Genomic DNA, 144,179 nt, shown 5'->3' on the forward strand with positions numbered 1-144,179 from the left:
TTCCTGTTCTTTCTCTTTGTTTATCACTGAGTAATTCTGCCCTATCCATTGATCTGACTAGTTCAATAGTTTCTGTAAGGGCTTTTTCTTTGTAACCTCTCTTAATTAGTCTATTTTTTAGGTCTTCTGCATGGGTGTTATAGTCCCTGAGATTGCTGCAATTTCTGCGCAGTCTCATAAATTGTCCCTTTGGGATTGCCCTTTTTAGATGTGTAGGATGGTGGGAATCTGATCACAGAATGGTATTACCTGAAATATCTTTTCTGTATGTTTCTGTATATAAGACATTGTTAATGGTATCTATTTTAATCTGTACATCAAGAAAAGTGATACTATCTCTATGCCAAGTGTATGTAAATTTTAGGTTCATGCTGTTGTCATTGAGGGTCTTAACAAAGTTCTCTAGCTGTTTGATGTCACCTTGCCATACTACAAGGATATTGTCAGGTTTGTGCAGGAGATGTTTAAACCTTTTCCTTTATTGTTAAAGTGAATCAGATCACTGTTGTAAACCTTAATTAATTGTATTGTTCCACTTGTAAAATAGCAACAACAATGGTGTTGATTGTTGCTTTGCTTCAGCAAGTGAAGAGTTAATGCAGAGAGAAAAAGTGGCTGTAGAAAATTACTTTAAATCTACAGTGTTGCAAAGTTTAACTTGAAGTACTCGGTAACAATGTGACATTAATTTGCAGGCCCTTTAGTACTGTGTAAGCTTAGAGTTCGTAGATGATTGTGTTACCTTTAGTTGGGAAAGCGGTATCTGCAATGAAGCTCTGTATCGCTACACGCGATTGAGGACTGACAGTCTGCAGAGGTGTGTATCACGCTGAAAGGAATCGGCGGGTGACGTCACCGTATCTTTGTTGTATTCGGCAGCGACTTGTTTGCGTGTAATCAGCTTGGAATAACAACTTGCGTTTGATACAAATTGGTAAGTTTCGATATAAGGAAAAGTAAGCGACCTTGCTTGTAATGCTTTAGAATTTCTGTTGGGTAAATCCTTTAGCGGTGTGAGCTTGATAGAACTGACAAGTCAGAGGTGCAGCGTTCACGCTGTAAGTAGATGAAAACTTGAAATTGAATAAGTCTCTTTGGATAACTCGTATATGCACGAGCAATTGAGATATTCTGCAGGTGATGATTTAAATTCACAGAATCTTTGGATAGGAATAATCCTCTGACGAAGTGGAGCTTAGAGTGCAGGAAGCTATCTCTAACAACATACAAAATTACTAAGCACTAGGAACAGGGCGTGAACAGAATATAAAGGGTTTGTGGGTGGAGATAAGCAGAACTGCAGGTAAGTAAGGTGAAACCTGACATCTCCCCCTCCCCAAGGGACAGGATAGAACATCAAGGACCAGGACGGTCAGGATGTCTCCGATGAAAAATCGACAACTTCCTTGGAGCATGTATGTTACAAGAGGGTTCCCAGGAATCGTCATCCGAAGAGTAACCAACCCAACGAACCAAGTACTCCAGTTGACCGTTGCGAATCCGAGAGTCAATGAGAGAATCTACTTCATATTCATCCAACTGAGGAATAGTTGTAAGCGGAAGGGCAGGGGTGGAACTTCTTGTAGTGACATACGGCTTCAGAAGGGAGACATGGAAAGTCGGATGGACTTTTAAAGTGTCCGGTAACTGTAGAGTGACTGCATTAGGGTTGACAATCTTTGTAATCGGAAATGGACCTATGAACAATCCTGCAAGATTTTTACTTGGTACCTTAAGTTTAAGGTTTTTGGTGGATAACCAAACTAAATCTCCGACAGCATAGACAGGAGCTGGTCGTCTCCTCAAGTTGTAATAACGTTTCTGTTGTTCTTGGGAGTTTAAAATGTTATCCTGTAAGATTTTGAAAGTTTGTCGGAACTTTGCTGAGAAATCATTAGCATCAGTGGAGGTGATATTAGAGAAGTCTGGGACGGGGTAGGAGTTAGGATGAAACCCATAATTTGCCAGGAAAGGTGACATCTTCGTAGAGGTAGTGATGGAATTGTTAAAGGCGAATTCAGCCATGGAAAGAAAGGTAGACCACTCAGTTTGTTGATTGGAACAAAAACAGCGTATATACTGTTCTAGCCATTGATTTACACGTTCCACTTGACCATTCGTCTGAGGGTGGAAAGAGGTTGAGAAACGGTGGTCTAGTTGTAGATGGGAACAGAGAGCCTTCCAAAATTGGGAGGTAAACTGGGTACCACGGTCTGAGGTTATGATTTTTGGAAGACCGTGTAATCGCACAATATTATCTAAGAATAACTGTGCAGTCTCTGCTGAAGTAGGTAATTTGTTAAAGGGTATAAAATGTGCCATCTTTGTCAACAAGTCCACAACGACAAAAATGGTGTTCATCTTATTTGAAACGGGTAGGTCGACAATGAAGTCAATAGATAAATGATGCCACGGCTGGGTTGGAACAGGAAGAGGCATGAGAAGACCATAAGGCCGTTGTCGTGATGATTTAGAGGTGGCACAAATGGAACAGGACTTTATGAAGGAATTCACGGTTTGTGAGATTTTTGGCCACCAATAGAATCTTGAGATATTCTCTAAGGTCTTCTTATAACCAGGATGTCCAGCTAGAGGGGTATCATGATGCAGTTGAAGTATAGTGTCCCTTAGACTTTTTGGAACATATATTTTGTCCTTGTAGTAGAAAAGACCATCTGCTTTAGAATCCAGAACATGTTGAGGAAGCTCAGGATCAGAAGGAAGAGATTCTTTCAACGCTTTCAGGAGATAGGGTGTCAATCCAAGAAATTTGTTAGATGGAATCATGGATGTCACTTGATCAGACTGGGCAGGTCTTTCATCTTTCCTTGAGAGAGCATCTGCTTTTCCATTTTTACTGGAAGGTCTATAGATAATATGGAAATTAAATCTCGTAAAAAACAAGCTCCATCGTACTTGTCTGGATGACAAAGTTTTGTTTGTTTGCAAGAATTCCAAATTTTTATGATCTGTGTAAATGATCACGGGGAGTGTAGTTCCTTCGAGCAGATGCCTCCAATGCTCCAATGCCCTTTTGATGGCCAGAAGCTCCTTTTCCCCAATAGGGTAATTCATTTCTGAAGAGCTGAGTACCTTAGAAAAAAAAGCTATTGGATGCAATGGTTCTGTATGAGAAGATTTTTGTGAAAGAATCGCCCCCAAAGCGAAATCGGAAGAATCTACTTCCAGGATATATTGAAGAGATGTGTCAGGGAACCGAAGCATTGGAGCTGAAGTGACCATAGATTTTAGGAGATCAAAGGCTCGAGCAGCCTCATCATTCCATGAAAATCGAATAGTAGAGCTAGTGAGTTTCGTTAAAGGTTTTGCTAATTTAGAGAAATCTTTCACAAATTTCCTATAATAATTGGCAAAGCCAAGAAATCTTTGAAGATCCTTTCTGGTTTTAGGATAAGCCCAATTCCTGACAGTCTGCACTTTATCATCTTGCATGCTTATACCTAGCGGGCTGATGTTATATCCCAGAAATGAAATGGTGTTGGTGTGAAATTGGCACTTCTCAAGTTTTGCATATAGCCGGTGCGTTCTTAATCTGGTCAACACTTCTCTGACATGGGAGATGTGGTCATCATAGGATTTTGAGTAAATGAGGATGTCATCGAGATAAATGACAATATAAACATCCAACAGGTCTCTGAATATATTATTGATAAAGTGTTGAAAAGTTCCTGGGGCATTGCAGAGCCCAAAAGGCATGACGAGGTACTCAAATAACCCGTACCTGGTTCGGAAAGCTGTTAACCACTCATCCCCCTCACGTATCCTTATGAGGTTGTATGCACCTCGAAGATCGAGCTTCGTGAAAATCTTGGCCTCCCGGAGATGTTCTATTAATTCCGGAATGAGGGGGAGAGGGTAACGTTTTTTTATAGTCCGTTGGTTCAGATCTCTATAGTCAATGATAGGGCGAAGGGAACCATCCTTGTTCTTCACAAAGAACATTGCAGCTCCCGCAGGGGAGGTAGAAAGTCGTATGAAACCTTTGCGAAGGTTTTCCTCTAAATATCCTTTTAGATGTTCAAGCTCTGGAGCTGATAAGGTTTAAAGACGACCATAGGGAATAGTAGAACCTGGTTTAATGTCGATGGGACAATCATAATCCCGATGTGGAGGTAATGATTCAGCCTCTACTTTGCTGAAAACGTCTGCGAAATCTTGATATTCAAATGGAATGTTTTGTTCGGGGACAGTGGTTTCCAGGAGTGCCTGTGTGGCATAACAGGAATTCTTACAAAATGGTGATTTAAAAGAAACCGGAAGGGATTGCCAATTCACAGTAGGTTGATGTTTCTTAAACAAAGAAATGCCTAATACTATGGGGAATAGAGGGGAAGGCAATACATCAAATTCAATATACTCAGAGTGACCACATGGTGTTACAAGCAATATAGGAATGGTTTGATGAGTGATAGGACCACTTGCTATAGATGAACCATCAATGACACGTATGGCAACTGGATTCTGCTTCAACACACAGGGTATTTTATTAGTATTTACAATGGCAATATTGATAAAGTTTCCATAAGCTCCGGTATCAAGAATGGCACTAGACTGCAGATGGCGTAGATCCCACTGTAAAGAGACAGACATTATGCAATAAGTATTTGGAATTTGCATGTGATGAGCAGCAGACAGTGCAAATGACTTACATTTCTTAGACTTCTGTAGTAAAGGACAATCCCTCACGGAATGGGAAGGATTAGCACAGTACATGCATAGCAGATGTTGTCTGCGTCTTGACCTTTCCTCAGGGGTAAGAGGGCCCCTGGCTAGACCTATCTCCATTGGTTCAGGTACAGATTTACTGGTAGCTGAAGGAGCAGCATAGGTTTGAGCTTTTGGATTGTGCTCAGTGTGGAATCTTTCAGACCTTCTCTCACGTAGATGCCGGTCTATTTGTATCACCAAGCGCATTAATGAATCTAAGGATTTTGGCAAGTCAGTGCGTGCTAACTCGTCCTTAATATTATCAGAAAGTCCTAATCTAAACTGATTGCGTAATGCAATTGGGTTCCATTGAGAATCACGTGAAAATTGCTTAAATTCAGCAATATATTCTTCTACAACACGCTTCCCTTGCTTCAGGGCACGCATCGCAGTTTCTGCTGTGAGTTGTGAATCAATATCTAAGTAAAGTTCATCCATTTGATTCAAAAATTCATCAAGGGATCCAAGAATAGGTTGATTGCTTTCAAAGAAAGAGTCTGCCCAAACCCTAGGCTCACCTCTCAAAAATGATATTATAGTAAGGACTTTAACTCTCTCTGTACAATAAGTCTTTGGCTTTAGTGTAAAAAGTAATAGGCAGGCATTCTTGAATTGTCGGTATGTTTTTCTATTGCCAGAGAAGGGTTCAGGTAAGGAGACTGTAGGCTCTGGAATAGGATCCAGTTGTTGGGGTTTAGTATTGATAGAATCTCTGATAATCCTTCTCAGAGAGTGGTTTTCCACTTCTAGATCCCTTAAAGATTGTCCCATTTGATCCACTCTCTGCGATAAGGAATACACAAATTGTGGGAGGTCTACAGGATCTGACGTCATTATGGCTTAGTAATTATGTCAGGTTTGTGCAGGAGATGTTTAAACCTTTTCCTTTATTGTTTAAAGTGAATCAGATCACTGTTGTAAACCTTAATTAATTGTATTGTTCCACTTGTAAAATAGCAACAACAATGGTGTTGATTGTTGCTTTGCTTCAGCAAGTGAAGAGTTAATGCAGAGAGAAAAAGTGGCTGTAGAAAATAACTTTAAATCTACAGTGTTGCAAAGTTTAACTTGAAGTACTCGGTAACAATGTGACATTAATTTGCAGGCCCTTTAGTACTGTGTAAGCTTAGAGTTCGTAGATGATTGTGTTACCTTTAGTTGGGAAAGCGGTATCTGCAATGAAGCTCTGTATCGCTACACTCGATTGAGGACTGACAGTCTGCAGAGGTGTGTATCACGCTGAAAGGAATCGGCGGGTGACGTCACCGTATCTTTGTTGTATTCGGCAGCGACTTGTTTGCGTGTAATCAGCTTGGAATAACAACTTGCGTTTGATACAAATTGGTAAGTTTTGATATAAGGAAAAGTAAGCGACCTTGCTTGTAATGCTTTAGAATTTCTGTTGGGTAAATCCTTTAGCGGTGTGAGCTTGATAGAACTGACAAGTCAGAGGTGCAGCGTTCACGCTGTAAGTAGATGAAAACTTGAAATTGAATAAGTCTCTTTGGATAACTCGTATATGCACGAGCAATTGAGATATTCTGCAGGTGATGATTTAAATTCACAGAATCTTTGGATAGGAATAATCCTCTGACGAAGTGGAGCTTAGAGTGCAGGAAGCTATCTCTAACAACATACAAAATTACTAAGCACTAGGAACAGGGCGTGAACAGAATATAAAGGGTTTGTGGGTGGAGATAAGCAGAACTGCAGGTAAGTAAGGTGAAACCTGACAGATATCATCGATAAATCTCGTATAAAATAAAACATTGTCCTTGTAGTCATTTAATTCTCCAAATATTTTGAAAATCTCAAAATATCCAAGATAGATATTCGCATATGAGGGGGCAAATTTCGCCCCCATTGCGGTTCCTCTATTTTGCAAATAAATGTTATTTTCAAATACAAAATAGTTGTGTGTTAATAGGAATTTAACTGTATCAACCAGATAGCTAATGAAAACCATATCATACTCTGTGTACAGCTTGAGGATTTCCTCCAGCGCCAGGAGGCCTTGTTGGTGGGGAATGCACGAATAGAGAGACACCACATCTATAGTGAGTAATAGATAAGTATCTTTCCAAACAAACTCTTCTAGTTTTCTAAGTAGTTGTTTGGTGTCTCTCAAATATCCGGGCATATTCCTCACAATTGGCTGGAGGAAACCATCAATCCATTCCCCCAAACGCTCTCCCAGAGTGCCTATAGTGGAGATTATAGGTCTCCCTGGGGGATTGAGGGGGTCCTTATGCCTTTTAGGTATGTGCTTAAATGTTGAGACAACTGGGTATCTTGTTAATAAGTGTTCTGCTGTCCTTTCATTAAGGATTCCCTATTTTTTTCCTTCAACCAGTAGTTTTTCCAATTCACTTATAAACTTTAAGGTCGGATTAAATGTCAATCTTTTGTAAGTGTTTTTATCACTAAGCTGTTTATATGCTTCATTAGTATAAGCCATTCTGTCAACTACTACTATCATGCCCCCTTTATCAGAGTTGGAAATTACTATGTTCTCATTTTTTAGGGCTTTCCATTCTTTATTAGTTAGGTTATCTGACCTCCTTAGTTTCTGGGTTTCTTTGTTGTTTAGCCTAGTTATTTCTTGTTCCACTACGCTATGAAAAACATCTATAGTGTCTCCCCTAGATTGTGATGGATAAAATGTTTTATCAGTTATATTCAACCTACTTCTAGGGATGATATGGCTTTCTACATTAAATCTCACACTGTCACTATTTAATGAGGCTAGATTAGTTATATCACATAGTTCTTTGAAGCTAAGTTTTTCAAGGTCTGTAGGTACATCTCTACTTGCATTTGATACATCAATAACATCATTTTCATCAACAACAATATCTACTTCATTAAAGAAATGCTTTCTTAGTGTAATCTTTCTTATAAATTTATTAAGGTCTAGCAGAGTGTCAAAGAGATCCAAGTCATTTGAGGGAGCATAACTAAGTCCTTTGGAAAGTATCCTTTGCTGGTCTTCACTAAGGACTGTGCTAGATAGATTTATTACATTTTGCCCCTCTGACTCCTCCCGTTTTTTGGGCCCCTATTGGCTCTGCTAGGGTATCTTGGTACTCCATCTTTGGGGTCCGATCCTGATTTTTTATTTTTTGCTCCTGTATCAATTTTATTTCCTCTTGTCACTAGCTCAGATAGGGGTTTTCGATTCGATTTTTCCTTTTGTCTGGTATCTAATTCTTTGCTTGCTGTAGCTCCCCCTTCTGGTTCTATCTCTGCATGGTCATATTCTTCTGTGCTTGGCTCAGTTGTTACTTCAATATCTGAATTTCTAGTTGTATTTTCTGTGTCATCAGTTGAACATTCTGTACTATTCCCACTCTCATTGAATGAGACTTTTTTCTGCCCTGATTTTCTATTGTTTCTTCTGGTCCTTCTCTTCTTTTTATTAATATTGGCATTCCAATTGTAAACTATGTTTAATTCATAGTCTTTACAGTCACGATGGTATTTGTTAATTTTTCTTTCCATTATGTCTTTATCCAATTTTTCCAATGTTTCATTGTACTGTTTGACATATGCTTCATATCTTGGGGCCCATTTATCAAAGGGCTTGCGGACCTGATCCGACACTGCGGATCAGGTCCGCAAGACCTCGCTAAATGCGGAGAGCAATACGCTCTCCACATTTAACATTGCACCAGCAGCTCACAAGAGCTGCTGGTGCAACGCCGCCCCCTGCTGACTCGCGGCCAATCGGCCGCCAGCAGGGAGCTGTCAATCAACCCGATCGTATTCGATCGGGTTGATTTCCGGCGGTTCCTGTCCGCCTGCTCAGAGCAGGCGGACAGGGTTATGAAGCAGCGGTCTTTAGACCGCTGCTTCATAACTTGTGTTTCTGGCGAGTCTGAAGACTCGCCAGAAACACGGCCCTTCAAGTTCCATACGGAGCTTGATAAATGGGCCTGCTAGTATCTTCCAGATGTGCTTCTAGTTCTTCTTGGATTTGAGCCAATTCAGCTAGCATTTTTTCTCTTTCTTTCCTCTTTTTAATCAAGAGTTTGTTCATCAGGATCAAGGAACATTTAGTTAAGGTGTTATTCCAGTCCTCCATAAATTCTTTATCTTCTCTGTCATTTGCAGGGTATTTCTTCATCCTGAGGCCTCTTGGTACTTTATTTTCATCAATATACAATTGTAAAAATTCAATCTCCCACCATAGCCTTAGCTCCTTTATGCTACTTTTTTCTTTCTTTGAGAATAGATTTCCTATATCGCCCTGTGTGCTGTCTTGGGTTGTGGTGCCTTTTATTAAATTTTCTAATTTGGTACGCCTTTGCTCAATATTACCATAAGCCATAGTATATTCCTGAGTAGGTAGGGTTTATTTCAAATGTCGAAAGTCCTATTGTTGTTATAAATTCACTACTACTTTATGGAACCAAACAGGAAAAGATAGGATTTTATCCAAGAATACAGCAAACACACATATGTTCCAGAGTAGTATGATATGGCAAATGGATTTGTTATTATGTACTTTAAAGTCTTTTACAGCTGTAATATGACTTAATATTTTTATTTTTATTGTTTCCTGCTTATTTTTTGCTTAGTGTTACAAATGTGTAGGTTTCTTTTATGTTCAATTCGTATAAGAGACTATGCCTTTATCTTGTCAAAAGAAACAACCTTTCTTGTAATCACTTCCGCTGCATATTTATTACTGCCCACGGATAACTTGCATACAGTATATTAAGACTTTTAATGTTATTGTTGTATTACCTGTGGCCCGATCACAACTTTCCAGCCTGTGTGTCAGGCCCAACTAGCCAATTAGTGCCACCAATCCTAGTTGTTGTAACAGTATTGTTAATCTTTAAAATTCCAAATTTTTCACTTGTGATTCATCAGTTTGCTCGTGCCATTGAATTGCACTTTCCTCCGGCCTGCCAGCGTGTTTTCCAGGCCCAACTAGCCAATTAGTGGCACCAATCATAATTCTTGTAACAGTATATAAAAAATTTAAAATCATAATTTTTTGGACTGCAAATATTCAGTCTCCTAGTGCCATTGAATTGCAGTTTCCTCCTGCCTGCCAGCCTGTGTGCCAGGCCCAAACTAGCCAATTAGTGCCACCAATCCTAGTTGTAACAGTATTGTTAATCTTTAAAATTCCAAATTGTTCGCTTGTGATTCATCAGTTTACTCGTGCCATTGAATTGCACTTTCCTCCTGCCTGCCAGTGTGTATTCCAGGCCCAACTAGCCAATTAGTGGCACCAATCATAATTCTTGTAACAGTATATAAAAAATTTAAAATCATAATTTTTTGGACTGCAAATATTCAGTCTCCTAGTGCCATTGAATTGCAGTTTCCTCCTGCCTGCCAGCCTGTGTGCCAGGCCCAAACTAGCCAATTAGTGCCACCAATCCTAGTTGTTGTAACAGTATTGATAATATTTAAAATTAAACATTGTTCGATTGTGATTCATCATTTGGCTTGTTGCATTGAATTGCAGTTTCCTCCTTCCTGCCAGCCTGTGTGCCAGGCCCAACTAGCCAATTAGTGCCACCAATCATATTTCTTCTAAAAGTATATAAAAACATTTAAATCATATTTTTTTGACTGTGCCAGCAATCATATTTCTTTTAACAGTCTTTCAAAAATTGTCAATCATCACTGTTTTGACTGTCAATCTGCAGTCTACTAGTGTCCTTGAATTGCATTTTCCTCCTGCCTGCCAGCCTGTGTGCCAGGCCGACTTGCCAACTAGTTACACCAATCTTATTTGTTGTCACAGTATTGTTAATAATTATAATAAAAAATATTTTGATTGTTATTCTGAATCCTCAGTTTGCTTGTGCCATTGAATTGCACTTTCCTCCTTCTTGCCAGCCTGTGTGCCAGGCCGTCTTGCCAACTATTTACACCAATCATAATTGTTGTCACAGTATTGTTACTAATTAAAATTAAAACATTTTTGATTGTTGTTCTGAATCCTCAGTTTTCTTGTGCCATTGAATTGCACTTTTCTCCTGCCTGCCAGCCTGTGGGCCAGGCCCAACTAGGTAATTAGTGCCAGCAATCATATTTGTTGTCACAGTGTTGTTATTAATTAAAATTAAAACATTTTTGATTGTTGTTCTGATTCTGAATACTCAGTTTGCTCGTGCCATTGAATTGCACTTTCCTCCTGCCTGCCAGCCTGTGTGCCAGGCCCAACTAGCCAATTAGTGCCAGCAATCATATTTCTTGTCACAGTCTTGTTAATAATTAAAACCAAAAAGTTTTTGATTGTTGTTCTGAATCCTCAGTTTGCTCGTGCCATTGAATTGCATTTTCCTCCTGCCTGGCAGCCTCTGTGCCAGGCCGACTTTCAAAATATTTACACCAATCATATTTGTTGTCACAGTATTCTTAATAATTAAAATTTTAAAATTTTTGTAATTGTTGTTCTGAATCCTCAGTTTGCTTGTGCCATTGAATTGCACTTTCCTCCTGCCTGCCAGCCTGTGTGCCAGGCCCACCTAGCCAATTATTCCCAGCAAGCATATTTATTTTAACAGTATTGCAAAAATTGTCAATCATCACTGTTTTGACTGTCAATATTCAGTCTACTAGTGTCCTTGAATTGCATTTACCTCCTGCCTGCCAGCCTGTGTGCCAGGCCGACTTGCCAACTAGTTACACCAATCTTATTTGTTGTCACAGTATTGTTAATAATTAAAATTAAAAAATTTTGGATTGTTATTCAGAATCCTCAGTTTGTTCGTGCCATTGAATTGCACTTTCCTCCTCCCTGCCAGCCTGTGTGCCAGGCCATCTTGCCAACTATTCACACCAATCATAATTGTTGTCACAGTATTGTTACTAATTAAAATTAAAAAAAATTTGATTGTTGTTCTTAATCCTCAGTTTGCTCGTGCCCTTGAATTGCACTTCCCTCCTGCCTGCCAGCCTGTGTGCCAGGCGCACCTAGCCAATTATTCCCAGCAATCATATTTATTTTAACAGTATTGCAAAAATTGTCAATCATCACTGTTTTGACTGTCAATCTGCAGTCTACTAGTGTCCTTGTCTGCAGTCTACTAGTGTCCTTGAATTGCATTTTCCTCCTGCCTGCCAGCCTGTATGCCAGGCCAACTTGCCAACTATTTACACCAATCATATTTGTTGTCACAGTATTGTTAATAATAAAAATTAAAAGTTTTTTGATTGTTGTTCTGAATCCTCAGTTTGCTCATGCCATTGAATTACACTTTCCTCCTGCTTGCCAGCCTGTGTGCCAGGCCGTCTTGCCAACTATTTACACCAATCATAATTGTTGTCACAGTATTGTTACTAATTAAAATTAAAAAAAATGTTATTGTTGTTCTGAATCCTCAGTTTTCTCGTGCCATTGAATTGCACTTTCCTCCTGCCTGCCAGCCTGTGTGCCAGGCCCAACTAGCCAATTAGTGCCAGCAATCATATTTGTTGTCACAGTATTGTTATTAATTAAAATTTTAAAAAAAATTGATTGTTGTTCTGAATCCTCAGTTTGCTCGTGCCATTGAATTGCACTTTCCTCCTGCCTGGCAGCCTCTGTGCCAGGCCGACTTTCAAAATATTTACACCAATCATATTTGTTGTCACAGTATTCTTAATAATTAAAATTTAACATTTTTTGTAATTGTTGTTCTGAATCCTCAGTTTGCTCGTGCCATTGAATTGCACTCTCCTCCTGCCTGCCAGCCTGTGTGCCAGGCCCACCTAGCCAATTATTCCCAGCAATCATATTTCTTGTCACAGTCTTGTTAATAATTAAAACCAAAAAGTTTTTGATTGTTGTTCTGAATCCTCAGTTTGCTCGTGCCATTGTATTGCACTTTCCTCCTGCCTGGCAGCCTCTGTGCCAGGCCGACTTTCAAAATATTTACACCAATCATATTTGTTGTCACAGTATTCTTAATAATTAAAATTTAAAAAATTTTGTAATTGTTGTTCTGAATCCTCAGTTTGCTTGTGCCATTGAATTGCACTTTCCTCCTGCCTGCCAGCCTGTGTGCCAGGCCCACCTAGCCAATTATTCCCAGCAAGCATATTTATTTTAACAGTATTGCAAAAATTGTCAATCATCACTGTTTTGACTGTCAATATTCAGTCTACTAGTGTCCTTGAATTGCATTTACCTCCTGCCTGCCAGCCTGTGTGCCAGGCCGACTTGCCAACTAGTTACACCAATCTTATTTGTTGTCACAGTATTGTTAATAATTAAAATTAAAAAATTTTGGATTGTTATTCAGAATCCTCAGTTTGTTCGTGCCATTGAATTGCACTTTCCTCCTCCCTGCCAGCCTGAGTGCCAGGCCGTCTTGCCAACTATTCACACTAATCATAATTGTTGTCACAGTATTGTTACTAATTAAAATAAAAAAAAATGTGATTGTTGTTCTTAATCCTCAGTTTGCTCGTGCCATTGAATTGCACTTTCCTCCTGCCTGCCAGCCTGTGTGCCAGGCGCACCTAGCCAATTATTCCCAGCAATCATATTTATTTTAACAGTATTGCAAAAATTGTCAATCATCACTGTTTTGACTGTCAATCTGCAGTCTACTAGTGTCCTTGTCTGCAGTCTACTAGTGTCCTTGAATTGCATTTTCCTCCTGCCTGCCAGCCTGTGTGCCAGGCCGACTTGCCAACTATTTACACCAATCATATTTGTTGTCACAGTATTGTTAATAATAAAAATTAAAAGTTTTTTGATTGTTGTTCTGAATCCTCAGTTTGCTCATGCCATTGAATTACACTTTCCTCCTGCTTGCCAGCCTGTGTGCCAGGCCGTCTTGCCAACTATTTACACCAATCATAATTGTTGTCACAGTATTGTTACTAATTAAAATTAAAAACATTTTTATTGTTGTTCTGAATCCTCAGTTTTCTCGTGCCATTGAATTGCACTTTCCTCCTGCCTGCCAGCCTGTGTGCCAGGCCCAACTAGCCAATTAGTGCCAGCAATCATATTTGTTGTCACAGTATTGTTATTAATTAAAATTAAAAAAAATTTGATTGTTGTTCTGAATCCTCAGTTTGCTCGTGCCATTGAATTGCACTTTCCTCCTGCCTGGCAGCCTCTGTGCCAGGCCGACTTTCAAAATATTTACACCAATCATATTTGTTGTCACAGTATTCTTAATAATTAAAATTTAAAATTTTTTGTAATTGTTGTTCTGAATCCTCAGTTTGCTCGTGCCATTGAATTGCACTTTCCTCCTGCCTGCCAGCCTGTGTGCCAGGCCCACCTAGCCAATTATTCCCAGCAAGCATATTTATTTTAACAGTATTGCAAAGATTGTCAATCATCACTGTTTTGACTGTCAATATTCAGTCTACTAGTGTCCTTGAATTGCATTTACCTCCTGCCTGCCAGCCTGTGTGCCAGGCCGACTTGCCAACTAGTTACACCAATCTTATTTGTTGTCACAGTATTGTTAATAATTAAAATTAAAAAAATTTGGATTGTTATTCGGAATCCTCAGTTTGCTCGTGCCATTGAATTGCACTTTCCTCCTGCCTGCCAGCCTGTTTGCCAGGCCAACTTGCCAACTATTTACACCAATCATATTTGTTGTCACAGTATTGTTAATAATAAAAATTAAAAAAATTTTGATTGTTGCTCTGAATCCTCAGTTTGCTCGTGCCATTGAATTGCACTTTCCTCCTGCCTGCCAGCCTGTGTGCCAGGCTGTCTTGCCAACTATTTACACCAATCATAATTGTTGTCACAGTATTGTTACTAATTCAAATTAACAATTTTTTGATTGTTGTTCTGAATCCTCAGTTTGCTCGTGCCATTGAATTGCACTTTCCTCCTGCCGGCCATCCTGTGTGCCAGGCCCAACTAGCCAATTAGTGCCAGCAATCATATTTCTTTTAACAGTATTGCAAAAATTGTCAATCATCACTGTTTTGACTGTCAATCTGCAGTCTACTAGTGTCCTTGAATTGCATTTTCCTCCTGCCTGCCTGCCTGTGTGCCAGGCCCAACTAGCCAATTAGTGCCACCAATCATATTTCTTGTAACAGGATTGAAATTTTTGTTAATTACAACTGTTTTGACTGTGATTCTTCAGTCTCCTAGTGCCATTGAATTGCAGTTTCCTTTCTCCCAGCGTGTGTGCCAGACAGGCCCATTTGCCAACTATTGCCAACAATCATATTTGTTGCCACAGTACTTTTAATATTTAAAAAAGTTAACAATTTGTGATTTTTAAAACATCTGTCTTTTTTGTTGTTGTCAGTCTCACAGCGTATACTGTGCCCACTTGTACAGTGCCACCACTCATATAATTGGTGTAATAGTATTGTTAGTGTCCATTTAAAAAAAAATGACAGGCAGAGGCAGGCCACCCTGCAGGTTCCATGGTCGTGGTCATGGTGCTGTGATTCCTTTAGACCCTACAAATATGCACATTGTTCAGACACCGGTTACCAGGGGGGACGCGAAAAGTTCTGAGGAGGAACTAGTTGAATGGCTAACACAGGACACCCAATCTTCTTCAGCTTCTGCTGCTAGTCCTCCTAACCTTGACGCACCATCTACATCCAGCTGTGCTTTGGGCAGGTCTCAACTGACCAGTGCCACTCACCCGCCTGTCGCCACCACCAACACTAGCACCACAGCCGCTTCACTTGATCTGTCACAGGAGTTATTGACACATCAGTTGGAAGAAATGAGTGATGCGCAACCATCATTGACAGAGGATGTAGATAACAGTGATCAGTCTCAGTCAGGCAGCATTACCGACATGGAGGTACGGTGTGATGATGATGATGTTGTACCCGCTGCTGCTTCCTTTCTTGATGTGTCAGATACAAGTGAAGCGGTTGATGATGATGTGTCGGTGGATGTCACGTGGGTGCCTGCTAGAAGAGAAGAAGAAGAGGGGGAAAGTTCAGATGGGGAGACAGAGAGGAGGAGGAGACGAGTTGGAAGCATGGGGAGGTCGTCTCAAGGAGCTAGTGGCACAGTCAGACAGCATGCATCGGCACCCGGGCTCAGCTAGACAGCACGCCGATGACCATCAACGCATGCTGTTGACACCACCAGAATGCCGTCATCGCAGAGCTCAGCAGTGTGGCATTTTTTTTGTGTGTCTGCCTCTGACAACAGCGATGCCATTTGCAACCTGTGCCAAAAGAAACTGAGTCATGGGAAGTCCAACACCCACCTAGGTACAACTGCTTTGCGAAGGCACATGGTCTCATATTACAAACGCCGGTGGGAAGAACACATGAGTAGAAGCAGCACACAAAGTGAAAGCCACCCTCCTCCTCCTGCTCCAGCATCTTCAGCCACATCAACCAGTGCTGTCCTCCTTGCCCTCTCTCAACCATCCTCCACTGAGTCTCTCTTACGTCGCAAGGACATGTTTGAGCATAAGAAGCCAATTTATCAAAGTCACCCCCTTGCCCAGCGTCTGACAGCTGGCTTGTCTGAACTCTTAGCCCACCAGCTTTTACCATACAAGCTGGTGGAGTCTGATGCTTTCAAAAAATTTGTATCTATTGGGGCAGAAATTTCTTTTCACAAAAGGCAATCCCAAACCTGTACTCTGTTGTTCGAAAGGAAGTTATGGCATGTCTGGCACACAGCGTTGGGGCAAGGGTCCATATGACCACGGATAGCTGGTCTGCAAAGCATGGTCAGGGCAGGTATATCACCTACACTGCACATTGGGTAAACCTGCTGACGTCTGACAAGCATGGAATGCGTGGCTCTGCAGAAGAGTTGGTGACACCGCCACGACTTGCAGGCAGGCCTGCTGCTACCTCCTCTACTCCTCTTACTCCATCCTCTTCCATAACCTCTTCCTCGGCTGAGTCCTCTTCAACTTCTGCATCTTGCTCCACATCTATGGCACCCACCCAGCTTCCCAGGTACTATGCTACATCCCGGGTACGGCAGTGTCACGCCATCTTGGGGTTGACTTGCCTGAAAGCGGAGAGTCACACCGCACCAGCACTCCTGACCGCCCTGAACGCACAGGTGGATCAGTGCCTGACTCCGCACCAACTGGAGATTGGCAAGGTTGTTTCTGACAATGGAAGTAATTTGGTGGCGGCATTGAAATTGGGCAAGTTGACAAATGTGCCGTGCATGGCACATGTGTGTAATCTAATTGTACAACGATTTGTCCATAAGAACCCAGGCTTACAGGATGTCCTGAAGCAGGCCAGGAAGGTGTGTGGCTATTTCAGGCGTTCCTACATGGCCATGGCGCACTTGTCCGATATCCAGCGTCGAAACAACCTGCCAGTGAGGCGCTTGATTTGCGACAGCCCGACACGGTGGAATTTAACACTCCAACAAGAAAAAGCTGTTAATGAGTATTTGTATGACCGGGGTGCTAGGACAGCCTCTGGGGATATTTTTGCCAAATTACTGGACGCTCATGCGCAATGCCTGTAGGCTCATGCGTCCTTTTGAGGAGGTGACAAACCTTGTCAGTCGCACCGAAGGCACCATCAGCGACATCATACCATTTGTTTTCTTCCTGGAGCATGCCCTGCGAAGAGTGCTGGATCAGGCCGTAGATGAGCGTGAAGAGGAAGAGTTGTGGTGTCCATCACCCCCACAAACAGCCTTATCAGCATCGCTTGCTGGACTTGCGACAATGCAGGAAGAGGATTGTGAGGAAGAGGAGTCAGAGGAGGAATGTGGCTTTGAGGAGGAGGAGGAGGAGGAGGAAGACAGAGCACAACAGTCATCCCAGGGTGCTCGTTGTTGTCACCTCTCTGGTACCCGTGGTGTTGTACGTGGCTGGGGGGAAGAAGATACCCTCAGTGAGATCAGTGAGGATGAGGAACGGGACATGATTAGCTCGGCATCCAACCTTGTTCAAATGGGTTCTTTCATGCTGTCGTGCCTATTGAGGGACCCTCGTATAAAAAAGCTGAAGGAGAACAACCTGTACTGGGTGTCCACGCTCCTCGACCCCCGGTATAAGCATAAAGTGCCTGAAATGTTACCAAATTCCCGCAAGTCGGAAAGGATGGAGCATTTTAAGAATAAATTAAAAAATATGCTTTATACCGCGTATAAGGGTGATGTCACAGCACCACCGGAATGTAACAGGGGAAGAGATTAAATTAATTCTCCTCCTCCCACGACCACGGCAGGAAGGACAGGACGCTTTCCTGACGTCTTGTTGATGGAGGACATGCGTACCTTTTTAACTCCCATGCATCCCCAGAGCCTTTCGGGATCCAGCCTCAGAGAAAGACTCAACCGACAGGTAGCAGACTACCTAGCTTTAACTGCGGATCTCGACACTCTCAGGAGTGATGGACCCCTTGACTACTGGGTGTGCAGGCTTGACTTGTGGCCTGAGCTATCCCAATTTTCAATGGAACTTCTGGCCTGCCCCGCTTCAAGTGTCCTGTCCGAAAGGACTTTCAGTGCAGCAGGAGGTTTTGTCACTGAGAAGAGAAGTCGCCTAGGTCAAAAAAGCCTTGACTATCTCACTTTTATAAAAATGAATGCGGGCTGGATCCCGAAGGGACTGACATTGGGCGATACATTTGATTAAAAAAGGCCTGATGATGAGATGAGCTGGCTTGGGCTACAACTGGTACACAGGCTGGCCTTTTTTTTTTCTTATAAAGCCGGATGACTTGCTTGACTTATCCGCCAACAACTAGTGTTCAAGCCACAAGCTTTTAGGGCACTTTATAAATGTTTTACAAACATCAATTTTTCTGGCCGCTGCTACAGCAGTTGCTACAACAATACCCAAATTTTTCAGTCATTTGTACATTCCTAATTTTTCTGGCCTCTGCTGCTGCTCTGTGTGTACAAAACTCAAATAAAAAAATAAGCACATAACAGTGATTAAACTATTACGAATAGTACAACTTAACACACCACTCATATCTGGTGGACCATTAAATTGCACGCGCAGTGCCCCAAATGTGAAGTAGGAGGACCGACCAAGCATTTTTATCCATCTCTTGGTTGCTCTAAATTATCTCCGTGTTCCATCTATGCCATACCTGTACTCTATTGTGCAAAAGGGTGGCATATGTGGTGTTTCATGCTGTTGTGCTTGGTGCGGGTCGTGGCCCATGGTATAAAAAGGCTGAAGGAGAACGACCTGTAATGGGTGCCCCAGCAAATTTTTAGAAAAATGTTCCCGGTTCCTCTCAATTATCTCCGGGTTTCTAAAATGGATGCCATACCTGTACTCGCTTGTGCAAAAGGATGGCATATGTGGTGTTTCCTGCAGTTGTTTCTGTTGAGGGTGCTGGACCCTCTTATAAAAATGCTGAAGAAGAACGACCTGGAGTGGGTGTCCAAGCATGTTTTTTTGGGCAATTTCACGTTTCCAAACAATTATCTCTGGGTTTCTAAAATCAATGCCGTACCTGTACTCTATTGTTCAAAAGGATGCCATATGTCCTCTTTACTGCTGTTGTTTTTGTTGAGGGTCCTGGACTCTCTTATAAAATGGCTGAAGTAGAAAGAAGTGTCCTGGGTGTCCAATCATTTTTTTGGTTAAATTTCCTGGTTGCAACAAATTATCTCCGGGTTTCTAAAATCAATGCTTTACCTTTACTCTATTGTTCAAAAGGATGCCATATGTCCTTTTTCCTGCTGGTGTTTCTGTTAAGGGTCCTGGACCCTGTTATAAAAAGGCTGAAGGAGAAAGAAGTGTACTGTGTGTCCATCCAATCCTTTTTTTGATTCAAATTCCAGGTTGCAAAAAATTATCTCCAGGTTTCTAAAATCAATGCTTTACCTGTACTCTATTGTTCAAAAGGATGCCATATGTCCTCTTTCCTGCTGGTGTTTTGTTTGAGGGTCCTGGACCCTCTTATAAAAAGGCCTAAGGAGAAAGAAGTGTACTGGGTGTCTAATCAATGTTTTTTTTTATTTCCCAGTTGCAACAAATTATCTATGGGTTTCTAAAATCAATGCCTTACCTGTCATCTATTGTTCAAAAGGATGCCATATGTCCTCTTTCCTGCTGTCGTTTCTGTTGAGGGTCCGGGACCCTCTTATAAAAAGGCCTAAGGATAAAGAAGTGTACTGGGTGTCCAATGAATGTTTTTTTCTATTTCCCATTTGCCAAAAATTATCTCTGGGTTTCTAAAATCAATGATGTACCTGTACTCTATTGTTCAAAAGGATGCCATATGTCCTCTTTCCTGCTGTTGTTTTTGTTGAGGGTCCGGAACACTCTTCTAAAAAGGCCGAAGGAGAACGACCTGTACTGTACTGGGTGTCCAATCATGTTTTTGTTTTCAATTTCACGGTTCATAATAAATATCACTGTGTAACTAAAATCAATGCCATACCTGTACTCTATTGTTCAAAAGGATGGCATATGTGGTGTTTCATTCTGTTGTGGCTGTTGAGGGTCGTGGCCGTGGGACAGCGTATAAAATGGCTGAAGGAGAACGAGCTGTACTGCCTTGCTGCTCCTTTTAGGCAGGCCAGCTCTTTGCATACATGCCCACAGACTCTGTAACGCATGCCTCTTTTAGGGAGAGGTGCAGCCATAATGCAGGGTCAGAACCTCTGCCTGCAACTGTTATACTCGATTTTGCGAAAGGAAGTAACCTTACCATGGTTCCCTGCACGCACGTATTGTTGTTATATTTTGGTGAGGGTAATCATGATGGCCATGTAGACCACCACCGAGAGGCATGGAATTAAGGGATGAGATGAAAGTGCTAAGAATAGTACAACTTGAAAAAAAAGAGTTAGCCATGGGTGTTAGTGCAAGACCGCTTTGCTTTTTTTGGACTTTGGGTGTGGCTAATCATGTAGGCCATATAGAGCTGCCACCATTCGGTGTTGTATCAGCTATTAAACTAATAAGAACAGAACTACCAAAATACAGCCAATGAAGGGCCTTATGAAGACGGAGCCAAGGTTGGATTGTAGTATTTGGTTTGGCTAATCATGATGGCCATGTAGACCACCACCGAGAGTCCTGGAAGTAACAGGGATGAGATGAAAGTGCTAAGAATAGTACTACTTGAAACAACCGAGTTAGCCATCGGTGTTAATCCAAGACCGCTTGGCTTTTTTTTTGGTTTGGGTGTGGCTAATCATGCAGGCCATATAGAGCTGCCACCATTCGGTGTTGTATCAGGTATTAAAATAATAAGAACGGAACTACCAACATACAGCCAATGAAGGGCCTTATGAAGACTGAGCCAAGGTTGGATTGTAGTATTTGGTTAGGCTAATCATGATGGCCATGTAGACCACCACCGAGAGTCCTGGAAGTAACAGGGATGAGATGAAAGTGCTGAGAATAGTACTACTTGAAACAACCGAGTTAGCCATGGGTGTTAATCCAAGACCGCTTGGCTTTTTTTTTGGTTTTTGTGTGGCTAATCATGCAGGCCATATAGAGCTGCCACCATTCGGTGTTGTATCAGCTATTAAACTAATAAGAACAGAACTACCAAAATACAGCCAATGAAGGGCCTTATGAAGACTGAGCCAAGGTTGGATTGTAGTATTTGGTTTGGATAATCATGATGGCCATGTAGACCACCACCGAGACTCCTGGAAGTAACAGGTATGAGATGAAAGTGCTGAGAATAGTGCTACTTGAAACAACTGAGTTAGCCATGGGTGTTAATCCAAGACCGCTTGGCATTTTTTTGGTTTGGGTGCGGCTAATCATGCAGGCCATATAGAGCTGCCACCATTCGGTGTTGTATCAGCTATTAAACTAATAAGAACAGAACTACCAAAATACAGCCAATGAAGGGCCTTATGAAGACGGAGCCAAGGTTGGATTGTAGTATTTGGTTTGGCTAATCATGATGGCCATGTAGACCACCACCGAGAGTCCTGGAAGTAACAGGGATGAGATGAAAGTGCTAAGAATAGTACTACTTGAAACAACCGAGTTAGCCATGGGTGTTAATCCAAGACCGCTTGGCTTTTTTTTGGTTTGGGTGCGGCTAATCATGCAGGCCATATAGAGCTGCCACCATTCAGTGTTGTATCAGGTATTAAAATAATAAGAACGGAACTACCAAAATACAGCCAATGAAGGGCCTTATGAAGACTGAGCCAAGGTTGGATTGTAGTATTTGGTTAGGCTAATCATGATGGCCATGTAGACCACCACCGAGAGTCCTGGAAGTAACAGGGATGAGATGAAAGTGCTGAGAATAGTACTACTTGAAACAACCGAGTTAGCCATGGGTGTTAATCCAAGACCGCTTGGCTTTTTTTTTGGTTTTTGTGTGGCTAATCATGCAGGCCATATAGAGCTGCCACCATTCGGTGTTGTATCAGCTATTAAACTAATAAGAACAGAACTACCAAAATACAGCCAATGAAGGGCCTTATGAAGACTGAGCCAAGGTTGGATTGTAGTATTTGGTTTGGATAATCATGATGGCCATGTAGACCACCACCGAGACTCCTGGAAGTAACAGGTATGAGATGAAAGTGCTGAGAATAGTGCTACTTGAAACAACTGAGTTAGCCATGGGTGTTAATCCAAGACCGCTTGGCATTTTTTTGGTTTGGGTGCGGCTAATCATGCAGGCCATATAGAGCTGCCACCATTCGGTGTTGTATCAGCTATTAAACTAATAAGAACAGAACTACCAAAATACAGCCAATGAAGGGCCTTATGAAGACGGAGCCAAGGTTGGATTGTAGTATTTGGTTTGGCTAATCATGATGGCCATGTAGACCACCACCGAGAGTCCTGGAAGTAACAGGGATGAGATGAAAGTGCTAAGAATAGTACTACTTGAAACAACCGAGTTAGCCATGGGTGTTAATCCAAGACCGCTTGGCTTTTTTTTTGGTTTGGGTGCGGCTAATCATGCAGGCCATATAGAGCTGCCACCATTCAGTGTTGTATCAGGTATTAAAATAATAAGAACGGAACTACCAAAATACAGCCAATGAAGGGCCTTATGAAGACTGAGCCAAGGTTGGATTGTAGTATTTGGTTAGGCTAATCATGATGGCCATGTAGACCACCACCGAGAGTCCTGGAAGTAACAGGGATAAGATGAAAGTGCTGAGAATAGTACTACTTGAAACAACCGAGTTAGCCATGGGTGTTAATCCAAGACCGCTTGGCTTTTTTTTTGGTTTTTGTGTGGCTAATCATGCAGGCCATATAGAGCTGCCACCATTCGGTGTTGTATCAGCTATTAAACTAATAAGAACAGAACTACCAAAATACAGCCAATGAAGGGCCTTATGAAGACTGAGCCAAGGTTGGATTGTAGTATTTGGTTTGGATAATCATGATGGCCATGTAGACCACCACCAAGAGTCCTGGAAGTAACAGGTATGAGATGAAAGTGCTGAGAATAGTGCTACTTGAAACAACTGAGTTAGCCATGGGTGTTAATCCAAGACCGCTTGGCATTTTTTTGGTTTGGGTGCGGCTAATCATGCAGGCCATATAGAGCTGCCACCATTCGGTGTTATATCAGCTATTAAACTAATAAGAACAGAACTACCAAAATACAGCCAATGAAGGGCCTTATGAAGACTGAGCCAAGGTTGGATTGTAGTATTTGGTTTGGCTACTCATGATGGCCATGTAGACCACCACCGAGAGTCCTGGAAGTAACAGGGATGAGATGAAAGTGCTAAGAATAGTACTACTTGAATCAACCGAATTAGCCATGGGTGTTAGTGCAAGACCGCTTGGCTTTTTTTTGGCTTTGAGTGTGGCTAATCATGCAGGCCATATAGAGCTGCCACCATTCGGTGTTGTATCAGCTATTAAACTAATAAGAACAGAACTACCAAAATACAGCAAATGAAGGGCCTTATGAAGACTGAGCCAAGGTTGGATTGTAGTATTTGGTTTGGCTAATCATAATGGCCATGTAGACCACCACTGAGAGTCCTGGAAGTAACAGGGATGAGATGAAAGTGCTGAGAATAGTATTACTTGAAACAACCGAGTTAGCCATGGGTGTTAATCCAAGACCGCTTGGCTTTTTTTTGGTTTGGGTGCGGCTAATCATGCAGGCCATATAGAGCTGCCACCATTCGGTGTTATATCAGCTATTAAACTAATAAGAACAGAACTACCAAAATACAGCCAATGAAGGGCCTTATGAAGACTGAGCCAAGGTTGGATTGTAGTATTTGGTTTGGCTAATCATGATGGCCATGTAGACCACCACGAGAGTCCTGGAAGTAACAGGGATGAGATGAAAGTGCTAAGAATAGTACTACTTGAAACAACCGAGTTAGCCATGGGTGTTAGTGCAAGACCTCTTGGCTTTTTTTTGGCTTTGGTTGCGGCTAATCATGCAGGCCATATAGAGCTGCCACCATTCGGTGTTGTATCAGGTATTAAAATAATAAGAACAGAACTACCAAAATACAGCCAATGAAGGCCCTTATGAAGACTGAGCCAAGGTTGGATTGTAGTATTTGGTTTGGCTAATCATGATGGCCATGTAGACCACCACCGAGAGTCCTGGAAGTAACAGGGATGAGATGAAAGTGCTAAGAATAGTACTACTTGAAACAACCGAGTTAGCCATGGGTGTTAATCCAAGACCGCTTGGCTTTTTTTTTGGTTTGGGTGCGGCTAATCATGCAGGCCATATAGAGCTGCCACCATTCGGTGTTGTATCAGCTATTAAACTAATAAGAACAGAACTACCAAAATACAGCCAATGAAGGCCCTTATGAAGACTGAGCCAAGGTTGGATTGTAGTATTTGGTTTGGCTAATCATGATGGCCATGTAGACCACCACCAAGAGTCCTGGAAGTAACAGGGATGAGATGAAAGTGCTAAGAATAGTACTACTTGAAACAACCGAGTTAGCCATGGGTGTTAATCCAAGACCTCTTGGCTTTATTTTTGTTTTGGGTGCGGCTAATCATGCAGGCCATATAGAGCTGCCACCATTCGGTGTTGTATCAGCTATTAAACTAATAAGAACAGAACTACCAAAATACTAAAGTTTAAGAAAAAATTGTCTATCCGACGGCGCTAACTCCCAAGACCTTGCTCCTATAACAAATGGGTCTCTAGTAACCCAAAGAGAAAGACAAATAAGTGGGATATGTTAGGAGTGCCTAAGCTAAAGGCAGGGTCTGGTGGAGAATGCAAGTTAAGATATTAAAATGTCAACAAAGTCTAATATCACATATATAGTATAATAACAGATAATCAATAACACATATTTATAAATGTATTAGAGTACATGGATCCATAGTACTACTAAAACCGGTTTACAATAATATAATAATACAATAAGATAATAAAATATGATAAAAACAAATATAAAACCAAAGTATACACGTAAATAGGCCCCTAGGGATCTGGGGCACAAAAGCAGTTGGAAATAAAAGACTAAATGGGAATCAAGTATGCGATATTCCAAATAACAGTAAGATGTGCAAAAGGCTAAAATAAAAATAAAAATAAAAAAATATATATATATGCATAAAAATGTCAGTGAAATCCAAGTGACTGTGTGGAGGAAGTCCTGTTAATCCAAGATAAGAATTATAAAGTCAAGTGATCCAAAATGAAATTAAGTCAAGTGATCAAAAAACCTTTGTGATCCAAATCGATCCAGGTGTATAAACTAATCCAAATAAGTGATCCAAATAAGTGATTGGTGATCCAATTTATCAAAAATCAAAAGTCAAAACTATACCAAAAATGTGTATAGTAGATAGAGCTCCAATATCTTTTTTCACAGATATTGGAGCTCTACACATTTTTTGGAGTTTTATATTTGATACACCTGATTCCCCTTTTGTGATTTTCTTTTTTCTCTGATTTATTTTTCACATTTACTTGTTTTATATTCAGTATTTTTTCCACACATTTTTGGTATAGTTTTGACTTTTGATTTTTGATAAATTGGATCACCAATCACTTATTTGGATCACTTATTTGGATTAGTTTATACACCTGGATCGATTTGGATCACAAAGGTTTTTTGATCACTTGACTTAATTTCATTTTGGATCACTTGACTTTATAATTCTTATCTTGGATTAACAGGACTTCCTCCACACAGTCACTTGGATTTCACTGACATTTTTATACATATATATATATATATATTTTTATTTTTGCCTTTTGCACATCTTACTGTTATTTGGAATATCGCATACTTGATTCCCATTTAGTCTTTTATTTCCAACTGCTTTTGTGCCCCAGATCCCTAGGGGCCTATTTACGTGTATACTTTGGTCTTATATTTGTTTTTATCATATTTTATTGCATTATCATATTTTATTGTATTATTTTTATATCTTATTGTATTATTATATTATTGTAAACCGGTTTTAGTAGTACTATGGATCCATGTACTCTTATACATTTATAAATATGTGTTATTGATTATCTGTTATTATACTATATATGTTATATTAAACTTTGTTGACATTTTAGTATCTTAACTTGCATTCTCCACCAGACCCTGCCTTTAGCCTAGGCGCTCCTAACATATCCCACTTATTTGAACTACCAAATACAGCCAATGAAGGGCCTTATGAAGACTGAGCCAAGGTTGGAGTGTAGTATTTGGTTAGGCTAATCATGATGGCCATGTAGACCACCACCGAGAGTCCTGGAAGTAACAGGGATGAGATGAAAGTCCTAAGAATAGTACTACTTGAAACAAATAAGTTAGCCATGGGTGTTAATCAAAGACCGCTTGGCTTTTTTTTTGGTTTGGGTGCAGCTAATCATGCAGGCCATATAGAGCTGCCACCATTCTGTGTTGTATCAGGTATTAAAATAATAAGAACAGTACTACCAAAATACAGCCAATGAAGGGCCTATGAAGAATGAGCAAAGGTTGGATTGTAGTATTTTGTTAGGCTAATCATGATGGCCATGTAGACCACCCCCAAGAGGCCTGAAAGTAACAGGGATGAAAGTGCTAAGAATAGTACTAATTGAAACAACCGAGTTAGTGTAGCCATGGGTGTTAGTCGAAGACCGCTTGGCTTTTTTTTGGGTTTGGGTGCGGCTAATCATGAAGGCCAGAAAGACCAAAAAATCTAAGAAGGATAATATAGGTACATTAAAATGCGTGGGGGGTAGCATGATAAATAATGACAGGGAGAAGGCTGAGGTACTAAACCAGTTTTTTTCTTCAGTATACACAAGAGAGGAACCATTGAATGATACTTTGGAACAGAATAGAACATGCCAGTCCATACCACTAACTGGGTTTTGTTTAGAGGATATCAGGAAAAAACTGGAAAATATTAAGGTAAATAAAACTCCAGGCCCAGATGGAATACACCCAAGGGTGTTAAGGGAATTTAGCACTGTTATAGACAAACCTTTACTCTTAATTTTTCAAGACTCATTATCCTCAGGCATGGTACCCCAGGATTGGCGTAAAGCTGATGTGGTGCCACTCTTAAAAAAGGGAAGCAGGAAGCTATAGACCAGTTAGTCTGACATCAATACTGGGGAAGATATTTGAAGGGATTATAAGGGATTATATTGATGAGCATATTCGTGTAAACAGGATTATGAGTTCTAATCAGCATGGCTTTAGGAGAAATAGATCATGTCAAACTAATCTAATTAGATTCTACGAGGAAGTAAGTAAAAATATAGATAAAGGGGAATCAGTTGATGTGATATACTTAGATTTTGCAAAGGCATTTGATACAGTGCCACATGAGAGATTAATGCACAAAATTAAGGGACTGGGAATGGCTGAAAATGTTAGCTCATGGATAAATAACTGGATAAAAGATAGGGAGCAATGAGTAGTAGTAAATGGATCATACTCAGATTGGACAAAGGTAATCAGTGGCGTCCCCCAGGGATCAGTACTGGGCCCTGTTCTTTTTAATATTTTTATAAATGACTTGGAGCAAGGATTAAATAGCAACATCTCTATTTTTGCAGATGATACTAAGTTAAGTAAGGTCATTAGGTCAGAGCAGGACGAACTCTCTTTACAAAGGGATTTGCTAAAATTAGAACTATGGGCAAGTGAATGGAAAATGAGATTTAATACAGAAAAATGCAAGGTTCTACATTTTGGAAGTAAAAATAAGCAGGCTACGTATTTTTTAAATGGGACAAGACTTAGACAAACAAAGGAGGAAAGGGATTTGGGAGTAGTAATAGATAACAAGCCAAATATGGGTGCACAATGCAGTGCAGTGGCTTCAAAGGCTAATAAGATACTAGCATGTATTAAAAGAGGCATTGATTCAAGGGAGGAAAGCATAATTCTGTCATTATATAAAGCCCTGGTAAGACCTCACCTTTAGTTTGGAGTGCAGTTCTGGGGACTGATTGCTAAAAAAGATATTGCAGAACTAGAAAAAGTTCAGAGAAGGGCCACAAAGCTAATAAGGGGATTGGAGAAATTAACCTATGAGGAGAGGCTAGCCAAACTGGGTTTGTTTTCTTTAGAAAAAAGGCGCTTGAGAGGTGACATGATTACTTTATATAAATGTATTCAAGGCCAATATACAGAGATGGCAGAAGCTCTGTTTATTCCAAGAAAATTGTTTCTGACCATAGGTCATAATTTAAGGTTGGAGGAAAGGAGATTTAATCTCCTGCAACGGAAACGTTTTTTCACTGTAAGAGCAATAAAATTGTGGAACTCATTACCAAAGGAGGTAGTGAATGCCAATACCATAGATACATTTAAAAATAGTCTGGATAAATTTTTGTATATAAACAAAATTCATGGATATGATTGCTAGTATTAAATGGGTCACATTTCAATGGGGTTATTTAAGATTAACTGGATCTTTTTGAAAGTATTTTAGATTTGTATAGGTTGAACTCGATGGACTTCAGTCTTTTTTCAACCTTATCTACTATGTTACTATGTTACCTGCCACCATTCGGTGTTGTAACAGGTATTAAACTGCTAAGAACAGTACTACTTAACACAACCTAGTTACCATGGGTCCCAGAGCATATGTTTTGTTATTATATTTTGTAAGGGTAATCATGCAGGCCATATAGACCTCCCCCAATAGGGTGAGTAACAGGTATTGAAATGCTAAGAACAGTACTACTTAACACAAAGTTACCATGGGTCCCAGAGCATATGTCTTATTATTATATTTTGTTCAGTTAATCATGCAGACCATATAGACCTCCCCCGATAGGGTGAGTAACAGGTATTAAAATGCTAAGAAGAGTACTACTTTACACAATCTAGTTACCATGGGTGCCAGACCGCATGTCTTGTTATTCTATTTTGTAAGGGTAATCATGCAGGCCATATAGACCTCCACCGATAGGGTGAGTAACAGGTATTAAAATGCTAAGAACAGTACTAATTAACACAAGCTAGTTACCATGGGTCCCACACCGCGTGTCTTGTTGTTATACTTTTTCAGGGTAATCATGCAGGCCATATAGACCTCCCCCGACAGGGTGTAACAGGTATTAAAATGCTAAGAACAGTACTACTTAAGTTAACACAACCTAGTTACCATGGGTCACAGACCCAGAGCAGATGTCTTATTATATTTTGTATGGGTAATCATGCAGGCCGTATAGACCTCCCATGATAGGGTGAGTAACAGGTATTAAAATGCTAAGAAGAGTAATATTTAACACAACCTAGTTACCATGGGTCACAGACCGCATGTTTTGTTATTATATTTTGTAAGGGTAATCATGCAGGCCATATAGACCTCCCCTAACAGGTATTAAAATGCAAAGGAAATTACTACTTAACACAACCTAGTTACCATGGGTCCCAGACCGCATGTTTTGTTATTATATTTTGTAAGGGTAATCATGCAGGCCATATAGACCTCCACCGATAGGGTGAGTATGAGTAACAGCTATTAAAATGCTAAGGACATTACTACTTAACACAACATAGTTACCATGGGTCACAGACCCAAAGCAAATGTCTTATTATTATATTTTGTATGGGTAATCATCCAGGCCGTATAGACCTCCCCAAATAGGGGGAGTTACAGAGATTAAAGTGGTAAGAATGGTACTACTTAAAACACAACCTAGTTAACATGGGTCCCAGACCGCATGTCTTATTATTATATTTTTTCAGGGTAATCAGGCAGGCCATATAGACCTCCCCCGATAGGGGGGGGGTAACAGGGATTAAAGTGCTAAGAAAAGTACTAATTAACACAGGCTAGTTACCATGGGTCTAACACCGTGTGTCTTGTTGTTATACTTTGTCAGGGTAATCATGCAGGCCATATAGACCTCCCTTAATAGGGGGAGTAACAGGGATTACAGTTCTAAGAATAGTACTACTTAAACACAACCTAATTACCATGGGTCCCAGACCAGATGTTTTCTTATTATACTTTGTCAGGCTAATCATGCAGGCCATATAGAGCTCCAACAAAAGGGGGGGGGTAAGAGGGATTCAAGTAATAAGAAAAGTTTTAGTTAACACATCAAAATTACCATGGGTCCCAGACCGCGTGTCTTGTTGTTATACATTGTCAGGGTAATCATAACCCCCATATAGACCTCCACCAATAGGGGGAGTTACAGGGCTGAAAGTGCGAAGAATAGTACTACTTAACACAAGCTAGTTACCATGGGTCCAAGACCACATGTTTAATTATTAGACTTTATCATGGTAATTATATATCTAAAAAATCTATCTATTTCTCTTCTATCGATTCTATCTAACTATCAATCTATGTATATCTATCTATCCTATCTATCGATCTATCTTCTGTCCGGACTGTTTTGAGACAGCCACTTGTGTTTCTGACAAATTTGAAGTAGGAGGACAGAACAATCATCTTCTTCCATCTCCCGGTTCCAAAAATGAAGGCCATATAGCCTCATCCGATAGGGGGAGTAACAGGTTGTAGTAAAATGTTAAGAATAGTACTACTTAACACACCACGGGTAACAGACCGCATGTCTTATTGTTATACTCTGTCAGGGAAATTATATATATTTCAAATCGATTTATTTATATATCAAATCAATCGAACTATCAAACGTATCGATCAAATGTAGATTGCATCTATTGATCGATGTATTTATATCTATAAAATGTATATTACATATTTTGGGTGATGTTATTAGTATCTATAAAATGTATATTGCATCTTTGATTCGATAACATTCGTATCTATCAAATGTATATTGCATCTATTGATCGATGTAATTCGTATCTATCAAATGTATATTGCATCTATTGAGCTATGTACAGTGTATCAATCATATGTATATTGCATCGATTGAGCTATGTAATCTATGTATCTATCTATCTATCAAATCTATCTATCTCGTGGTTCTGCAAGTGGACTGTTTGCGGTTGATTGCGGTGCGTTACACTTGGAGTTTGCTCTGTCACTGTGATGCGGCCGTAACCCTTACACTACCTGATAGATACGACATCATAACTGATGTTTTAAAGCACGTTATTGCAAACAATTTGGGAATGTTAGGTGATTTAGGCCCTTTATGGGTTAAAAGCAGACTCTGCATAAACTATGTAATTTTCCATGGGAGTTTTGCCAGGGATCCCCCTCCAGCATGCCACAGTACAGGTGTTAGTCCCCTTGAAACAACTTTTCCATCACTATTGTGGCCAGAAAGAGTCCTTGTAGGTTTTAAAGTTTGCCTGCCTATTTTAAGTTCGCGACATCACTACCTAACATGTACCCTGAGTCTAAACACCCCTAACCTTACACTTATTAACCCCTAATCTGCCGCTCCATACCCCTAATCTGCTGCCCCTAACATCGCCGAACCCCTGTATTATATTTATTAACCCCTAATCTGCCCCCCCCAACATCGCCGCTACCTTAGCTACACTTATTAACCCCTAATCTGCCGACCGGACCTCGCCGCTACTATAATAAATGTATTAACCCCTAAACCGCCACACTCCCACCTCTTAAACACTATAATAAATAGTATTAACCTCTAATCTGCCCTCCCTAATATTGCCGACACCTAACTAAAAGTATTAACCCCTAATCTGCCGAATGGACCTTGCCGCTACTCTAATAAATTTATTAACCACTAAAGCTAAGTCTAACCCTAACCCTAACACCCCCCTAAGTTAAATATAATTTTATCTAACGAAATAAATTAACTCTTATTAAATAAAGTATTCCTATTTAAAACTAAATACTTACCTGTAAAATAAACCCTAATATAGCTACAATATAACTAATAATTATATTGTAGCTTTTTAGCATTTATAATTTAGTTTAGTTGATTTAATTGTAGATTTAATTGTAGATAAACCGCCACACTCCCACCTCTTAAACACTATAATAAATAGTATTAACCTCTAATCTGCCCTCCCTAATATTGCCGACACCTAACTAAAAGTATTAACCCCTAATCTGCCGAATGGACCTTGCCGCTACTCTAATAAATGTATTAACCACTAAAGCTAAGTCTAACCCTAACCCTAACACCCCCCTAAGTTAAATATAATTTTATCTAACGAAATAAATTAACTCTTATTAAATAAAGTATTCCTATTTAAAACTAAATACTTACCTGTAAAATAAACCCTAATATAGCTACAATATAACTAATAATTATATTGTAGCTTTTTAGCATTTATATTTATTTTACAGGCAACTTTGTATTTATTTTAACTAGGTACAATAGCTATTAAATAGTTAATAACTATTTAATAGCTACCTAGTTAAAATAAGTACAAAATTACCTGTAAAATAAATCCTAGCCTAAGTTACCATTAAACCTAACACTACACTATCAATAAATTAATTAACTAAACTACCTACAATTACCTACAATTAAATCAACTAAACTAAATTACAAAAAAAACACTAAATTACAAATAAAAAAGATTACAAGAATTTTAAACTAATTACACCTACTCTAAGCCCCTAAAAAAATAACAAAGCCCCCAAAATAAAAAAATGCCCTACCCTATTCTAAAATAAAAAGTTAACAGCTCTATTACCTTACCAGCCCTTAAAAGGGCCTTTTGCGGGTCATGCCCCAAAGAAAACAGCTCTTTTGCCTGTAAAAAAAAACACGCAATACCCCCCCAACATTACAACCCACCACCCATATACCCCTAATCTAACCCAAACACCCCTTAAAAAACCTAACACTAAGCCCCTGAAGATCTCCCTACCTTATCTTCACCAAGCAGGGTATCACCGATCCGTCCAGAAGAGGGTCCGAAGTCTTCATCCTACCCGGCAAGAAGAGGTCCAGAAGAGGGTCCGAAGTCTTCATCCTATCTGGCAAGAAGAGGACATCCGGACCGGTAGACATGTTCATCCAGGCGGCGTCTTCTATCTTCATCCATCCGGTGCGGAGCGGGACCATCTTGAAGCATCCGACGCGGATCCATCCTCTTCTTCCGGCGACTCCCGACGAATGCAGGTTCCTTTAAGTGACGTCATACAAGATGGCATCCCTCGAATTCCGATTGGCTGATAGGATTCTATCAGCCAATCGGAATTAAGGTAGGAAAAATCTGATTGGCTGATTCAATCAGCCAATCAGATTCAAGTTCAATCCGATTGGCTGTTCCGATCAGCCAATAGAATGCAAGCTCAATCTGATTGGCTGATTTTTATTTTAGAATAGGGCATTTTTTTATTTTGCGGGGCTTTGTTATTTTTTTAGGGGGCTTAGAGTAGGTGTAATTAGTTTAAAATTCTTGTAATCTTTTTTTATTTTTTGTAATTTAGTTTAGTTGATTTAATTGTAGATAATTGTAGATAGTTTAGTTAATTAATTTATTGATAGTGTAGTGTTAGGTTTAATTGTAACTTAGGTTAGGATTTATTTTATAGGTAATTTTGTAATAATTTTAACTAGGTAGCTATTAAATAGTTAATAACTATTTAATAGCTATTGTACCTAGTTAAAATAAATACAAAGTTCCCTGTAAAATAAATATAAATGCTAAAATAGCTACAATATAATTATTCGTTATATTGTAGCTATATTAGGGTTTATTTTACAGGTAAGTATTTAGCTTTAAATAGGATTAATGTATTTAATAAGATTTATTTTATTTAGTTAGATTTAAATTAAATTTAACTTAGGGGGGTGTTAGTGTTAGGGTTAGACTTAGCTTTAGGGGATAATACATTTATTAGAGTAGCGGCGAGGTCCGGTCGGCAGATTAGGGGTTAATACTTGAAGTTAGGTGTTGGCGATGTTAGGGAGGGCAGATTAGGGGTTAATACTATTTATTATAGGTTTTTGAGGCGGGAGTGAGGTGGTTTAGGGGTTAATACATTTATTATAGTGGCGGCGAGGTCCAGTCGGCAGATTAGGTTTTAATAAGTGTAGTTAGGTAGCGGCGACATGGGGGGGGCAGATTAGGGGTTAATAAATATTATGTAGGTGTCGGCGATGTTAGGGGCAGCAGATTAGGGGTACATAGGGATAATGTAGGTTGCGGCGGTGTGCGGTCGGCAGATTAGGGGTTAAAAATTTTTATTAGAGTGGCGGCGATGTGGGGGGACCTCGGTTTAGGGGTACATAGGTAGTTTATGGGTGTTAGTGTACTTTAGAGCACAGTAGTTAAGAGCTTTATAAACCTGCGTTAGCCCATAAAGCCCTTAACTCCTGACTTTTTTCTGCGGCTGGAGTCTTGTCGTTAGAGTTCTAACGCTCACTTCAGCCAAGACTCTAAATACCAGCGTTAGAAAGATCCCATTGAAAAGATAGGATACGCAATTGACGTAAGGGAATCTGCGGTATGGAAAAGTCGCGGCTGGAAAGTGAGCGTTAGACCCTTTCCTGACTGACTCTAAATACCAGCGGGCGGCCAAAAACAGCGTTAGGACCCCTTAACGCTGGTTTGGACGGCTAACGCAGAACTCTAAATCTAGGCGAATGTAACTATTGTAGCTACCTTAGGGTTTATTTTACAGGTAAGTATTTATTTTTAAATAGGAATAATTTAGTTAATGATAGGAATATTTATTTAGATTTATTTAAATTATATCGCCTAGATTTAGAGTTTTGCGGCCGCCGTAAAAACCAGCGTAAAGGGCTCCTAACGCTGCTTTTAACCGCCCGCTGGTATTTAGAGTTTCCTTATCGACACTCAAAATATTTCTAACGCTGAAATCATTACCGATAACCCAGACCCAGGAGTTAACATCTAACGCCAAAATAAACATCCACGAATCACAAAACAAATATTACACAAAGTACACTTACACTCATACAAACACTACACTATATTTATTTTTTATTTTTCATATTTTCAGGTCAAAATAGAAAAGATCAAAGTTGCGAGATCTCGGGTGTTTGAAAAAAAAACCCAACACAAAGCCATTTTGCCATTGACTTACATTGACAGACGGGAACAGACACTCATATAGCTACATCTAACTACAAATATTATCACATACATACAAACAATATACACCACATTGCATACACAAATAAGAATTTGATTATGAAATAAATACGATTTAGCTACTTTTTCACACAAGACCATGACGTCACTCACTTTACGCTCAAAACCAGTCTTGGATTTTATTTAGACACAAATTTTTAGCCTCATTGACTTCTATGGGGAAGACGTGCTCATGCACGAGACAGCCAGATTTCCCTAACGCACGCAAAAAGCGTAGACAAGAAAACTCTAAATACCAGTGCTAGAATTCTGAAACTAACTCTATTTCCCTATGGAGTTATGGCTTTTACTTATGTGAAATTCACAACAACATTAAATTGTTTTATACTTTTACATTACATCAACTACAAATCACCATCACTAGTAACAAACTTTGGAATAATTACATCAGATTTAAATGGACAGAAAAATAATTGGAACATTTCATGATTCACAAACAGTAGACAATTGGAAACACCTCTCATTTACCTTTATATAGCATTTCATTTATTCAACGCATATGCTTGCATCAACAGCATATCTACATAGGCTTAACACATGATCATTCATGGATGCACATACATTACTTTTAGCATTCACTCATACATGTGCATTCATATGATGGGGGAAAAACACATTACATTCTCTCTATGAATCACGAAACATAAAATAGGGATTTTAATGTCCCTTTAACATCATGATTCTCTCACAATATACCATTAGGAATTACGTACAATAAGAACATCATTATAAAATATTACAGATGTCACTTTTTGGGAAGGAACAACAATGCTAGACTACTTTATAGAAGTCAGCATATGTGGGAGACAATCACAATACATACGTATAGATGTACATAACACGCATCACGCAACCACAAAGCACACAATAACAATGTAGTAAAATACAACAACACAATGAGGATTTCATAACTAGACAGGCAGGTTGATAATATGATGATGTCATTAGAAGCTTCAACCATACACATTACAGCTTTATGACTGTACCGCCCCTTTCAGAACTTTAGCACTCAATACTACAATACTACATATACGTAAAAAAGAGTTTGGAACATCATTATTATTGCGATTTTAAAGGGATGCGTACAATATTGACATCTCGCAAATCACTTATATATACAATACTACAGATGAGAGCCGAAAGTTCTGAATTATTAGTGCGATTTTAATGGGACGCGTACAATATTGACATCTTGCAAATCATTTATATATACAATACTACAGATGACAGCCGGAAGTTCTGAATTATTAGTGCGATTTTAATGGGATGCGTACAATATTGACATCTCGCAAATCACTTATATATACAATACAATGACAGCCGGAAGTTCTGAATTATTAGTGCGATTTTAATGGGACGCGTACAATATTGACATCTCGCAAATCACTTATATATACAATACTGCAGATGACAGCTGTTACTTTATTGTTTACAAACAATATTGCAGCAACATTGATCGATGAGATTCTATGCACATTATACACAACTATGCACTTTCATTCATGTTAGCGTGGACGTGTGCTTTTCACTATAAGATCGCGTTTAATAAATATTTATTACCCATATGAACAAACATTACGAAGATGCACTGTATGTGTTACATTTTACACTTTCACATTGAGATTCATTGAGGGGGGGGAAATTCAGCAAACACCTAAAAAAACGCCCACTTTGAAAGCATTCGCGCGCTCACATACAAACAAGTGAATACAATCAGCAATCATTACGAACACGCTACCATTGGACTAATAGCACTATAAATCCCCCAAACAACATGGCCAAAGCGTCCCTTGTGATCGACATTGTATCAATTCGCTTCTGTGTTTTTGCATACAAGTTTGGCTTTGTGCTGCTCAGCTTGGCAAATATGGATGATGATCTGGAAGACGCTGCTGCTGGTGCTGTTGCAGAAGTAGCAGTTAATAGAATCAGACGGGCTCCGCGGCTCCGAGAGAGACAATGGGCTCGTTTGGTTAGAGGTCCTCGTGTCTACAGGGTGAGACCCACCTTGGAAAACATAAGTGACTTCGAGGTTTATGACAAGTATAGGCTCAATCGCGAACAGCTCATTGGCCTTTACGATGTTCTTAGACCTCATCTGGAGCCACGTATATACGAATAAGGACTGCTGTCCCTGGCATCACCAAGATGCTAAGTTGTATATATGTCCTGGCCTCCGGGAGTTTTCAATCTGGATAGATGTACATGCATGGCCTGGCTCAAGGTACATTCTCGGTGGTGTTTGATCACTTTCTGGACGCCATGGTATGTATCAGTAAGCATTACATAGGATTTCCTCAAAATGATGGTGATTGGAGGCGCCTGAAGAGGGAATTCTTTGTAATAGCTGAATTGCCCAATGTCTTGGGAGCAATAGATTGCACCCACATTGCGCTGCGTGCTCCAGCCGATGACTTGCCCTTCTGAAATCACAAACATTTCCATAGTCTCAACGTGCAGTATGTTTGTGATGCACGGATGCGGATTATGCACGTATGACTCATCTTCACACTTGATTGATAGAACATAACACAAGATGCTTTATATAATATATTAATATTTGATTAGACTTTTAAGAAATGTGTATATAGTCATATATTCAACCTATATAGATCTCTCAAAATACGCTACATATGATGTTTAGATATCTGAATTTAGATTCGTCACACATGAAATAGGAGTGATGTTTCTTGCGCTCTCCAGAATATGCATCACAGAGTGAAAATGGAATTGCGCATCTGTGAAATCCCTATCATCCGCCATTTCATACATTGACTATAGAATTATAACCCAGTTATAAATATTATTTGTTATTGTTCAATATTAACAAATATACTATTTCAATCTCGTAATACACCCAATTGAAAATATATCAGAAGTCTTTATGAAATGATACTCATTACACTACTATATCCAAATCAATTCAGATTCACGGATGCGCAATCCCACATAGAATCATTGCACAATGATCACGAAAGATAGAATTGCGCACACACGTGAACATGTGTTTGCTGTAACTGGCATCGCTTTACACATGTTGGTCAAATGTATACGTTAATTAGAATATATGGGAAGAATACAGTATCCTTATATACAATCTTCTACATTATAAAAGCTATACTAGCAAGATCAAAATAATAAACAATGAAATATCGATATCAATTGATGATAATGCAAGAAGAAAACAAATGAATTAAAGCTACAGTCAACAACATGAAGTTTTGAAAATAAGAATACAGGATCGATTTATTGAGACATTAATTGAGGAAACAATTAACTCATGTGAATAAAAATAGATTATTAGGTTGTCAATGTAAATTTATTTTAAAATTGTTTTTCTACATGCCCTTATTTGTATTAATGAGATCCAATCCTCACTGAATATTTTACAGATATGGATGTTGGTGCTGAACCCTCAGGCCAGGATTCGTCACAGTATGTTATGTCTCATTTTAATTTCAATTTGTCTTAGAAACATGGACATAACATTACATAACATAATACATTCACATTTATCGATATTTATATGGATACTCTAATTCTCTTTTCTTTTTATTTTAAATTAAGAATCCCAATTCAAAATTTGGATTACATTGTAGTACAAATCTAAAATTCATTTTACTGTAAGATTAGTTTCATGGCCAATTTCTATTCTGCCCCTGTGTAGTGCTTGACATTTTTTGGATATATTTTGACAACAATCACACATTTTTGCATATGTTTCTATTTGAAAAATATACATTACATACATTTTTGGGTTGTTATCATTTAAGGGACATGAAAACAAACTTTAAAATTTACGGATTTAGACACGTGATTTTCACAAATTTTTTCAAATCACAGGCTGGATTTTATTTAAAAATTAATCCAATTACACATTTTGAGCTTCATGTCCCTTTAAGAGAGGATAATTAAAGAATCTTGATGATATCCTTAAATTACATATTTTATTGTAATTGCATGCTCCATACCATTCATTACATCAACATATGGGGGGTAGTTATCAAGCCGTCAACCTCAAATACGCTGGAATTCCGCAGCGTATTTGTGGCGAGTCTGATTTGCCTTAGTTATCAAAGGCTATCAAAGGTTAGTGAGAATTAGTAGTAGTGTGAGTTAGTGAGAGTTAGTGCTAGTGTGAGTTAGTGAACGACAGTTGGTTTGGGTGAGTGTGCGAGTGCTTTTTCTGTACACTTAACACATTTACACGCAAACACATTCAATACATACATACACTTATCAATAACACTACATACACTCCATACCCCATACCCCCTCATACTACACTCCATACCCCATTCCCTGTAGTCCCATTCCCTTTCATCCCATTTACTCTTATCCCATACCCCATCCCCATCCCATACCCATCCCCTAGTTACATTTAGTTTACATATCCTCCTTTTAGTCTTCTTCTTCTTTTGGTTTATTTAAATACTCCTTACCCTCTTTGTTTTTGTAGATCCCTCTCACACTTTCAGCACTTATTTTGTCTTTTTAGTTCTTTATTTTGACCCCCTTTCATTTCATCACACTCACTTTTTGTTTGATTATTTGGGGTTTAGTTTAGGGAACAGATGGAGGGCAGGCAGGGGAGAGGTAGAGGGGGGAGGAGAGGGAGGGGGAGAGGAACAGGGCAGGAAGGGGGGCATGAAGGGGGGCAGGAAGCGGGGGTGGAAGCGGTGGGTGGACCCAGCCACTTGGTTCAAGATGTACAAGTGGCTCGGCCCAGTGGCGGACAGAGTAGGGCTTCACAGTCCGGGAAACAGAGGGCATCGTCACAGGGGAAGGCCAAGGCGACTAGGGAGGCGAGGTTTTCGATGGAGGAGAAGGAGGCCCTCGTTGAGGCCTATATGGCCAGGTATAGGAGGCTGCAGCATCAAAAGACCACCCCGACTGAGAAGAGGAAGCTCTGGCATGAGATAAGGAATGCAGTCAATGCAGTGGGTGGCCGGAACAGAGATATGGACTCTATAAAACATCGATACCGGGACTGCAAGATGGATTTCAAGAAAAAGTTAAGCCTGGAGGCACGACATTCCGCAGGAACCGGTGGCGGCCCTGCACTGGAAATCGAGTACTGCCGATGGGAGGAAATGTTGCGGCCCAGCATCTCCGAGGTGGATGTAGTCGGTATCGGAGGAATTGATACCGGGAACCTGCCATTCTCATCTGACGGTAAGCTCATTTAAGAATAAATTCACATACGAATGTGTTTCAAGGGACACTATACGCAAACTTTTACTTTCATGATTAAGGTAGAGAATACAATTTGACAAAAATTCAAATTTACTTATTACCTAATTTGATTCATTCTTTAGATATACTTTAATGAAGAAATAGCCATGGACACGGTGAACCAATCACAGGAGGCAGCTATATTCAGCTAACAATCAGCAGCTTCTAAGCATATTTAGATATGCTTTTCAGCATAGAATATCCAGAGAATGAAGCTAATTAGATAAGAAAAGTACATTAGAAAGTTGATTATAATTGTATGCTTCTAAATCATGAAAGATAAAACATTGGGTTTCATGTCCCTTTAAGGATCAGATTAATGCTATAACGTTGTTTACACGCATTCACAATTACTTTGCGGTTACATCAGTATCTAGGCTATAGGTTAGGTGTGCATTTAAATAGACTGAAAACAAACGCTAAAACATTCAGATTGACCAGAGATATCACAAACACGGTTTAGAAAATGCGCAAATCGTATTGATTGTTAGATTTCAAAGTGGATTAATGAGGCTGCATTTGTAATTGTATCGTAAGCTAAGTCATTTAAAGCTTTATTAGGAAATATGCTAATATATACATTTATTTCTTTTTCAAATATACAGAGTCTGGGGAGGAGGCAGCACAGCAAATACAGGCTCCTCCTGTTCCCCGGGATGAGAGTGGTGGGGATCAATCTCCACCTCGGAGGGAAGATGCCCCCCATGACGAAGAGGCCACGGAAGCAGAGGAAGAGGCCCCGGAACCAGAGGAAGAGGCCGCGGAACCAGAGGCCCCTCAAGGACCCACACCCCGCCGTGCACGGGCACCCCGCCAAGCACAACAAGAGGAATTAGCGGAGGTGCGGGTTCTACTAGACTACATAGACCAGATGCGTAACTCCCGGATACAAAATATAGAAGGCCGAACTCGAATTCTTGAAGGACAAAACAAAATAATTGAAGGCCAAAACCAAATAATAAACATACTTACTAGAATAGAAGAAGGGCAAAACAGAACCTTTAATCTACACCAAGAGATGTTAAATATTTTCCGGGAGGTGCATGCTGGTCTGCCTCCTGGTCCGCCTCCTGCTGCTGGGCCTCCTGCTGCCGGGCCATCTTCTGCTGCCGGGCCATCTTCTCCTGCCGGGCCATCTTCTCCTGCCGGGCCATCTTCTCCTGCCGGGCCATCTTCTCCTGCCGGGCGATCTTCTCCTGCCGGGCGATCTTCTCCTGCCGGGCCATCTTCTCCTGTCGGGCCATCTTCTCCTGTCGGGCCATCTTCTCCTGCCCGGCCATCTTCTCCTGCCGGGCCATCTTCTCCTGCCGGGCCATCTTCTCCTGCCGGGCCATCTCCTCCTGCCGAGCCATCTCCTCCTCCTTACCTTGGTCGTCCCAGTACTCTTCCTTCCACTCTTCCCAAAACATATCCAATGAGAACTCGTCGGAGTCGGCAGTTGACCCTCCCAGAGCCTCAGCCCCGTGGGAAGAGGGGAAGGAAGAGGAAGTAAGTATTTGTTTTCATGTTTAATGTTATTTTTATTTAATGTGTAATGGATAGGTATGTAATGATGTGGTTTTCATACACTTGTGGACCACACTCTGTATATAATCTACTTCTATGGGACCGGGTCCATGGAGGCAGATTGTTTGCAGAGTGTGGGTTATAAGTGTGTGAAAACCACATCACATACCTATCCTTGTTCATGATATTGATTGGTTTCTGTGATGTGATGTCCAAACTGTTTCCCGAATCGCAAACAAAATTACCATTACAATTATCCATGATGGCATATTACTGTTTGAATGCCAATAACACAGCTTAAAGGGGCAGTCAGAAAATTATTGATTACAAAGAAAACACTGTATTACGCATTATCAAGTTGGAAACAACAAAACATGGAGAAATACGTGTGACTTATGTGCTTACCCTTGTATCTATGACTATGAAAAATGACCACTTATTTGTTGTTCTGACATAACAACATTTTAGACATCAATGATCAATACATGGTAAATAATATGCTGTATGAGCACAAGGTTTCAGATAAACAAATGTTATCCAAATGCCCTCTAGTGGTCAAATTGCATAATGATTACATGCACTCTTCAAGCTCTAAGAAATGAGCACACGAACCTCATAGGTTTAGATAGCAAATTAAAATAAACACAGACAAATGATTAATTGGTGAGAAACCTTTGATATCATTGATATTACAAAATTGACTTTTATAATAATGCAAAACATTATTTGTTTTCTAAACTGTCCCTTTAACAAAATTACATATGCTAACATATATTTGAAGATTGTTGGTATATCTACATGTACTTGTTCAAACAATAAATATTGAAATAAGATTTATATTGACGTGTTAAATAAAGTATATTTTCTTAAAGAGACATTATTGTGTTAATTTATTTTTATAAAGACATTTGTTTTAACAATGAATATGGTTTAAAGTCTTTTTAGGAGTGGGGGGTGAAAATATGCCAACAATAATATATTTGGAGATTAACCAATGTGGAACTCATACATGATACAAAAATCAACATTTGCATTAAAGGGACAGTATACTATATTTTTAACAGAACTGTATGTAATAGACACTACTAGAAACAACAAGATTAACATATACTGATATCAATATTACAAAGCTTTAAACACTTTCAAAGAAAATCGGGTTAGCTCTATTGAAAATATAGATGAACCCCCATTACAACCGTAAAACAAGACAATACCCCATCATTAACATATGAAAAGACCCTTTACACAAACAGGAGAAAGCTGGAGATGGTACTCACATGAAACTCAGAGGCTTGGCGAGGAGTCTGAAAATTACTTACATTTTCTTTGAACAGAAGCAAAATGAAACGTGTATTTGTTAAACAATGGACTATCTAACTAGAGACAAAATAAAAAGTTTTGATTTATAATGTGAGTGTCTAATGAACCTTTAATAAAATATACGACGAAATTACATTTAGAAGAAGTCGGCATCATATATTTAGCATATGATAAAGATAAATGCATATTGATTACTTTATTCTAACACAATAGCGCATATTTATGAATTAGATATCTTTAACATTAAACACAACAGTCATTTTTCATAAAAAGGAACATATTGTTGACCAACATATTAAACAACATGGACTATAGAGATTTGCACTTGCCTCGAAATATCTTATGCATGAAAACATTTTGCTTTCGTTCGTTTATTCAACCAGACATCCAGCAAAAGAGAATGTGGTGGTCTTTATCAGCTATGGGTCAACAATGTAACATGATGCAAACAATCCATATTCGCAATGTTTTTAAACTTGGCTTCATTCACAAACGTGTTTAACGTGCACAAACAAATATTGCGGGACTACGTAATACAATCAGACTTTTTTTACCTTTGCATGTGACGTCTTAATTAACATGGCGCTTCCTTGATCACGTAAGAACGCAATCCAATAAAAGGCACATTCTTGATCACGTAAGAACGCAAACAAAAAAAAAGGCGCATACTTGATCGCGTAAAAACGCCATCCAATAAAAGGTGCATCCTTGATCGCGTAAAAACGTCAGTCAATACAAGGAATCATTGGACAGCCTGGCAGGTGACGTCTTAAGCAACATGGCACATCCGCGATCGCAGAAAAACCGCAGCCAATACAAGGACTCAGTTGACAGCTTGGCATATCACTAAGAAACGTATTTATATTTTTGTAACTAGTATGTGTCTAGATTGCTATCTAGGAATGTCATGAAATCATGAATCATCTTTTCGGACTTGACTGTCCCTTTAACTATAGCTATGGTGTATATCTTTAACATTTAAAAGATACACATGAGAAATACATATGCCATTGATGTTTTAAGATATGTTTAGATTGTTTGGGAATAACAATAATGACACATGTATTGATCAAACGTGTCATTTATTCAAGTTGAAATATGGTCAGACTACCTATAGCCATATATGGGAGGAGAAGTATTTTTTAACAATATTTTGAAAAACATATTCCTCATCTAAAATATGCGCATTACACACAGAGATTGATTTGGTTACACATTTACAATAAGATAGAATAGAAAATGAAATACATGTGCTGTCAACATTACAATAAGATTGTTTATTATTAAGATTATATGTCCTTGTTCATGTAAAAAGGACAAAAACGCTTTAGAAATGGAAATACATTCATTAACAATTGTGCTCACCATCACTTAAAGGGACATGATTTTTATTTATAAAAAGAGGATACACAGAGACAATACTATTTCAAGAAAATGAACACTTTACAGGGATTATATCATTGTATCAATCCTCAGATCATTTGTTAAAGGTGCATCAATTCATGCAGAGTTTATAAATAAACACATGGATGTGAAATTTGAAATATACATATATAAAAATCTATATATACATATATAAAACAATTACTATGCTAATCATAATCATGCATTGATAAAGCTTTTAGAAAAAAATATATTAAAAAAAAAATTACATTGGAGATGTTAATCTTAAAGTCATTTACAATTGTATTACATATATGATTCAGGAAACAACATTATTTTGGGTAGGTCCCTTTAAGGATCAACCAGATAAAATAGAGATTTCAATCAATGATATGAATAAGGAGGACAAAGAATCGTGCAATGACATGTCTTTTATTAGTATGTCAGAAAACAACAACGTTTATAAATAATATGGTAAAGATCAGGAAAATTGGAGCCATATGACAAGGTAACAGAGTGCATAACAGTCCATGAAGAGAGTTGCCAAGGGCCAGCATAGCCCCATTGTAGATATATGACAGGGTAACAGAGTGCATCACAGTCCATGAAGAGAGTTGCCAAGGGCCAGCATAGCCCCATTGTAGATATATGACAAGGAAACAGAGTGCATCACAGTCCATGAAGAGAGTTGCCAAGGGCCAGCATAGCCCCATTGTAGATATATGACAAGGTAACAGAGTGCATCACAGTCCATGAAGAGAGTTGCCAAGGGCCAGCATAGCCCCATTGTAGATATATGACAAGGTAACAGAGTGCATCACAGTCCATGAAGTGAGTTGCCAAGGGCCAGCATAGCCCCATTGTAGATATATGACAAGGTAACAGAGTGCATCACAGTCCATGAAGAGAGTTGCCAAGGGCCAGCATAGCCCCATTGTAGATATATGACAAGGTAACAGAGTGCATCACAGTCCATGAAGAGAGTTGCCAAGGGCCAGCATAGCCCCATTGTAGATATATGACAAGGTAACAGAGTGCATCACAGTCCATGAAGAGAGTTGTCAAGGGCCAGCATAGCCCCATTGTAGATATATGACAAGGTAACAGAGTGCATCACAGTCCATGAAGAGAGTTGCCAAGGGCCAGCATAGCCCCATTGTAGATATATGACAAGGTAACAGAGTCCATCACAGTCCATGAAGTGAGTTGCCAAGGGCCAGCATAGCCCCATTGTAGATATATGACAAGGTAACAGAGTGCATCACAGTCCATGAAGTGAGTTGCCAAGGGCCAGCATAGCCCCATTGTAGATATATGACAAGGTAACAGAGTGCATCACAGTCCATGAAGAGAGTTGCCAAGGGCCAGCATAGCCCCATTGTAGATATATGACAAGGTAACAGAGTGCATCACAGTCCATGAAGAGAGTTGCCAAGGGCCAGCATAGCCCCATTGTAGATATATGACAAGGTAACAGAGTACATCTCAGTCCATGAAGAGAGTTGCCAAGGGCCAGCATAGCCCCATTGTAGATATATGACAAGGTAACAGAGTGCATCACAGTCCATGAAGAGAGTTGCCAAGGGCCAGCATAGCCCCATTGTAGATATATGACAAGGTAACAGAGTGCATCACAGTCCATGAAGAGAGTTGCCAAGGGCCAGCATAGCCCCATTGTAGATATATGACAAGGTAACAGAGTCCATCACAGTCCATGAAGAGAGTTGCCAAGGGCCAGCATAGCCCCTTTGTAGATATATGACAAGGTAACAGAGTGTATCACAGTCCATGAAGTGAGTTGCCAAGGGCCAGCATAGCCCCATTGTAGATATTTGACAAGGTAACAGAGTGCATCACAGTCCATGAAGTGAGTTGCCAAGGGCCAGCATAGCCCCATTGTAGATATATGACAAGGTAACAGAGTGCATCACAGTCCATGAAGAGAGTTGCCAAGGGCCAGCATAGCCCCATTGTAGATATATGACAAGGTAACAGAGTGCATCACAGTCCATGAAGAGAGTTGCCAAGGGCCAGCATAGCCCCATTGTAGATATATGACAAGGTAACAGAGTGCATCACAGTCCATGAAGAGAGTTGCCAAGGGCCAGCATAGCCCCATTGTAGATATATGACAAGGTAACAGAGTCCATCACAGTCCATGAAGAGAGTTGCCAAGGGCCAGCATAGCCCCATTGTAGATATATGACAAGGTAACAGAGTGTATCACAGTCCATGAAGTGAGTTGCCAAGGGCCAGCATAGCCCCATTGTAGATATATGACAAGGTAACAGAGTGCATCACAGTCCATGAAGTGAGTTGCCAACAGCCAGCATAGCCCCATTGTAGATATATGACAAGGTAACAGAGTGCATCACAGTCCATGAAGAGAGTTGCCAAGGGCCAGCATAGCCCCATTGTAGATATATGACAAGGTAACAGAGTGCATCACAGTCCATGAAGAGAGTTGCCAAGGGCCAGCATAGCCCCATTGTAGATATATGACAAGGTAACAGAGTGCATCACAGTCCATGAAGAGAGTTGCCAAGGGCCAGCATAGCCCCATTGTAGATATATGACAAGGTAACAGAGTGCATCACAGTCCATGAAGAGAGTTGCCAAGGGCCAGCATAGCCCCATTGTAGATATATGACAGGTTAACAGAGTGCATCACAGTCCATGAAGAGAGTTGCCAAGGGCCAGCATAGCCCCATTGTAGATATATGACAAGGTAACAGAGTGCATCACAGTCCATGAAGAGAGTTGCCAAGGGCCAGCATAGCCCCATTGTAGATATATGACAAGGTAACAGAGTGCATCACAGTCCATGAAGTGAGTTGACAAGGGCCAGCATAGCCCCATTGTAGATATATGACAAGGTAACAGAGTGTATCACAGTCCATGAAGTGAGTTGCCAAGGGCCAGCATAGCCCCATTGTAGATATATGACAAGGTAACAGAGTGCATCACAGTCCATGAAGAGAGTTGCCAAGGGCCAGCATAGCCCCATTGTAGATATATGACAAGGTAATAGAGTGCATCACAGTCCATGAAGAGAGTTGCCAAGGGCCAGCATAGCCCCATTGTAGATATATGACAAGGTAACAGAGTGCATCACAGTCCATGAAGTGAGTTGCCAAGGGCCAGCATAGCCCCATTGTAGATATATGACAAGGTAACAGAGTGCATCACAGTCCATGAAGAGAGTTGCCAAGGGCCACCATAGCCCCATTGGAGCCATATGACAAGGTAAAAGAGTGCAACAGGCACAACAATAAACTGAAAAAAAGGCCAAATGGCAACAATAACAAAAACATCAACATGTGGACGGAGGATTCTTATCTGCGCCCTTGGAGCATCTCCAGATCCTCCACTTACTGGTCATCCTCTTCATCGTCCTGTGCATGTCCAGCTCCAGATTCAGGCCTTGAATTTAATAGTATGATTTGACGCAGAGTCAAATCCTGAACCCGGAGCTGGGCCTGCATGGTGTCGTTCATCCCTCTCAGGACAGCTGCGTTCCTCAACACGGCCTGCTCTACTCGTGCTATACCTTCTAGCATGAGCCATGCTGAGTCACAGCCTAAAATAAAGAATAAATCAAATATTAAGGATAATTACACAACAGAAGAAAAAATAAGCAAAGATACATTGTCATCATAAAGACAAATCATTCTTTACATCAATTTGTTGAAATTGATTCTTTACACATTAAATATGTTATTCAGACAGACCGAAATCATTAAAGGGACAGTTTCCTCAAACATGTTGTCCCCTTTAATTGGTTTTCGATGATCCACTTATACAGCTTGAGTGTATAAAATCTTGTTAAAGGATTTACATTGTACTTACATTAGCAATTTAAATATTTTAATTATACTGTGGTAGGCACACCTATCCTTAAACATTTTGGCGTTGAGGACAAGCTGTGTAAACATAGCAACCTGAAGAAATTACATTCCCACTGGGTTAGACAAGAGATAATGTATCAACATTTGTACATAAATTGTTGGATCCAAGTAGTGGTGATTGGTATATGTAGTGATATCAAATTAAAGGGACACTGAACCTAAATATTTAATTGACTGATTCAGATAGAGCATGACATTACAAATATTAAAAAATTACACATATTCTTTAAATGTTAGAATTCTCTAGCTAGATTTTGAATGCAAGAATGTAGGTTTATAGGGCAGGCCATATTTGTTTATCAACTTTGGTTGTCCCTGCTGGTTGATGGATACATTCATCCAACAATAAAGAAATGATGTCCACAATTATTTTCTATTTAAAATTAATTCTAGGCATTTCTTTGTTTCATTAAAGATAGCAAGAGAATGAAGAATAATTCATAAGAGTAGTAAATTATAAATTTGATTAACATTGCATGCTCTATTTGAATCACAATAGAAACATTTTGCCTTCAGTGTACCTTTAAGTATCTTATAATGTGGATTTGGAATGATACTTACAGCTGTGCCTGGGAAGGACAATCCGACACCCAGGACAATGAAGGTTGAGACAGGGGGGAGGGATTGGGTTGGGGAGGGATGAGATGCTGCTCCGGGGTAGGCCGTACAGCTGGGGAGTGGTAAGTTGGGGTCTGGGCAGCTGTACGGCCCATAATACGGGGAGAGCGGCGAAGGGGGGCGAAGGGCCGTTTTTTGGGAGGGACAGGAAAGGACAAATGGGAAGGGCCGGCAGGGGTCTGGGCCTGGGCAGGGGTCTGGGCCTGGGCAGGGGTCTGGGCCTGGGCAGGAGTCTGGGCCTGGGCAGGAGTCTGGGTCTGGGCAGGGGTCTGGGCCTGGGCAGGTGTCAGATTCTACAGTGTAGCTTATGCTGTCTCTTTAAGCAATTGTCCTTACTCCCTATATAACCTCCCACTTCTCTTACCTCATTGCTGGATTAATGCTTTCACATCCCTGCATGAGAAAGCTTCTCAGCCAATCTGCTATCTGACATAGGGGAATCATTCTTCTGCTACACAGAGCAACCACTTCCTGTGCTGCAGCTCTCTCCCTCTCACACAGAACCACCTGTGTGCAGGACTGACATCATCAGCTACTGCCACAGCTCTCACCTCTCACTCTCAAGCTTGTTACCTGCAGTTCAGCAATCACATACACGCTGAACTCTTCTGTTCCTGGGAAACCTGTAGCAGCACTGGACTCTAACTCACTAAGGTCTAAGGCAGGTTGTATAACTTATTTTCTTATGCTAAGTCAATTTAGCTTCATGCTTAGTAACCTGTGAATTGTTACTGAAATCTCTCTCTCATTTATACCTGATTGTATTTGTATGGTTACCTTCTGCTTAAAGCTATAACCTCCAAGTCTGCAGTGACTCTGGAGAAATAGTTTATAGGCAAACATTAAGACAGATAGTTTAATATTGCCAATTGCATATTGTAATTAAGCTATCTGTAACATCTATCACTTTGCTTAAGTTAACCTATTATCAGGTTCCTTGGTTATTTGAATCACAACTGCAGAGTCTAAATAAATTATATTTGTTTCACAACTGAAGTACAGGCTATTATATCAGCATAGACTGTTTTACTCAGAGTGATTTTTATAAGGAAAAGCAGTAAGTCTTTATATGGTTATATATTATTGTTATACCATATAAATATTAAGGGACTGAAAGTAAGTATTAGTATTAATAACAACTTTTGACATTAGTATTGCTCAAGTCCAAATGAGAGAGATATTGATCATTGTAATAAGCACTGAAGAGTGAGAGATGTGAGACACACAGACTGCAGGTGCTGACAGGGGCGTGACCTGCTGCGAGACACAGCACACTGAATTATGCTTACAGCTAGGATATCTGAACACCGACCAGTGAGTGTAATAGGTGCTGTGAGACACGCTGTTTTGTAAGGAGCTGTATGACACGCTGAGATGAATGAAGCTGTGTGACGTCACGTAAAGTCCGTTACTGTCCGGTATGAGAATGAATCAAAGAAAGTTTATATAATTAAATGAAACATATGTTGCAAAACATAGTAGTATCTGAGAGACAAAGTCAATTTAGATAACTTCAAGTGATAACATGATATTTGAAATTAGCCGTTACATTAGGCATCCAAGGTAAATTAGATTTGATACAAATACCGTAGCGATAGTAGGTAGAATCCTCCTGTTGGGAATTAAGTAGCAATTCCAGTAGAGATGTGGAGTTGAAATAAATTAATACTTCTTGGAATGGCAAACTTCAGGATGAATGAGACTAGTTGTTATTAGTCCGTTTATGAGACCAAACTGCAGCTGGTATTTGTAATCCAAATGTTAAAGTAGTTGAAGTAAATCTTCTTTTAATAAGAATATAGCTTATAAGAAACAGAGCACTGGTTTTAGCAAACAATACTCAACAACTAAGCACTTGTTTGGGGCGGGGTGATGCCTTAAGTACAGGTGAGGAAGGTGAGTTAAGGCAAAAAGTAAAAGCAGGACTGGAATCCTTACAGATCCCCCCCCTCAAGCAAGCCGACCACGGGTTGAAATTTAGGTCTACTTGGATAGCGTCTATGGAAACGAGCAATAAGCTTCGGAGCATTAATGTGTGCATGAGGTTCCCAAGTGTCATCCTCTGGGGCAAACCCTTTCCATCGGACCAGATACTGTAATTCTCCATTATAATGTCTTGAGTCCAAACGATCATAAACTTCATAGACATCAGTGCCCAATTGAATAGGAGAAGGGGGTAGAAGAGGTACACCAGGCTTATCACCTAAGTAGGGTTTCAATAATGATACATGGAAAGTTGGGTGGATGGGTAAAGAATCAGGTAGGTCAAGTCGGACGGCATTTTCATTGATGATGTGTAGAATTTTGAATGGGCCAAGGAACAACCCAGCCAATTTTTTACTTGGTAAATGCATTTTAATGTTTTTGGAAGATAACCAAACATAGTCCCCTATGGAATATTTCGGAGAAGCTCTACGACGTAAATCATAAAATTTCTTCTGAGAAGCCTGAGCTTGTTTGATGTTATCACGTAAGTGTAGGAAATTTTCAGCTATGTTTTGGGTTAACACATCAACAGAAGGTGAGTCATGTGTAGAGGTCGTTTGGATAGTGAATCTTGGATTAAAACCATAATTAGCGAAAAAGGGAGAGTAATTTGTAGAGTTGTTAATGGTATTATTATAGGCAAATTCAGCCATAGAGAGAAAAGAAGTCCATTTATTTTGATGATATGAGCAATAGCAACGTAAATATTGCTCAAGCCACTGATTGAGTCTCTCAGTTTGGCCGTTAGTCTGAGGGTGGAAAGCTGTGCTTAACCTTTGATTTATTTATTTATTTGGAGTGCTTTGGTGAGTGCTTTCCAGAAGCGTGAGGTGAATTGGGTTCCTCTATCAGTAGTTAAAATGGAGGGTAACCCGTGGTATCGTACAATGTGGTTTAGAAATAAGTATGCTGTTTCAATGGAAGTGGGTAACTTGTGATAAGGAATAAAATGTGCCATTTTAGTAAAATGATCTGTAACAACTAAAATGGTAGTTTGTCCAGAACTAGGTGGTAAATCAACTATAAAATCCATTCCCAAATGAAACCAAGGAGATTCTGGGACTTCCAGAGGAATCAAATAGCCATAGGGAGGTCTCCTTTCTGGTTTTGATACTGTACAGGTTGTACAATGTTGTATATATTCCTTTATACTGTTTTTCATCTATGGCCACCAGTAACTTCTGGAGATGAGCTCATGTGTACGTTTGATACCTGGATGACCAATTAGTGGAGGGTCATGATGATCTTTGATTATTTTCTGTCTGTAGCGTTCTGGAATATATAGTTTAGAATCATGGAAGTAAAAACCATTCTGGAGGCTTAGGCTATCTAGTAGGGTTTGGTCTTCTGCAGATAGATCAGATTGGTATTCCTTATCCTGTTGAGATAGGATAGCAAGGAAATGAGAAGGGGGAAGAATGCTAGTAGGAGAGTCTTCTTGTACAGGTCTTGAATCTCGTCGAGAGAGTGCATCTGCCTTCCCATTTTTTTATCCCGGCCTGTACATGATTTGAAAATTGAAACGACTAAAGTAGAGACTCCATCTCACTTGACGTCCAGATAAAGTTTTGTTATTTTGTAGATATTCCAAATTCCGGTGATCAGTGTAAATCACTATAGGTAGGGAGGTACCTTCAAGAAGATGTCTCCAGAATTCAAAGGCTCTTTTAATGGCTAGAAGTTCCTTGTCCTCAATGGAATAGTTGATCTCTGCTGAAGTCATAATTTTTGAATAGAACCCAACTGGGTGTAGTGGTTCTTTAGGAGACTGTCTTTGGGAGAGGACAGCGCCAAGAGCATAATCTGAAGAATCCACCTCTAGGATATATTGAAGGTTTGGATCAGGATATTTCAGAATGGGAGCAGTTGAAAAAGAATTCTTCAGGAAGCTGAATGCATCATCCTGCTCTTTGGTCCACTGGAAAGAGCAGTTAACACTAGTTAATTTAGTCAGAGGTTTCGCAATTTTTGAGAAATTGCGAATGAACTTTCTGTAATAGTTACTGAAGCCAAGAAACTTTTGTAGTTCTTTCCGTGTTGAAGGTGTGGGCCAGGATTTTACTGCTTCCACTTTGTTATCTTGCATTTGAATCCCATTTGGGCTGATGGAGTAACCCAGGAACTCTATTTTGTTGGTGTGAAAAATACATTTTTCCAATTTGGCGTAGAGTCGATGGACTTGGAGTCTTGCTAAAACCCAACTAACATGTTTGATATGTTCTTCTAGATTCGTGGAATAGATTAGAATGTCATCTAGGTAGACAACAACACATGTGTCAAGGAGATCATGGAAAATGTCATTAATAAAGAACTGGAAAGTTGCGGGTGCGTTAGTTAAGCCGAAGGGCATAACTAGATATTCAAACAACCCATACCTAGTTCTAAAAGCGGTAAGCCACTCATCCCCTTCTCGGATACGCACTAAATTGTACGCCCCTCTCAAATCTAATTTAGTAAAAATCTGAGCATGCCTGAGTCTTTCTATGAGTTCAGGAATGAGGGGGAGAGGGTATCGATTTTTTATGGTTATTTTGTTCAATTGTCTGAAGTCAATGATAGGCCGAAGAGATTGGTCTTTGTTCCGCACAAAAAACATTCCTGCACCAGCAGGAGAAACAGAAGGACGGATAAACCCTTTCTTTAGATTTTCATCTAGGTAAGTCTTTAGATGATCCAGTTCTGGTTGACAAAGTGGGTATAGATGTCCAATAGGTGGTGTGGTTCCAGGTTTCAGTTCAATAGGGCAGTCATAGATTCTGTGTGGGGGAAGGGTGTCTGCTTTCTTCTTACTGAAGACTTCAGAGAACTGCTTGTACATTTCTGGTATCAGAGTTTCTGATGTGGAGGATAAACTGTGAAAAAAGGTTCTATGACAAGTCTGTTGACAAAAATCAGAATTTAATTGGACATTTAAGGATTTCCAATTAATATCAGGTTCGTGTAGCTGTAACCAAGCTAGCCCAAGTACTATTGGGAATAATGGAGAAGTGATTACATCAAAAGTGAGATGTTCATGATGTGTTTTTAATGTGGTGACAGAGAGCGGGATGGTGTGATGTGTAATCGGCCCTGATGATATCTCAGAGCCATCAACCACACGAAGGAAAATAGGAGACAACTTTTTTATCAATGGTATTTTATTTTTTGAAACTAGAGAACTGTCAATGTAGTTTCCTTGTGCTCCTGTATCCAAGATGGCTGGAATGGTCACTTGCTTATTTGCCCACTGTAGAGAAAGAAATAAAGAACAATGACGAGGGTTGTTATTCTTTAACTGGAGAGAAAGATTGGAATGGTACTTACTCTTCTTGTTCTGTGGCAAAGAGGGACAATCCTTTAAAGTATGAGATGAGGATGCGCAATACATGCAGAGGCCTCTAGTCTTCCTTCTGATGCGTTCTTCAGGAGTTAGAGGTCCTTTAATAGAACTTATATCCATTGCTTCAGCACCAGTTGAACCAGTATGAGAACTGTTAGAAGTGGGATGGTATAGAGCCTTATCCTTCTTGTAAACAATTTCAGGGTATTGACGTTCAAATCTTCTTTCACGTAATCTCCTATCAATTTGCCTGCTGAGCTTCATAAGGCCTTCCAATGTTTCAGGTAACTCAGTTCGGGCTAATTCATCTTTTACTGCGTCAGAGAGTCCAAGCCTGAACTGGTTTTTTAAAGCAATGGCGTTCCATTGAGAGTCAATAGAATATTGCTTGAATTCTGTTATGTAACATTCAACAGGTTTGATACCTTGTTTGAGGTTCCTCATCTTTTTCTCAGCAGTATACTGTAGGTTAGAATCATAGTATAATTCATCCATGATATCCAGGAAAGATGAAAAAGATGAGAGAACAGCATTATTTGTCTCAAAGAGAGTGTCTGCCCAAATGCGAGGTTCACCTCTTAAATAGCTTATCATTGTAAGGACTTTAACCCTATCATTTGGGTATGTTCTAGGTTTAAGGGTGAAATTAAGCAGACAAGCATTTTTAAATTGTCGGTATAAATTCCTATCTCCATTGAAAAAATCTGGAGGTGCAATAAATGGTTCTGACAGATTGTCAGGAAGACTCTGTGTAGTAGAGACTAGGGGGGGTAGTTATCAAGCCGTCTACTTTTCTGGCTTCGCCGGCCCAATACGTCCGCCTAAGCTCGCCTACCTTCGCCGCCGCGGACCTTGAATACGTTCGCCTAAGTAATCAAATAAAGCTGTCAAAAAGCCACGGGGCGATGAGCAGCGGACTGTGACAGTTATCACTCATCCGATCTCGCTGCCCTTCGGCTTTTTCCCAGCTTTATTGCTAGCCTGTCACTAAGCACTCACACTAAACTGCACTGTTCTACCCCCTATACCGGCGCCCCCGGAGCCCCCCGCAACTAAATAAAGTTACTAACCCCTAAACCGCCGCTCCTAGACCCCGCCGCAAGTCTTATAAATGTATTAACCCCTAAACCGCCGCTCCTAGACCCCGCCGCAAGTCTTATAAATGTATTAACCCCTAAACCGCCGCTCCTAGACCCCGCTGCAAGTCTTATAAATGTATTAACCCCTAAACCGCCGCTCCTAGACCCCGCCGCAAGTCTTATAAATGTATTAACCCCTAAACCGCCACTCCCGGACACCGCTGCCACCTACAGTATACCTAGTAACCCCTATCCTGCCCCCCCTACACCGTCGCCACCTATAATAAATTTATTAACCCCTAATCTGCCCCCCCTACACCGTCGCCACCTATAATAAATTTATTAACCCCTATCCTGCCCCCCACTACGCCGCCGCCACTGTAATAAAATTATTAACCCCTAAACCTAAGTCTAACCCTAACGCCCCCCTAACTTAAATATTAATTAAATAAATCTAAATAAATTAACTCTTATTAACTAAATGAATCCTATTTAAAACTAAATACTTACCTTTAAAATAAACCCTAATATAGCTACAATATAAATAATAATTATATTCTAGCTATCTTAGGATTTATATTTATTTTACAGGTAACTTTCAATTTATTTTAACCAGGTACAATAACTATTAAATAGTTATTAACTATTTAATAGCTTACCTAGCTAAAATAAAGAGAACTGTACCTGTGAAATAAATCCTAACCTAAGTTACAATTAAACCTAATACTACACTATCATTAAATTAACTAAATAAACTACATACAAATAACTACAATTAAATACAATTACATAAACTAACTAAAGTACAAAAAATAAAAAAAGCTAAGTTACAAAAAATAAAAAAATAAGTTACAAACATGTTAAAAATATTACAACAATTTTAAGCTACTTACACCTAATCTAAGCCCCCTAATAAAATAACAAACCCCCCCAAAATAAAAAAAATCCCTACCCTATTCTAAATTAAATAAATTTCAAAGCTCTTTTACCTTACCAGCCCTTAAAAGGGCCATTTGTGGGGGCATGCCCCAAAAAGTTCAGCTCTTTTGCCTGGAAAAGAAAAATACAACCCCCCCCCAACATTAAAACCCACCACCCACATACCCCTAATCTAACCCAAAGCCCCCTTACAAAAACCTAACACTAATCCCCTGAAGATCATCCTACCTTGAGTCGTCTTCACTCAGCCGAGCCACCGATGGAACTGAAGAGGACATCCGGAGCGGAAGAAGTTAATCCTCCAAGCGGCGCTGAAGAAATCTTCCATCCGATGAAGTCATCATCCAGGCGGCACTGAAGAAGTCTTCGATCCGGCCGATGTCATCTTCAAAGAGGCGCTGAAGAGGTCTTCTATCCGGGCGAAGTCATCTTCCAAGCCGGGTCTTGAATCTTCCTTCCGCCGACGCGGAACCACCTTCTTCACCGACGGACTACGACGAATGACGGCTCCTTTAAGGGACGTCATCCAAGATGGCGTCCCCTCAATTCCGATTGGCTGATAGGATTCTATCAACCAATCGGAATTAAGGTAGGAAAATCTGATTGGCTGATGGAATCAGCCAATCAGATTCAAGTTCAATCCGATTGGCTGATGGAATCAGCCAATCAGATTGAGCTCGCATTCTATTGGCTGATCGGAACAGCCAATAGAATGCAAGCTCAATCTGATTGGCTGATTCCATCAGCCAATCGGATTGAACTTGAATCTGATTGGCTGATTCCATCAGCCAATCAGATTTTCCTACCTTAATTCTGATTGGCTGATAGAATCCTATCAGCCAATCGGAATTGAGGGGACGCCATCTTGGATGACGTCCCTTAAAGGAGCCGTCATTCGTCGTAGTCCGTCGGTGAAGAAGGTGGTTCCGCGTCGGCGGAAGGAATATTCAAGACCCGGTTTGGAAGATGACTTCGCCCGGATAGAAGACCTCTTCAGCGCCTCTTTGAAGATGACATCGGCCGGATCGAAGACTTCTTCAGCGCCGCCTGGATGATGACTTCATCGGATGGAAGATTTCTTCAGCGCCGCTTGGAGGATTAACTTCTTCCGCTCCGGATGTCCTCTTCAGTTCCATCGGTGGCTCGGCTGAGTGAAGACGACTCAAGGTAGGATGATCTTCAGGGCATTAGTGTTAGGTTTTTGTAAGGGGGCTTTGGGTTAGATTAGGGGTAGGGGGGTGGTGGGTTTTAATGTTGGGGGGGGTTGTATTTTTCTTTTACAGGCAAAAGAGCTGAACTTTTTGGGGCATGCCCCCACAAATGGCCCTTTTAAGGGCTGGTAAGGTAAAAGAGCTTTGAAATTTATTTAATTTAGAATAGGGTAGGGATTTTTTTTATTTTGGGGGGGGTTTGTTATTTTATTAGGGGGCTTAGATTAGGTGTAAGTAGCTTAAAATTGTTGTAATATTTTTAACATGTTTGTAACTTATTTTTTTATTTTTTGTAACTTAGCTTTTTTTATTTGTTGTACTTTAGTTAGTTTATGTAATTGTATTTAATTGTAGTTATTTGTATGTAGTTTATTTAGTTAATTTAATGATAGTGTAGTATTAGGTTTAATTGTAACTTAGGTTAGGATTTATTTTACAGGTAATTTTGTATTTCTTTTAGCTAGGTAGTTATTAAATAGTTAATAACTATTTAATAACTATTCTAACTAGCTAAAATAAATACAAAGTTACCTGTAAAATAAATATAAATCCTAAGATAGCTAGAATATAATTATTATTTATATTGTAGCTATATTAGGGTTTATTTTAAAGGTAAGTATTTAGTTTTAAATAGGATTCATTTAGTTAATAAGAGTTAATTTATTTAGATTTATTTAATTAATATTTAAGTTAGGGGGGCGTTAGGGTTAGGGTTAGACTTAGGTTTAGAGGTTAATAATTTTATTACAGTGGCGGCGGCGTAGTGGGGGGCAGGATAGGGGTTAATAAATTTATTATAGGTGGCAACGGTGTAGGGGGGCAGATTAGGGGTTAATAAATTTATTATAGGTGGCGACGGTGTAGGGGGGCAGGATAGGGGTTAATACATTTAATATAGGTTGCGGCCGGTTCAGGGAGTGGCGGTTTAGGGGTTAATACATTTATTATAGTTGCAGTGGGCTCCGGGAGCGGCAGTTTAGGGGTTAATATGTATAGAGTAGCTTGCGGTGGGCTCCGGGAGCGGCGGTTTAGGGGGTAATAACTTTATTTAGTTGCGGCGGTGTAGGGGGGGTCAGATTAGCGGTGTTTAGACTCGGGGGTACATGTTAGGGTGTTAGGTGTAGACATCTCCCATAGGAATCAATGGGATGTCTGTCAGCAGCGAACTTGTACTTTCGCTATGGTCAGACTCCCATTGATTCCTATGGGATCCGCCGCCTCCAGGCTGGCGCTTTGAAAACCAGGTACGCTGGGCCGTAAAAGTGCCGAGCGTACCTGCTAGTTTTTTGATAACTAGCAAAAGTAGTGAGATTGTGCCGCACTTGTGTGCGGAACATCTGGAGTGACGTAAGAATCGATCTGTGTCGGACTGAGTCCGGCGGATCGAAGTTTACGTCACAAAATTCTACTTTTGCCGGTCTCGAGCCTTTGATAACTAAGGCGAATCAGCCGCGCCACAAATACGCTGCGGAATTCCAGCGTATTTGAGGTTGACGGCTTGATAACTAGGCCCCAGTGTCTTTTATTACTTTTCTTAAAGTCTCATTTTCTAATTGTAACTCTCTAAAGGCTTGACTAAGTTGGTCAACTCTTTGTGTTAAATTATAAACAATTTGAGGAAGCTCTGCTGGATCCATTATTAATGGCTTAGTTGTTATATCAGGTTCCTTGGTTATTTGAATCACAACTGCAGAGTCTAAATAAATTATATTTGTTTCACAACTGAAGTACAGGCTATTATATCAGCATAGACTGTTTTACTCAGAGTGATTTTTATAAGGAAAGGCAGTAAGTCTTTATATGGTTATATATTATTGTTATACCATATAAATATTAAGGGACTGAAAGTAAGTATTAGTATTAATAACAACTTTTGACATTAGTATTGCTCAAGTCCAAATGAGAGAGATATTGATCATTGTAATAAGCACTGAAGAGTGAGAGATGTGAGACACACAGACTGCAGGTGCTGACAGGGGCGTGACCTGCTGCGAGACACAGCACACTGAATTATGCTTACAGCTAGGATATCTGAACACCGACCAGTGAGTGTAATAGGTGCTGTGAGACACGCTGTTTTGTAAGGAGCTGTATGACACGCTGAGATGAATGAAGCTGTGTGACGTCACGTAAAGTCCGTTACTGTCCGGTATGAGAATGAATCAAAGAAAGTTTATATAATTAAATGAAACATACGTTGCAAAACATAGTAGTATCTGAGAGACAAAGTCAATTTAGATAACTTCAAGTGATAACATGATATTTGAAATTAGCCGTTACATTAGGCATCCAAGGTAAATTAGATTTGATACAAATACCGTAGCGATAGTAGGTAGAATCCTCCTGTTGGGAATTAAGTAGCAATTCCAGTAGAGATGTGGAGTTGAAATAAATTAATACTTCTTGGAATGGCAAACTTCAGGATGAATGAGACTAGTTGTTATTAGTCCATTTATGAGACCAAACTGCAGCTGGTATTTGTAATCCAAATGTTAAAGTAGTTGAAGTAAATCTTCTTGTAATAAGAATATAGCTTATAAGAAACAGAGCACTGGTTTTAGCAAACAATACTCAACAACTAAGCACTTGTTTGGGGCGGGGTGATGCCTTAAGTACAGGTGAGGAAGGTGAGTTAAGGCAAAAAGTAAAAGCAGGACTGGAATCCTTACACCTATTCAAGTAAGCTGCATAAATTCTACAGAACTGCTTTCAGGAAATCCTCACAAAAACAAGTACACTCACACTTTTTGTTCAGGGTTATAACAGATTAATCCAGCGTAAATTTGTAGAGGTTGAAAGCAGTTATGGAATTAACTGAAATCACTAATCAAGTCACAGCACTTTCACAGGGTATGGATAATGTTACCCAGTCAATTAGAGAATTGCAAACTGAGTATCAATTGTTGAAAGATTGTGTTAGAGAAATGTATGCTTCAAAAACCGCTCAACCTGAACCGCAAGTGTCATTACCTGATAAATTTAGCGGTAATAGGTCTAATTTCAAAGAATTTAGAAATGCCTGTTTACTCCTGTTTGAACTCAAGCCTAAAACCTATAGCACTGATTGCCTTAAAGTTTTAACCATGATTTCCTATTTAAGGGGAGAGCCTCGCAGTTGGGCTGATAGTTTATTTGAAAACCAAAATACCTTATTGGATTCCTTTCAAGACTTTCTAAAAGCACTTTCTTCTCTGTATGACGATCCTTTCAAGCAGGAATCTGCTGAGGCTTCACTCAGGGCCTTAAAACAAGGCCGGCATCCTGTGGAGGATTATATTTCACAATTTAAAATATTTGCCATTGAGTCAAAATGGAATGAGGCGTCACTGAGAAACCAATTTAGAAGTGGGCTTAGTGAAGATATTAAGGATGAGTTGTCCCGCACAGGCGTACCCCAGAGACTGGAGGATCTTTGCAATCTCTGTACCACTATAGACCGACGACTACGTGAGCGTAAACATGAGAGGTCTAATACGTCAGCTCCCTACAAAAGGTTCACCCCCTCTCCATCAAGTTCCAAGGAAACCGAATCACCTATGGAAATAGGTTTTATGCGTGGTCCTCTCTCCACTGACGAGAAAAGTAGAAGGCGGGCATTGAGACTATGCTTGTACTGTGCCTCCCCAGAGCATGATGTGTCATCTTGTCCACTTCTTAAAAAGACAAAAGCTGGTAAGATAGAATTTAACACACTTAGTCTGTCTCTATCTAAACATACTCATTCTCATATAACGTTACCTCTTACTTTGCAGTGGGATCGCCACCACATAGAAGTTGAGGCTCTTATTGACACAGGAGCGTCATCAAGTTATATTGATATTCATTTTGTCAATTTAAATAAAATTCCCTTCCTAGCAAAACAGTCTCCTGTCTCCATTAATTTAGTTGATGGCTCTTCTCTCTCCACAGGCCCCATTACACATGAAACAACACCTTTATTACTCTGTACTAGATCTGGACATAGGGAATCGATATCTTTCGACTTAATTCCAAGTCCTCTATACCCAATTATCCTTGGGTTGTCTTGGTTACACATACACAAACCAACCTTTGACTGGCAACGTATGACTGTTGATTTAACTTCTTCCTACTGCACTCAGACTTGTTTTCCATTACCTCATATTTTACTCACAAAGGATGTTATATTACCTAGTGATCTAGAGGATTTTCAGGATGTGTTCAACAAAACAGAGGCACAGGTTCTACCGCCCCATAGGTCATACGATTGCCCCATTGACCTTTTGCCTGGTGCAACAATTCCCGTTGGACACATATATCCTCTATCAAGACCTGAATTAGATCACTTAAAGTTATACCTACAAGAAAACCTAGCAAAAGGTTTTATTAGACCATCCACATCCCCAGCTGGAGCTGGAATCTTTTTTGTTAAAAATAAAGACCAGTCACTTAGGCCCATAATTGACTATCGGGAGCTAAATAAAAGAACAAAGAAAAACCGTTACCCACTCCCGTTAATACCCGAACTTATTGAGAGGTTACGCACTGCCAAGATCTTTACAAAATTGGATCTCAGGGGTGCATATAACCTCATACGAATGAGGGCTGGAGATGAATGGTTGACAGCATTTAGAACTCGATATGGCCTTTACGAATATACTGTCATGCCGTTTGGTCTTTGTAATGCTCCAGCTACATTTCAATGCTTTATTAATGACATCTTTCATGACATCTTAGACAATTTTGTAGTCGTGTACCTAGACGATATACTTATCTTCTCTGAATCCCAACAACAACATTTAACTCATGTTAGAACAGTATTAGCTCGTTTAAGACAACACAAATTGTACGCCAAATTAGAGAAATGTGAGTTCAACAGGCCTGAAGTGACATTTCTGGGTTATGTTATCTCAAGCACAGGAATCACTATGGACGATTAAAAAATACATGCTATAACACAGTGGCCAACTCCTAAAACCAAGAAACAGGTACAGAGGTTTCTTGGCTTTGCCAACTTTTACCGAAAATTTATACATAATTTTGCACACACGGCTAAACCTCTAACTGACCTAACTAAGGGAAAAAACTCATTTGACTGGACTAAGGACTGTGAAAGGCTATTCGAAAAACTAAAAACAGATTTCACCACAGCACCTATTCTGCAGTTCCCAGACCCCAACTTACAGTTTATTGTTGAAGTGGACGCATCAGATTATGCTCTCGGGGCTATACTCTCGCAAAAAACATCTTTAACAGATAAGTTATATCAAGTAGCAGATCTCTCCAGACTCCTGTCTCCTGCTGAACGCAATTATCCCGTGGGGGAAAAAGAATTATTGGCAATTAAAACTGCATTTGAACAGTGGCGACACCTTCTAGAAGGTGCTACTTTCCCTGTTATAGTTATAACTGATCACAAAAACTTGCAATATTTACAGCAGAACAGAACCCTATCTTCCAGACAACTACGTGTCATGAATTACCGTTCATCGCCGTGTCGCCGCGGCTCCCGGATCTCTTCTGGGGTTCTACGTCACGTTGCTAGGCAACGTGACGCATTCTCTGACAACCCCTATGACGTGGCGGCCTCTCTCTGCCTTTAAAATATCGGCGGGAGATTTACTCGGTGCCCGTTTGTTTTCTCTCTCTCTCTTCTGCCGGTCCCTGTCTGAGTGAGTACAATTTTGAAACCTGACCCTATCCTCCTCAACTTTGTTTTGCCAATGCCTCTTGCTTCCAAATCTTGATTGCCTGCTAACCTGCCTAAAAGGACATTATCATTTGTTTGCTGACACCTGCTTAAAGGGACATAATCTTTGTTTGCTTTAATCCTGCTAATAAGGACCTTATCATTTGTTTGCTTACAATCTTGCTTAAAAGGACATTATCATTTGTTTGCTGACACCTGCTTAAAAGGACATTATCTTTGTTTGCTTTAATCCTGCCAATAAGGACATTATCATTTGTTTGCTGACACCTGCTTAAAGGGACATTATCTTTGTTTGCTTTAACCCTGCTAATAAGGACATTATCATTTCTTTGCTGACAATCCTGCTTAAAAGGACATTATCATTTGTTTGCTGACACCTGCTTAAAGGGACATTATCTTTGTTTGCTTTAACCCTGCTAATAAGGACATTATCATTTCTTTGCTGACAATCCTGCTTAAAAGGACATTATCATTTGTTTGCTGACACCTGCTTAAAGGGACATTATCTTTGTTTGCTTTAATCCTGCCAATAAGGACATTATCATTTCTTTGCTGACAATCCTGCTTAAAAGGACATTAACATTTGTTTGCGGACACCTGCTTAAAGGGACTTTATTTTTTGTTTGCTTTATTTCTGCTAAAAGGACATTATTATTTTTGTTTGCTATAAACCTGCTTAAAGGGACATTCTTAGTTTGTTGCAAACCTGCAAGAAAGAAGCATATTCATTTATCCACTATCAACCTGCTTAAAGGGACATAAGCTTTGTTTGTTTCTATTTTCCTGAGAAAGGAACGCTATCTCCTGTAAAATAATTCTATCCTCAAGAAGATATTTTGAATTAATATTCTTTTGGGAAGTTCTGATACCCTGCTTATTTTGTTTCCTGAGTGGGTCACGTCCTGGATATTTCTCAGTGTGCTAGCGTGTGTTTTAATATCCACGCTAGCAGTTGGGTTAAATCCTGAACTGACCAAATACGGCTGACATTACAAACGGGCCATAAATGGACCCCACTGAATTATCCATGGCCGTGACTCACCAGGGACAGTTACTGGGATCTCATGCTACCCACTTGCAATCCTTGGATACTAAGCTGGATCAAATCACTACATTATTACAGAGCTTGGTTGCTCCTATCCCTCCCAATCCTAACATTGAGGCATCCTCTCCTCCTATTCCCAACAACCAATCACAAGGACATTTGAGTCCTAGGATTCCTCTTCCAGATAAATATGATGGGAATCCTGAAGATTGTAGGGGTTTTTTGAATCAATGTCGACTTCACTTTCGTAACAGTCCTACCCTTTTTGCTACTCCCTCATCTCGGATTACATTCCTTATTTCCTTAATGAAAGGAAGAGCTTTGGCCTGGGTATCACCTCTGTTAGAAAAAGATGATCTTATACTTCAGGATGTGGATGCTTTTCTTTCTGTTTTTTCTAACGTGTTTGACAAACCTGGAAGGACTTCCGCTGCTGAAGCTTCTCTATTAGACCTACGTCAGGGTGGTCAATCAGTGTCTCAATATGCCATTGAGTTCCGCACTCTTGCATCTGAAACTAATTGGAATCAGGGAGCTCTTAGAGCAGCTTTTCGCAAAGGACTTTCAGAACGTCTCAAAGATGAATTGGTGTATCGGGAACTTCCAGACTCCCTAGAAGCCTTAATAAATCTTTGCATCAGTCTTGATTCTAGATACCGTGAACGCCAACAAGAAAGAGAAAGAAATCAGAGGTCCTCAACTCGAACTCCTTTTCGTCTGGCTCCTCGTTTTTCTAACCCGGTAACAACTGCCTCTCCTTCTCCTGATCAAGCTGAACCTATGGAAGTAGGAACCATAAAATTAACCGAAACTGAGCGTTTGAGAAGACGTTCTCTTGGCCTGTGTCTATACTGTGGCCTTAAAGGGCATTTATTAAGGGATTGTCCTACCAGGCCAGTAAAAGCCAGGGCTTAACTTCTGTCCAGGGAACTAAGTTAAGCCAAAAACATGTTCATTCCCTCTTTAATAAACTCTTTGTTCCTGTAACCCTTCAATTGGGTGAAAACAAGATTCATACCCAAGCTCTTATTGATTCTGGTGCTGGAGGAGTGTTCATTGACTCCACTTTTGTGTCCACTCACACTATTCCCTTACTAAGAAAGAAGTTTTCAGTTTCCGTCTCTACTGTTAGTGGAGATCCTTTGGGTTCCGGACTCATCCAGTTTACTACTATACCCATACTTTTTTCTGTCGGAGTACTTCATTGTGAGAGGTTATGTTTTGATGTGATTACTACTCCTCAATTTCCCATAATCCTGGGTCTTCCGTGGCTTCAGTTACATAATCCTACCTTTTCTTGGACCCATGGTGAACTCACCTCCTGGGGATTATCTTGCCATACTAACTGTCTTCAACCACTTACTAAAATACCACTCACTATTGCTCTTACTACCGATACTTCTGGTCCTCTACCTACGCAGTATCAAGATTTTGTAGATGTCTTTTCTAAAAAAAGAAGCAGAACGTCTTCCTCCTCACCGTTCATTTGATTGCCCTATTGATCTTCTCCCTGGAGCTCCTTATCCTCGAGGCAAAACTTACCCACTTTCTAGGCCTGAAAATGTAGCCTTGGAAGAATATATCAAAGATAATTTGGCCAGAGGATTCATTCGACCCTCCTCTTCTCCTGTAGGGGCTGGGTTCTTCTTTGTGGGAAAGAAGGATGGCGGACTGCGACCTTGTATCGATTACAGAGGGTTAAATCAAATCACCATCAAGAACAGTTATCCTTTACCCCTAATACCTGAATTATTCACATATCTTCAAGGTTCCACCATTTTTACCAAGCTCGATCTCCGTGGAGCATACAATCTTATCCGTATGCGCAAGGGTGATGAGTGGAAGACAGCCTTTAACACTCGATTTGGGCATTATGAGTATCTTGTCATGCCGTTTGGGCTGTGTAATGCCCCTGCTGTTTTTCAACACTTCGTGAATGAGATTTTTCGGGATTTCTTGAATATTTTTGTTATCATTTACCTTGACGATATATTAATTTTTTCTCAGAACTACCAAGATCATATACATCACGTCAGGAAAGTACTTCAACGTTTAAGAGATAACCATCTATTTGCCAAACTGGAGAAATGTTCTTTTCATCAAAGGTCCATTCCCTTTTTGGGATATGTAATCTCTGAATCAGGATTTGAAATGGATCCAACTAAACTCTCTGCCATTTTGGAGTGGCCTAAACCTGATTCTCTTAAAGCTCTGCAACGTTTCCTGGGATTTGCCAGTTATTACAGGAAATTCATCAAAGGTTTTGCTACTATAACGTCACCTCTTTCGTCTCTCACTAGGAAAGGACAAAACTGTAAAGATTGGCCTCCTGAAGCTGTTGAAGCTTTTGATTCTCTCAAAAAAGCTTTCTCTTCTGCACCTATCCTGCGTCACCCAAATCCGGATTTTCAATTTATTCTTGAAGTGGATGCTTCATCAGTTGCTGCTGGGGCTGTTCTTTCCCAACGTATACCTGACACAGGAAAGATCCACCCTGTGGGATTCTTCTCCAAGAAATTTTCTCCTTCTGAATTAAATTATGATGTAGGTAATAAGGAGTTACTTGCTATTAAAATGGCACTGGATGAATGGAGGCATTGGTTGGAAGGCACTTCTTTGCCGTTTACTATACTCACAGATCATAAAAACCTTCTCTATCTTCAAACGGCCAAACGACTGAACTCCAGACAAGCACGTTGGTCTCTGTTCTTCTCACGTTTTCATTACAATCTGTCTTATATTCCCGGTTCTAAGAACATCAAGGCTGACGCCCTTTCCAGACAATTTCAAGACACTTCAACTCCTGAAACTGGTACCATACTTCAACCTCATAAAGTCTTAGCCCAGTTATCAACCTCGTGGTTACATGACTTACAATCTGCTCAAAAGGATCTTCCTTTGTCCTGCAAACCTCCTGATGGCCTACTCTTTGTTCCAAAACGTCTTCGTTCCAAGATTCTATATTGGGCTCATGACAGTCCTCTCTCTGGACATCCTGGCATCAGTAACACCGCTCGAAAGCTCAAGCAACATGTCTGGTGGCCTACTCTGTCTCAAGATGTTACAGATTATGTCTCAGTATGTACACAGTGTGCCAGCAATAAGACTCCTCGTCAACTTCCCTCCGGTTTGCTTCAACCGTTACCCATTCCTCATCAGCCTTGGACCCATTTATCCATGGATTTTATTACCGATCTTCCTCTTTCAGCTGGAAACAACACTATCTGGGTGGTTGTTGACAGGTTCACTAAGACAGCTCACTTCATTCCTTTACCTGGTTTACCATCTGCCAAAAGACTTTCCGAACTTTTTCTCTTACACATTGTGAGATTACATGGCTTCCCTCTGAACATTGTTTCGGATAGAGGAGTACAGTTTGTTTCTCGGTTTTGGAGATCACTCTGCAAACACTTTGGAACAACTATCTCTTTGTCTACGTCACATCATCCGGAGTCTAATGGCCAAACCGAAAGGGTTAACCAGTGCCTTGAAACTTATTTGAGGCATTATGTGGATCATCATCATTCTAATTGGACTGGTTACCTTCCACTAGCAGAATTGGCTCATAACACACGTTACAACTCCTCTCTTCGGACCTCTCCTTTTCATGCAGCCTATGGATTTCAACCCAGAACGTTTCCTCTACACACCTCTTCCACTGAAAATCCTGCTTCTGATCTATCCGCCAGGAGGTTAACTCGTCATTGGAAGAAAATACACCTTCTTCTTTCCAAGGCTTCTGAACGTTATAAGTTCTATTCTGATCTTCGGCGACGGAGGGCTCCCAAATATCGGCCTGGCGATAAGGTTTGGGTTTCTTCACGTCATCTTCGCCTCAAACAGCCTTCCACCAAATTGGGGCCACGATATGTGGGTCCTTTCCGAATACTGGGTCAAGTATGTCCTACTGCTTACCGAATTGCTCTGCCCAAGACCCTCAAAGCCCATCCGGTATTTCACGTATCTCTTTTGAAACCTGTATTATCTAATAGGTATTCTAAACCTCTGCTCAAACCTCCACCTCTTTTGGTTCAAGGCCTACCTGAATTTGAGGTCAGTCACATCCTGGATTCCAAACTTCGTGGGAAGAAACTGTATTATCTCGTTCATTGGAAAGGTTATCCTGTTACTGAACGATCTTGGGAACCTGCCCGGCAGGTGCATGCCCCTGCCTTAATTAAGGCCTTTCACAAGTTCCACCCTACTAGGCCTGGTCCTGTCCCCCGGAGGGGTCCTTGAGGGGGGGGTGATGTCATGAATTACCGTTCATCGCCGTGTCGCCGCGGCTCCCGGATCTCTTCTGGGGTTCTACGTCACGTTGCTAGGCAACGTGACGCATTCTCTGACAACCCCTATGATGTGGCGGCCTCTCTCTGCCTTTAAAATCTCAGCGGGAGATTTACTCGGTGCCCGTTTGTTTTCTCTCTCTCTCTTCTGCCGGTCCCTGTCTGAGTGAGTACAATTTTGAAACCTGACCCTATCCTCCTCAACTTTGTTTTGCCAATGCCTCTTGCTTCCAAATCTTGATTGCCTGCTAACCTGCGTAAAAGGACATTATCATTTGTTTGCTGACACCTGCTTAAAGGGACATAATCTTTGTTTGCTTTAATCCTGCTAATAAGGACCTTATCATTTGTTTGCTTACAATCTTGCTTAAAAGGACATTATCATTTGTTTGCTGACACCTGCTTAAAAGGACATTATCTTTGTTTGCTTTAATCCTGCCAATAAGGACATTATCATTTGTTTGCTGACACCTGCTTAAAGGGACATTATCTTTGTTTGCTTTAACCCTGCTAATAAGGACATTATCATTTCTTTGCTGACAATCCTGCTTAAAAGGACATTATCATTTGTTTGCTGACACCTGCTTAAAGGGACATTATCTTTGTTTGCTTTAACCCTGCTAATAAGGACATTATCATTTCTTTGCTGACAATCCTGCTTAAAAGGACATTATCATTTGTTTGCTGACACCTGCTTAAAGGGACATTATCTTTGTTTGCTTTAATCCTGCCAATAAGGACATTATCATTTCTTTGCTGACAATCCTGCTTAAAAGGACATTAACATTTGTTTGCGGACACCTGCTTAAAGGGACTTTATTTTTTGTTTGCTTTATTTCTGCTAAAAGGACATTATTATTTTTGTTTGCTATAAACCTGCTTAAAGGGACATTCTTAGTTTGTTGCAAACCTGCAAGAAAGAAGCATATTCATTTATCCACTATCAACCTGCTTAAAGGGACATAAGCTTTGTTTGTTTCTATTTTCCTGAGAAAGGAACGCTATCTCCTGTAAAATAATTCTATCCTCAAGAAGATATTTTGAATTAATATTCTTTTGGGAAGTTCTGATACCCTGCTTATTTTGTTTCCTGAGTGGGTCACGTCCTGGATATTTCTCAGTGTGCTAGCGTGTGTTTTAATATCCACGCTAGCAGTTGGGTTAAATCCTGAACTGACCAAATACGGCTGACACTACGATGGAATCTATATTTTTCTCGTTTTGACTTCCTGATTATGTACCGTCCGGGAAGTCGTAATGGTAAAGCGGACGCACTATCCAGACGGGATTCTAGACCTCCTTCTGAAGAAGTTCCATCCACAGTCATTCCTAGTTCTAAAATTCTGGGGTTACTTATATCCCCACATCCTGAATTCCAAACCTGTCAAACCCAGGATTCCTCAAAGCCATTGCATCTCTTGCAAGCAAGGGCGGACGGCTTATACTACCATGGAAACCTCCTTTACATACCACCGCAATATAGGTTACAACTCCTTTACACCTGCCACGACTCTCCAACATCTGGACACTTAGGTCTTAATAAAACTCTGGACTTACTACGACGACACTATTGGTGGCCAGCGATGACCTCAACAGTTCAGGAATACATCGCACAGTGTACAACCTGTTCTACTTCCAAACCGTCTCGTCATTTCCCTGTTGGGTTACTCCAATCTTATCCAGTACCCGAAACTCCCTGGAGCCATATTGCTATGGATTTAATCGTTGACCTCCCAAGCTCTTTTTCCTTTTCTACAATACTAGTTGTTGTAGATCTTTTGAGTAAAATGGCACATTTTATTCCAGCAGTTGGGTTGCCGACAGCTCAGGAAACCAGTGAGTTATTCATTAAAGAAGTTGTTCGGTTACATGGACTTCCCACGGTGATACTCTCGGACAGGGGTTCACAGTTTACCTCACGTTTTTGGAAATCTCTTTGTCAAACTCTGCATATCACTCAAAAACTTACGACCTCTTACCATCCCCAATCCAACGGGCAAGTGGAACAAACCAACCAATGGTTGGAGCAGTATCTGCGTTGCTTTTGCTCAAATCAACAAGAAATGTGGACAAAGCATTTAGCTTTGGCAGAGTTTGCCTACAACAATGCTACCAACTCCTCCACTCGACTTAGTCCATTCTACGTCAACTATGGCTTACATCCTAGAATCTCTTTTTACTCATACTTACCAAGTTCCAACCCAAAAGTGAATGATACAGTTAACGATATCTCTCAAACTTTCACCATTGCTCAACAAAATATACAACATGCTCAAAATTCGCAGAAAAAATACTATGACTTACGTCACACTCCTCAACCAACGTATCAGATAGGCCAAATGGTATGGTTGTCAACGAAAAATTTAAAATTACATACTCCCTCAAAGAAATTGAGTAAATTATTCATTGGACCATTTCCAATTGTGGATATTAAAAATCCTGCTACTGTTACACTTCGTCTTCCCGACATCTATAAAATTCATCCCACATTTCATGTCTCTCTGGTAAAGCCTTGTCTTTCTGACAAATTATCTGCAAATGCAGTCTCACATACAGTCTCACACGATCAAGAGTATGAGGTGCAGTCTATCATTGACTCCAGACGTAGACGCGGGACACTGGAATACTGGATTCACTGGAAGGGCTTTGATCATTCTGAGGATACTTGGGAACCAGCTGCTTCTGTATCTGCTCCGAGATGTGTTTCCCTGTTTCATCGCCGAAACCCAGACCGTCCAGCTCCCTGAACCCTCGTGGTGGGTTCCTTTTCGGGGGGGCTATGTCAGATTCTACAGTGTAGCTTATGCTGTCTCTTTAAGCAATTGTCCTTACTCCCTATATAACCTCCCACTTCTCTTACCTCATTGCTGGATTAATGTTTTCACATCCCTGCATGAGAAAGCTTCTCAGCCAATCTGCTATCTGACATAGGGGAATCATTCTTCTGCTACACAGAGCAACCACTTCCTGTGCTGCAGCTCTCTCCCTCTCACACAGAACCACCTGTGTGCAGGACTGACATCATCAGCTACTGCCACAGCTCTCACCTCTCACTCTCAAGCTTGTTACCTGCAGTTCAGCAATCACATACACGCTGAACTCTTCTGTTCCTGGGAAACCTGTAGCAGCACTGGACTATAACTCACTAAGGTCTAAGGCAGGTTGTATAACTTATTTTCTTATGCTAAGTCAATTTAGCTTCATGCTTAGTAACCTGTGAATTGTTACTGAAATCTCTCTTTCATTTATACCTGATTGTATTTGTATGGTCACCTTCTGCTTAAAGCTATAACCTCCAAGTCTGCAGTGACTCTGGAGAAATAGTTTATAGGCAAACATTAAGACAGATAGTTTAATATTGCCAATTGCATATTGTAATTAAGCTATCTGTAACATCTATCACTTTGCTTAAGTTAACCTATTCAAGTAAGCTGCATAAATTCTACAGAACTGCTTTCAGGAAATCCTCACAAAAACAAGTACACTCACACTTTTTGTTCAGGGTTATAACAGCAGGGGTCTGGGCCTGGGCAGGGGTCTGGGCCTGGGCAGGAGTCTGGGCCTGGGCAGGGGTCTGGGCCTGGGCAGGGGTCTGGGCCTGGGCAGGGGTCTGGGCCTGGGCCTGGGCAGGGGTCTGTGACTGGCCAGGGGACTGGGCAGGGGCGGAAAACAGATGACCAGAGGTGGAGGATCCATCTGAAATAAATAATACAAATATATTAACATCTCATACATCATGAAATCAAATCAACGCATTTAAAATTGATTATGTTTTCAATATACTTAGAAGTGTGTTTGAATTTCTAAACAATTATGAAATGAGGATATGGTATGCATATAGGCACTCAGATGAATATCAATGACTGTCTGTACAATTATAACATTATTATTGAGGTTTGGCCTGGAATATGCATGTGACATAATGATGGCATGAATTATAAATAAAATTTAAAAAAAAACATCCAAGCATATTTTCATGCTGCCTGATATAGAAAGGGGGCAGTAGTGTATTTGAACAGACAAATAATATTCCTTTTTAAAGTGCAAAAGCTGTAGACTTTGAATGTCTTCAATAAAATGATTTCCAATAAAGCAACATGTTGTAAACATGATAGATATATTTCACATACCATCAGACTTCAAGGCAGCCTCTTCCTCCTCCATCACACATGTTAAATCAATCTCTGTAAAACATAACATGTTGTGTACACGTTAAGATCAGATATTATAACATATGTTACTGTTGCTCAAAGACACACATCAATGTTACATTAAAGATATACACACCCAAAGTTATGATTTACATCATTTTGATGGAGCATACAAATGACATTAGATTTGTTATTCTCAATGATTCAGATTTTCTATGTATTGTTTGTATTAATTTTAAAATCATAAAAGCATAGTACATAGAACATTTAAGATTTCTCATGTGTGTATCACTTGATGACTGTTGTCAAAAATGAACATGGAAACAAACATATGCTATACATCTTCTGAATAACAAAGGTGTAGACTAAGAAAGTTTTAATTATTAATCTTTCAATATTCCAAGAAAATTAATATATAATCAGAGGAGTAAATTATATGTTTGTTTCAAATGTTATGCTTCATGAGAATCATGCTCATAATATTGATTACCAATACACCTTCAATGACATATAAATGAGTCAATGGACTTACCAGAAGACCGCAAATGCAGCTCTGTGTCAGTGCTGGATTCCTCGGGGCTCCCCACACCAACTCTCTCTATGAATGATATAGATATATATTAGTGAACACATTTGGGATAGCACTAAATCGCATCTGTAGCGATTTTTAAGAATAATCAACTTGAAAATGTAAAGAATAGAGCAGTCATTATCCAAAAAAATGCTTGATTGAATCAAGGGGATTCTGTTAAAAATGATGTATTGAACATATGTTTAATTTCTGACTATATTAGACATCAAACTCATCTCATACGATGCTATTACATATCTAAATATACCCATTGATCAATGTTCTTAAAAGAATACACACAAACCACATTTTGAATAACAGCTGTTGACAAATATAAACAAAGACATGTGGCACATCGAGCCATTTGTGCAATGTACAGTAATCTTGTTTAGGACACAACACATAGGCCTAGATTTGGAGTTTGGCGGTAAAAAGGGCTGTTAACGCTCCGCGGGCTTTTTTCTGGCCGCACCATAAATTTAACTCTGGTATCGAGAGTTCAAACAAATGCTGCGTTAGGCTCCAAAAAAGGAGCGTAGAGCATTTTTACCGCAAATGCAACTCTCGATACCAGAGTTGCTTACGGACGCGGCCAGCCTCAAAAACGTGCTCGTGCACGATTCTCCCATAGAAAACAATGAGGGTGTTTGAGCTGAAAAAAACCTAACACCTGCAAAAAAGCCGCGTTCAGCTCCTAACGCAGCCCCATTGTTTTCTATGGGGAAACACTTCCTACGTCTGCACCTAACACTCTAACATGAACCCCGAGTCTAAACAACCCTAACCTTACACTTATTAACCCCTAATCTGCCGCCCCCCGCTATCGCTGACCCCTGCATATTTTTTTAACCCCTAATCTGCCGCTCCGTAAACCGCCGCAACCTACATTATCCCTATGTACCCCTAATCTGCTGCCCTAACATCGCCGACCCCTATATTATATTTATTAACCCCTAATCTGCCCCCCTCAACGTCGCCGACACCTGCTTACACTTATTAACCCCTAATCTGCCGAGCGGACCTGAGCGCTACTATAATAAAGTTATGAACCCCTAACCCGCCTCACTAACCCTATCATAAATAGTATTAACCCCTAATCTGCCCTCCCTAACATCGCCGACACCTAACTTCAATTATTAACCCCTAATCTGCCGAGCGGAGCTCACCGCTATTCTAATAAATTGATTAACCCCTAAAGCTAAGTCTAACCCTAACACTAACACCCCCCTAAGTTAAATATAATTTTTATCTAACGAAATAAATTAACTCTTATTAAATAAATGATTCCTATTTAAAGCTAAATACTTACCTGTAAAATAAATCCTAATATAGCTACAATATAAATTATAATTATATTGTAGCTATTTTAGGATTAATATTTATTTTACAGACAACTTTGTAATTATTTTAACCAGGTACAATAGCTATTAAATAGTTAAGAACTATTTAATAGTTACCTAGTTAAAATAATAACAAATTTACCTGTAAAATAAATCCTAACCTAAGATATAATTAAACCTAACACTACCCTATCAATAAAATAATTAAATAAAATACCTACAATTACCTACAATTAACCTAACACTACACTATCAATAAATTAATTAAACACAATTCCTACAAATAAATACAATTAAATAAACTAGCTAAAGTACAAAAAATAAAAAAGAACTAAGTTACAGAAAATAAAAAAATATTTACAAACATAAGAAAAATATTACAACAATTTTAAACTAATTACACCTACTCTAAGCCCCCTAATAAAATAACAAAGCCCCCCAAAATAAAAAATTCCCTACCCTATTCTAAATTAAAAAAGTTACAAGCTCTTTTACCTTACCAGCCCTGAACAGGGCCCTTTGCGGGGCATGCCCCAAGAATTTCAGCTCTTTTGCCTGTAAAAGAATAAATACAATACCCCCCCCCCAACATTACAACCCACCACCCACATACCCCTAATCTAACCCAAACCCCCCTTAAATAAACCTAACACTAAGCCCCTGAAGATCTTCCTACCTTGTCTTCACCATCCAGGTATCACCGATCCGTCCTGGCTCCAACATCTTCATCCAACCCAAGCGGGGGTTGGCAATCCATAATCCGGTGCTGAAGAGGTCCAGAAGAGGCTCCAAAGTCTTCCTCCTATCCTGCAAGAAGAGGACATCCGGACCGGCAAACATCTTCTCCAAGCGGCATCTTCAATCTTCTTCCATCCGGTGCGGAGCGGGTCCATCTTGAAGCAGGCGACGCGGATCCATCCTCTTCTTCCGTTGTCTCCCGACTAATGATGTTTCCTTTAAGGGACGTCATCCAAGATGGCGTCCCTCGAATTCCGATTGGCTGATAGGATTCTATCAGCCAATCGGAATTAAGGTAGGAATTTTCTGATTGGCTGATGGAATCAGCCAATCAGAATCAAGTTCAATCCGATTGCCTGATCCAATCAGCCAATCAGATTGAGCTCGCATTCTATTGGCTGTTCCGATCAGCCAATAGAATGCGAGCTCAATCTGATTGGCTGATTGGATCAGCCAATCGGATTGAACTTGATTCTGATTGGCTGATTCCATCAGCCAATCAGAAAATTCCTACCTTAATTCCGATTGGCTGATAGAATCCTATCAGCCAATCGGAATTCGAGGGACGCCATCTTGGATGACGTCCCTTAAAGGAACCGTCATTAGTCGGGAGACAACGGAAGAAGAGGATGGATCCGCGTCGCCTGCTTCAAGATGGACCCGCTCCGCACCGGATGGAAGAAGATCGAAGATGCCGCTTGGAGAAGATGTTTGCCGGTCCGGATGTCCTCTTCTTGCCGGATAGGAGGAAGACTTTGGAGCCTCTTCTGGACCTCTTCAGCACCGGATTATGGATCGCCAACCCCCGCTTGGGTTGGATGAAGATGTTGGAGCCAGGACGGATCGGTGATACCTGGATGGTGAAGACAAGGTAGGAAGATCTTCAGGGGCTTAGTGTTAGGTTTATTTAAGGGGGGTTTGGGTTAGATTAGGGGTATGTGGGTGGTGGGTTGTAATGTTGGGGGGGGGGGTATTGTATTTATTCTTTTACAGGCAAAAGAGCTGAAATTCTTGGGGCATGCCCCGCAAAGGGCCCTGTTCAGGGCTGGTAAGGTAAAAGAGCTTGTAACTTTTTTAATTTAGAATAGGGTAGGGAATTTTTTATTTTGGGGGGCTTTGTTATTTTATTAGGGGGCTTAGAGTAGGTGTAATTAGTTTAAAATTGTTGTAATATTTTTCTTATGTTTGTAAATATTTTTTTATTTTCTGTAACTTAGTTCTTTTTTATTTTTTGTACTTTAGCTAGTTTATTTAATTGTATTTATTTGTAGGAATTGTGTTTAATTAATTTATTGATAGTGTAGTGTTAGGTTAATTGTAGGTAATTGTAGGTAGTTTATTTAATTATTTTATTGATAGGGTAGTGTTAGGTTTAATTATATCTTAGGTTAGGATTTATTTTACAGGTAAATTTGTTATTATTTTAACTAGGTAACTATTAAATAGTTCTTAACTATTTAATAGCTATTGTACCTGGTTAAAATAATTACAAAGTTGCCTGTAAAATAAATATTAATCCTAAAATAGCTACAATATAATTATAATTTATATTGTAGCTATATTAGGATTTATTTTACAGGTAAGTATTTAGCTTTAAATAGGAATCATTTATTTAATAAGAGTTAATTTATTTCGTTAGATAAAAATTATATTTAACTTAGGGGGGTGTTAGTGTTAGGGTTAGACTTAGCTTTAGGGGTTAATCAATTTATTAGAATAGCGGTGAGCTCCGCTCGGCAGATTAGGGGTTAATAATTGAAGTTAGGTGTCGGCGATGTTAGGGAGGGCAGATTAGGGGTTAATACTATTTATGATAGGGTTAGTGAGGCGGGTTAGGGGTTCATAACTTTATTATAGTAGCGCTCAGGTCCGCTCGGCAGATTAGGGGTTAATAAATGTAGGCAGGTGTCGGCGACGTTGAGGGGGCAGATTAGGGGTTAATAAATATAATATAGGGGTCGGCGATGTTAGGGCAGCAGATTAGGGGTACATAGGGATAACGTAGGTGGCGGCGATTTGCGGTCGGAAGATTAGGGGTTAATTATTTTAAGTAGCTGGCGGCGACGTTGTGGGGGGCAGATTAGGGGTTAATAAATGTAATACAGGGGTCGGCGGGGTTAGGGGTAGCAGATTAGGGGTACATAGGGATAACGTAGGTGGCGGCGCTTTGCGGTCGGAAGATTAGGGGTTAATTATTTTAAGTAGCTGGCGGCGATGTTGTGGGGGGCAGGTTAGGGGTTAATAAATGTAATACAGGGTTCGGCGGGGTTAGGGGCAGCAGATAGTGGCGGCGATGTGGGGGGAGCTCGGTTTAGGGGTACATAGGTAGTTTATGGGTGTTAGGGTACTTTAGGGTACAGTAGTTAAGAGCTTTATGAACCGGTGTTAGCCAGAAAGCTCTTAACTCCTGCTATTTTCAGGCGGCTGGAGTTTTGTCGTTAGAGCTCTAACGCTCACTTCAGAAATGACTCTAAATACCGGCGTTAGGAAGATCCCATTGAAAACATAGGCTACGCAAATGGCGTAGGGGGATCTGCGGTATGGAAAAGTCGCGGCTGAAAAGTGAGCGTTAGACCCTTTAATCACTGACTCCAAATACCAGCGGGCGGCCAAAACCAGCGTTAGGAGCCTCTAACGCTGGTTTTGACGGCTACCGCCGAACTCCAAATCTAGGCCATATTTATCACAATACAAAACCAAATTGATTAGTACAAATATGTAATCATGGTGCTGTTAGAGTATGCTGATATCTATAAAGTAACTCCAACAGTGAATATGTGAATTATATATCAATATTGTCTAATCCAAAGAATGTAAAGATGAATGAATCTATTGTTTATTAAAGGGACACTGACATGATTTATTTCAATCATTGATTTCACTGTTCAAACTGTTCCAAATGATTTTACATTGACTCCTATTATAATTGGAATGTTGCTACATTTTAATCTTAAAGGCAGATAAGCAATATTGGATTCAATAAATATTTTTTGTTGAAGGTATCCACCAATCATCAATCAAAACCCAGGTTGGTCAACCAAAATTGAGCTGCAGATAAACGTACATTCTTGATTTTAAAATACATTTAGCAATAGAATATTTCACATATGATTATAGTATTATATTTAAATGTTGATTAATATTGCATGCTCTATCTGAATGACAACATTAATTATTTTAGCTCAGTGTCCCTTTAATATAAAAATATATTGATTTGACAATGTTGGTGTTAATGAATTCTCTACTCCATATGTTGATGTAATGAATGGGATTGAGCATGCAATTCCAATCTAATATGTTATTTAAGGATATCCTAAGAATTATTTAATTTTCATCTATTAAAGGGACATGAAGCTCTAAATGTGTAATTGTATACTTTTTGAAACTATGTACTACTGTTATCTGAACACATGATTTTAACTTTTGTAAAAATGCCAATTTATGCATAAAAAAACAGCCGGATAATACCAGTAATGCATTGTTTAACCTAAACCAAAATCCATTTTTTTTTAAAGAAATAAAACAATAGACTGAACCAATGTAGCTCATAAAATGTTTAAACAAAACAATAAAATCACGTTTAAAAATCATTCTATGTAAAATTTAGTTGGCATGTCCCTTAAATGACGTGATCAATTTCAAAAATGGAATCTATATTTTTAAAATCTAAACATATGCAAAAGTGTGTGTATTTTTAAAAAATGTATACAAATAAGATTAAGCAATACACAAGGGAAGAATATAAATTGGACATTCAAAGAATCTTACATTAAAATTAAGACATCCAGAATAGATGGGATATCTTAAATTCCAAACAAAATCAGAGTAGTCTTACAATGTAATCCTATTTTTTTGTTTTATTTATTCTTATTTGCAAAAAGATTTAAAATCCATTTTGCAGATACATATAAATATTGAACAATGTGGATTTAGTATGTAATGTTCTGTCCATGTTTCTAAGACAAATGTCAATTAAAATGAGACATACCATACTGTGACAAGCCCTGCCTTGAGGATCCAGCACCAACATCCAGATCTGTAATATATTAAATGAGGATTGGATATCATTAATACAAATCATGCCATGTTTAAAATCTTTACATTATTAGCAAATCAATTAAAAACTATTAATCCTTTTGTAGTCCCATGAGTTAATTGTTTCCTCAATTAAATTCATGATAAATATATCCTGTACTCTTATTTTCAATCAGTTGTGTTGTTTACTGTAGCTTAAATTATTTTTTTGTGTTATTTCATTCTCATCAATTGATGGGCATATGTTATCATTTTTTTGGATTCTGCTTTTTTCTTTTTTTATTATGTATAATATTGAAAATAAGAATACTGTATTCTTCACATATATAATAATTCACATTTCATTTGACCAACATGTGTAAAGCAATGCCACTTACAGCAAACACATGTTAACGTGTATGCGCAATTCCATTTTCGCGATCATTGCGCAATGATTCCAAGCGGAATTACGCATCCGTCATTTGACCAACATGTATAAAGCAATGCCACTTACAGCAAACCCATGTTAACGTGTATGCGCAATTCCATTTTCGCGATCATTGCGCAATGATTCCAAGCGGAATTACGCATCCGTCATTTGACCAACATGTATAAAGCAATGCCACTTACAGCAAACCCATGTTAACGTGTATGCGCAATTCAATTTTCGCGATCATTGCACAATGATTCCAAGCGGAATTACGCATCCGTCATTTGACCAACATGTATAAAGCAATGCCACTTACAGCAAACCCATGTTAAGGTGTATGCGCAATTCAATTTTCGCGATCATTGCGCAATGATTCCAAGCGGAATTACGCATCCGTCATTTGACCAACATGTATAAAGCAATGCCACTTACAGCAAACCCATGTTAACGTATATGCGCAATTCCATTTTCGCGATCATTGCGCAATGATTCCAAGCGGAATTACGCATCCGTCATTTGACCAACATGTATAAAGCAATGCCACTTACAGCAAACCCATGTTAACGTGTATGCGCAATTCCATTTTCGCGATCATTGCGCAATGATTCCAAGCGGAATTACGCATCCGTCATTTGACCAACATGTATAAAGCAATGCCACTTACAGCAAACCCATGTTAGCGTGTATGCGCAATTCCATTTTCGCTCTGTGACGCATATTTTGTAGAGCGCAAGAAACATCATTCCTATTTCATGTGTCACTAATCTAAAATCAGATATCTAAACATCATATGTAGTGTATGTTGTGAGATCTGTATAGGTTTAGTATCTGACTATATATACATTTAAAAAAATAATTCAAATATTAAGATATTATATGAAGTTGGATAGTTACCTGGTTCAGATTCTCCATCATCTCCTCCCAGGCCACCGGACGGAGAAGCAGCTGCCCTGGCCCCCGCGTCAGGACTTTCAGATCCCGCAGCTGGGAGGGAAGAAGAGGAGGCCGAGGATGGCGAGGATCTAAATCTTTTGGGGACCCGGAGATTGAGGAGCTCGCATAAAGTCACCTCATAAGGGAGTAGGTATAGTTTCCGCTGGGCCTTTCTTTGGCCCCCTCTTTTACGGGCTTGTACCCAGTCCCTTATGAGGTTGACTTTTTTTGTTAAGCGCAACCTCATATCTCCGAATCTCCCCATTATTTGATCCTGGCTCCTCTGGACGTCACACACCAATTTAACCACATTGGTGATAGACTCCCAGAGGGCCTTCTTAACAGGCGCATCTGTCAACCTCCTCTTGTTCCCAAACAGCTGGGGATAAAAGTCATTGACGGCATGGACCAGTGCAGCGCTCTCCTGCTTGGTGAACCTGGGAGATGACATGCCTGCTGGGTTGTCCAATAAATATATTATAATAATATAAACTGCCTGCAGGCATTAGAGAACTGACAAAGATGGCAACGTGTAATGGACTTTTATATGGTGAAGTAAACATGAAATGCACCATGGGACAAGTTATCTGTACATCTGATTGGATAAAAGTTTGAAATATTGTTAGAATGTCTGTGAGACCATCCTGACTCAAGTTGTGTTTGTGTGATGAACTCTGATTGGCCATTCCTTAATGTTTCATATCTTAGTAACTTCCTTACACATACCTCCTGGTGGTGCTGTAACTTCATTTTTCATGTAGACTTATTTGTAACTCATGGGCCTGTCATGCGGATATGTGTGACGCAGATTTAATATCCGTGATCCGTTAAATATTAATGATAAAATTCTATTTAAAATCTAATACTGTCACATTATTAAATGTTGTATACATTTTTCGGTTTAATAACGGTCTGTTTCTTTAATACAAATACACATTTAATATTGTATGTCTTTATTGTTCATAAAATCCATTTCTTTACTTATTGTGAAGTATTGATATTGCTCTATTAAATGTATTTCATAATGCACATTGATTGTGTGCTATTGCGTGACATTAGACTCTAATGTTTAAAGATGCTAATCTGGTGTTTCAAGATGCGTTTCCCACGCAATATTTCTGAATGTTCAAATTCAGGTTATAATGTCAGTAACTTGTATAATCTGTTTATAAATGTTAAACTACAGGTTTGTTTGTTATTAGTAAATAAACCTCGAGCTTGTATTTGTCTGAAGTGCTCATATATATTATTGTGCAATGGCGTCTTTATTTTTAAATAGACATTACAAACAAACAATTGTATCAAATGATCTGTAGAGATAGAAAATTGTTTAGACTTTAAAATGTAAATCAATTTATCTTAGTATTTAGATATCCTCAACAGAAGAAATTTAAATGCACATGGTTGAGCCAATCACATAAGGCATCTCTGTGCATCCACCAATCTTCATCTACTGAGCCTATCTCGATATGCTTTTCAAGCAAAGTATGTCAAGATAAGAAGAGAAGTAAATAAACTCTTTAAATCTCTTAAAGGGACACTGTCCAAACAAATTTAGCGTTGGTGATTGAGATTGAGCATGAAATGTTAAGCAACTTTATAATTTAATCCGATTCTCAAATGTTAAGAATTATCTTGTTATCTTTCTTTGCAAATTAATAATGATATTTTAGATTACGGACAATTGTTGCAAAAAAACTGGGTTGTCCTTGATGATTGTTGGATAAATTAATCCAACACAAAAAACCAAGTTCTGTCCAGAGTACTGAAGCAAATAAATTATCTATTTAATGCCTTATTTTTAAATTAATGATATCAACATCACAAGGAACATTGATAATATGAGACAATTTTTAAAGTTGCTTAAAATAGAATATTCATTCAGAATGTATAAATCATTAATTTTTTAACTGTCTCCCTTTAAGTATATTTTGAGTTCATGTCCCTTTAAAGAGACATTTCACAATAATGCTTGAAATATCAGAAACCTAGGCACCTTCCTTTTGCTAAATTAGTATAACATATGAGTAAAGCATATTTAGATTAACTTCTGGATTGTTTTACACACTGACTTAAATATATATTGTAAAGGATGTATTTCGGAGTCTTCAGCTTAGAGGGACATTAAGCTATATGTTATGTATGCATTTTGGATAAGATTATAATATTTGAACAACTTAATATGTTTTGGTATTCAATCATTAGATTGTAATTATATATATTCTTGGATTAAATACATATCTACATAGGCTATTTTGATGCTGATTGTTGGTTGCACATAGATGCCTTATGTAATTGACTAAGATATGTGCATTGATGTATCTTTTTCGAAGTATATTTAAAGACTGAATGTAATTCTATAGTACTTTCTAAATATGTTTAAATTATTTTATGAATCTTTAAAAAATCAATGCACAATATACTTTGTGAATGTCCCTTTAAGGACCAAAACATTTGGAATGTTGATTTAACATTGTCAAAATAAACTAAAGGGGAGGAGGAGCCAGCTACCGAATAGAGTGGTCGCACTTATCAGAAGCTCTGTATAATAAAGCCCAAAAACTGCATTTTTCAAGAGAAATTTATGTTAGATTTTGACCCAGCACTGACTCTACTATCCAGTAACCATAGGGGGCTTAATATAACAGATACGGAAGATCAGACCGCGACAGAAACGGAGCATTGTAACAAAAGTAAGAGATGATATCTAAGGCCCAGCACAAAGTGCCGAGATATATTACACAGACCAAATTGATCGCTTATCTGATGGACCGTCAGTGCAAAAGAGAAGCAGAAGCCATGGAGACCGTTCCTAATTGGAGTGAGCTTGTGGGATACTAAAGCAGCTGATTCTACTACTTTGTAAGCGAGATAGCCTGCATAGAACTGTTTACATAGCGGCCATTTTCTGTGGCCTCGTGACATATCTCTCCCTTCAAACCTCAAGCTCGGGGCGGCATTGAGCCGGTTGAACCTATCTTAGATATGGAGAATATGTGGACTGTCTTCCGGGAACTCATGGCTAACTTTGAAAAGCATTTCTCTGAGAGGATCGACAGGATTATAGCTGCCCCGCAACGGAGCGTTACTCTGCCATGTGATGTCTTTCCTAGTGCTAAGGAGTCTGACATGAAAGGAGTGACAGAGGCCATCCACCAGCAAACGGTCCCGTGGCCTACCTTGACATCGCCACAGCCCTTATGTGAGCCTGAGCCAAAGGAGGAGATTAGCACGGGGCAAGTGTCGCAGAAGATCCCATCTATACCCCTTATTTTGACCATGGTTCCTGGGAGGTCAGGTCTACTTGACGAGTGTGGAGGAGCTTGTCTTTCTCATTCTGGTGAGAACGCGACCCTGTGCCGTGTGCAGCGGGGAAACGATGCCCGGGCGGCTGAGCCTGGAGGGGCCGGCTACCGGGTGCGCGCAGCTGCCCCATTGAGTTTGCTGTTTCGGCTGGATCTGCTACTTGGGAAATCTGAGCGGCTATCTCCCTGCAGTCAAATTCATCCTCAGAGACATGCCCAAAAATCCTACTGTTCTACACCTAGTAAACACAAGCTTGGAATCGGTTGAGATCTAGGACTACCCCTATGTTACTGTGCTGTAATCAGCATTTCTTGTGCATGCCGCCCTGTTAGTACTATAGTATCATCCTTTGTATACAGGATGGTATGTTATGAAGGCTTGGCGAAGCCTGATATGAGTACTCACAGTGTGTGTCTAGGTTGTTTCATCGCTCATCTAGTCATGAGAGTCTTTGAATGTTCATTTTAAACATGTTTGTGTTCTTCTAGAGGAGTGAGTATGACTATGCATGTAATGTCACAATGTTTGTTATTCCATTTTGCTTTTCCCTTTTACCTAGAGGCTCAGGATAACTTGCAGTGAAGCAGTAATATTCTTAGGACCCCAGCTATTGTTACTACAGTTATATCCTCTTCACTCAACCTATGCAAAATTAGTTAGGTTCATGATTGGCCCTGCTAGCAATAAGAAGAACATGTGTCAAAGATAATGATCTTATTTATCTATGTTTACTCTTATAGTATATGATATTACCCTTTAGTCATAAGTTATAAATTTAGGTTGATATATTTAACATATGGGCTGCTCTTTATTGCATTTCTGGCCGCAAGATTAATATAGCTAGGAAGTCAGACTTATTTTATGATGCTGGGTTGGTATCTGATGCTCTAATTTTACCCCTATTAGCGTTGAATAAGCTTTTATGTTATAAAGATTGTACTCTCAAGTATGGGAATGCTCAGAATATTTACATAATAACCTGTTAGTAAGGTGTCCCCGAGTTTTGGGTTGTTTGTAGGGGGCTGTCTATTAGTATCGCACTGTATATTTGAGATTTACTTTAGATTTTCCCACCATATTAAAACTAGCTTGAGCAATAGTCTGGCCCTTCTCTAAGCAAAGATTTCAGGCCCACTAAGTTGTAATATGTAACAATGGAGTTGCTCAGATGCAATTTACTGTAAAGAATTATTAATCTCATATTCTTGAGTATTATAATATTATTTATTCATGTTGAAGTCATCAGCTTAATCTGCTTTATGTTTTCCCCTTGCCCTCCCCCCACCCCTTTTCATACGGCTAGGGATAAATATCTTATCCTCCGTATTATTTATCTGGTAGAGTAAAGCAGTCTCTGCCCAATTCGTGAAGCCTCAGCTTTAGACTGTACATATATAAATATGATGAGGCTCTCAGAACCCTACTATGGATAATAGTCCTGTATCTGTTGCCACGAAATTTGTCATTTGCAGATTGTATGTTTACAGTTATAATTTTACTCTTATTCTCTTACTCCTCAGTCTTAAGTGTTGCTGTATGTCTTCAGGATACTGACTGTTTGCTTAATACTACTGTTAAAATTGTTTAGATTTAATTCACTCTGTCTAACTGTAAGCAATCTAGGTGTCTTCCTTATACTTTGAAGGCCATGATCCCTTTAGTGGATCTGATTGTCATGGTTGACACGGCAAAACCTTAAACAACAAAATGAGGAGCAGAGAACTTTGATTCCCAATTCTACTATTTATACTTTTTGCTTGATGTAAGAATTGTTCTTCTGTTATGCTTTGTGAAATTTTTGTATTTGTGGTGAATCAGCGTATAATACTGTGTCCATGCTTCCTCAATAAAAAACTTTATTACAAAAAAAAAAAAAAATAATAAACTAAAGGGGAATGAAAATTATATATAGATATGTGATGTCTAACCCAAGAGGTAAGATTTTAAAAACTACATAATATTAATAACTATAGTTAAATGACTACACTAGAAAATTAAATCTATTAACCTGGCATCCAATAACTAGCTTGTGAAAAATATGAAGTTAAATGACCTACCATTTATAAATGTAAAAATTAAAAAAGTTTAGAAAATAATGTTTTGAGATACCTAAGGAAGATACAAGATCTTATAAAATTAATTTTACATTCAACAACACTGTCACTTTAATGTAATTGAACCACTTCCCCTTCTTAAAAGTGAAACAAAATAATTTATGTGAAATTTTGACTACATATCCGAAATTATTTTAACATCTAAGAATTTCAAAAGAAAAGCATTGATGGATCTCACTCCCCAATTAATTTAAAAAAGATAGTTTAATTTAATATTCTCTGAAACAATGGATTTTCTAAAATTAATGCATTATTTGATCTTATGCATGTGCTTGTCAAATAGCCAACTACCAGTCATGGGAGTCAAATTGTTTTTTATTGACAGATTATATGGATATTTATCTGTTCAAAAGAGTGTATTTAATAATAAAATGTTTATTATTACCATTTAAAAAATTAAAAGTTTCTGAAACAAAAAACAAAAAATATTCCTGGAAGTCATCAGATGACAATCTGAAATTAAAAAACAAAATTTTAACAAAGTTAATACACACGTTGTCAAATATTCATACAATACATTTACAATCATCTTGTGTCTATGCTCTAACTTTGTTCAACATTTTATCAAGATATTTATTAATTAAATTTAAAAATAAATAAAATAAACATACACCATTATATTGTGTAATAAAAATTAAATGTAAATATCTGAATTTCTAATTATAAATAATAATGTATATCACATTTCAATAATATATATGTATGCTGAACATAAATGTAATATTTCATGTCCATTCAAATACCTCTATATCAACTATAATATGTATTCCTTTTTCTGATTGTGATCCCTAAATATCTAATTATGAAATAAGTATGACTAATGTATGTAAGCTACTAATATTCAACATTCTTCCTGTGATTCTTAACTAGCATGCATTGGTACACCAACCTGGATAATGCATGGTATTTGAAAGTCAATTCAGGGGTAAACAGTTGATCTTCAATAGGTGTCTTATTCATCAGTTCATAAAATAGAGGACTGAAATACCATCTAAAAAAGTAAAATCATCTAAGTGTCTGATTGTGATCCCTAAATATCTAATTATGAACTAAATATGACTAATGTATGTAAGCTACTAATATTCAACATTCTTCCTGTGATTCTTAACTAGCATGCATTGGTACACCAACCTGGATAATGCATGGTCTTTGAAAGTCAATTCAGGGGTAAACAGTTGGGGCGCGATCCGATATCGATCGCAGTTTGCGGCGCAAGCGAGGGAACCGGCGTCGCCCGCAGTTTCAGCTCGCAACTCGAGCCATCCCATATAGGTCGCCGTCAGATGCTAACGTGCCGTAAGTCTCACAAACCAGCGATGTCCAGAAATCTGCGTAAGTACAAATTTCTGGCGTCGCCAGTGACTTGCGCCACGTTAGAAACTGCCGGCGCCTATAAAACCTGACTAAAGTTTAAAACACCCGCACTGTCTAACACGCCTCCCTAACATAGCCCGCACTGTCTAACACGCCTCCCTAACATAGCCCGCACTGTCTAACACGCCTCCCTAACATAGCCCGCACTGTCTAACCCTCTATCCGCTATCCCCCCTCACTAGCCTAACAATAAAAATGCTATTAACCCCTAAACCGCCGCTCCTTTACCCCGCCGCAACCTAATAAAATTATTAACCCCTAAACCGCCGCTCCTTTACCCCGCCGCAACCTAATAAAATTATTAACCCCTAAACCGCCGCTCCCGTACCCCGCCGCCAGCTATATTATATCTATAACCCCCTAAAGTGAGCCCCTAACACCGCCGCCATCTATATTAAAATTATTAACCCCTAATGTAAGCCCCTTACACCGCCGCCATCTCTATTAAAATGATTAACCCCTAATTTAATCTACCTACCCCGCCGCCAGCTATATTATCTATATTAACCCTAAGTATATTATAGTTAATATAGGTATTACATTATATATATTAACTATATTAACCCTAATTATATTAGGGTTAATATAGTTAATATAGTTACTATAGTATTTATATGAACTATATTAACTCTATCTAACCCTAACTAAATTTATATTAAATGAATCTAATTCATTTATAAACTAAAATATTCCTATTTAAATCTAAATACTTACCTATAAAATAAACCCTAAGATAGCTACAATATAATTAATAATTACATTGTAGCTATGTTAGGGTTAATATTTATTTTACAGGTAAATTGTTAATTATTTTAACTAGGTATAATAGATATTAAATAGTTATTAACTATTTAATATCTACCTAGTTAAAATAATTACCCAATTACCTGTAAAATAAATCCTAACCTAAGTTACAAATACACCTACACTATCAATAAATTTAATAAACTACTAACATCTATCTTAAAATACAATTAAATTAACTAAACTAAATTACAAAAAAAAACAAACACTAAATTACAAAAAATAAAAAAAAGATTACAAGATATTTAAGCTAATTACACCTATTCTAAGCCCCCTAATAAAATAATAAACCCCCAAAATAAAAAAAATTCCCTGCCCTATTCTAAATTCAACAAATTTCAAAGCTCTTTACCTTACCAGCCCTTAAAAGGGCCTTTTGTGGGGCATGCCCCAAAGAATTCAGCTCTTTTGCATACAACAAATACAATACCCCCCCATTACAACCCACCACCCACATACCCCTATTCTAAACCCACCCAAACCCCCCTTAAAAAAGCATAACACTACCCCCCTGAAGATCTCCCTACCTTGTCTTCACCACACCGGGCCGAACTCCTGATCCGATCCGGGCGATGTCTTCCTCCAAGCGGCAAAGAAGAATTCTTCCTCCGGCGATGTCTTCCTCCAAGCGGCAAAGAAGAATTCTTCCTCCGGCGATGTCTTCCTCCAAGGGACATTATCTTTGTTTGCTTTAACCCTGCTAATAAGGACATTATCATTTCTTTGCTGACAATCCTGCTTAAAAGGACATTATCATTTGTTTGCTGACACCTGCTTAAAGGGACATTATCTTTGTTTGCTTTAACCCTGCTAATAAGGACATTATCATTTCTTTGCTGACAATCCTGCTTAAAAGGACATTATCATTTGTTTGCTGACACCTGCTTAAAGGGACATTATCTTTGTTTGCTTTAATCCTGCCAATAAGGACATTATCATTTCTTTGCTGACAATCCTGCTTAAAAGGACATTAACATTTGTTTGCGGACACCTGCTTAAAGGGACTTTATTTTTTGTTTGCTTTATTTCTGCTAAAAGGACATTATTATTTTTGTTTGCTATAAACCTGCTTAAAGGGACATTCTTAGTTTGTTGCAAACCTGCAAGAAAGAAGCATATTCATTTATCCACTATCAACCTGCTTAAAGGGACATAAGCTTTGTTTGTTTCTATTTTCCTGAGAAAGGAACGCTATCTCCTGTAAAATAATTCTATCCTCAAGAAGATATTTTGAATTAATATTCTTTTGGGAAGTTCTGATACCCTGCTTATTTTGTTTCCTGAGTGGGTCACGTCCTGGATATTTCTCAGTGTGCTAGCGTGTGTTTTAATATCCACGCTAGCAGTTGGGTTAAATCCTGAACTGACCAAATACGGCTGACACTACGATGGAATCTATATTTTTCTCGTTTTGACTTCCTGATTATGTACCGTCCGGGAAGTCGTAATGGTAAAGCGGACGCACTATCCAGACGGGATTCTAGACCTCCTTCTGAAGAAGTTCCATCCACAGTCATTCCTAGTTCTAAAATTCTGGGGTTACTTATATCCCCACATCCTGAATTCCAAACCTGTCAAACCCAGGATTCCTCAAAGCCATTGCATCTCTTGCAAGCAAGGGCGGACGGCTTATACTACCATGGAAACCTCCTTTACATACCACCGCAATATAGGTTACAACTCCTTTACACCTGCCACGACTCTCCAACATCTGGACACTTAGGTCTTAATAAAACTCTGGACTTACTACGACGACACTATTGGTGGCCAGCGATGACCTCAACAGTTCAGGAATACATCGCACAGTGTACAACCTGTTCTACTTCCAAACCGTCTCGTCATTTCCCTGTTGGGTTACTCCAATCTTATCCAGTACCCGAAACTCCCTGGAGCCATATTGCTATGGATTTAATCGTTGACCTCCCAAGCTCTTTTTCCTTTTCTACAATACTAGTTGTTGTAGATCTTTTGAGTAAAATGGCACATTTTATTCCAGCAGTTGGGTTGCCGACAGCTCAGGAAACCAGTGAGTTATTCATTAAAGAAGTTGTTCGGTTACATGGACTTCCCACGGTGATACTCTCGGACAGGGGTTCACAGTTTACCTCACGTTTTTGGAAATCTCTTTGTCAAACTCTGCATATCACTCAAAAACTTACGACCTCTTACCATCCCCAATCCAACGGGCAAGTGGAACAAACCAACCAATGGTTGGAGCAGTATCTGCGTTGCTTTTGCTCAAATCAACAAGAAATGTGGACAAAGCATTTAGCTTTGGCAGAGTTTGCCTACAACAATGCTACCAACTCCTCCACTCGACTTAGTCCATTCTACGTCAACTATGGCTTACATCCTAGAATCTCTTTTTACTCATACTTACCAAGTTCCAACCCAAAAGTGAATGATACAGTTAACGATATCTCTCAAACTTTCACCATTGCTCAACAAAATATACAACATGCTCAAAATTCGCAGAAAAAATACTATGACTTACGTCACACTCCTCAACCAACGTATCAGATAGGCCAAATGGTATGGTTGTCAACGAAAAATTTAAAATTACATACTCCCTCAAAGAAATTGAGTAAATTATTCATTGGACCATTTCCAATTGTGGATATTAAAAATCCTGCTACTGTTACACTTCGTCTTCCCGACATCTATAAAATTCATCCCACATTTCATGTCTCTCTGGTAAAGCCTTGTCTTTCTGACAAATTATCTGCAAATGCAGTCTCACATACAGTCTCACACGATCAAGAGTATGAGGTGCAGTCTATCATTGACTCCAGACGTAGACGTGGGACACTGGAATACTGGATTCACTGGAAGGGCTTTGATCATTCTGAGGATACTTGGGAACCAGCTGCTTCTGTATCTGCTCCGAGATGTGTTTCCCTGTTTCATCGCCGAAACCCAGACCGTCCAGCTCCCTGAACCCTCGTGGTGGGTTCCTTTTCGGGGGGGCTATGTCAGATTCTACAGTGTAGCTTATGCTGTCTCTTTAAGCAATTGTCCTTACTCCCTATATAACCTCCCACTTCTCTTACCTCATTGCTGGATTAATGTTTTCACATCCCTGCATGAGAAAGCTTCTCAGCCAATCTGCTATCTGACATAGGGGAATCATTCTTCTGCTACACAGAGCAACCACTTCCTGTGCTGCAGCTCTCTCCCTCTCACACAGAACCACCTGTGTGCAGGACTGACATCATCAGCTACTGCCACAGCTCTCACCTCTCACTCTCAAGCTTGTTACCTGCAGTTCAGCAATCACATACACGCTGAACTCTTCTGTTCCTGGGAAACCTGTAGCAGCACTGGACTCTAACTCACTAAGGTCTAAGGCAGGTTGTATAACTTATTTTCTTATGCTAAGTCAATTTAGCTTCATGCTTAGTAACCTGTGAATTGTTACTGAAATCTCTCTTTCATTTATACCTGATTGTATTTGTATGGTCACCTTCTGCTTAAAGCTATAACCTCCAAGTCTGCAGTGACTCTGGAGAAATAGTTTATAGGCAAACATTAAGACAGATAGTTTAATATTGCCAATTGCATATTGTAATTAAGCTATCTGTAACATCTATCACTTTGCTTAAGTTAACCTATTCAAGTAAGCTGCATAAATTCTACAGAACTGCTTTCAGGAAATCCTCACAAAAACAAGTACACTCACACTTTTTGTTCAGGGTTATAACAGCAGGGGTCTGGGCCTGGGCAGGGGTCTGGGCCTGGGCAGGAGTCTGGGCCTGGGCAGGGGTCTGGGCCTGGGCAGGGGTCTGGGCCTGGGCAGGGGTCTGGGCCTGGGCCTGGGCAGGGGTCTGTGACTGGCCAGGGGACTGGGCAGGGGCGGAAAACAGATGACCAGAGGTGGAGGATCCATCTGAAATAAATAATACAAATATATTAACATCTCATACATCATGAAATCAAATCAACGCATTTAAAATTGATTATGTTTTCAATATACTTAGAAGTGTGTTTGAATTTCTAAACAATTATGAAATGAGGATATGGTATGCATATAGGCACTCAGATGAATATCAATGACTGTCTGTACAATTATAACATTATTATTGAGGTTTGGCCTGGAATATGCATGTGACATAATGATGGCATGAATTATAAATAAAATTTAAAAAAAAACATCCAAGCATATTTTCATGCTGCCTGATATAGAAAGGGGGCAGTAGTGTATTTGAACAGACAAATAATATTCCTTTTTAAAGTGCAAAAGCTGTAGACTTTGAATGTCTTCAATAAAATGATTTCCAATAAAGCAACATGTTGTAAACATGATAGATATATTTCACATACCATCAGACTTCAAGGCAGCCTCTTCCTCCTCCATCACACATGTTAAATCAATCTCTGTAAAACATAACATGTTGTGTACACGTTAAGATCAGATATTATAACATATGTTACTGTTGCTCAAAGACACACATCAATGTTACATTAAAGATATACACACCCAAAGTTATGATTTACATCATTTTGATGGAGCATACAAATGACATTAGATTTGTTATTCTCAATGATTCAGATTTTCTATGTATTGTTTGTATTAATTTTAAAATCATAAAAGCATAGTACATAGAACATTTAAGATTTCTCATGTGTGTATCACTTGATGACTGTTGTCAAAAATGAACATGGAAACAAACATATGCTATACATCTTCTGAATAACAAAGGTGTAGACTAAGAAAGTTTTAATTATTAATCTTTCAATATTCCAAGAAAATTAATATATAATCAGAGGAGTAAATTATATGTTTGTTTCAAATGTTATGCTTCATGAGAATCATGCTCATAATATTGATTACCAATACACCTTCAATGACATATAAATGAGTCAATGGACTTACCAGAAGACCGCAAATGCAGCTCTGTGTCAGTGCTGGATTCCTCGGGGCTCCCCACACCAACTCTCTCTATGAATGATATAGATATATATTAGTGAACACATTTGGGATAGCACTAAATCGCATCTGTAGCGATTTTTAAGAATAATCAACTTGAAAATGTAAAGAATAGAGCAGTCATTATCCAAAAAAATGCTTGATTGAATCAAGGGGATTCTGTTAAAAATGATGTATTGAACATATGTTTAATTTCTGACTATATTAGACATCAAACTCATCTCATACGATGCTATTACATATCTAAATATACCCATTGATCAATGTTCTTAAAAGAATACACACAAACCACATTTTGAATAACAGCTGTTGACAAATATAAACAAAGACATGTGGCACATCGAGCCATTTGTGCAATGTACAGTAATCTTGTTTAGGACACAACACATAGGCCTAGATTTGGAGTTTGGCGGTAAAAGGGCTGTTAACGCTCCGCTGGCTTTTTTCTGGCCGCACCATAAATTTAACTCTGGTATCGAGAGTTCAAACAAATGCTGCGTTAGGCTCCAAAAAAGGAGCGTAGAGCATTTTTACCGCAAATGCAACTCTCGATACCAGAGTTGCTTACGGACGCGGCCAGCCTCAAAAACGTGCTCGTGCACGATTCTCCCATAGAAAACAATGAGGGTGTTTGAGCTGAAAAAAACCTAACACCTGCAAAAAAGCCGCGTTCAGCTCCTAACGCAGCCCCATTGTTTTCTATGGGGAAACACTTCCTACGTCTGCACCTAACACTCTAACATGAACCCCGAGTCTAAACAACCCTAACCTTACACTTATTAACCCCTAATCTGCCGCCCCCGCTATCGCTGACCCCTGCATATTTTTTTAACCCCTAATCTGCCGCTCCGTAAACCGCCGCAACCTACATTATCCCTATGTACCCCTAATCTGCTGCCCTAACATCGCCGACCCCTATATTATATTTATTAACCCCTAATCTGCCCCCCTCAACGTCGCCGACACCTGCTTACACTTATTAACCCCTAATCTGCCGAGCGGACCTGAGCGCTACTATAATAAAGTTATGAACCCCTAACCCGCCTCACTAACCCTATCATAAATAGTATTAACCCCTAATCTGCCCTCCCTAACATCGCCGACACCTAACTTCAATTATTAACCCCTAATCTGCCGAGCGGAGCTCACCGCTATTCTAATAAATTGATTAACCCCTAAAGCTAAGTCTAACCCTAACACTAACACCCCCCTAAGTTAAATATAATTTTTATCTAACGAAATAAATTAACTCTTATTAAATAAATGATTCCTATTTAAAGCTAAATACTTACCTGTAAAATAAATCCTAATATAGCTACAATATAAATTATAATTATATTGTAGCTATTTTAGGATTAATATTTATTTTACAGACAACTTTGTAATTATTTTAACCAGGTACAATAGCTATTAAATAGTTAAGAACTATTTAATAGTTACCTAGTTAAAATAATAACAAATTTACCTGTAAAATAAATCCTAACCTAAGATATAATTAAACCTAACACTACCCTATCAATAAAATAATTAAATAAAATACCTACAATTACCTACAATTAACCTAACACTACACTATCAATAAATTAATTAAACACAATTCCTACAAATAAATACAATTAAATAAACTAGCTAAAGTACAAAAAATAAAAAAGAACTAAGTTACAGAAAATAAAAAAATATTTACAAACATAAGAAAAATATTACAACAATTTTAAACTAATTACACCTACTCTAAGCCCCCTAATAAAATAACAAAGCCCCCCAAAATAAAAAATTCCCTACCCTATTCTAAATTAAAAAAGTTACAAGCTCTTTTACCTTACCAGCCCTGAACAGGGCCCTTTGCGGGGCATGCCCCAAGAATTTCAGCTCTTTTGCCTGTAAAAGAATAAATACAATACCCCCCCCCCAACATTACAACCCACCACCCACATACCCCTAATCTAACCCAAACCCCCCTTAAATAAACCTAACACTAAGCCCCTGAAGATCTTCCTACCTTGTCTTCACCATCCAGGTATCACCGATCCGTCCTGGCTCCAACATCTTCATCCAACCCAAGCGGGGGTTGGCAATCCATAATCCGGTGCTGAAGAGGTCCAGAAGAGGCTCCAAAGTCTTCCTCCTATCCTGCAAGAAGAGGACATCCGGACCGGCAAACATCTTCTCCAAGCGGCATCTTCAATCTTCTTCCATCCGGTGCGGAGCGGGTCCATCTTGAAGCAGGCGACGCGGATCCATCCTCTTCTTCCGTTGTCTCCCGACTAATGATGTTTCCTTTAAGGGACGTCATCCAAGATGGCGTCCCTCGAATTCCGATTGGCTGATAGGATTCTATCAGCCAATCGGAATTAAGGTAGGAATTTTCTGATTGGCTGATGGAATCAGCCAATCACAATCAAGTTCAATCCGATTGCCTGATCCAATCAGCCAATCAGATTGAGCTCGCATTCTATTGGCTGTTCCGATCAGCCAATAGAATGCGAGCTCAATCTGATTGGCTGATTGGATCAGCCAATCGGATTGAACTTGATTCTGATTGGCTGATTCCATCAGCCAATCAGAAAATTCCTACCTTAATTCCGATTGGCTGATAGAATCCTATCAGCCAATCGGAATTCGAGGGACGCCATCTTGGATGACGTCCCTTAAAGGAACCGTCATTAGTCGGGAGACAACGGAAGAAGAGGATGGATCCGCGTCGCCTGCTTCAAGATGGACCCGCTCCGCACCGGATGGAAGAAGATCGAAGATGCCGCTTGGAGAAGATGTTTGCCGGTCCGGATGTCCTCTTCTTGCCGGATAGGAGGAAGACTTTGGAGCCTCTTCTGGACCTCTTCAGCACCGGATTATGGATCGCCAACCCCCGCTTGGGTTGGATGAAGATGTTGGAGCCAGGACGGATCGGTGATACCTGGATGGTGAAGACAAGGTAGGAAGATCTTCAGGGGCTTAGTGTTAGGTTTATTTAAGGGGGGTTTGGGTTAGATTAGGGGTATGTGGGTGGTGGGTTGTAATGTTGGGGGGGGTATTGTATTTATTCTTTTACAGGCAAAAGAGCTGAAATTCTTGGGGCATGCCCCGCAAAGGGCCCTGTTCAGGGCTGGTAAGGTAAAAGAGCTTGTAACTTTTTTAATTTAGAATAGGGTAGGGAATTTTTTATTTTGGGGGGCTTTGTTATTTTATTAGGGGGCTTAGAGTAGGTGTAATTAGTTTAAAATTGTTGTAATATTTTTCTTATGTTTGTAAATATTTTTTTATTTTCTGTAACTTAGTTCTTTTTTATTTTTTGTACTTTAGCTAGTTTATTTAATTGTATTTATTTGTAGGAATTGTGTTTAATTAATTTATTGATAGTGTAGTGTTAGGTTAATTGTAGGTAATTGTAGGTAGTTTATTTAATTATTTTATTGATAGGGTAGTGTTAGGTTTAATTATATCTTAGGTTAGGATTTATTTTACAGGTAAATTTGTTATTATTTTAACTAGGTAACTATTAAATAGTTCTTAACTATTTAATAGCTATTGTACCTGGTTAAAATAATTACAAAGTTGCCTGTAAAATAAATATTAATCCTAAAATAGCTACAATATAATTATAATTTATATTGTAGCTATATTAGGATTTATTTTACAGGTAAGTATTTAGCTTTAAATAGGAATCATTTATTTAATAAGAGTTAATTTATTTCGTTAGATAAAAATTATATTTAACTTAGGGGGGTGTTAGTGTTAGGGTTAGACTTAGCTTTAGGGGTTAATCAATTTATTAGAATAGCGGTGAGCTCCGCTCGGCAGATTAGGGGTTAATAATTGAAGTTAGGTGTCGGCGATGTTAGGGAGGGCAGATTAGGGGTTAATACTATTTATGATAGGGTTAGTGAGGCGGGTTAGGGGTTCATAACTTTATTATAGTAGCGCTCAGGTCCGCTCGGCAGATTAGGGGTTAATAAATGTAGGCAGGTGTCGGCGACGTTGAGGGGGCAGATTAGGGGTTAATAAATATAATATAGGGGTCGGCGATGTTAGGGCAGCAGATTAGGGGTACATAGGGATAACGTAGGTGGCGGCGATTTGCGGTCGGAAGATTAGGGGTTAATTATTTTAAGTAGCTGGCGGCGACGTTGTGGGGGGCAGATTAGGGGTTAATAAATGTAATACAGGGGTCGGCGGGGTTAGGGGTAGCAGATTAGGGGTACATAGGGATAACGTAGGTGGCGGCGCTTTGCGGTCGGAAGATTAGGGGTTAATTATTTTAAGTAGCTGGCGGCGATGTTGTGGGGGGCAGGTTAGGGGTTAATAAATGTAATACAGGGTTCGGCGGGGTTAGGGGCAGCAGATAGTGGCGGCGATGTGGGGGGAGCTCGGTTTAGGGGTACATAGGTAGTTTATGGGTGTTAGGGTACTTTAGGGTACAGTAGTTAAGAGCTTTATGAACCGGTGTTAGCCAGAAAGCTCTTAACTCCTGCTATTTTCAGGCGGCTGGAGTTTTGTCGTTAGAGCTCTAACGCTCACTTCAGAAATGACTCTAAATACCGGCGTTAGGAAGATCCCATTGAAAACATAGGCTACGCAAATGGCGTAGGGGGATCTGCGGTATGGAAAAGTCGCGGCTGAAAAGTGAGCGTTAGACCCTTTAATCACTGACTCCAAATACCAGCGGGCGGCCAAAACCAGCGTTAGGAGCCTCTAACGCTGGTTTTGACGGCTACCGCCGAACTCCAAATCTAGGCCATATTTATCACAATACAAAACCAAATTGATTAGTACAAATATGTAATCATGGTGCTGTTAGAGTATGCTGATATCTATAAAGTAACTCCAACAGTGAATATGTGAATTATATATCAATATTGTCTAATCCAAAGAATGTAAAGATGAATGAATCTATTGTTTATTAAAGGGACACTGACATGATTTATTTCAATCATTGATTTCACTGTTCAAACTGTTCCAAATGATTTTACATTGACTCCTATTATAATTGGAATGTTGCTACATTTTAATCTTAAAGGCAGATAAGCAATATTGGATTCAATAAATATTTTTTGTTGAAGGTATCCACCAATCATCAATCAAAACCCAGGTTGGTCAACCAAAATTGAGCTGCAGATAAACGTACATTCTTGATTTTAAAATACATTTAGCAATAGAATATTTCACATATGATTATAGTATTATATTTAAATGTTGATTAATATTGCATGCTCTATCTGAATGACAACATTAATTATTTTAGCTCAGTGTCCCTTTAATATAAAAATATATTGATTTGACAATGTTGGTGTTAATGAATTCTCTACTCCATATGTTGATGTAATGAATGGGATTGAGCATGCAATTCCAATCTAATATGTTATTTAAGGATATCCTAAGAATTATTTAATTTTCATCTATTAAAGGGACATGAAGCTCTAAATGTGTAATTGTATACTTTTTGAAACTATGTACTACTGTTATCTGAACACATGATTTTAACTTTTGTAAAAATGCCAATTTATGCATAAAAAAACAGCCGGATAATACCAGTAATGCATTGTTTAACCTAAACCAAAATCCATTTTTTTTTAAAGAAATAAAACAATAGACTGAACCAATGTAGCTCATAAAATGTTTAAACAAAACAATAAAATCACGTTTAAAAATCATTCTATGTAAAATTTAGTTGGCATGTCCCTTAAATGACGTGATCAATTTCAAAAATGGAATCTATATTTTTAAAATCTAAACATATGCAAAAGTGTGTGTATTTTTAAAAAATGTATACAAATAAGATTAAGCAATACACAAGGGAAGAATATAAATTGGACATTCAAAGAATCTTACATTAAAATTAAGACATCCAGAATAGATGGGATATCTTAAATTCCAAACAAAATCAGAGTAGTCTTACAATGTAATCCTATTTTTTTGTTTTATTTATTCTTATTTGCAAAAAGATTTAAAATCCATTTTGCAGATACATATAAATATTGAACAATGTGGATTTAGTATGTAATGTTCTGTCCATGTTTCTAAGACAAATGTCAATTAAAATGAGACATACCATACTGTGACAAGCCCTGCCTTGAGGATCCAGCACCAACATCCAGATCTGTAATATATTAAATGAGGATTGGATATCATTAATACAAATCATGCCATGTTTAAAATCTTTACATTATTAGCAAATCAATTAAAAACTATTAATCCTTTTGTAGTCCCATGAGTTAATTGTTTCCTCAATTAAATTCATGATAAATATATCCTGTACTCTTATTTTCAATCAGTTGTGTTGTTTACTGTAGCTTAAATTATTTTTTTGTGTTATTTCATTCTCATCAATTGATGGGCATATGTTATCATTTTTTTGGATTCTGCTTTTTTCTTTTTTTATTATGTATAATATTGAAAATAAGAATACTGTATTCTTCACATATATAATAATTCACATTTCATTTGACCAACATGTGTAAAGCAATGCCACTTACAGCAAACACATGTTAACGTGTATGCGCAATTCCATTTTCGCGATCATTGCGCAATGATTCCAAGCGGAATTACGCATCCGTCATTTGACCAACATGTATAAAGCAATGCCACTTACAGCAAACCCATGTTAACGTGTATGCGCAATTCCATTTTCGCGATCATTGCGCAATGATTCCAAGCGGAATTACGCATCCGTCATTTGACCAACATGTATAAAGCAATGCCACTTACAGCAAACCCATGTTAACGTGTATGCGCAATTCAATTTTCGCGATCATTGCACAATGATTCCAAGCGGAATTACGCATCCGTCATTTGACCAACATGTATAAAGCAATGCCACTTACAGCAAACCCATGTTAAGGTGTATGCGCAATTCAATTTTCGCGATCATTGCGCAATGATTCCAAGCGGAATTACGCATCCGTCATTTGACCAACATGTATAAAGCAATGCCACTTACAGCAAACCCATGTTAACGTATATGCGCAATTCCATTTTCGCGATCATTGCGCAATGATTCCAAGCGGAATTACGCATCCGTCATTTGACCAACATGTATAAAGCAATGCCACTTACAGCAAACCCATGTTAACGTGTATGCGCAATTCCATTTTCGCGATCATTGCGCAATGATTCCAAGCGGAATTACGCATCCGTCATTTGACCAACATGTATAAAGCAATGCCACTTACAGCAAACCCATGTTAGCGTGTATGCGCAATTCCATTTTCGCTCTGTGACGCATATTTTGTAGAGCGCAAGAAACATCATTCCTATTTCATGTGTCACTAATCTAAAATCAGATATCTAAACATCATATGTAGTGTATGTTGTGAGATCTGTATAGGTTTAGTATCTGACTATATATACATTTAAAAAAATAATTCAAATATTAAGATATTATATGAAGTTGGATAGTTACCTGGTTCAGATTCTCCATCATCTCCTCCCAGGCCACCGGACGGAGAAGCAGCTGCCCTGGCCCCCGCGTCAGGACTTTCAGATCCCGCAGCTGGGAGGGAAGAAGAGGAGGCCGAGGATGGCGAGGATCTAAATCTTTTGGGGACCCGGAGATTGAGGAGCTCGCATAAAGTCACCTCATAAGGGAGTAGGTATAGTTTCCGCTGGGCCTTTCTTTGGCCCCCTCTTTTACGGGCTTGTACCCAGTCCCTTATGAGGTTGACTTTTTTTGTTAAGCGCAACCTCATATCTCCGAATCTCCCCATTATTTGATCCTGGCTCCTCTGGACGTCACACACCAATTTAACCACATTGGTGATAGACTCCCAGAGGGCCTTCTTAACAGGCGCATCTGTCAACCTCCTCTTGTTCCCAAACAGCTGGGGATAAAAGTCATTGACGGCATGGACCAGTGCAGCGCTCTCCTGCTTGGTGAACCTGGGAGATGACATGCCTGCTGGGTTGTCCAATAAATATATTATAATAATATAAACTGCCTGCAGGCATTAGAGAACTGACAAAGATGGCAACGTGTAATGGACTTTTATATGGTGAAGTAAACATGAAATGCACCATGGGACAAGTTATCTGTACATCTGATTGGATAAAAGTTTGAAATATTGTTAGAATGTCTGTGAGACCATCCTGACTCAAGTTGTGTTTGTGTGATGAACTCTGATTGGCCATTCCTTAATGTTTCATATCTTAGTAACTTCCTTACACATACCTCCTGGTGGTGCTGTAACTTCATTTTTCATGTAGACTTATTTGTAACTCATGGGCCTGTCATGCGGATATGTGTGACGCAGATTTAATATCCGTGATCCGTTAAATATTAATGATAAAATTCTATTTAAAATCTAATACTGTCACATTATTAAATGTTGTATACATTTTTCGGTTTAATAACGGTCTGTTTCTTTAATACAAATACACATTTAATATTGTATGTCTTTATTGTTCATAAAATCCATTTCTTTACTTATTGTGAAGTATTGATATTGCTCTATTAAATGTATTTCATAATGCACATTGATTGTGTGCTATTGCGTGACATTAGACTCTAATGTTTAAAGATGCTAATCTGGTGTTTCAAGATGCGTTTCCCACGCAATATTTCTGAATGTTCAAATTCAGGTTATAATGTCAGTAACTTGTATAATCTGTTTATAAATGTTAAACTACAGGTTTGTTTGTTATTAGTAAATAAACCTCGAGCTTGTATTTGTCTGAAGTGCTCATATATATTATTGTGCAATGGCGTCTTTATTTTTAAATAGACATTACAAACAAACAATTGTATCAAATGATCTGTAGAGATAGAAAATTGTTTAGACTTTAAAATGTAAATCAATTTATCTTAGTATTTAGATATCCTCAACAGAAGAAATTTAAATGCACATGGTTGAGCCAATCACATAAGGCATCTCTGTGCATCCACCAATCTTCATCTACTGAGCCTATCTCGATATGCTTTTCAAGCAAAGTATGTCAAGATAAGAAGAGAAGTAAATAAACTCTTTAAATCTCTTAAAGGGACACTGTCCAAACAAATTTAGCGTTGGTGATTGAGATTGAGCATGAAATGTTAAGCAACTTTATAATTTAATCCGATTCTCAAATGTTAAGAATTATCTTGTTATCTTTCTTTGCAAATTAATAATGATATTTTAGATTACGGACAATTGTTGCAAAAAAACTGGGTTGTCCTTGATGATTGTTGGATAAATTAATCCAACACAAAAAACCAAGTTCTGTCCAGAGTACTGAAGCAAATAAATTATCTATTTAATGCCTTATTTTTAAATTAATGATATCAACATCACAAGGAACATTGATAATATGAGACAATTTTTAAAGTTGCTTAAAATAGAATATTCATTCAGAATGTATAAATCATTAATTTTTTAACTGTCTCCCTTTAAGTATATTTTGAGTTCATGTCCCTTTAAAGAGACATTTCACAATAATGCTTGAAATATCAGAAACCTAGGCACCTTCCTTTTGCTAAATTAGTATAACATATGAGTAAAGCATATTTAGATTAACTTCTGGATTGTTTTACACACTGACTTAAATATATATTGTAAAGGATGTATTTCGGAGTCTTCAGCTTAGAGGGACATTAAGCTATATGTTATGTATGCATTTTGGATAAGATTATAATATTTGAACAACTTAATATGTTTTGGTATTCAATCATTAGATTGTAATTATATATATTCTTGGATTAAATACATATCTACATAGGCTATTTTGATGCTGATTGTTGGTTGCACATAGATGCCTTATGTAATTGACTAAGATATGTGCATTGATGTATCTTTTTCGAAGTATATTTAAAGACTGAATGTAATTCTATAGTACTTTCTAAATATGTTTAAATTATTTTATGAATCTTTAAAAAATCAATGCACAATATACTTTGTGAATGTCCCTTTAAGGACCAAAACATTTGGAATGTTGATTTAACATTGTCAAAATAAACTAAAGGGGAGGAGGAGCCAGCTACCGAATAGAGTGGTCGCACTTATCAGAAGCTCTGTATAATAAAGCCCAAAAACTGCATTTTTCAAGAGAAATTTATGTTAGATTTTGACCCAGCACTGACTCTACTATCCAGTAACCATAGGGGGCTTAATATAACAGATACGGAAGATCAGACCGCGACAGAAACGGAGCATTGTAACAAAAGTAAGAGATGATATCTAAGGCCCAGCACAAAGTGCCGAGATATATTACACAGACCAAATTGATCGCTTATCTGATGGACCGTCAGTGCAAAAGAGAAGCAGAAGCCATGGAGACCGTTCCTAATTGGAGTGAGCTTGTGGGATACTAAAGCAGCTGATTCTACTACTTTGTAAGCGAGATAGCCTGCATAGAACTGTTTACATAGCGGCCATTTTCTGTGGCCTCGTGACATATCTCTCCCTTCAAACCTCAAGCTCGGGGCGGCATTGAGCCGGTTGAACCTATCTTAGATATGGAGAATATGTGGACTGTCTTCCGGGAACTCATGGCTAACTTTGAAAAGCATTTCTCTGAGAGGATCGACAGGATTATAGCTGCCCCGCAACGGAGCGTTACTCTGCCATGTGATGTCTTTCCTAGTGCTAAGGAGTCTGACATGAAAGGAGTGACAGAGGCCATCCACCAGCAAACGGTCCCGTGGCCTACCTTGACATCGCCACAGCCCTTATGTGAGCCTGAGCCAAAGGAGGAGATTAGCACGGGGCAAGTGTCGCAGAAGATCCCATCTATACCCCTTATTTTGACCATGGTTCCTGGGAGGTCAGGTCTACTTGACGAGTGTGGAGGAGCTTGTCTTTCTCATTCTGGTGAGAACGCGACCCTGTGCCGTGTGCAGCGGGGAAACGATGCCCGGGCGGCTGAGCCTGGAGGGGCCGGCTACCGGGTGCGCGCAGCTGCCCCATTGAGTTTGCTGTTTCGGCTGGATCTGCTACTTGGGAAATCTGAGCGGCTATCTCCCTGCAGTCAAATTCATCCTCAGAGACATGCCCAAAAATCCTACTGTTCTACACCTAGTAAACACAAGCTTGGAATCGGTTGAGATCTAGGACTACCCCTATGTTACTGTGCTGTAATCAGCATTTCTTGTGCATGCCGCCCTGTTAGTACTATAGTATCATCCTTTGTATACAGGATGGTATGTTATGAAGGCTTGGCGAAGCCTGATATGAGTACTCACAGTGTGTGTCTAGGTTGTTTCATCGCTCATCTAGTCATGAGAGTCTTTGAATGTTCATTTTAAACATGTTTGTGTTCTTCTAGAGGAGTGAGTATGACTATGCATGTAATGTCACAATGTTTGTTATTCCATTTTGCTTTTCCCTTTTACCTAGAGGCTCAGGATAACTTGCAGTGAAGCAGTAATATTCTTAGGACCCCAGCTATTGTTACTACAGTTATATCCTCTTCACTCAACCTATGCAAAATTAGTTAGGTTCATGATTGGCCCTGCTAGCAATAAGAAGAACATGTGTCAAAGATAATGATCTTATTTATCTATGTTTACTCTTATAGTATATGATATTACCCTTTAGTCATAAGTTATAAATTTAGGTTGATATATTTAACATATGGGCTGCTCTTTATTGCATTTCTGGCCGCAAGATTAATATAGCTAGGAAGTCAGACTTATTTTATGATGCTGGGTTGGTATCTGATGCTCTAATTTTACCCCTATTAGCGTTGAATAAGCTTTTATGTTATAAAGATTGTACTCTCAAGTATGGGAATGCTCAGAATATTTACATAATAACCTGTTAGTAAGGTGTCCCCGAGTTTTGGGTTGTTTGTAGGGGGCTGTCTATTAGTATCGCACTGTATATTTGAGATTTACTTTAGATTTTCCCACCATATTAAAACTAGCTTGAGCAATAGTCTGGCCCTTCTCTAAGCAAAGATTTCAGGCCCACTAAGTTGTAATATGTAACAATGGAGTTGCTCAGATGCAATTTACTGTAAAGAATTATTAATCTCATATTCTTGAGTATTATAATATTATTTATTCATGTTGAAGTCATCAGCTTAATCTGCTTTATGTTTTCCCCTTGCCCTCCCCCCACCCCTTTTCATACGGCTAGGGATAAATATCTTATCCTCCGTATTATTTATCTGGTAGAGTAAAGCAGTCTCTGCCCAATTCGTGAAGCCTCAGCTTTAGACTGTACATATATAAATATGATGAGGCTCTCAGAACCCTACTATGGATAATAGTCCTGTATCTGTTGCCACGAAATTTGTCATTTGCAGATTGTATGTTTACAGTTATAATTTTACTCTTATTCTCTTACTCCTCAGTCTTAAGTGTTGCTGTATGTCTTCAGGATACTGACTGTTTGCTTAATACTACTGTTAAAATTGTTTAGATTTAATTCACTCTGTCTAACTGTAAGCAATCTAGGTGTCTTCCTTATACTTTGAAGGCCATGATCCCTTTAGTGGATCTGATTGTCATGGTTGACACGGCAAAACCTTAAACAACAAAATGAGGAGCAGAGAACTTTGATTCCCAATTCTACTATTTATACTTTTTGCTTGATGTAAGAATTGTTCTTCTGTTATGCTTTGTGAAATTTTTGTATTTGTGGTGAATCAGCGTATAATACTGTGTCCATGCTTCCTCAATAAAAAACTTTATTACAAAAAAAAAAAAAAATAATAAACTAAAGGGGAATGAAAATTATATATAGATATGTGATGTCTAACCCAAGAGGTAAGATTTTAAAAACTACATAATATTAATAACTATAGTTAAATGACTACACTAGAAAATTAAATCTATTAACCTGGCATCCAATAACTAGCTTGTGAAAAATATGAAGTTAAATGACCTACCATTTATAAATGTAAAAATTAAAAAAGTTTAGAAAATAATGTTTTGAGATACCTAAGGAAGATACAAGATCTTATAAAATTAATTTTACATTCAACAACACTGTCACTTTAATGTAATTGAACCACTTCCCCTTCTTAAAAGTGAAACAAAATAATTTATGTGAAATTTTGACTACATATCCGAAATTATTTTAACATCTAAGAATTTCAAAAGAAAAGCATTGATGGATCTCACTCCCCAATTAATTTAAAAAAGATAGTTTAATTTAATATTCTCTGAAACAATGGATTTTCTAAAATTAATGCATTATTTGATCTTATGCATGTGCTTGTCAAATAGCCAACTACCAGTCATGGGAGTCAAATTGTTTTTTATTGACAGATTATATGGATATTTATCTGTTCAAAAGAGTGTATTTAATAATAAAATGTTTATTATTACCATTTAAAAAATTAAAAGTTTCTGAAACAAAAAACAAAAAATATTCCTGGAAGTCATCAGATGACAATCTGAAATTAAAAAACAAAATTTTAACAAAGTTAATACACACGTTGTCAAATATTCATACAATACATTTACAATCATCTTGTGTCTATGCTCTAACTTTGTTCAACATTTTATCAAGATATTTATTAATTAAATTTAAAAATAAATAAAATAAACATACACCATTATATTGTGTAATAAAAATTAAATGTAAATATCTGAATTTCTAATTATAAATAATAATGTATATCACATTTCAATAATATATATGTATGCTGAACATAAATGTAATATTTCATGTCCATTCAAATACCTCTATATCAACTATAATATGTATTCCTTTTTCTGATTGTGATCCCTAAATATCTAATTATGAAATAAGTATGACTAATGTATGTAAGCTACTAATATTCAACATTCTTCCTGTGATTCTTAACTAGCATGCATTGGTACACCAACCTGGATAATGCATGGTATTTGAAAGTCAATTCAGGGGTAAACAGTTGATCTTCAATAGGTGTCTTATTCATCAGTTCATAAAATAGAGGACTGAAATACCATCTAAAAAAGTAAAATCATCTAAGTGTCTGATTGTGATCCCTAAATATCTAATTATGAACTAAATATGACTAATGTATGTAAGCTACTAATATTCAACATTCTTCCTGTGATTCTTAACTAGCATGCATTGGTACACCAACCTGGATAATGCATGGTCTTTGAAAGTCAATTCAGGGGTAAACAGTTGGGGCGCGATCCGATATCGATCGCAGTTTGCGGCGCAAGCGAGGGAACCGGCGTCGCCCGCAGTTTCAGCTCGCAACTCGAGCCATCCCATATAGGTCGCCGTCAGATGCTAACGTGCCGTAAGTCTCACAAACCAGCGATGTCCAGAAATCTGCGTAAGTACAAATTTCTGGCGTCGCCAGTGACTTGCGCCACGTTAGAAACTGCCGGCGCCTATAAAACCTGACTAAAGTTTAAAACACCCGCACTGTCTAACACGCCTCCCTAACATAGCCCGCACTGTCTAACATGCCTCCCTAACATAGCCCGCACTGTCTAACACGCCTCCCTAACATAGCCCGCACTGTCTAACCCTCTATCCGCTATCCCCCCTCACTAGCCTAACAATAAAAATGCTATTAACCCCTAAACCGCCGCTCCTTTACCCCGCCGCAACCTAATAAAATTATTAACCCCTAAACCGCCGCTCCTTTACCCCGCCGCAACCTAATAAAATTATTAACCCCTAAACCGCCGCTCCCGTACCCCGCCGCCAGCTATATTATATCTATAACCCCCTAAAGTGAGCCCCTAACACCGCCGCCATCTATATTAAAATTATTAACCCCTAATGTAAGCCCCTTACACCGCCGCCATCTCTATTAAAATGATTAACCCCTAATTTAATCTACCTACCCCGCCGCCAGCTATATTATCTATATTAACCCTAAGTATATTATAGTTAATATAGGTATTACATTATATATATTAACTATATTAACCCTAATTATATTAGGGTTAATATAGTTAATATAGTTACTATAGTATTTATATGAACTATATTAACTCTATCTAACCCTAACTAAATTTATATTAAATGAATCTAATTCATTTATAAACTAAAATATTCCTATTTAAATCTAAATACTTACCTATAAAATAAACCCTAAGATAGCTACAATATAATTAATAATTACATTGTAGCTATGTTAGGGTTAATATTTATTTTACAGGTAAATTGTTAATTATTTTAACTAGGTATAATAGATATTAAATAGTTATTAACTATTTAATATCTACCTAGTTAAAATAATTACCCAATTACCTGTAAAATAAATCCTAACCTAAGTTACAAATACACCTACACTATCAATAAATTTAATAAACTACTAACATCTATCTTAAAATACAATTAAATTAACTAAACTAAATTACAAAAAAAAACAAACACTAAATTACAAAAAATAAAAAAAAGATTACAAGATATTTAAGCTAATTACACCTATTCTAAGCCCCCTAATAAAATAATAAACCCCCAAAATAAAAAAAATTCCCTGCCCTATTCTAAATTCAACAAATTTCAAAGCTCTTTACCTTACCAGCCCTTAAAAGGGCCTTTTGTGGGGCATGCCCCAAAGAATTCAGCTCTTTTGCATACAACAAATACAATACCCCCCCATTACAACCCACCACCCACATACCCCTATTCTAAACCCACCCAAACCCCCCTTAAAAAAGCATAACACTACCCCCCTGAAGATCTCCCTACCTTGTCTTCACCACACCGGGCCGAACTCCTGATCCGATCCGGGCGATGTCTTCCTCCAAGCGGCAAAGAAGAATTCTTCCTCCGGCGATGTCTTCCTCCAAGCGGCAAAGAAGAATTCTTCCTCCGGCGACGTCTTCCTCCAAGCGGCAGCAAAGTCTTCATTCTTCCGGCGGCATCTTCAATCTTCTTTCTTCGCTCCGCCGCCGCGGAGCATCCATCCCGGCCGACTGCTGAACTTGGAATGATGTACCTTTAAATGACGTCATCCAAGATGGCGTCCGCCGAATTCCGATTGGCTGATAGGATTCTATCAGCCAATCGGAATTAAGTTAAAAAAATCTGATTGGCTGATTGAATCAGCCAATCAGATTCAAGTTCAATCCGATTGGCTGATCCCATCAGCCAATCAGATTGAGTTCGCATTCTATTGGCTGTTCCGATCAGCCAATAGAATGCAAGCTCAATCTGATTGGCTGATTGGATCAGCCAATCGGATTGAACTTGAATCTGATTGGCTGATTCAATCAGCCAATCAGATTTTTTTAACTTAATTCCGATTGGCTGATAGAATCCTATCAGCCAATCGGAATTCGGCGGACGCCATCTTGGATGACGTAATTTAAAGGTACATCATTCCAAGTTCAGCAGTCGGCCGGGATGGATGCTCCGCGGCGGCGGAGCGAAGAAAGAAGATTGAAGATGCCGCCGGAAGAATGAAGACTTTGCTGCCACTTGGAGGAAGACGTCGCCGGAGGAAGAATTCTTCTTTGCCGCTTGGAGGAAGACATCGCCGGAGGAAGAATTCTTCTTTGCCGCTTGGAGGAAGACATCGCCCGGATCGGATCAGGAGTTCGGCCCGGTGTGGTGAAGACAAGGTAGGGAGATCTTCAGGGGGGTAGTGTTATGCTTTTTTAAGGGGGGTTTGGGTGGGTTTAGAATAGGGGTATGTGGGTGGTGGGTTGTAATGGGGGGGGGGTATTGTATTTGTTGTATGCAAAAGAGCTGAATTCTTTGGGGCATGCCCCACAAAAGGCCCTTTTAAGGGCTGGTAAGGTAAAGAGCTTTGAAATTTGTTGAATTTAGAATAGGGCAGGGAATTTTTTTTATTTTGGGGGTTTATTATTTTATTAGGGGGCTTAGAATAGGTGTAATTAGCTTAAATATCTTGTAATCTTTTTTTTATTTTTTGTAATTTAGTGTTTGTTTTTTTTTGTAATTTAGTTTAGTTAATTTAATTGTATTTTTAGATAGATGTTAGTAGTTTATTAAATTTATTGATAGTGTAGGTGTATTTGTAACTTAGGTTAGGATTTATTTTACAGGTAATTGGGTAATTATTTTAACTAGGTAGATATTAAATAGTTAATAACTATTTAATATCTATTATACCTAGTTAAAATAATTAACAATTTACCTGTAAAATAAATATTAACCCTAACATAGCTACAATGTAATTATTAATTATATTGTAGCTATCTTAGGGTTTATTTTATAGGTAAGTATTTAGATTTAAATAGGAATATTTTAGTTTATAAATGAATTAGATTAATTTAATATAAATTTAGTTAGGGTTAGATAGAGTTAATATAGTTCATATAAATACTATAGTAACTATATTAACTATATTAACCCTAATATAATTAGGGTTAATATAGTTAATATATATAATGTAATACCTATATTAACTATAATATACTTAGGGTTAATATAGATAATATAGCTGGCGGCGGGGTAGGTAGATTAAATTAGGGGTTAATCATTTTAATAGAGATGGCGGCGGTGTAAGGGGCTTACATTAGGGGTTAATAATTTTTATATAGGTGGCGGTGTAAGGGGTCAGATTAGGGGATAGATAAGGTAGATGGCGGCGGTTTTAGAGGCTCACAGTAGGGGGTTAGTTTATGTAGATGGCGGCGGGGTTCGGGAGCGGCGGTTTAGGGGGTAATAACTTTATTAGGGATTTCGGGGGGGGGGGGGGATCGCGGTTGACAGGGAGATAGACATTGCGCATGCGTTAGGTGTTAGGTTTATTTTAGCAGATCGTGGTTGACAGGGAGATAGACATTGCGCATGCGTTAGGTGTTAGGTTTATTTTCTAGTTAGTTTAGGGAGTTACGGGGCTCCAATAGTCAGCGTAAGGCTTCTTACGGCTGCTTTTTGTGGCGAGGTGAAAATGGAGTAAGTTTTCTCCATTTTCGCCACGTAAGTCCTTACGCTGCATATTGGATACCAAACTGCGCGGGTTTGGTATACCTGCCTATGGCCCAAAAAACTGCGGGCGACGGCAGAAATATACGGGCGTAACTTCTAGGTTACGCCGTATATGTGATACCAAATCCGCGCAAATATTGGCGTCGCCGGCTTTTGCGGGCGACGCTTTATATCGGATCGACCCCTTGATCTTCAATAGGTGTCATCAGTTCATAAAATAGAGGACTGAAATACCATCTAAAAAAGTAATATCATCTAAGTGTCTGATTGTGATCCCTAAATATCTAATTATGAACTAAATATGACTAATGTATGTAAGCTACTAATATTCAACATTCTTCCTGTGATTCTTAACTAGCATGCATTGGTACACCAACCTGGATAATGCATGGTCTTTGAAAGTCAATTCAGGGGTAAACAGTTGATCTTCAATAGGTGTCTTATTCATCAGTTCATAAAATAGAGGACTGAAATACCATCTAAAAAAGTAAAATCATCTAAGTGTCTGATTGTGATCCCTAAATATCTAATTATGAACTAAATATGACTAATGTATGTAAGCTACTAATATTCAACATTCTTCCTGTGATTCTTAACTAGCATGCATTGGTACACCAACCTGGATAATGCATGGTCTTTGAAAGTCAATTCAGGGGTAAACAGTTGATCTTCAATAGGTGTCTTATTCATCAGTTCATAAAATAGAGGACTGAAATACCATCTAAAAAAGTAAAATCATCTAAGTGTCTGATTGTGATCCCTAAATATCTAATTATGAACTAAATATGACTAATGTATGTAAGCTACTAATATTCAACATTCTTCCTGTGATTCTTAACTAGCATGCATTGGTACACCAACCTAGATAATGCATGGTCTTTGAAAGTCAATTCAGGGGTAAACAGTTGATCTTCAATAGGTGTCTTATTCATCAGTTCATAAAATAGAGGACTGAAATACCATCTAAAAAAGAAAAATTATCTAAGTGTCTGATTGTGATCCCTAAATATCTAATTATGAACTAAATATGACTAATGTATGTAAGCTACTAATATTCAACATTCTTCCTGTGATTCTTAACTAGCATGCATTGGTACACCAACCTGGATAATGCATGGTCTTTGAAAGTCAATTCAGGGGTAAACAGTTGATCTTCAATAGGTGTCTTATTCATCAGTTCATAAAATAGAGGACTGAAATACCATCTAAAAAAGTAAAATCATCTAAGTGTCTGATTGTGATCCCTAAATATCTAATTATGAACTAAATATGACTAATGTATGTAAGCTACTAATATTCAACATTCTTCCTGTGATTCTTAACTAGCATGCATTGGTACACCAACCTGGATAATGCATGGTCTTTGAAAGTCAATTCAGGGGTAAACAGTTGATCTCAATATGTGTCTTATTCATCAGTTCATAAAATAGAGGACTGAAATACCATCTAAAAAAGTAAAATCATCTAAGTGTCTGATTGTGATCCCTAAATATCTAAGTATGAACTAAATATGACTAATGTATGTAAGCTACTAATATTCAACATTCTTCCTGTGATTCTTAACTAGCATGCATTGGTACACCAACCTGGATAATGCATGGTCTTTAAAAGTCAATTCAGGGGTAAACAGTTGATCTTCAATAGGTGTCTTATTCATCACTTCATAAAATAGAGGACTGAAATACCATCTAAAAAAGTAAAATCATCTAAGTGTCTGATTGTGATCCCTAAATATCTAATTATGAACTAAATATGACTAATGTATGTAAGCTACTAATATTCAACATTCTTCCTGGGATTCTTAACTAGCATGCATTGGTACACCAACCTGGATAATGCATGGTCTTTGAAAGTCAATTCAGGGGTAAACAGTTGATCTTCAATAGGTGTCTTATTCATCAGTTCATAAAATAGAGGACTGAAATACCATCTAAAAAAGTAAAATCATCTAAGTGTCTGATTGTGATCCCTAAATATCTAATTATGAACTAAATATGACTAATGTATGTAAGCTACTAATATTCAACATTCTTCCGGTGATTCTTAACTAGCATGCATTGGTACACCAACCTGGATAATGCATGGTCTTTGAAAGTCAATTCAGGGGTAAACAGTTGATCTTCAATAGGTGTCTTATTCATCATTTCAAAAATAGAGGACTGTGAAATACCATCTAAAAATTAGAAAATAATCTAAGTGTCTCCAATAGGATGCCTCCACAGCCTTATTCTATCAAATAGTTGGCACTTACCATGTGAACATGTCTTTGTATGGTTTTCAAGGTCAGCAGATTGGAAAGATAATGCCAGACATGATCCCATTGGTATACTTCAATTTCAATCTTGGCTTTTTCCACTGTCAGTCTGGGCAATCTTCACTGTCAGGCTTCTAATTCTTCCCTTTCAGTCTTTAGATTAAGTCAGCTCCCTAATGGCAGAAAAAGTTTAATAAAAATTACTACAAGTGTGTGAATCAGTTCTGTACCCCTCTACCACCCCCCATTTCAGAATAAATTTCTGTCACTAGCTTACTAAGCGTGTGTAGCATCTTGTGTTATGTTCTATCAAGTGTGAAGATGAGTCATATTGAGCAGAACGAACCTCTAATGTGTGACATTGAACCATAGTCATGCTAGAGGATAGTTATGCTAGAGGATCCCTTTCTGAGTATGTACATTTTAAGTAATGTGTAAACTAAATACTAGTTTAGAAAATGTATGCCATATGATGTATTTGTGTACAATTCATGCCAGCAACAGTCCATACATTTATACTTACCAGCTGCTGTCCTCTTTAAAAACCAGGTGGCAAAGACTCGCTACAGGACCCAATGCCCAGAGCATCACCTATATTAATAAATGAAACAAATTTTTAGCATTTGATGAACAATCCTAACCTGTTTGCACAATGCTCTACTTGTCATTTCCCTAGAGTTCACATCTATTGACAATACTCCAGTCTAACTTCTATTATTTACCGTCTAAAGTGGCGGTTGATGATGTCTGCTCTGACATTGAGCCCCTCGTCCCAGAATGGCCCCTCTAGAACAGGATTATCCTCCTCATCTCTGAGGAGGTTTCGGTGCGCCTGGACGCCCTGCAGCATCCCAGCCCGCTGTGCAATATTATGCAGGACACTACAGGCTACAACAATCTTAGCCACCTTCTTTGGGTTGTACTGGAGGGCTCCTCCCGACCGGTCCAGGCACCTGAACCTCATCTTCAGGAGCCCAAACATCCGTTCAACCACCGCCCTGGTTCTCTTATGAGCCCTATTGTAGCGCTCCTCAGACACATCAGCCGCGCTACGCAAGGGGGTAATAAGCCAAGGCCGGCTCATGTACCCAGAATCACCTATAAATTATGAACAGTACATAATTCAAACTGAATCAATTCAATAAAAGTTTTTGTACACGATAATCCACTAACAAATGTTTATTTTTTAAAAGAATAATCTAGTTCAATCTTATTCTCTATCTTCCCATTTCAGCTAAGACATGCTACATATGCGTATTTCTCCTAAACCAACCCTTGTGTAAAATGCAAACTAAATGGTTACATTGCATTCTCTATCTGAGCATTTAAGGTAAGACATGCTACATATCTGCATTGAACTAAAAGTAGACATTAGCGGAAAGAGACAATGACATGGTTAAATTGCATTAGCTAATATCTTCCCATTTCAGCTAAGACATGCTACATATGCGTATTTCTCCTAAACCAAACCTTGTGTAAAATGCAAACTAAATGGTTACATTGCATTCTCTATCTGAGCATTTAAGGTAAGACATGCTACATATCTGCATTGAACTAAAAGTAGACATTAGCGGAAAGAGACAATGACATGGTTAAATTGCATTAGCTAATATCTTCCCATTTCAGCTAAGACATGCTACATATGCGTATTTCTCCTAAACCAAACCTTGTGTAAAATGCAAACTAAATGGTTACATTGCATTCTCTATCTGAGCATTTAAGGTAAGACATGCTACATATCTGCATTGAACTAAAAGTAGACATTAGCGGAAAGAGACAATGACATGGTTAAATTGCATTAGCTAATATCTTCCCATTTCAGCTAAGACATGCTACATATGCGTATTTCTCCTAAACCAAACCTTGTGTAAAATGCAAACTAAATGGTTACATTGCATTCTCTATCTGAGCATTTAAGGTAAGACATGCTACATATCTGCATTGAACTAAAAGTAGACATTAGCGGAAAGAGACAATGACATGGTTAAATTGCATTAGCTAATATCTTCCCATTTCAGCTAAGACATGCTACATATGCGTATTTCTCCTAAACCAAATCTTGTGTTAAATGCAAACTAAATGGTTACATTGCATTCTCTATCTGAGCATTTAAGGTAAGACATGCTACATATCTGCATTGAACTAAAAGTAGACATTAGCGGGAAAATAAAATTAATGGTTAAATTGCATCCGATAGCTGAACATTACGCTAACATTTTAAAACTACAGTGTCAATTGTCAAACTAATTAACCATGTTGTGCACAAATACTCACCAACGAGATAACCAGGGGGCATTTGTCTTTCCTCAAACGGTCTCCACAGGGACGACAGAGAGAGGATGCGGGCATCATGACTAGCCCCTCCAAAATTCGCACACACATTCATAATCCTCATCTGTGCGTCACAAACATACTTCACGTTGAGGCTATGAAAATGTTTGCGATTTCTGAAGGGCAAGTCATCAATTGGAGCACGCAGCGCAATGTGGGTACAATCTATGGCTCCCAAGACATTGGGCAATTGAGCAATATCAAAGAATTCCCGCTTCAGGCGCCTCCAATCACCATCATTCTGTGGGAATCCTATGTATTGCTTACTGATACGTAACATGGCATCCAGAAAGTTATCAAACACCACAGAGAATGTACCTTGAGCCAGGCCATGCATGTACAGTTCTCCGGATTGAAAACTCCCGGAGGCCAGGACGTATAGACAGCTTAGCATCTTACTCATGGCGGGAACAGCAGTCCTTATTCTTATACGTGGCTCCAAATGAGGTTTAAGAAGATCGTAAAGGCCAATGAGCTGTTCGCGATTGAGCCGATACTTATCATAAACCTCAAAGTCGCTCATGTTTTCCAAGGTGGGTCTCACCCTGTAGACAGGAGGACCTCGAACAAGACGACCCCTTCGTCTCAGTCTGAGCCGCCGAGGCTGCCTGATTCGACCAACAGCTAGTTCGCCAATAGCAGCACCAGCAGCGTCTACCATGTCATCCATCTTTCAAAACAGCGTAACAAGGTATGCACTTGATCTGATGTGGATCACAAGTGATGCTTTGGCCATGTTGTTTGGTGGATTTATAGTACAATTAGTCCAATGGTAGTGAGTTTGTAATGATTGCTGATTGTTTTCACTTGTTTGTATGTGAGTCACAGTGGGCGTTTTTTTGTTGTTTGCTGAAATGTTGTTTTCCAACAATGAATCTCAATGTGAAAGTGTCAAATATCACACATACAGTGTATGTTTGTAATGTTTGATCATATGCGTAATCAATATTTCTTAAACGCGATCTTATAGTAACAAGCACACGTCCAGGCTAACATGAATGAAAGTGCATAGTTGTGTATAATGTGCATCAAATGTGATCGATCAATGTTGCTGCAACATTGTTTGTAAACGATAAAGTAACATCTGCCATCTGTAGTATTGTATATATAAGTGATTGCCGAGCTGTCAATATTGTACGCGTCCCTTTCAAATCGCAATAATAATTCAGAACTTCCCATCTGCCATCTGTAGTATTATACATATAAGTGATTGCCGAGATGTCAATATTGTACGCGTCCCTTTCAAATCGCAATAATAATTCAGAACTTCCCGTCTGCCATCTGTAGTATTGTACATATAAGTGATTGCCGAGATGTCAATATTGTATGCGTCCCTTTCAAATCGCAATAATAATTCAGAACTTCCCGTCTGCCATCTGTAGTATTGTATATATAAGTGATTTCCGAGATGTCAATATTGTATGCGTCCCTTTCAAATCGCACTAATGCTGAATAACTTCCGGCTGTCATCTGTATTATTGTAGATATAAGTGATTGCCGAACTATCAATATTGTATGCGTCCCATTCAAATGGCACTAATACTGAATAACTTCCGGCTGTCATCTGTAGTATTATATATATAAGTGATTTGCGATCTGACAATATTTATTAATTGTCCCATTCAAATCTCCCTAATAATGCTGTTCCAAACTGTTATTTACGTATATGTTGTATTGTAGTATTGAGTGTTAAAGTTCAGAAAGGGGCGGTACAGTCGTGAATCTGTGATGTGTATGGTTGAATCTTCTAATGACGTCATGATATTATTAACCTGCCTATGTAGTTCAGAAATCCTCATTGTGTCGTTGTATTGTGCTACATTGTTATTGTGTGCTGAATAAAATCTAAATGTGTGCTTTGTGGTTGTGTGATGGGTGATGCGTGTTATGTACATGTACGTATATATTGTGATTGTGTCCCACATATGCTGACTTCTATATAGCGGTCTGGCATTGTTGTTCCTTCCCATAAAGTGACATCTGTAATCTGGTGTAATGATGTTCTTGTTGTACGTAATTCCTAATGGTATATTGTGATGGAATCATGATGTTAAAAGTACAGTAAAATCCATATGTTCTGTTTTGTGATTCCTATAGAGAATGTAATGTGTTTTTCCCCCATCATTTGAATGCACATGTATGAGTGAATGTTAAAAGTAATGTATGTGCATCCATGACTGATCATGTGTTAAGCCTATGTAGATATGCTGTTGCTGCAAGCATATGAGTTGAATAAATGAAATGCAATAATAAAGGTAAATGAGAGGTGTTTCCCATTGTGTACTGTTTGTGAATCCTGAAAAGTTTAATTTATTTTTGTGTCCGTTTAAATGTAATATTTTGAAAAAAAAAATTTGTTACTAGTGATGTTGATTTGTAGTTGATGTAATATAAAAGTCTGAAACAATTTAATGGTGTTGTGAATATTCAATAAGTACAATCCATAAGTCCACCATATGGAAATAGTCATTTCTTGATCTATTTATCATAGCTGGGTCTAACGCATAAAAGCATGTATTTTGGAGTTTTTCGGTCTACGCTATTTGCGTGCGTTAGGGAAATGTGTGTTTCGCGTGCACGAACACGTCTTCCCCATAGAAGTCAATGGAGGCTCTAAAGTTTGGTAATTTTTTTTTTCAAAGACTGGTTTTCCTCGTAAAGTGAGTGACGTCATGAGCTTGTGTGAAAAAGTAACTAAATCGTGTTCTTTTTGTAATAAATAACTTTTTTTTGTATGTCATGTGGTGTATATTGTTTGTATGCATCGATGAGTGTATATTTGTGATAAGCTTATTAGTTAGATGTAGGTATATGAGGGTCTTTTCCCGTGTGTCAATGTAAGTCAATGGGAAAATGGATTTGTGTTTTTTTTTTTCAAACACCCGAGATCTCGCAACTTTGATCCTTTGTATTTTGATGAAAAATTATTAAATCTGAAAAATAAATATAGTGTAGTGTTTGTATGAGTGTAAGTGTACTTTGTGTAATATTTGTTTTGTGATTCGTGAATATTTATTTTGTCGGTATATGTTGACTACTGGGTCTGAGCTGTCGGTAGAAATTTGAGCGTTGGGTGATTTTTGAGTGTCGGTAAATGAACTCTAAATACCGGAGTCCGTAAGAAACCAGCGTTAGGGGCCTCGAACGCTGGTTTTCATGGCTAACGCCAAACTCCAAATCTAGGCCTAAGTTTATCCTATTTAAAACTAAATACTTACCTTTAAAATAAACCCTAATATAGCTACAATATAAATAATAATTATATTGTAGCTATCTTAGGATTTATTTTTATTTTACAGGCAACTTTCAATTTATTTTAACTAGGTATAATAGCTATTAAATAGTTATTAACTATTTAATAGCTTACCTAGCTAAAATAAAGAGAAATGTACCTGTAAAATAAAAACTAACCTAAGTTACAATTAAACCTAACACTACACTATCATTAAATTAATTAAATAAATTAACTACAAATAACTACAATTAAATACAATTACATAAACTAACTAAAGTACAAAAAATAAAAAAAGCTAAGTTACAAAAAATAAAAAAGTAGGTTACAAACATTTTAAAAATATTACAACAATTTTAAGCTACTTACACCTAATCTAAGCCCCCTAATAAAATAACAAAGCCCCCCAAAATAAAAAAATGCGCTACCCTATTCTAAATTAAAAAAGTTCAAAGCTCTTTTACCTTACCAGCCCTTAAAAGGGCCTTTTGTGGCGGCATGCCCCAAAGAATTCAGCTCTTTTGCCTGTAAAAGAAAAATACAACCCCCCCCAACATTAAAACCCACCACCCACATACCCCTAATCTAACCCAAACCCCCCTTAAAATAACCTAACACTAATCCCCTGAAGATCATCCTACCTTGAGTCGTCTTCACTCAGCCGAGCAGCAATGGAACCGAAGTGGACACCCGGAGCGGAAGAAGTTATCCTCCAAGCGGCGCTAAAGAAATCTTCCATCCGATGAAGTGATCCTCCAAGCGGCGCTGAAGAAGTCTTCGATCCGGGCGATGTCATCTTCCAAGAGGCGCTGAAGAAGTCTTCTATCCGGGCGATGTCATCTTCCAAGCCGGGTCTTCAATCTTCATCCCGCCGACGCGGAACATCCTTCTTTACCGACTTCTTCAGCGCCGCTTGGAGGATCACTTCATCGGATGGAAGATTTCTTCAGCGCCGCTTGGAGGATAACTTCTTCCGCTCCGGATGTCCACTTCGGTTCCATCGCTGCTCGGCTGAGTGAAGACGACTCAAGGTAGTATGATCTTCAGGGGATAATTGTTAGGTTATTTTAAGGGGGGTTTGGGTTAGATTAGGGGTATGTGGGTGGTGGGTTTTAATGTTGGGGGGGTTGTATTTTTCTTTTACAGGCAAAAGAGCTGAATTCTTTGGGGCATGCCGCCACAAAAGGCCCTTTTAAGGGCTGGTAAGGTAAAAGAGCTTTGAACTTTTGTAATTTAGAATAGGGTAGGGCATTTTTTTATTTTGGGGGGGGTTTGTTTTTTTATTAGGGGGCTTAGATTAGGTGTAATTAGCTTAAAATTGTTGTAATATTTTTTAAATGTTTGTAACTTATGTTTTTTATTTTTTGTAACTTAGCTTTTTTTATTTTTTGTACTTTAGTTAGTTTATGTAATTGTATTTAATTGTAGTTATTTGTAGTTAATTTATTTAATTAATTTAATGATAGTGTAGTGTTAGGTTTAATTGTAACTTAGGTTAGGATTTATTTTACAGGTAATTTTGTATTTCTTTTAGCTAGGTAGTTATTAAATAGTTAATAACTATTTAATAACTATTCTAACTAGCTAAAATAAATACAAAGTTACCTGTAAAATAAATATAAATACTAAGATAGCTACAATGTAATTCTTAATTACATTGTAGCTATCTTAGGGTTTATTTTACAGGTAAGTATTTAGTTTTAAATAGGAATAATGTATTTAAGTATAGTGTAGTGTTAGGTGTAATTGTAACTTAGGTTAGTTTTTATTTTACAGGTAAATTTCTCTTTATTTTAGCTAGGTAAGCTATTAAATAGTTAATAACTATTTAATAGCTATTGTACCTAGTTAAAATAAATTGAAAGTTACCTGTAAAATAAAAATAAATCCTAAGATAGCTACAATATAATTATTATTTATATTGTAGCTATATTAGGGTTTATTTTATAGGTAAGTATTTAGTTTTAAATAGGATTAATTTAGTTAATAATAGAAATATTATTTAGATTTATTTAATTAATATTTAAGTTAGGGGGGTGTTAGGGTTAGTGTTAGACTTAGGTTTAGGGGTTAATAATTTTATTACAGTGGCGGCGGTGTAGTGGGGGGCAGGATAGGGGTTAATAAATTTATTATAGGTGGCGACGGTATAGGGGGGGCAGGATAGGGGTTAATAAATTTAATATAGGTTGCGGCGGGGTCAGGGAGTGGCGGTTTAGGGGTTAAACTATTTATTTAGTTGCTGCGAGGTGCGGGATCGGCAGGATAGGGGTTAATAACTTTATTATAGAGGGCGACGGTATAGGGGGGCAGGATAGGGGTTACTAGGTATAATGTAGGTGGCGGTGGGCTCCGGGAGTGGCGGTTTAGGGGTTAATACTTTTTTAAGAGTTGCGGCGGTGTCTAGGAGCGGCGGTTTAGGGGTTAATACATGTATAAGAGTTGCGGCAGGGTCTAGGAGCGGCGGTTTAGGGGTTAGTAACTTTATTTAGTTGCGGGGGGCTCCGGGGGCGCCGGTATAGGGGGTAGAACAGTGCAGTTTAGTGGGAGTGCTTAGTGACAGGCTAGCAATAAAGCTGTAAAAAAGCTGAAGAGCAGCGAGATCGGATGAGTGATAACTCTCACAGTCCGCTGCTCATCGCCCCGCGGCTTTTTGACAGCTTTATTTGATAACTTAGGCGTATTTTTTCAGGTCTGCGGCGGCGAAGGTAGGCGAAGGCAGGAAAGTTGACACGATGATAACTACCCCCCATGGACTCGACAATTCATTAACAGCGACATTGTCAAATTAAGATATTTAAATATTAAAGGGACACTGACCACATATTATTTCTGTTGTCATTCAGATAGAGCATGCAATATTAATCAACTTTATTATTTACTCCTATAATCATATTTTTGTAATTCTCTTGGTATATTTATTTGAAAAGCAAGAATGAAATTTTAGCTGCAGGTCCATTTTTGGTGACCAACCTGGGCTGTTCTTGCTGATTGGTGGATACCTTCAACGAGCAATATTTAATGAATCAAACAATTGCTTAGTGCCTTAAAAAAATAAAAAAAAATAAAAACAAAGACAAATTTAGAATAGGAGTAAATGTAAAATTAGAAAAAAATTGTCTTTTCGTTTTAAATCAATGCTTTTCAAAATTGAGGTCAGTGTCCCTTTAATAATCAATAGATTCATTCATCCTTACATTGTTTGGATGAAACAATATTGATATCTAAATCACATATTCACTCTTGGACTTACTTTATAGATATAAGTATACTCTAACAGCACCATGATTACAAATTGTGATTAATAACTTCTGTTTTTCATTGTGATCAATATGTGTTGTGTCCTAAACAAGATTACTGTACATTGCACAAATGGATCGATATGACACATGGCTTGGGTTCGATTTGTCACCAGTTTTTATTCCAAATGTTGTTTGTGTGTATTCTTTTAAAAACATTGATCAATGGGTATATTTAGATATGCAATAGAATCATATGAGATGAATTGTCTGTCTAATATAGTCAGAAATTAAACATATGTTTAAAGACATCTTTTTATTCAGAATCACCTTGATTCACTAATGCATTTATTCTTCAGATTAGTACTCTATTCTTCACATTTCTAAGTATATTATTCTGAAAAATCAATAATGAGGTGATTTAGTGATGTCCAAACTGTGTTCACTGATAGATATCTATATCATTCATAGATATAGTTGTTGTGACGAGCGATGCCTTTAAAGCATTCTGGTAAGTCCATTGACTCATTCATATGTCATTGAAGGTGTATTTGTAATCTATATTATGATCATGATTCTGATGAAGCATTACATTTGGCTAAAACATATAATTTAGTCCTATGATTATATATCGATTTGATTTTAAGATTGAAAGATTAAGATCTCAAAGCTTCTTAGTCTACACCTTTGTTCTTCAGAAGATGGATAACATATCTTTGTTTTTATTATAAATTTGGATAACAATCATGAAGTGAAACACACATGAGAACTCTCAAATGTTCCATGTACTCTTCTTTTGTGAATTTATAAAAAATACAAACACTAAAATTAAATTCTTACTCATTGAGAATAACAAATCTAATTTAATTTGTATGCTCCATCAAAATGATGTAAATCATAACTTTGGCTCAGTATATCTTTAATGCAACATTGATGTGTGTCTTGGAGCAACAGTAACATATGTTATAATATCTGATATTAACGTGTACACAACATGTTATGTTTTACAGAGATTGATGTAACGTGGGACGGAGGAGGAAGAGGCGGCCATGGAGTCTGATGGTATGTGAAATTTATCTAACATGTATCCAACATGTATTATTGTTTGTAAACATTCTCTGGAAGAAAATCAAAGTCTACAGCTTTGGCACTTTAAAAAGTATTATTCCTTTTCTTTTAGAATGGAATGGCTCCAATGGGGCTGTGTTGGCCCTTGTCAACTCCATCCAAGGACTGTGATGCACTCTTTAACCTTGTCAAATGGCTCCAATGGGGCTGTGTTGGCCCTTGTCAACTTCCTCCAAGGACTGTGATGCACTCTTTTACCTTGTCAAATGGCTCCAATGGGGCTGTGTTGGCCCTTGTCAACTCCATCCAAGGACTGTGATGCACTCTTTTACCTTGTCAAATGGCTCCAATGGGGCTGTGTTGGCCCTTGTCAACTCCCTCCAAGGACTGTGATGCACTCTTTTACCTTGTTAAATGGCTCCAATGGGGCTGTGTTGGCCCTTGTCAACTCCCTCCAAGGACTGTGATGCACTCTTTTACCGTGTCAAATGGCTCCAATGGGGCTGTGTTGGCCCTTGTCAACTCCCTCCAAGGACTGTTATGCACTCTTTTACCTTGTCAAATGGCTGCAATTTTTCAGACGTTTCAACATGTTTTTGGTCAACGTTGTTTATGTTTTATGACATAATAATAAAATACATGTCATTCCACTATTCTTTGTCCTCTTTATTCATGTCATTGATTGAAATCTATAGTTTATGTGGTTAATCCTTAAAGGGACCTGAAACCAAATAATGGTCTTTCCTGATTCATAGATCTAATACAATTGTAAGTGACTTTAATATTTACATCTCCAATTTAATTAGATTAATTTTCTTGATATACTTTTCCTAAAGGTTTATCTTTGCAAGATCGCTGTTGGTGTATATATATATATATATATATATATATATATGTATATTTTTAATTTCACATCCATGTGTTCATTTGTAAACTATTTGTGAATTGATGCACCTTTAACAAATGATCCCAGGATTGATACAATGAGATAATTTCTGTAAAGTTGTAATTTGCTGTAAATAGTATCCTCTCTGTGAATCCTGAAACTGAATTGTTTGTATTTCATGTCCCTTTAAGTGATGCTGACCACAATGGTTAAGGAATGGATGTGCATTTCTAATGCGTGTTTGTCCATTTTACATGAACAAGGACATATAATCTTATTTTAAAAAGACTCTTATTTGAATGTTGACAGCACAGGTATTCCAATTTCACTTATATCTTATTGTAGTAGTGTAACCAAATCAATCACTGTGTGTAATGCGCATATTTTAGATGATTAATATCTTTCTCTTATTATTTTTTCAATTTAATTATCCTACGATATATGGCTATAGGTAGGCTGACCATATTTCAACTTGAATAAGTGACACGTTTGATGAAAATACATGTGTCATTATTGTTATTCCAAAACAATATACACATATTTGAAAACATCAATGACATATGTATTTATCATGTGTACCTTTTAAATGGTAAAGATGGACACCATAGATATAGTTAAAGGGACAGTCAAGTCCAAAAAAAGTTTCATGATTTAAATAGGGCATGCAATTTTAAACAACTTCCCAATTTACTTTTATCACCAATTTTGCTTTGTTTTCTTGGTATTCTTAGTTGAAAGCTAACACTATGAGGTTCATATGCTAATTTCTTAGACCCTGAAGACTGCCTCTAATCTGAATACATTTTGACTACTAGAGGGCATTAGTTCACATGTTTCTTATAGATAACATTGAGCTCATGCACGTAAAGTGACCTAGGACTGAGCACTGATTGGCTAAACTGCATGTCTGTCAAAAGAACTGAAATTAGGGGGCAGTCAGCAGAAGCTTAGATACAAGATAATAACAGAAGTAAAAAGTATATTAATATATAACTGTGTTGGTTGTGCAAAACTGGGGAATGGGTAATAAATGGATTATCTTTCTTTTTAAACAACAAAAATTCTGGTGTTGACTGTAACTTTAACATATAATATATAACACATCCCTATTTTCCGAATGCATCTCCTAGCATTAAAAGGGACATGAAACACAATAATCCAAAGATTTCCATATATTGTTACAATGTATTTCAAATTGCAATGTCGTACATAATTGTGTAACCTAAAATGTTGTTTTCATGTCTATTTAAACCATGCTGCTTGCTAAATTGTTTAGTTAATAATCCTCTGCTTCTACTGAAATATCTCCTTATTTTAAATAATGTATTCTATTTCATATATCACAGTATTACGTTATCTAGCGTGACATTCATAGCTAGCAATATAGACACATACTAGTTTCTAAAATATAAATACATTTCTTATTGATATGCCAAGCTATCAAATGAGTCCTTGTATTGGCTGACATTTTTACTCAATCTCGGATGCGCCATGTTGCTTAAGACGTCACCTGCCAGGCTGTCCAATGAGTCCTTGTATTTTATGAAGTTTTTACACGATCAAGGATGCGCCTTTTATTGTATGGCGTTTTTACGCGATCAAGGATGCACCTTTTATTGTATGACATTTTTACGCGATCAAAGATGCGACTTTTATTGGATGGCGTTTTTACGCGATCAAGGATGTGACTTTTATTGGATGGCGTTTTTACGCGATCAAGGATGCGACTTTTATTGGATGGCATTTTTACGTGATCAAGGATGTGCCATGTTAATTAAGACGCCACATGCCAAGGTGTTAAAACCGTCTGATTGGATTACATAGTTCCGCAATATTTGAATATACACGTAACCCACGTTTGTGAATGAGAAGCCAAGTTTAAAACCATGTTGAGTATAGATTGTGTGAATCATGTACATTGTTGACCCATAGCTAATAAAGAACACAACATTCTCTTTTGATGGCTGTCTCATTGAATAAACAAATGAAAGCAAAATGTTTTCCTGCATAAGATATTTTGAGGCAAGTGCAAATCCATGAATATAGTCCATCTTGTTTAATATGTTTGTCAGCAATATGTTCCTTTTTATGAATAATTACTGTGTTGTGTTTAATTTTCAACATATCGAATTCCGAAATATGCGCTTTTGTATTTGAATCAAGTAATCAATATGCATTGATCTTTATCATATGCTAAATATATGAGATGCCTACTTCTTCTAGAGGTTTTGTCGTGGTATTTTTGATGAAAGGGTCATTATACACTCATTTTTAAAACACATATATGTTTTTTCTATCTATTTATATAGTCCTTTTTTTCATAATCAATGTCTAGTTTTGCTTATGTTTAAATAACATTGCAGTGATTTTCTGACTCCTCGCCAAGCCTCAAAGTTTGATGTGAGTGCCATCAGCTACCTTCTCCAGCTTGCTCCTGTTTGTGTAAAGGGTCTTTCTTTCATGTAATTAGCAAGAGTCCATGAGCTAGTGACGTATGGGATATACATTCCTACCAGGAGGGGCAAAGTTTCCCAAACCTCAAAATGCCTATAAATACACCCCTCACCACACCCACAAATCAGTTTTACAAACTTTGCCTCTTATGGAGGTGGTGAAGTAAGTTTGTGCTAGATTCTACGTTGATATGCGCTCCGCACCAGGTTGGAGCCCGGTTTTCCTCTCAGCGTGCAGTGAATGTCAGAGGGATGTGAGGAGAGTATTACCTATTTGAATGCAATGATCTCCTTCTACGGGGTCTATTTCATAGGTTCTCTGTTATCAGTCGTAGAGATTCATCTCTTACCTCCCTTTTCAGATCGACGATATACTCTTATATATATACCATTACCTCTGCTGATTTTCGTTTCAGCACTGGTTTGGCTATCTGCTATATGTAGATGAGTGTCCTGGGGTAAGTAAGTCTTATTTTCTGTGACACTCTAAGCTATGGTTGGGCACTTTGTTATAAAGTTCTAAATATATGTATTCAAACATTTATTTGCCTTGACTCAGGATGTTCAACATTCCTTATTTTCAGACAGTCAGTTTCATATTTGGGATAATGCATTTGATTTAATCATTTTTTTCTTACCTTAAAAATGTGACCTTCTCTGTGGGCTGTTAGGCTCGCGGGGGCTGAAAATGCTTCATTTTATTGCGTCATTCTTGGCGCGGACTTTCTTGGCTCAAAAAATCTTTTCCGTTTCCGGCGTTATACGTGTCGCCGGAAGTTGCGTCATTTTTTGACGTTCTTTTGCGCCAAAAATGTTGGCGTTCCGGATGTGGCGTCATTTTTGGCGCCAAAAGCATTTAGGTGCCAAATAATGTGGGCGTCTTATTTGGCGCTAAAAAAATATGGGCGTCGCTTTTGTCTCCACATTATTTAAGTCTCATTTTTTATTGCTTCTGGTTGCTAGAAGCTTGTTCACTGGCATTTTTTCCCATTTCCTGAAACTGTCATTTAAGGAATTTGATCAATTTTGCTTTATATGTTGTTTTTTCTCTTACATATTGCAAGATGTCTCACGTTGCATCTGAGTCAGAAGAAACTTCAGGAAAATCGCTGCCTAGTGCTGGAACTTCCAAAGCTAAGTGTATCTGCTGTAAACTTTTGGTAGTTTTTCCTCCAGCTGTTGTTTGTATTAAATGTCATGACAAACTTGTTAATGCAGAAAATATTTCCTTTAGTAATGAACCATTACCTGTTGTAGTTCCCTCAACATCTAATGTTCAGAGTGTTCCTGATAACATAAGAGATTTTGTTTCTGAATCCATTAAGAAGGCTATGTCTGTTATTCCTCCTTCTAGTAAACATAAAAAATCTTTTAAAACTTCTCTTTATCCAGATGAATTTTTAAATGTACATCATCATTCTGATTCTAATGATTCTTCTGGTTCAGAGGACTCTGTCTCAGAGGTTGATGCTGATAAATCTTCATATTTATTTAAAATGGAATTTATTCGTTCTTTACTTAAAGAAGTCCTAATTGCTTTAGAAATTGAGGATTCTGGTCCTCTTGATACTAAATCTAAACGTTTAGATAAGGTCTTTAAATCTCCTGTAGTTATTCCAGAAGTTTTTCCTGTTCCAGGTGCTATTTCTGAAGTAATTTCCAGAGAATGGAATAATTTGGGTAATTCATTTTCTCCTTCTAAACGTTTTAAACAATTATACCCTGTGCCGTCCGACAGATTAGAGTTTTGGGACAAAATCCCTAAAGTTGATGGGGCTATTTCTACCCTTGCTAAACGAACTACTATTCCTACGGCAGATGGTACTTCCTTTAAGGATCCTCTAGATAGGAAAATTGAATCCTTTCTAAGAAAAGCTTATTTGTGTTCAGGTAATCTTCTTAGACCTGCTATATCTTTGGCGGATGTTGCTGCAGCTTCAACTTTTTGGTTGGAAACTTTAGCGCAACAAGTAACAGATCATGATTCTCATAGCATTATTATTCTGCTTCAACATGCTAATAATTTTATCTGTGATGCCATTTTTTGATATTATCAGAGTTGATGTCAGGTTTATGTTTCTAGCTATTTTAGCTAGAAGAGCTTTATGGCTTAAAACTTTGAATGCTGATATGTCTTTAAATCGACTCTACTTTCCCTTTCTTTCCAGGGTAATAAATTATTTGGTTCTCAGTTGGATTCTATTATCTCAACTGTTACCGGTGGGAAAGGAACTTTTTTACCGCAGGATAAAAAATCTAAGGGTAAAAACAGGGCTAATAATCGTTTTTGTTCCTTTCGTTTCAACAAAGAACAAAAGCCTGATCCTTCATCCTCAGGAGCAGTTTCAGTTTGGAAACCATCTCCAGTCTGGAATAAATCCAAGCCTTCTAGAAAAGCAAAGCCTGCTTCTAAGTCCACATGAAGGTGCGGCCCTCATTCCAGCTCAGCTGGTAGGGGGCAGATTACGTTTTTTCAAAGAAATTTGGATAGATTCTGTTCACAATCTTTGGATTCAGAACATTGTTTCAGAAGGGTACAGGATTGGTTTCAAGATAAGACCTCCTGCAAAGAGATTTTTTCTTTCCCGTGTCCCAGTAAACCCAGCGAAAGTTCAAGCATTTCTGAAATGTGTTTCAGATCTAGAGTTGGCTGGAGTAATTATGCCAGTTCCAGTTCTGGAACAGGGGCTGGGGTTTTATTCGAATCTCTTCATTGTACCAAAGAAGGAGAATTCCTTCAGACCAGTTCTGGATCTAAAAATATTGAATCGTTATGTAAGGATACCAACATTCAAAATGGTAACTATAAGGACTATCCTGCCTTTTGTTCAGCAAGGGCATTATATGTCCACGATAGATTTACAGGATGCATATCTGCATATTCCGATTCATCCAGCTCACTATCAGTTTCTGAGATTCTCTTTCCTGGACAGGCATTACCAGTTTGTGGCTCTGCCGTTTGGCCTAGCAACAGCTCCAAGAATTTTTACAAAGGTTCTCGGTGCCCTTCTGTCTGTAATCAGAGAGCAGGGTATTGTGGTATTTCCTTGTTTGGACGATATCTTGGTACTTGCTCAGTCTTCACATTTAGCAGAATCTCATACGAATCGACTTGTGTTGTTTCTTCAAGATCATGGTTGGAGTATCAATTCACTAAAAAGTTCATTGATTCCTCAGACAAGGGTAACCTTTTTGGGTTTCCAGATAGATTCAGTGTCCATGACTCTGTCTTTGACGGACAAGAGACGTCTAAAATTGATTTCAGCTTGTCGAAACCTTCAGTCACAGTCATTCCCTTCGGTAGCCTTTTGCATGGAAATTTTAGGTCTTATGACTGCTGCATCGGACGCGATCCCCTTTGCTCGTTTTCACATGCGACCTCTTCAGCTCTGTATGCTGAACCAATGGTGCAGGGATTACACAAAGATATCTCAATTAATATCTTTAAAACCGATTGTACGACACTCTCTAACGTGGTGGACAGATCACCATCGTTTAGTTCAGGGGGCTTCTTTTGTTCTTCCGACCTGGACTGTAATTTCAACAGATGCAAGTCTTACAGGTTGGGGAGCTGTGTGGGGGTCTCTGACGGCACAAGGGGTTTGGGAATCTCAGGAGGTGAGATTACCGATCAATATTTTGGAACTCCGTGCAATTTTCAGAGCTCTTCAGTCTTGGCCTCTTCTGAAGAGAGAATCGTTCATTTGTTTTCAGACAGACAATGTCACAACTGTGGCATACATCAATCATCAGGGGGGGGCTCACAGTCCTCTGGCTATGAAAGAAGTATCTCAAATTCTGGTTTGGGCGGAATCCAGCTCCTGTCTAATTTCTGCGGTTCATATCCCAGGTATAGACAATTGGGAAGCGGATTATCTCAGTCGCCAAACGTTGCATCCGGGCGAATGGTCTCTTCACCCAGAGGTATTTCTTCAGATTGTTCAAATGTGGGAACTTCCAGAAATAGATCTGATGGCTTCTCATCTAAACAAGAAACTTCCCAGGTATCTGTCCAGATCCCGGGATCCTCAGGCGGAGGCAGTGGATGCATTATCACTTCCTTGGAAGTATCATCCTGCCTATATCTTTCCGCCTCTAGTTCTTCTTCCAAGAGTAATCTCCAAGATTCTGAAGGAATGCTCGTTTGTTCTGCTGGTAGCCCCAGCATGGCCTCACAGGTTTTGGTATGCGGATCTTGTCCGGATGGCCTCTTGCCAACCGTGGACTCTTCCATTAAGACCAGACCTTCTGTCGCAAGGCCCTTTTTTCCATCAGGATCTCAAATCCTTAAATTTAAAGGTATGGAGATTGAACGCTTGATTCTTGGTCAAAGAGGTTTCTCTAACTCTGTGATTAATACTATGTTACAGGCTCGTAAATCTGTATCTAGAGAAATATATTATAGAGTCTGGAAGACTTATATTTCTTGGTGTCTTTCTCATCATTTTTCCTGGCATTCTTTTAGAATTCCGAGAATTTTACAGTTTCTTCAGGATGGTTTAGATAAAGGTTTGTCCGCAAGTTCTTTGAAAGGACAAATCTCTGCTCTTTCTGTTCTTTTTCACAGAAAGATTGCTAGTCTTCCTGATATTCATTGTTTTGTACAAGCTTTGGTTCGTATAAAACCTGTCATTAAGTCAATTTCTCCTCCTTGGAGTTTGAATTTGGTTCTGGGGGCTCTTCAAGCTCCTCCTTTTGAACCCATGCATTCATTGGACATTAAATTACTTTCTTGGAAAGTGTTGTTCCTTTTGGCGATCTCTTCTGCCAGAAGAGTCTCTGAATTAACTGCTCTTTCTTGTGAGTCTCCTTTTCTGATTTTTCATCAGGATAAGGCGGTGTTGCGAACTTCTTTTCAATTTTTACCTAATGTTGTGAATTCCAACAACATTAGTAGAGAAATTGTGGTTCCTTCATTATGTCCTAATCCTAAGAATTCTAAGGAGAAATCGTTGCATTCTTTGGATGTTGTTAGAGCTTTGAAATATTATGTTGAAGCTACTAAGTCTTTCCGAAAGACTTCTAGTCTATTTGTTATCTTTTCCGGTTCTAGAAAAGGCCAGAAAGCTTCTGCCATTTCTTTGGCATCTTGGTTGAAATCTTTAATTCATCTTGCCTATGTCGAGTCGGGTAAAACTCTGCCTCAAAGGATTACAGCTCATTCTACTAGGTCAGTTTCTACTTCCTGGGCGTTTAGGAATGAAGCTTCGCTTGATCAGATTTGCAAAGCAGCAACTTGGTCCTCTTTGCATACTTTTACTAAATTCTATCAATTTGATGTGTTTTCTTCTTCTGAAGCAGTTTTTGGTAGAAAAGTACTTCAGGCAGCGGTTTCAGTTTGATTCTTCTGCTTAGATTGTCATTAAACTATATTTTGGGTGTGGATTTTTTTCAGCAGGAATTGGCTGTCTTTATTTTATCCCTCCCTCTCTAGTGACTCTTGCGTGGAAAGATCCACATCTTGGGTAGTCATTATCCCATACGTCACTAGCTCATGGACTCTTGCTAATTACATGAAAGAAAACATAATTTATGTAAGAACTTACCTGATAAATTCATTTCTTTCATATTAGCAAGAGTCCATGAGGCCCACCCTTTTTGTGGTGGTTATGATTTTTTTGTATAATGCACAATTATTCCAATTCCTTATTTTATATGCTTTCGCACTTTTTTTCTTATCACCCCACTTCTTGGCTATTCGTTAAACTGATTTGTGGGTGTGGTGAGGGGTGTATTTATAGGCATTTTGAGGTTTGGCAAACTTTGCCCCTCCTGGTAGGAATGTATATCCCATACGTCACTAGCTCATGGACTCTTGCTAATATGAAAGAAATGAATTTATCAGGTAAGTTCTTACATAAATTATGTTTTTCATATGCAAATGAAGGGGTATTGTCTTATTTTCCACTTGTAGCTTTCTAGCTATCTTTTCAACATAGCTAAAACGATTTTCAAACGGCTAGATTTAGAGTTTGGCATTAGCCGTCAAAACCAGTGTTAGAGGCTCCTTACTCTGGTTTTGGGCTACCGCTGGTATTTAGAGTCAGTCAGGAAAGGGTCTAACGCTCACTTTGCAGCCGCGACTTTTCCATACCGCAGATCCCCTTACGTCAATTGCGTATCCTATCTTTTCAATGGGATCTTTCTAACGCTGGTATTTAGAATCGTGGCTGAAGTGAGCGTTAGAAATCTAACGACAAAACTCCAGCCGCTGAAAAAGGTCAGGAGTTAAGAGCTTTCTGGGCTAATGCCGGTTTATAAAGCTCTTAACTATTGTGCTCTAAAGTACACTAACACCCAAAAACTACCTATGTACCCCTAAACCGAGGCCCCCCCACATCGCCGCCACTCTATTAAAAATTTTTAACCCCTAATCTGCCGACCGCACACCGCCGCCACCTACGTTATCCCTATGTACCCCTAATCTGCTGCCCCTAATACCACCGACACCTACATATTTATTAACCCCTAATCTGCCGCCCCCGCTATCGCTGACCCCTGCATATTTTTTTTAACCCCTAATCTGCCGCTCTGTACACCGCCGCAACCTACATTATACTTATGTACCCCTAATCTGCTGCCCCTAACACCGCCGACCCCTATATTATATTTATTAACCCCTAATCTGCCGCCCCCACCATCGCTGACCCCTGCATATTATTATTAACCCCTAATCTGCCGCTCCGTACACCGCCGCAACCTACGTTATCCCTATGTACGACTAATCTGCTGCCCCTAACACAGCCGACCTCTATATTATATTTATTAACCCCTAATCTGCCGCCCCCAACGTTGCCTCCACCTACCTACAATTATTAACCCCTAATCTGCCGACCGGACCACACTGTTACTATAATAAATGTATTAACCCCTAAAGCTAAGTCTAACCCTAGTTTAAATCTAACGAAATAAATTAACTCTTATTAAATAAATTATTCCTATTTAAAGCTAAATACTTACCTGTAAAATAAACCCTAATATAGCTATAATATAAATTATAATTATATTGGAGCTATTTTAGGATTAATATTTATTTTACAGGCAACTTTGTAATTATTTTAACCAGGTACAATAGCTATTAAATAGTTAATAACTATTTAATAGCTACCTAGTTAAAATAATTACAAAATTACCTGTAAAATAAATCCTAACCTAAGTTACAATTAAACACTACACTATCAATAAATAAATTAAATAAACTACCTACAATTATCTACAATTAAACCTAACACTACACTATCAATAAATTAATTAAATACAATACCTACAAATAAATACAATGAAATAAACTAACTAAAGTACAAAAAATAAAAAAGAACTAAGTTACAAAAAAAAAAAATATTTACAAACATTAGAAAAATATTACAACAATTTTAAACTAATTACACCTACTCTAAGCCCCCTAATAAAATAACAAAGACCCCCAAAATAAAAAAATGCCCTACCCTATTCTAAAATTAAAATAGAAAAGCTCTTTTACCTTACCAGCCCTGAAAAGGGCCCTTTGCGGGGCATGCCCCAAAGAATTCAGCTCTTTTGCCTGTAAAAAAAAACATACAATACCCCCCCCAACATTACAACCCACCACCCACATACCCCTAATCTAACCCAAACCCCCCTTAAATAAACCTAACACTAAGCCCCTGAAGATCTCCCTACCTTGTCTTCACCACGCCGGGTTCATAACTTTGGCTCAGTATATCTTTAATGCAACATTGATGTGTGTCTTGGAGCAACAGTAACATATGTTATAATATCTGATATTAACGTGTACACAACATGTTATGTTTTACAGAGATTGATGTAACGTGGGACGGAGGAGGAAGAGGCGGCCATGGAGTCTGATGGTATGTGAAATTTATCTAACATGTATCCAACATGTATTATTGTTTGTAAACATTCTCTGGAAGAAAATCAAAGTCTACAGCTTTGGCACTTTAAAAAGTATTATTCCTTTTCTTTTAGAATGGAATGGCTCCAATGGGGCTGTGTTGGCCCTTGTCAACTCCAGCCAAGGACTGTGATGCACTCTTTTACCTTGTAAAATGGCTCCAATGGGGCTGTGTTGGCCCTTGTCAACTCCCTCCAAGGACTGTGATGCACTCTTTTACCTTGTCAAATGGCTCCAATGGGGCAGTGTTGGCCCTTGTCAACTCCATCCAAGGACTGTGATGCACTCTTTTACCTTGTCAAATGGCTCCAATGGGGCTGTGTTGGCCCTTGTCAACTCCCTCCAAGGACTGTGATGCACTCTTTTACCTTGTTAAATGGCTCCAATGGGGCTGTGTTGGCCCTTGTCAACTCCCTCCAAGGACTGTGATGCACTCTTTTACCTTGTCAAATGGCTCCAATGGGGCTGTGTTGGCCCTTGTCAACTCCCTCCAAGGACTGTGATGCACTCTTTTACCTTGTCAAATTGCTCTAATGGGGCTGTGTTGGCCCTTGTCAACTCCCTCCAAGGACTGTTATGCACTCTTTTACCTTGTCAAATGGCTGCAATTTTTTAGACGTTTCAACATGTTTTTGGTCAACGTTGTTAATGTTTTATGACATAATAATAAAATACATGTCATTCCACTATTCTTTGTCCTCTTTATTCATGTCATTGATTGAAATCTATAGTTTATGTGGTTAATCCTTAAAGGGACCTGAAACCAAATAATGGTCTTTCCTGATTCATAGATCTAATACAATTGTAAGTGACTTTAATATTTACATCTCCAATTTAATTAGATTAATTTTCTTGATATACTTTTCCTAAAGGTTTATCTTTGCAAGATTATGGTTAGCATAGGAATTAATTTATATATATATATATATATATATATATATATATATATATATATATATATATATATATATATATATATATCGCTGTTTGTGTATATATATATATATATATATATATATATATTTATATTTTTAATTTCACATCCATGTGTTCATTTGTAAACTATTTGTGAATTGATGCACCTTTAACAAATGATCCCAGGATTGATACAATGAGATAATTTCTGTAAAGTTGTAATTTGCTGTAAATAGTATCCTCTCTGTGAATCCTGAAACTGAATTGTTTGTATTTCATGTCCCTTTAAGTGATGCTGACCACAATGGTTAAGGAATGAATGTGCATTTCTAATGCGTGTTTGTCCTTTTTACATGAACAAGGACATATAATCTTATTTTAAAAAGACTCTTATTTGAATGTTGACAGCACAGGTATTCCAATTTCACTTATATCTTATTGTAGTAGTGTAACCAAATCAATCACTGTGTGTAATGCGCATATTTTAGATGATTAATATCTTTCTCTTATTATTTTTTGAATTTAATTATCCTACGATATATGGCTATAGGTAGGCTGACCATATTTCAACTTGAATAAGTGACACGTTTGACGAAAATACATGTGTCATTATTGTTATTCCAAAACAATATACACATATTTGAAAACATCAATGACATATGTATTTATCATGTGTACCTTTTAAATGGTAAAGATGGACACCATAGATATAGTTAAAGGGACAGTCAAGTCCAAAAAAAGTTTCATGATTTAAATAGGGCATGCAATTTTAAACAACTTCCCAATTTACTTTTATCACCAATTTTGCTTTGTTTTCTTGGTATTCTTAGTTGAAAGCTAACACTAGGAGGTTCATATGCTAATTTCTTAGACCCTGAAGACTGCCTCTAATCTGAATACATTTTGACTACTAGAGGGCATTAGTTCACATGTTTCTTATAGATAACATTGAGCTCATGCACGTAAAGTGACCTAGGACTGAGCACTGATTGGCTAAACTGCATGTCTGTCAAAAGAACTGAAATAAGGGGGCAGTCAGAAGAAGCTTAGATACAAGATAATAACAGAAGTAAAAAGTATATTAATATATAACTGTGTTGGTTGTGCAAAACTGGGGAATGGGTAATAAATGGATTATCTTTCTTTTTAAACAACAAAAATTCTGGTGTTGACTGTAACTTTAACATATAATATATAACACATCCCTATTTTCCGAATGCATCTCCTAGCATTAAAAGGGACATGAAACACAATAATCCAAAGATTTCCATATATTGTTACAATGTATTTCAAATTGCAATGTCGTACATAATCGTGTAACCTAAAATGTTGTTTTCATGTCTATTTAAACCATGCTGCTTGCTAAATTGTTTAGTTAATAATCCTCTGCTTCTACTGAAATATCTCCTTATTTTAAATAATGGATTCTATTTCATATATCACAGTATTATGTTATCTAGCGTGACATTCATAGCTAGCAATATAGACACATACTAGTTTCTAAAATATAAATACATTTCTTATTGATATGCCAAGCTATCAAATGAGTCCTTGTATTGACTGACATTTTTACTCAATCTCGGATGCGCCATGTTGCTTAAGACGTCACCTGCCAGGCTGTCCAATGAGTCCTTGTATTTTATGAAGTTTTTACACGATCAAGGATGCACCTTTTATTGTATGGCGTTTTTACGCGATCAAGGATGCGCCTTTTATTGTATGACATTTTTACGCGATCAAAGATGCGACTTTTATTGGATGGCGTTTTTACGCGATCAAGGATGTGACTTTTATTGGATGGCGTTTTTACGCGATCAAGGATGCGACTTTTATTGGATGGCATTTTTACGTGATCAAGGATGTGCCATGTTAATTAAGACGCCACATGCCAAGGTGTTAAAACCGTCTGATTGGATTACATAGTTCCGCAATATTTGAATATACACGTAGCCCACGTTTGTGAATGAGAAGCCAAGTTTAAAACCATGTCGAGTATAGATTGTGTGAATCATGTACATTGTTGACCCATAGCTAATAAAGAACACAACATTCTCTTTTCATGGCTGTCTCATTGAATAAACAAATGAAAGCAAAATGTTTTCCTGCATAAGATATTTTGAGGCAAGTGCAAATCCATGAATATAGTCCATCTTGTTTAATATGTTTGTCAGCAATATGTTCCTTTTTATGAATAATGACTGTGTTGTGTTTAATTTTCAACATATCGAATTCCGAAATATGCGCTATTGTATTTGAATCAAGTAATCAATATGCATTGATCTTTATCATATGCTAAATATATGAGATGCCTACTTCTTCTAGAGGTTTTGTCGTGGTATTTTTGATGAAAGGGTCATTATACACTCATTTTTAAAACACATATATGTTTTTTCTATCTATTTATATAGTCCTTTTTTTCATAATCAATGTCTAGTTTTGCTTATGTTTAAATAACATTGCAGTGATTTTCTGACTCCTCGCCAAGCCTCAAAGTTTGATGTGAGTGCCATCAGCTACCTTCTCCAGCTTGCTCCTGTTTGTGTAAAGGGTCTTTTCATATGCAAATGAAGGGGTATTGTCTTATTTTCCACTTGTAGCTTTCTAGCTATCTTTTCAACATAGCTAAAACGATTTTCAAACGGCTAGATTTAGAGTTTGGTGTTAGTCGTCAAAACCAGCGTTAGAGGCTCCTAACTCTGGTTTTGGGCTACCGCTGGTATTTAGAGTCAGGAAAGGGTCTAACGCTCACTTTGCAGCCGCGACTTTTCCATACCGCAGATCCCCTTACGTCAATTGCGTATCCTATCTTTTCAATGGGATCTTTCTAACGCTGGTATTTAGAGTCGTGGCTGAAGTGAGCGTTAGAAATCTAACAACAAAACTCCAGCCGCAGAAAAAGGTCAGGAGTTAAGAGCTTTCTGGGCTAACGCCGGTTTATAAAGCTCTTAACTATTGTGCTCTAAAGTACACTAACACCCAAAAACTACCTATGTACCCCTAAACCGAGGCCCCCCCACTTCGCCGCCACTCTATTAAAATTTTTTAACCCCTAATCTGCCGACCGCACACCGCCGCCACCTACGTTATCCCTATGTACCCCTAATCTGCTGCCCCTAATACCACCGACACCTACATAATATTTATTAACCCCTAATCTGCCGCCCCCGCTATCGCTGACCCCTGCATATTTTTTTTAACCCCTAATCTGCCGCTCCGTACACCGCCGCAACCTACATTATACTTATGTACCCCTAATCTGCTGCCCCTAACACCGCCGACCCCTATATTATATTTATTAACCCCTAATCTGCCGCCCCCACCATCGCTGACCCCTGCATATTATTATTAACCCCTAATCTGCCGCTACGTACACCGCCGCAATCTACGTTATCCCTATGTACCCCTAATCTGCTGCCCCTAACACAGCCGACCCCTATGTTATATTTATTAACCCCTAATCTGCCGCCCCCAACGTCGCCTCCACCTACCTACAATTATTAACCCCTAATCTGCCGACCGGACCACACCGTTACTATAATAAATGTATTAACCCCTAAAGCTAAGTCTAACCCTAACACTAACACCCCCCTAACTTAAATATAATTTAAATCTAACGAAATAAATTAACTCTTATTAAATAAATTATTCCTATTTAAAGCTAAATACTTACCTGTAAAATAAACCCTAATATAGCTACAATATAAATTATAATTATATTGGAGCTATTTTAGGATTAATATTTATTTTACAGGCAACTTTGTAATTATTTTAACCAGGTACAATAGCTATTAAATAGTTAATAACTATTTAATAGCTACCCAGTTAAAATAATTACAAAATTACCTGTAAAATAAATCCTAACCTAAGTTACAATTAAACCTAACACTACACTATCAATAAATAAATTAAATAAACTACCTACAATTATCTACAATTAAACCTAACACTACACTATCAATAAATTAATTAAATACAATACCTACAAATAAATACAATGAAATAAACTAACTAAAGTACAAAAAATAAAAAAGAACTAAGTTACAAAAAAAAAAAATATTTACAAACATTAGAAAAATATTACAACAATTTTAAACTAATTACACCTACTCTAAGCCCCCTAATAAAATAACAAAGACCCCCAAAATAAAAAAATGCCCTACCCTATTCTAAAATTAAAATAGAAAAGCTCTTTTACCTTACCAGCCCTGAAAAGGGCCCTTTGCGGGGCATGCCCCAAAGAATTCAGCTCTTTTGCCTGTAAAAAAAAACATACAATACCCCCCCCCCCAACATTACAACCCACCACCCACATACCCCTAATCTAACCCAAACCCCCCTTAAATAAACCTAACACTAAGCCCCTGAAGATCTCCCTACCTTGTCTTCACCACGCCGGGTTCACCTATCGATCCAGAAGAGCCTCTGATGTCTTGATCCAAGCCCAAGCGGGGGGCTGAAGATTTCCATGATCCGGCTGAAGTCTTCATCCAAGCTGGAGCTGAAGAGGTCCATGATCCGACTGAAGTCTTCTATCAAGTGGCATCTTCAATCTTCTTTCTTCCGGATCCATGTAGTTCATCCCGCCGATGCGGAACATCCATCTTCACCGATGACTTCCCGACGAATGACGGTTCCTTTAAGGGACGTCATCCAAGATGGCGTCCCTCGAATTCCGATTGGCTGATAGGATTCTATCAGCCAATCGGAATTAAGGTAGGAAAATTCTGATTGGCTGATGGAATCAGCCAATCAGATTCAAGTTCAATCCGATTGGCTGATCCGATCAGCCAATCAGATTGAGCTCGCATTCTATTGGCTGTTCCGATCAGCCAATAGAATGTGAGCTCAATCTGATTGGCTGATCGGATCAGCCAATCGGATTGAACTTGAATCTGATTGGCTGATTCCATCAGCCAATCAGAATTTTCCTACCTTAATTCTGATTGGCTGATAGAATCCTATCAGCCAATCTGATCGATCCAGAAGAGCCTCCGATGTCTTGATCCAAGCCCAAGCAGGGGGCTGAAGATGTCCATGATCTGGCTGAAGTCTTCATCCAAGCGGGAGCTGAAGAGGTCCATGATCCGACTGAAGTCTTCTATCAAGCGGCATCTTCAATCTTCTTTCTTCCGGATCCATGTAGTTCATCCCGCCGACGCGGAACATCCATCTTCACCGATGACTTCCCGATGAATGACGGTTCCTTTAAGGGACGTCATCCAAGATGGCGTCCCTCGAATTCCGATTGGCTGATAGGATTCTATCAGCCAATCGGAATTAAGGTAGGAAAATTCTGATTGGCTGATGGAATCAGCCAATCAGATTCAAGTTCAATCCGATTGGCTGATCCGATCAGCCAATCAGATTGAGCTAGCATTCTGTTGGCTGATCGGAACAGCCAATAGAATGCGAGCTCAATCTGATTGGCTGATCGGATCAGCCAATCGGATTGAACTTGAATCTGATTGGCTGATTCCATCAGCCAATCAGAATTTTCCTACCTTAATTCCGATTGGCTGATAGAATCCTATCAGCCAATCGGAATTCGAGGGACGCCATCTTGGATGACGTCCCTTAAAGGAACCGTCATTCGTCGGGAAGTCATCGGTGAAGATGGATGTTCCGCGTCGGCGGGATGAACTACATGGATCCGGAAGAAAGAAGATTGAAGATGCCACTTGATAGAAGACTTCAGTCGGATCATGGACCTCTTCAGCTCCCGCTTGGATGAAGACTTCAGCCGGATCATGGACATCTTCAGCCCCCCGCTTGGGCTTGGATCAAGACATCGGAGGCTCTTCTGGATCGATCGGTGAACCCGGCGTGGTGAAGACAAGGTAGGGAGATCTTCAGGGGCTTAGTGTTAGGTTTATTTAAGGGGGGTTTGGGTTAGATTAGGGGTATGTGGGTGGTGGGTTGTAATGTTGGGGGGGGGGTATTGTATGGGTTTTTTTTACAGGCAAAAGAGCTGAATTCTTTGGGGCATGCCCCGCAAAGGGCCCTTTTCAGGGCTGGTAAGGTAAAAGAGCTTTTCTATTTTAATTTTAGAATAGGGTAGGGCATTTTTTTATTTTGGGGGTCTTTGTTATTTTATTAGGGGGCTTAGAGTAGGTGTAATTAGTTTAAAATTGTTGTAATATTTTTCTAATGTTTGTAAATATTTTTTTATTTTTGTAACTTAGTTCTTTTTTATTTTTTGTACTTTAGTTAGTTTATTTCATTTTATTTATTTGTAGGTATTGTATTTAATTAATTTATTGTTAGTGTAGTGTTAGGTTTAATTGTAGATAATTGTAGGTAGTTTATTTAAATTATTTATTGATAGTGTAGTGTTAGGTTTAATTGTAACTTAGGTTAGGATTTATTTTACAGTTAATTTTGTAATTATTTTAACTAGGTAGCTATTAAATAGTTATTAACTATTTAATAGCTATTGTACCTGGTTAAAATAATTACAAAGTTGCCTGTAAAATAAATATTAATCCTAAAATAGCTCCAATATAATTATAATTTATATTGTAGCTATATTAGGGTTTATTTTACAGGTAAGTATTTAGCTTTAAATAGGAATAATTTATTTAATAAGAGTTAATTTATTTCGTTAGATTTAAATTATATTTAAGTTAGGGGGGTGTTAGTGTTAGGGTTAGACTTAGCTTTAGGGGTTAATACATTTATTATAGCAGCGGTGTGGTCCGGTCGGCAGATTAGGGGTTAATAATTGTAGGTAGGTGGAGGCGACGTTGGGGGCGGCAGATTAGGGGTTAATAAATATAATATAGGGGTCGGCGGTGTTAGGGGCAGCAGATTAGGGGTACATAGGGATAACGTAGGTTGCGGCGGTGTACGGAGCGGCAGATTAGGGGTTAATAATAATATGCAGGGGTTAGCAATAGCGGGGGCGGCAGATTAGGGGTTAATAAATATAATATAGGGGTCGGCGGTGTTAGGGGCAGCAGATTAGGGGTACATAGGTATAATGTAGGTTGCGGCGGTGTACGGAGCGGCAGATTAGGGGTTAAAAATAATATGCAGGGGTCAGCGACAGCAGGGTTGGCAGATTAGGGGTTAATAAGTGTAAGGTTAGGGGTGTTTAGACTCGGGGTACATGTTAGGGTGTTAGGTGCAGACTTAGGAAGTGTTTCCCCATAGGAAACAATGGGGCTGCGCTAGGAGCTGAACGCTGCTTTTTTGCAGGTGTTAGGTTTTTTTTCTATGGGGGAATCGTGCACGAGCACGTTTTTGAAGCTGGCCGCGTCCGTAAGCACCGATGGTATTTAGAGTTGCAGTGGCGGTAAATATGCTATACGCTCCCTTTTTTGGAGCCTAACGCAATCCTTCTGTGAACTCTAAATACCAGCGGTATTTAAAAGGTGCGGGGAAAAAAAAGCATGCGTAGCTAACGCACCCCTTTGGCCGCAGAACTCTAAATCTAGCCGTAAGTCTTTAAACTGTTTTCTCATGGATTTTGATATCAGTATGTGGTCATCTTGTTGTTTCTAGTAGTGTCTATTACATGCAGTTCTCTGAAAATGATTGTATACTGTCCCTTTAATGTAAATGTTGAGTATTGTGTCATGTATGAGTTCCACATTGGTCAATCTCCAAATATATTAGTGTGAGCATATATTTCTTTAGTAACTCATAAAAGGACTTGAAACCATATTCCTTGTAAATAAAATGTCTTTCTTAAATAATTCAAACACAATAATGTCTCTTTAAGAAAATAGACGTTATTTAACACGTCAATAGAAATCCAATTCCAATATTTCTTGTTTGAACAAGTACATGTATATATACCAACAATCACAAAAGATTAGTATATGTTAGCATATGTCATTTTTTAAAGGGACAGTTTTGAAAACCTATAATGATTTTAATTCTGAAAAATGCAATTTTTTTTTTAAATTATCTCTAACGTTTCTCACCAATTTATCATAGTTCTCTTGTTATTCTAAGTTGCTAGCTAAACCTAGGAGGTTCATGTGCTCATTTCTTAGAGCTTGAAGAGTGCATCTAATCTGAATGCATTTTGACCACTAGAGGGCATTTTGAAAGCATTTTCATATAGAAAACCTTTAGCTCATACAGTATAGTTACCCTGGATTGGTCAGTGATTGGCTAAAATGTTGTTCTATCAAAATAACATAAATAAGTGGTCATTTTTCAGAGGCATAGATACAAGGGTAATCACATAAGTCACATGTGTATTTCTCAATGTTTTTTTTGCAAACTTGATAATGCGTAATACAGTGTTTTCTTTGTAAACAATAATGTTCTGACTGTCCCTTTAAGCTGTGTTATTGGCATTCAAACAGTAATATGCCATCATATATAATTGTAATGGTCATTTTGTTTGAGATTAGGGAAACAGTTTGGACATCACATCACAGAAACCAATCAATATCATGAACAAGGATAGGTATGTGATGATGTGGTGTCCACACACTTGTAACCCACACTCTGTAAACAATCTGCCTCCATGGACCCAGTCCCATAGAAACAGATTATATACAGAGTGTGGCCCACAAGTGTAAGAAGACCACATCATCACATACCTATCCATTACACATTAAATAAATAAATAAAAAATCTCAAAAAATACTTCCTTCCTCTTCCTTCCCCTCTTCCCACATGACTGGGGCTCTGGGAGGGCAACTGCCCCCTCCGACAAGTTCTCATCAGAGATGTTGAGGGAAGAGGGGAAGGAGGAGTACTGGGATGACCAAGCTGAGGAGGAGATTGAGGAGTACCAGGATCAGATGGCACAAAATGAGATGGCTCAGCAGCAGATGGCTCAGCAGCAGATGGCTCAGCAGCAGATGACTCAGCAGCAGATGGCCCAGCAGCAGATGGCCCAGCAGCAGATGGCCCAGCATGCGCC

This window comes from Bombina bombina, chromosome 5 (assembly GCF_027579735.1).
Source record: "Bombina bombina isolate aBomBom1 chromosome 5, aBomBom1.pri, whole genome shotgun sequence".
Taxonomy (NCBI): domain Eukaryota; kingdom Metazoa; phylum Chordata; class Amphibia; order Anura; family Bombinatoridae; genus Bombina; species Bombina bombina.